The sequence below is a fragment of the Pelobates fuscus genome, chromosome 12 (assembly GCF_036172605.1).
Source record: "Pelobates fuscus isolate aPelFus1 chromosome 12, aPelFus1.pri, whole genome shotgun sequence".
NCBI classification, from domain to species: Eukaryota; Metazoa; Chordata; class Amphibia; order Anura; family Pelobatidae; genus Pelobates; species Pelobates fuscus.
The window spans coordinates 135,838,211-135,960,106 of record NC_086328.1 but is presented as its reverse complement, the minus strand read 5'-3'; the positions used below and the strand labels follow the sequence as shown (position 1 = coordinate 135,960,106).

At 42.3% G+C, this 121,896-nt stretch overlaps 1 protein-coding gene across 1 annotated transcript; it reads right to left on the bottom strand.

Moving 5' to 3' along the window:
- Positions 1-905: 905 nt before the first annotated feature.
- SYT12 (synaptotagmin 12) lies at positions 906-78,727 on the bottom strand. The gene is made up of 8 exons (XM_063437390.1): positions 78,496-78,727; positions 46,233-46,286; positions 30,211-30,404; positions 25,297-25,662; positions 12,792-13,007; positions 10,172-10,292; positions 5,234-5,367; positions 906-1,450 (listed from the first exon to the last, which is right to left on the bottom strand). The coding sequence occupies exons 2-8, from the start codon at positions 46,264-46,266 to the stop codon at positions 1,277-1,279; spliced, it is 1,239 nt and encodes a 412-aa protein (XP_063293460.1). The 5' UTR covers positions 46,267-46,286; positions 78,496-78,727; the 3' UTR covers positions 906-1,276.
- Positions 78,728-121,896: the final 43,169 nt, after the last annotated feature.

Genomic DNA, 121,896 nt, shown 5'->3' with positions numbered 1-121,896 from the left:
TTGGAGCTAGAAAAAGCTTACAGGAGTGTGCAGTGCTAACTGTTAACAGAAATCATGTCTGCATAGATCTTGGTACATATATGAAGCATTACCTACAGTCTATCCAAAATTGTGATCAATCTTGAGTCGATTCCCTCCAAGGTGAAATAAGGTTTAAAGGAGTAATCTAAGCACCATAACCACTACAGCTGGTGGTGCCCTATCGCCGCTACCATCTCCAGAGAGCAAACAGTTCCTAAGCAGAGATCAGCTGACGCTCTCAGCCAATGAGCTAAGACTTGCGTTGTATGAGTTAGCTCAGGTGAGCGAACGGAAGTTTCTGCTTAGGAACATCCGACTCTCCGGTGGAAATGGAGGCTGGAAACTGCACTATCCAAGCATTCAAAATCTTTTTGGCTGCTTACAATAGATGGGGTGCATGGGTACGATGTGTTACCTTAACCACTATAGTGCGTTGGAGAGGTTGTTTTTTTTTTTTGTCCGTATATCTTGCTCTTACATGTAGCATTTTCTGCTTTTCCTTGTATTAAATTAAGCTTTAAAAATGCCATGCTTTTAAAATGTGTGGTTTCCAAACAGTGTTGCTGCTACAAATACATTTATCTCGGTTAGTATATGACTTTATTTGTATGAATATTATACCTATAAGTGTTTTTATTCAAGAAATATAGAAATTTACAAACATTGTTCTCACTAAAATAGCTTCCATTGTATTGTCAACTGGCATTCAAAATAGCGAGCAGAAAATAGCAAGCTGCCATTCTGTATATATTTATATATTAGGGTATCTTGTTTTTCTATTACCATTATTTTTATCATTTTATTTTATAGAGCAAGAATATTATTTTTAAAAATAAAATCATTACCATACAGTATTTATCCTTCTCAAAGTGTTAGCGTTTTTAAAGGAATGTTTAAGCTCCATGCAAAATATATATATTTATAAATGTACATATGCATACACAAAATAGTGCATGATCCTTATCAATACCTGCTAAGACAGGAGTCTCAATCCTCACTCCATTTCTCCAAGGTCATAACTACTCAAGGCTCTCCGTGTGATATATTGTATAACGCAAGGCTCAGTGATTCTCAGTGGGAATTGTTTGTAATAATACATAAAATTGATATAAATCATACACCTCCAGGAGGAGTACTGCTCTTCAAGACTGAGTTGTGGCCCATGCGCTAAGCATTAATAGGGTGTGTTAATACTCAATCTTCTTTTCCTTTCCTGTTAATGGCATTTTGGAAAAACAAACTCCACACAGGTGCTCTAATTCTTTCTGACTTGGTGCCACATGGACACCGGCTTCCTCAGAGTCGCAAGCATTTGGTTCCAGTGAGTCATGCCCATTCCAGTTGCAGCCGGACCAATAATAACGTGTCCAATGTTCTCCGTCCTACCATCATCACAGCATTCTGCTACTGTAACCCTCAAAGATAACTCCTACAAAACAATTGGATAGAAATGGTTAATAAACACATATATGAAACATTCTTGCTCAGTAATCATGACTTACAATTACAGGACAACCGTTTGAAGCCAGTTCCAATCTTGGATTTAGTAATTGCCTTGTTTTCTGGAACCCAAACTCCAAATAGAATCTCGGCTATTTCTCCCAAGTTGTCTAGAGAGTTTTATCTTGGAATTCTATGAAGACTCATTTGATCCTGAGAGGTTACCATGAAGTTTTACCATTAAATTCACATGATTCCAAAGTTGTAATCACCTTGATGAGTCTCTAGGTTGAGCTACCCTGTTTCACATTTATTCTGAATGCAGTGGTTCTTAACCCTCGCTCCAGACCCCAAATTTAGTCCCATGCTATTTTAGTAAGTCCTGTCTGATTCGAACAGGTGCTTACATTTCATCAAGTCCATATATAAATCCTCACAGTATGTTGGTTATTGTAACATCTCTGACTTCCGCTTTGCAATACGTAATAGCAGAATGAATATATTTTCATAATTCTAATTTTTGCTCTAGTGTAAAGGAAATTTGTGGCTGTTTACATCTTTGTAATTTTTTAATAATCACTTATTAATACCCAAAGTACTTAACGGTTTAACGTAACTTCATTATGACAAGGTGAGACCACTTAGAAACAAATTGGGTTCTTGCATCCTTCTACCTATATAGTGACTTGATTATTCTGAGACCTGTGCGGATTATAAGCATTGCTTCTGTAAATATAGTAGTCATTTCAAGGTTGGAGTCTAGTGCAGTCATGTCATTGGCCTTTGGACACCTGCATGAACTGACAGCAATGAAAAGTATTTTGTAGCGGGTACTAAACAGACAATTTACATTTTTTACACCTTCTCTACAGATGGTGCTACATCTACTTTGCTGTAGGTTCTAGATTGGTATAAGGAAATGTTTTCTCCCATGGACTACTCTAATCCTTGTTTAGGTGGACTTTGTATTTGCTGAAGAACCACCAACTTCTGTCTATTTTACAGTCATACAGTATGAAACACACTATATACAAATGTGTCAATAAATTATTTATACTTGTCATACAACACATCGGTGGAGAATTAGGTTACATCCATAAAACATGAATTGTGTACTATAGAAAATATTTTTACAAACTGATTTTAATTTAGGAAATTCAAATAAATCAGGCAATTGTCTTGCCAGCTTCATTTTGTTCATTTGGACACGTCATTTTGAATAATTATGTTGACTAGGGCATTAGTTCCTAGATCATCGTTGATGCCCAAGCAGATAAAACCGTCTCTAAATGAGTAATCTTCATTTTTTACTTTGCTTAGATTGTGTTTATTTGAGTTAATTGGTTTTTAAATGTATGTACATATTGGAATTGGCTTGCTAACACATTCTCTAAACAAATGTATGAAAACTAAACAAAACTTCGACAGAATAACTTTACCTAGCGTCTGCGTCAGAGAGTCACACTAAACCGGTTACCTAGAGATCGATGAACATGAACAGAGACCTCTCAAATACTACTTTTTATTTTATTTTATTTTATTTAAATGTGATTAATAGTTTGTCTTCTCTCTACCTATTATGCCCTCGATTTCATATTTTAAGCTTTTCAAATAACCTAATATTTTTTGATAAACTTTTAAAATGATTAATTCAAAATATTTAAAAAATATATCATATATTTAAAAATATATTCGTACATCAAAAACTATTAAAATATTTTTTAAACCATAAAATAATTTCAAAAGCGTATTTAAAAGTACGAAATTATTTGAAAACGTATCCAGAAATATTAAATTGAGGCCAATATCTTGGTGATGATAGAACCGTCCTAATTTCCTCTCGATAAGGAAACTAGTACTGCGTATTGTACTGCACCTGTTCCTGCAAGCTTTGCAACAAGCCCTGCTCCTATTACTCTGTATTAAGACATATTTGTTATAAAAAAAAAAAAATAAGATCATATTTAGATCGTTAACAGGAAATTACAGACTACAAAGCATAAAATGTGTCAATTAGGAATGCAGGCAAATTACGTAATAGAACTACCTGTAACACAATTATATTTCAAGGGAATTGTTCGTACGTGGGAGAATCTATTAAATAAATGATGTGCTTTCTCTAATTAAAAACAAAAAGATTAAAATTATTCAGTTTACCATGATTCTTCAAAATTAAATTTCACAAAACACACAATCTATTAGAGGGTTATTCATTATAACACAAATTGTTGTGATTGACCAGGGAATTTCATGCTAAGTAAAACTATCCGAGTTGAAAATAACAGCTGGTTTGGAGAATTATTGCAATTATTGGTGAATTTCTGGCAATTCCAGATTTAGTTAATGTCCCCACAAGTCCGTTTCCCTATCGGTTTGCTAGATTGATTTGTGTAATATATAAAAATATGCATAGGTTTATTCAAAATGGGAATTGAAAATAACATTGCAAGTTTTATTTTTGCAGTTTGGCCTCTTTGAGTTGCCCTGTACCCAAATTACTGTACCAGTAAGCACTGATGTACATTAATGTTCTCCCAGACCCCGGCACATAGATTTGAAATCTAAACAATTCTCCGTAGAGATGGTTGTAGTGTGTTAAGCTTGCAAGAAGAGCACAGTTTTGGTAAAATGTGAATGTTTATAACAAATCAATTCAATGCAGTATGGCAAAGGCAACACATTTTGTCTGTTCATCCCCACTCAATTTTCTGCTCAATTTTCCCCCCCTTACTGTATTGAATGGAATAGAAATAAAGCATTATTCTGTTATGGATCCTATCCATTTGTTTGTGCTCTTCCTTCCATCATTAATCCAGTGAGGAAACAAATCTGGATCCCCCCAAAAAGTGAAATTGATATAAATGACAGAAAAAGAACTGAGCTAATGTATGAGCATGTCAATGGAATATACGCAGAAGGCGGTCTACAATGACAACATACCAGGGGACAATACAAATTTCATTGTAGTGGGTTAACAATAGTGCACAGAGAGTACTATGATTAAGTGCCACGTGTCTGCTTCAGCTTGTCTCCTTTGTCATTCTTCTTACATACATAGTTACAAGACACAAAAAAATATCTGGTTGAGATCAGCTCAAGTATTCTACACCCTTTCTTGTTATCGGAGTTTTACCAGCGCAACAAAATATATTGACTTCTAAAACAAGCGGTAATTGTCTCTGCTTTTCTGTTTAGCCATTTGTGCATCCACAGCCTGAATATAAAATTACTGAAAGCCATGACATGCAGCAATATAGCACGTAGTAACTGCTACAAAGGCTGCATCACACTCCCTTACTAATAGCTACATTTAGCCCTTTAGAATAGGGACAGGTAAGTGCGTCACAATACGCACACAACCTGTTTGTACACTCAAACATCGCTTTCATGTACCATGCACAGATAGAACAAATAATCTATCCTCAAAAATGTTACTCCTCTCACTCTGCCACGGAGTCGCATTCTCAGGATAGAACCGTTTGCCACTGTGATAATCATCGAACCACCTGCAGTGGTGAGATTAATAGAAAAGAAACTTAAAACGATGGCTCAGTACAATGGCGTATTTCTGAGTCTCTTAGCAGAGTTACAATTTGCTGCGTTGAAAGGGTTAACAGCAGAAAAAAAATATTTTAAACTTGTGTGCAGATAAATTTTTAATCAAATGATTCATTCACATCAATGTGATGAAAACGTGCTTGTATTCCCTAACTTCTGCCACAAATCCGTGGAGAGATGAGGTTCGGAAACGAGATCGGAATTGATGACTCACCTGCAGTACAATAGCCGGAACCGAGAATATCATGGCTTCATTAAAAACAGGGTTCCTGTCATCGCGCTTCACGGCTGTCTTTTTTTTACTGATCTTTCTCCCATCTTGGAGCAGATAAACCTTTACAAACGGATCTGTGAATATAATAAGGATTTTTATCTCCCGGATAGAATGGTCTCAGTTTATTCACGCTTGCTGTCGTTTCTGGATTAGTCTTTAAGGGAGTATTAATTAAAGGGAAAACTATAAACTGCAGTTTCAAATAGAGAACGGATTCTCTCGTCTATGAGAAAAGGAAAAATACAAGAAATAACCATCTTCTTTCTCTAAACACACACACACACAGATATGCCACATGTGTTTAATATCGAGGTCTGTGTATTCTTAAAAAGGAACTACTGACTCGCTGGATTTTAATATTCTCTATATTTCACAAATATGTGTTTTTTGAGGTATAAGGAATATAAATGTTTCTGGAACCGGTGGCTCCATCTATCTCGCTGCTAATCATCGTTCTAAATTTTGTATTTTCTGACAATGGCCATAATGGAATAATTTTTCTGTTCTCCCCCTTTGCATTGTGTGTCCTGGCTGTGCCCGCACCTAACTGAATTGTGACGTCACTTGCGAAATCTTTAATAAATATTTTAAATGAAAACTGAGCATCACATGATGGTTAACATGGCTTATAGCTGATTGTCAATATTTAATTCAATGTTGCAACTCTCAGAGCAGTGACATATCTGGTATCACCCTTTTACCAGCATAGGTAGTGAATCAGAAACAGGTGCACCCCTCTCTCTGTCAGTTCACTCATAAAATCGGTACATTATACTCTTGTGGCCTTTATTCTTTCAATTAAAAGGGGCAGTTGCCTGATCCAATCACAATGCTTCCCCATAAGATTGGCTGAGACTAACAAAGAGGCAGATCAGGGGCAGAGCCAGCACAATTCAAACACAGCCCTGGCCAATCAGCATCTCCTCATAGAGACGAATTGAATCAATGAATCTCTATGAGGAAAGTTCAGTGTCTGTATGCAGAGGGAGGAGATACTGAATGTTTGGATGCATTTTAGGCAGCCATGACCCAGGAAGGATCTCTAACAGCCATCTGAGGAGTTATCACTAGGCTGTAATGTAAACACTGCATTTTCTCTAAGAAGACAGTGTTTACAGCAAAACGCCTGAAGGGAATGATTCTACTCACCAGAACAAATTCAATAAGCTGTAGTTGTTCTGGTGACTAAAGTGACCCTTTAACTCTTGGAGGTAAAATATGCTGTGTAAGTAGTTATCACTGTTAATCACTGAGGCTGTTATGTGAACATATATTCTACATAAAATGTAATAGAATAGCAAGTCAAGACTGAATAACCTTTGGGGTACTTGTCCGGTATTCCCACGTTCTAACAGTACACGACAATAAATCCAGATTGATCCACAAAAATAACAGAACCCCCCCAGTGACTCGATCGCAGACTTCTTATAATTTAATGTGCTTTGCTGGTGGCTGATATAGACAAAATGTAATCACTAGCGAAACACTAGACATGTGCAATTCGTTCCGGTCCTGAGCAGCGGGTGGGGGCCCTAAATCCTAAAAAGGGGGGGGACCTAAGGTCCTCCCCCCTGACCTCCACCCCTGAGCGGCGGGTGGGAGCCCTAAATACTAATAAAGGGGGGGGGCCTAATGTCCTCCCCCCTGGCCCTCCCCCCTGAGCGGTGGGTGGGGGCCCTAGTAAATACCAATAAGGGGTGGACCTATTGTCCTCCCCCCGGCCCCCACCCCTAAACGGCGGGTGGGGGCCCTAAAAAAAATCCCCCCAAACCATTAGTCACCCCCTCCTCCCCCCCCCCCCAAAAAATGATCGCCCTACCTACCCCCCTCACCCTAAAAATAATGAGGGGGGGACCTTTAACTAAGAACCTGTAAAAAAAAAAAAAAAAAAAAACTTACCATTCGATGCTTTCTTTCTTCTAAAATCTTATTTTTTCAGCCCCAAAAAAGGCCAAATAAAAAAACATAATAACCGACGCAATTAAAAAAAAAAAAGGAGCGCAAAAAAAAAAAATTCTTCTTCACCCATGGAGGGCTCTGCCCAGACTGAGCTCTGCAGGGCGGGCGAAGGCTTATAAAGCCTTGTCCCGCCCTGCAATTAGGCTCAGAGCACTCTGATTGGTGGGTTTAAGCCATCCAATCAGAGTGATCTGACAGGTAAATGAAGAGACTGACAGGTAAGTCTCTACATTTACCTGTCACAGCACTCTGATTGGTTGGTTTGAAATCCACCAATCAGAGTGCTCTGTGTCATTTTACACAGCGTGGGAAAGTTCTTTGGAATTTTCCCACGCTGTGTAATTTGACTCATAACTCTCTGATTGGTTACTTAATCCACCAATCAGAGAGTTATGAGTCAAATTACACAGCGTGGGAAAATTCCAAAGAACTTTCCCACACTGTGTAAAATGACACAGAGCACTCTGATTGGTGGATTTCAAACCAACCAATCAGAGTGCTATGACAGGTAAATGTAGAGACTTACCTGTCAGGTTCTTATTTAAATGTCCCCCCCCTCATTATTTTTAGGGTGAGGGGGGTAGGTAGGGGGATAATTTTTTGGGGGGGGAGGGGGGGACTAGGGGTTTGGGGACCCCTAGTCACCTGGGGGGGCATTTTTTTAGGGCCCCCACCCGCTTCTCAGGGGTGGGGACCGGGGGGGAGGACAATAGGTCCCCCCCCTCTGTTGGTATTTAGGGCCCCTACCCGTCGCTCAGGGGTGGGGGCCAGGGGGGAGGACATTAGGTCCCCCCCTTTATTAGTATTTAGGGCCCCCACCCACCGCTCAGGGGTGGGGGCCAGGGGGGACATTAGGTCCCCCCCTTTATTAGTATTTAGGGCCCCCACCCGCCGCTCAGGGGTGGGGGCCAGGGGGGAGGACCTTGGGTCCCCCCCTTTTTAGGATTTAGGGCCCCCACCCGCTGCTCAGGGGTGGGGGCCAGGGGGGAGGACATTAGGTCCCCCCCTTATTTTAATGTAGGGCCCCCACCCACTGCTCAGGGGTGGGGGCCAGGGGGGAGGACATTAGGTCCCCCCATTACTATTTAGGGCCCCCACCCACCGCTCAGGGGTGGGGGCCAGGGGGGAGGACATTAGGTCACCCCCTTATTAGTATTTAGTGCCCCCACCCGCCGCTCAGGGGTGGGGGCCAGGGGGGAGGACATTAGGTGTCCCCCCTTATACCAATTTAGGGCCCCCACCCGCCGCTTAGGGGTGGGGGCCAGGGGGGAGGACATTAGGTCCCCCCTTATTAGTATTTAGGGCCCCCACCCACCGCTCAGGGGTGGGGGCCGGGTTGGAGGACAATAGAAAATTAGGGAATTAGGGAGTTATCTACTAAGCGGCTGCAATAGAGGTGCCGAAGTCCCGAAGTTCCGAAGTGTCGAAGTGCCAAAGTTCCGAAGTGCCAAAGTTCCGAAGTTCCGAAGTGCTGAAGTGCCGAGGTTCTGAAGATGCCTAATTTCCGAAGTGTCGAACTGCCGAAGTTGCCAAAGTTCCGAAGTGTTTAAGTGCCGAATTGCCGAAGTCCCGAATTGCGAAAATTCAGAATTTCGGAATGCCGAACCGAACCGAAAATTTTCCCCATGCACATGCCTACGAAACACATTAGTCTGTCAGATTGTGCACATTTTCCACTGATTTTTTTAATTTAATGTGTTCAATCAAAATAGAATTATACTTTCCATTTCTTGGATATATTATTTTTCTTTTTAACTATATTGTTATATTTTCGATATGTCTTACTATATTAAATCATCGCTTTTCAAGAATTCTCCTGTAACAATATTTCTAATAAACAAAGAATTAGACGGTGGGGACACTACAAACAATCCTGTGCAGCAATGTTTTGTTATAAAGCAAGCATTTTCCCAGAGTGATGAAATATTCATTTTGATGTAACGGCAATTTTTACAGTCTACTTTCTTCTGCATGTATCGAGGGATCTTCCTAAGCACGACATGCACTCACTGATATCCGTGAAGAAAACACAGCTAACCGAGGTGTTACAATGCTAAACAAACTGTACCTGAAATTATTCAATCATTTGAAAACTTATTTTACTATTGTAGACAGTAACTCCTGCATGTGGGAAATTCAAATCGAGCTTTGTTTGTTTATTAATAAATGTGCATCTTGTAAGGGCCAGTATTGATATCATTTGATGTCCACAACAATGAGTTTGCTAAACTAGTGCTAACCTTTTAGTAACGCTAATTCATTTCGTTGTTTGCAAAGGTGAACGTCTTTTTAGAAGGATCAGGGGGTGGTGCAAAAATGAAAGACTTGATCCTATTATAAGACGTGATCCTAAACTGTGAAGCCAAGTCACTTTTTAGTAGCCAGTAGAGCTCGCTACAGTGGTTATGTGCATACAGTTTTCCTTTAAATGTAACCTTTGGAATTGATTATTTTAGTATAATAAGCTAAATTCTGGATAAATACCCTAATAGAGCACCCTACATACACTCACAGCGAGCTCAGGGAAGTTGAGGTTGGATTTATTATTAATATTGGCATTTATATAGCTTTACAGTTATGGAGTTGAAGAAGGTCTTGCCTAAAGGAGCTTACAATCTACAAGGATTTGAGTTAGGCAGAAATATATTGTTAGGTGTCTTGCCCAGGGAAACGTATTGGTAAGGTGGTCTGACAAGGATTCGAACCTGGGTTTCACCCTTAGTTCACCCTAGAGCAAGGGTAAGGCAACCTTTGGGTCTCTAGATGTTGTGAACTACATTTCCCATAATTGCTTTCACAGCCATGATACTGGCAAAGCACCTGGTAAGACTTAATCCACAATATCTGGAGTGCCGAAGGTTGCCTCTCCGTGTCAAACTCAGGATTGTAGGTGACAATTGTTCAGCAATGAAATATTACCTGCTGTGACCTTTCCTTCTGTCCATATCAAGTTTTTTCCTTTAACCACCACGACAGTAAGGCGTTCAGCGGTCGGAAGGTAACTAAGAGATAATAGAATTTCCCCTACTGAGTCCGCAGCCTGAAAGGTAACAACAACATTCAAATAATGACATACAGCATGTTTACAGCAATGTTTAATTACAAGCACGTTATTATGTCCGAGCAAAAGGAACTGCCAGGTACGACTCATCCACAACCAGGCTTGCTTAACCACTTAATGCCGTTAGTGCATTCTATGCCGTCCTACACAAAGTGGGCTTAACCCCTTAAGGACCAAACTTCTGGAATAAAATGGAATCATGACGTGTCAGACATGTCATGTGTCCTTAAGGGGTTAAAGGGACACTATAGTCACCAAAACAACTTTAGCTTAATTAAGCACTTTTGGTGTATAGACCATGCCCATGCAGTCTCACTGATCAATTCTCTGCCATTTAGGAGTTAAATCACTTTTGTTTCTGCTTATGCAGCCCTAGTCACACATCCCCTAACTGTAACTCACAAAGTCTACATGAAAAAAAAAATGGTTTCATTTTAGTCAGATGTTAACTTACTTACAGTAAACTCCTGCAGAGTTTTGCCAGAGCAGGAGATACAACATTCTAAATTAAGTGTAAACATTAGATGCCTCTTAACAGAAAGTGTTTTGGTAGGCTGGGCAAGTCACATGCAGTCTGGGCAAGTCAGGGAGGTGTACCTGGGGCTGAATAACCAAAGTGATTTAACTCCTAAATAGCAGAGAATTGAGCAGTGAGACAACCTGCAACCACTTGTTCTCTTTTATGCTACACCACATAGCTGCTGAGCAGGGGTCGTCAACCTTCAGCACTCCCGATGTGGTGGACAAGATCTTCCCTGGTGCTTTGCCAGTATTATGGCTGTAAGAGCATTATGGATGGTGTAGTCCACAAAATCGGAAGTGCTGCATGCTGCCTACATCCAGGCTAGAGTTTTCAGTTTTACCTCTGTCCCCTATTTAACCCTTTATGCACCAAAGTATTACATTTCATTTCCCTTTTCTATGTAAACAATAAAACAGTTGGAAGAGTGTAATAGAGTTTTGATAGTTTAACAAATCATTAAAGAATGTTAGACTAGACCAGGGGTAATTAACCTTCGGCACTCCAGGCGTTGTGGAATACATCTCCGAGCATCAGAAGAGATATAGTCTGCAATACCTGGCGTGCCGGAGGTTACATACATTTGGAGTAGGCTTCATGTTTCACACATTTACATCGCCCCCTTTCAATGCCCAGAATTGTTTATAAAATATAGTTGCCCAAAGATACTAAAAGTAACAACATATCTGTCAACTAGTAAATCCTCTACAATCACTAGCAAAAACATAAATACTTTAAATTATTTTGAAAATTTTACATGTTGTACACATTTATGATACCTTTCTAAGGAACGATCTTGGGGTTTACATTTGACAGCATAAATGCGCTATCCTAATCGCTAACTTTAACCCCTTAAGGACCAGACTTCTGGAATAAAAGGGAATCATGATATGTCACACATGTCATGTGTCCTTAAGAGGTTAAAGGACCACTATAGTGCCAGGAAAACATACTCAGAGTCCCCCTCCTGCCGGGCTCTGGAGAGAGGAAGGGGTTAAAATCTTACCTTTCTCCAGCGCCGGGCGGGGAGCTTTCCTCCTCCTCCATAGCGATGTCATCGGCTGAATGTGCATGCGCGGCAGGAGCCGCGCGCGCATTCAGCCAGTCTCATAGGAAAGCATTTACAATGTTTTCCTATGGACGCTGGTGTCTTCTCACTGTGATTTTCACAGTGAGAAGCACGCAAGCGCCTCTAGCGGCTGTCAATGAGACAGCCACTAGAGGCTCTGGAGGCTGGATTAACCCTCAGTATAAACATAGCAGTTTCTCTGAAACTGCTATGTTTATAAAAAAAAAAGGGTTAACCCTAGCTGGACCTTGCACCCAGACCACTTCATTAAGCTGAAGTGGTCTGGGTGCCTATAGTGGTCCTTTAATGATGGGGTTATAGTAATAAAATGGTAAAAGGATTAAAGCTTTAATAATGTTAAACAGAAGATTTTAGCTTTAAATGAAATGTTAAGTTTAAGGTACAGAAAGGGCTTGTGGAAAGGAGTGATTAGGGTTTGTGTGAGGAACTTAAAATGAAGAGTTTAGTCTTCAGGTAAGGTCAGATTTAGGATATTAAAGATGCCATAGGAAGGCACATTTTAGTGGCGAGGATAAGGGCTAGGTTTTGTGCAAGAATGACTTAGGGTTTGGGTCACAATATAAATTCAAGAATTTAGGATATGGTACCAAAATCCACAAACAGCTGGGAAGAGTTAAATAGACTATAGATGGCATTATGCTCTGCTATTTAAGTTTTTTTTTTTAATTGGTGAAAAATCTGCTTTATGATCTAAATTGCAACTTTCTTCTCTTGTTCTCCACTCCGCTGTCCTCTGTGAGTGATAATCCTGCTTTAAAGCAAAGGGAGTAACGAGAACGCTCTCATGTATCACATATAATCTACAAACAGCAGTAGCATTGCTCCATAATAATGCTGATAACTGAGCTATTGCAGCTCGTTCATTAACCTTGTTGACATCCTGTAGATATATCCATGTATTAAATGGACGCAGAGTCAAATCCAAGTCAGATAACTTCAGTTCCGCTACTCCAGTGCTGACGTTTCTCTCATCTCCATCAATTGCAAAAATAGAGAACCTCAGGCTGTTTTCTTCCAGAGCCAGTGGGTCGAGAGGAATGGAAAACGTCTCGTCAAATAAAACCGAATATGCATTTCTCTGTATCTGTCAAAACAATAAAATAATGCAAAAGTTAAGAAAGGATCGTTATAGCAAACCGTGCAGCAGGGTGAAAAAATACATTTTTACAATTAAAACATTATTACTTCCAATTTTCTTTTGGAAAGGATGTAATACAGAGAAAGGTCCCAATGCCTTCGGTACTCCAGTCCAGACGTTATGGACAACATCTACCCCGATGCCTTGCCAGCATGACGGTTGTGAGAGCATTATGGGAAATGTGGTCCACAACATCTGGAGTGCCGAAAGTTGCCTACCCCTGCCATATTACCTTATGAAGTTAAACCATTTTCGAATGGCTTCACTTCTTAGTTGTCCCCCTGGTGCCGTCTGTTCTGCCCCTTTGTCAACTTCTCCCGCCCTGGTACTAGTAAGGAAAATATTGTCTTGGGTACCATTGATAGGCTGAGATCGCCAGCCGAGGTGTTTAGCTTGTTACTGGCCACCCCTAGCTAGGAATGCTTAATAACCACATATACAGATACTTTCAAAACAGGGTGCACCATCCCAGAAAGCTGCTACGTTGCTTCATTACCCGCACATCGGTGTGTGAATAGAGTGACATCCATCACTCCACTCCTAGAATCCTTCTGCATAGTACAAGGCTCAATCATGCCTGGGATTATCATAGCAACTACAATGCATTGCTGGGCATGTGCTGTAGTTGCTGTGAAAGAAAAGAGGAAGATTGCTTGACAATTGGTGAATTGTTTGACAGCTTTAGAATGTACTTTATCATGTTATTTTTTGAATCTATACATTGACGAGCAATTCAGCTAACAAAATATATACAATACATAAATATTCTGCTCTTTAACATAAATGTTGTATTTAATGGGAATTTTAATGGGAATCTACAAGATACTTAGAATCGAGGTTCCTGGCATCACAGCTTTATATCCTAACCTCTGAATGTAAATTATAACAGTTCATTATTCCTTGGTAACGAGACATATCTGCTTGTGATACAGATGTTTCCAAACACTAAATCTATTATGGATCCTGAATCTGTTCTAAATCTGCTGAAGTGGGAATATTGCGAAAAAGCAAGGAAAGGGGAGTCAGTTGCTAAGCCTTGTACACATGAGAGCGTGGGTCAGGACTTTTTTGTGAAGCATATCATGCACGTATACATTTTCTGAACAAGTGGTGAGTGGAGTAAAAGGGGAATATGCTGCTGTAATATGACATTTGAGTTTCAAGAGATAGAAAGCAGATGGTTTATTTTTATATTTCCAGTAATCCATTATTCCTGTTCCCAAATGGCTCTGTGTTGCATTGATGGGAGCATTTCTTTTTGTTTTGTGTGTCGGTTTTCCTTGAATATCCAGCACCGAGCAGAGCTGTGTTTACCAATGCCATCATTCAGCCATCCTTGAATCAATGGAACGCTTGACAGTAACAGCGGGATTCCTCTCTGAACTACACGCAGTGCAAGCAAATCAACCCGCAGTGTTGTGCCTTGCATTGGGACTCAGGTAATGAGCCCAGGTTACAATAATGATTTCTGTGCTCAGGCCTAGAGCTCCTTTGAAACGTAAAGCATTCCATCATGGAAACAGTTAAAAAAAATACTTTGTGCAGAAAATGAATTGTCTCAGGATTGCGGCAATTGGGATTTTCTGTAACAAGACTCTTAATGACCGTGTCAGAGCTGACTGTTCACCCCAGAGGGAAAACATATTTCATGAGGGAGAGTGACATTAAACAATGCAATTGCAAAGGATTTGTGACCCAAAGGTGGACGGCATACCTCCCAACTGTCCAGGGCCTTGCATGACAGTCCTTATTTTGAGACATTTATTTGCTCTCATTTCTGGAGGCCGCAGAGAAAAAGTTTTAAAAAATTCTCAAAAAGCTTTTTCAGCATCATTTAAGGTGCATGAATTCCATGAGGCCCACGAAGGGCAATTGTGCCAGTTCCAGCTCCCATCAGCAGCACGCCGGCCAGGCTTAGTTGAGGAAGCATTAGAGCTGTGCCTCCACCCTGCTCCGTAAATCAAGTAAATCCTAGAGGGGGCCCTGCCTGGGTTTCCATTGAACAGACATAAGATGGATACAGCGAAGCAGCCATTAAATGGTAAATCCCTTAGAGCAGAGGCGTACATAGCGCGGTCGCAGGGGTTTCTCCAGCTGTTGCATTCACTAACTCCTGTCATGCCCAGTTTGCTATTCCACATATGTACTTTCTAAGATGATCCTTCTGTTTTTCCATTACATTAACAATTTTCTTGATCTTCTACACCTGTAACATTCAGACGCTACGTGACTTTGACCAATGTTGGCACTCAGTCGAGCGGTCCAGCAATGAAACTGTTAAACATGTGTTATACAAACCACTCTCTGGGCACAGATACCAGCATTACACCTTATCAGTGCCAGCGCAGTATGCCGTCGATTTCAAACACAGAATGAGAGAAAGTCTATCAATAAATATTTTAGATTATCGGTGCCTGATTACAGATGGTTGTGTAACGGTACCAAAGTGAGATTAATTCACCGTTTAAATGTTCATTTTGACCGTCTTATTGCATTTTGTTCCTCAGATTTGGGTGTTGCTATTTGTATTAATTCTATGGCTCCACACTCCATCCATCCATTTCACTCGTCTAATTTTTGCCCATATTCAGAGAATGAGGTGTTTGTGGCTGATAATGTTGCTACTAACATTAGTTGTATTGTACGAAATAATCTTCTATCTGATTCAGGATTTGGATTCTAAGATGAATATTACATTATCCCCAGTGGTGTATCTTGGTTTTGTGCTGCCCTAGGCAGGACAAAACTCAGACACCCCCCCGCGCGCGCCACCCCCACCCAACCCTTCCCCCCTGCCCAGCCTTCTAAATACACACACATTCACTGACAGATACGCATACACTAGCTAACAGACACACACAGTCAGACACACACAGTCGGACACACACACACAGTCGGACACACACACACTAACAGACACACACAGTGAGACACACACACTAACAAACACACACAGTCGGACACACACACACTAACAAACACACAAAGTCGGACATACACACACTAACAAACACACACAGTCGGACACACACACTAACAAACACACACAGTCGGACACACACACACTAACAAACACACACAGTCGGACACACACACACTAACAGACACACACAGTGAGACACACACACACTAACAGACACACACAGTCGGACACACACACTAACAAACACACACAGTCGGGGACACACACACTAACAGACACACACAGTGAGACACACACACTAACAAACACACACACACTAACAGACACACAGTCGGACACACACACACTAACAAACACACACAGTCGGACACACAAACTAACAAACACACACACAGTCGGACACACACACACTAACAGACACACACAGTGAGACACACACACTAACAAACACACACAGTGAGACACACACAGTCAGACACACACACACTAACAAACACACACAGTCGGACACACAAACTAACAAACACACACACAGTCGGACACACACACACTAACAGACACACACAGTCGGACACACACACTAACAAACACACACAGTCGGACACACACACACTAACAGACACACACAGTGAGACACACACACACTAACAGACACACACAGTGAGACACACACACTAACAAACACACACAGTGAGACACACACACACTAACAGACACACACAGTCGGACACACACACTAACAAACACACACAGTCGGACACACACACACTAACAGACACACACAGTGAGACACACACACTAACAAACACACACACACTAACAGACACACAGTCGGACACACACACACTAACAAACACACACAGTCGGACACACAAACTAACAAACACACACACAGTCGGACACACACACACTAACAGACACACACAGTGAGACACACACACTAACAAACACACACAGTGAGACACACACAGTCAGACACACACACACTAACAAACACACACAGTCGGACACACAAACTAACAAACACACACACAGTCGGACACACACACACTAACAGACACACACAGTCGGACACACACACTAACAAACACACACAGTCAGACACACACACACTAACAGACACACACAGTGAGACACACACACACTAACAGACACACACAGTGAGACACACACACTAACAAACACACACAGTGAGACACACACAGTCAGACACACACACACTAACAAACACACACAGTCGGACACACAAACTAACAAACACACACACAGTCGGACACACACACACTAACAAACACACACAGTCGGACATACACACACTAACAAACACACACAGTCGGACACACACACTAACAAACACACACAGTCGGACACACACACACTAACAGACACACACAGTGAGACACACACACACTAACAGACACACACAGTCGGACACACACACTAACAAACACACACAGTCGGGGACACACACACTAACAGACACACACAGTGAGACACACACACTAACAAACACACACACACTAACAGACACACAGTCGGACACACACACACTAACAAACACACACAGTCGGACACACAAACTAACAAACACACACACAGTCAGACACACACACACTAACAGACACACACAGTGAGACACACACACTAACAAACACACACAGTGAGACACACACAGTCAGACACACACACTAACAGACACACACACTAACAGACACACACACTGGCAGGCCGGGCGGCCGGCGAGGGAGCTCTTCCCCTGAGCTCTCTGCTCAGCTCACTCGCGTGCCGCCCGCAGAGTGAGACTGGGAGGCGGAGCCGGAATATGACGTCATATTCCGGCTCCCAGTCTCACTCTGCGGGCGGCGCGCGAGGGAGCTGAGCAGAGAGCTCAGGGGAAGAGCTCCCTCGCCGGCCGCCCGGCAACCAGCAACCAGCCCAGCATGTCTGTTAGCCGCAAGGCTAACAAGACATTTGCCTTGGGCATTTGGGGGCGGCGTTTTTTGCCGCCCCCTGGAAAATGCCGCCCAAGGCAAATGCCTTGTTTGCCTCGCGGCTAATACGCCCCTGGTTATCCCTTTCATCGTCACCATCTGGGGTGTTTGTATAGTTTGCTAAGATCCTCAATGGTGATTGCTCTGTTTGTAGTGCTTTTGCCCAAGGGGTGTAGGTAAGGGTGCATTATACTTTGGTCCAAAAATAGGGACTGTCCCTCCTAAATAGGGACACTTTGGAGGTGTGGGTGTGACACAGAACGATATCAGTTTTACAGGTAATTAAGAAAACATAAATGTCTGCTCACATCGGATCACTTGTGCAAAACAGAAATATACAAAGTTCTCAAAATGCTGTTGTTCAGCCAACATATAATTGGTGCTATGCTGAATTATAGAGAATTTCTACTTTTACAAAGTGTGAGTTGTCATGGGATGTTATTCATTCCTCTGTCTGTTTTATCGGTTTCATGTGAACGTCATAATACAAAAGGAAACAGTCACTCTGCTTAGAGCAGAGGGGATATGTCAGCCAATAGGAAGCAGAGACAATAAAGAATTAGATAATAAAATGGATTTCAGAAGATAATAAGATGTCACCCAGAGCTATAAATCAATTGTGAGCAGAATCACTGAAATTGAAGAAAAGTGCAAAAGGATCAGTATTAAAACAGCTGTAATTTGCACAGGGCGCAGGGGTTCACGACAGCAGACGTCAAGATAATATCCAATTTTCCTTTAAGTGTGTGACAAATATTAGATTTACTGAATAACTTTGCAGGACGTGGGGGCTTGTCCTCAATTCATTTAAAAATAAATTTTCGACACCTCTTTAATTACTTCCCCCCAATTTTCCATAATATGCTGTTTGTGTTACACGTTACAGGGCTAACACTTAGAGAACAGATATATGGCGCTGTCTGGGATAATTCCTCTCTTAACCCTATTAATCAAAGACAGAAGTTCCAGCATGTAGTGATGGTAATGCAATTTATATCAATACAATACAACCAGCATCCTGATCCGCAAACTGCGCCAGATGGAAGATGCATTCTACATTAGCTACAGTACCAGGGCATGTCTGCATCTATAGGTCTCAATCTTAGCATAAAATATTAATATTTCCTGACAGCTCCCCGCCACAATATATTTCAAATCAGCTATTTATATTATATTACTCAAGAACTTTGCAAATGACGAACACTACACTCTGACAAAAAAAAAAAACTGTCCTGGAAAAAACGGCATAGACCTGGCATTTTATGTTAATTCATGCAATGTTCCACCTATTTTCTAGTATAGTGATAAGGCTTCAGTATGTTATCAATGTTGTCAAATTGTGAAAATAAACAGATATTTTATATTAACACGATTTAATTCCACCACTGAACGTTAGTTGCTATGTAGAGACCTGCTTTACTCTTTCACAATTTCTTTATGCTATCAGAGTGTTTCTTCTTTATTGACATATATAAAATCTGTACTATGTATCAAAAGGATAACGCAAGCAAGAGTTGCCTTTATCGGTTTTAGAATATCTCTCATTAATAATATGACTGTTTCTGTTTAAAGGGAAAAAAAGTGATCCATTCACGGAGGACGCAGGAGAATGCATCGTCAGTGATACTTTTAACAAGATCAATACGGAATCTGATTAATGGGGAACTGTATTGCAAACAGTTAATCCTTTCTGTTTGCAATTATCTTTATGCGTTAACCTCTTCTTGACCAAAAACCTGCTCGTTTTTTCTTACACCGAAGGAATTCAGATAACGTAGAAACCTCTGCTGAGAGATTAATTCATTAAACTGTAGACTGTGATGGTCTGATGACACGATTATCAAACTATAGATAAACCACGTGATCAGGTTGGGAATATAGCTGAGCAGAAGGATCGTTCCAACTCACATATTTTGGGTTCAGTTTAGAAAATTCAGCTTTTAAATCACATCAATTCACTGTTTAGCAAATAAACCCCAGGGTGTCTGAAGTCTTTGGTGCAAGCCAACCTTCCTGTGATGATGCACGAGCTGTAATTAAAGTGTGTTCTGTTGCACAGGGAGAGAGCTGGACAGGAATGTCTACTGTCATTTTTTAATGAGTAGCTACAATATTAAACTTGTAGCATATCCGCCCACGCAGCTCACTGGGATGGTGGAATCCTGGCTTATTAAACCCCCCTGGGACAGTCTGTCTGAATCTCCTCTAAGATTCAGTAGCTTTTACCCTGGAATTCTTCCTTCTGTGCTGCAGTGTCTGCTAACCTTAAAGAAAGCGTTGAGTATTTGTATTTTATAATCGAAAAATGTGTTACGTGTGTGTGAGTGTGTGTGTATATATATCATTATTATTTATAAAGCACCAACAAATTATATAGCGCTGTACAATGGGTATATAACATAATGTACAAAATTATTAAAATAATAATATACATTTTAACCAGGAGGTGTATATTAAGGTGAGAGAGAGAGAGAGAGAGAGAGAGAGAGAGAGAGAGAGAGAGAGAGAGAGAGAGAGAGAGAGAGAGAGAGAGAGAGAGAGATTGGTTTATTTTTATCTAGTAGGGAGAGGGTTTGAAGAGAAATGGAAGTTGAGAACAATGATTAGCTCCAATTGTCCATGGCTAATCTAATGTTCCGAATTTCAGTGTGGCTGGTGATATATGCACTGACCTTATCATTCCATTAACATGGATTTCTAAAATATGTAACAAATCTCTGGGATTTGTTCAACCCTTTGGCATTTTGCAACCTCAAAATGATTTAACTTTAAGATACAGAGGCCCTTGATTAACATTTAATAAACATATTTCAGTTAAAACTTAATTAGACACTCAAAGCAACATTATCACCCCAGCTCAGTGCAGTGGTTATGTTTTCAAAAATTTCTGGGCACCATTCCTCAGTTCTTTATCAAACAGTTTTGGAGGTTATAGGCACTCAGCCTACTAATGTCATGAAGCTGACATTGATAGTGCAGCTTAAGTGCTAATTACACATCATCAAAACGGCTGAGTAGGGGCCGGGGGCAGCCTCCAGGTGGCCGTATATGGTCTGACATAAAAGCAGGGGACAGAGCCAGATGCCAGATTACAGTTACCTTGGCCTCTCAGCAGGGTGCCAGATTGGGCCCCTCCTAGAGCCCTGTGATCTCTTTCTGTGTGTCTTGACTAGGTGTTGTGTGTGTGAGAATGTGTGTAGTGGCTGAGTATTGTGTGTGAAAGATGCTGAGAGCAGTATGGGGGAGGGCTGAATGTGTCTGCGTGTGCTGGTTGAGTGTTGTGTGCCTTGTGGCAGAATTTTGTGTATGTGTGTGTGTGTGAGAAGGGGAGTCTGAGTGTGCCTGAGCATTGTGTTTATGTTTTAACCACCTCCCCTCCCTGGTGGCCCAGTGGAGACTGAGCTTGATCCTTGGTATTCTGTAGGGATGTGCAAAGGCCAAAATTTTTGTTCGTTGAGGAAATTCGGGTAAGTAAAAAATGTGTCTGCTTCGGAAATTCGGACCAATGGCATTAGGTTCGGTTCGGCACTTCCGAACTACCGAACTTCAGAACTTTGGAAGCATCCGAATGTCCGAATTGCAGGAAACTAATTGCACATGTCTAGTAAGTGGTTGTGGTGGTAATCCTGGCACTGGGAGCCTTACAGATGTGTAAGTAGTTGTGGTGGCAGTCCTGGCACTGGAAGCCCTATAGATGTGTAAGTGGTTGTGGTGGCAGGGGGCTCCCAGTGCCAGTATTGCGACCACAACCACTTACACATCTATAGGGTTCCCAGTGCCAGGACTGCCACCACAACTACTTACACATCTATAGGGCTCCCAGTGCCAGCAATTAGCTTATTGGTCAAGATTCCTGTCATCGACCCCTAAAGCACAGAATCAGTTGCTAAAGCCATGGGGAAAAAACCCAAGAAGCATCGAGCGGACCCGGGCTCGGGCACCCGCGATATCGGTGATTTCCTCCGCACAACTCCTAAGGCTGACACAGCCAAGATGGCGCCGGCTGAGGCCTATACGCCAACGTCGTCGGACGATGACAGCGCTGCTGCCGACTTTCTACCTCCATCCCGACCACGGTCAGGACCACGAACAGCCACCGAGCTAGCAGAGTCTGCCCCCTCGACCAAAGCAGACATCAGGGCACTAATGGCAGAGATCAAAACAATGTTTAATGCTGATATGGCCCCGATCAGAGAAGCGGTCACAAAACTGACTGACAAGGTACAAGCGCTGGAGGAGGGAATGGAGGGCACTAAACTGGCTCAATCAGCCACTGATGCAGCGATAGCCGCGCTCCAGAAACAATGCGCAGACCAACAAGCGCAAATAGCCACCATGGAGGACAGAGCCAGAGCCCGCAACATAAGAATCCGGGGAGCTCCAGAGTCGATTGCAGGGGCAGAACTCCCCCACTATTGTCGGAGACTGTTCGCCTCACTACTCATGCCCAAACAGGCGAAACAGGTGGTGGTGGACTCTTGCTTCCGCCTCAATAAGGCTTCCAGCGCCGCTCCAGAAGCGCCCAGAGACATCCTGCTGAAGCTGACCCGAGACTCCGACCGTGGAGCGATCATGGGGGCAGTAAGAGGGGGCAGGAAGAGTGCCCCTTCAGTATCGTTTGAAGGGGCACAACTGATTTTCTTCCGAGACTTTTCAAGGCACACACTTACCTGGAGGAGGTCCCTCAAACAGGTCACCCAGGCACTACAGGAACACTCCATCCCCTACAGATGGGGCCCACGCCGAATTATGGCGGATAAAGCCGGCAAGATACACGCAATGTCTTGCCTTTCAGAAGCACCCACTTTCCTCCAACGCCTAGGCATCCCAGCGGAGAAAGCACCACAAGCAGAGCGACCATCATGGGCAGTAGCTGGAATCACTCCCTTTGTTCCTGGAAAGGGGAGACATGGGATGGATACCTCCCCCACCTGAGTGCGGGACTTTAAGACACCCATATTTGACTGTTCACACTGTTGGTGGACCGTAAGACTGCCTACGGCCTATAATGCAGATATGTTTTTTTTATTGTTTGGTGTTTTTTTCTAATTTTTTCCTCTTTTCCCTATCCCCCCCCCCCCCCCCCAAAGATCTAAACTGGCTCCGTAAGCTGACGGACTAGCCCTACAACACGACACACTCCCCCCCTCCACAATGAGCAAAGGCCCGTTGTCCCTAACGCCTTCACTAAGCACACCAGGCTTGCACGGGCCACACCTCAGGCCTTCCACTCTAGCAAATGTACGCCAAGCGCAAAGCCATTGCAAATGAAGGCTAGCAGGCTAAATGTTTACCTCCCTGAAGGCCTCAGTAAAGCTGATTTCTCACAACCATACCATGACCAGATATAAGAGGCATTACAAGACCGAAGGCCTGACCCCTCTATAACCATAAATTGCCATAACGCATCCTATCCATGATAGAGAAACCTAGTTATTAAAACCTAAAAATGAGTGGACCACAGTAATGAGACCTGTTAACTCTCAATTGTACTATGTTTGATTGTAATTTTCTTTTTTCTTGACGTGTTTCATGTGCCATGTTACCACTACGTGAACACTCGCATAAAATAAAGAATTAAAAAAAAAAAAAAAAAGATTCCTGTCATCATTCATGTAATGTTCCCTCCCTCTCTCTTGTTTTGACACTTTTCAGAAATCCAAAGCACCGGAACTTCAGTAATTCAGACCAATGTCATTCGGTTCGGCACTTTCGAACTACCAAACTTAGGCACTTCGGAACATCACCACTTCAGACATTCATAAACATCCGAATGTTCGAATTTCACGAAATTCGTCCGAAAGTACATTCGGAACGAAACGAATTGCACATGTCTAGTATTCCGTTGGCAGAGCTCCACCATCTCTGCCAATATCTGGTTCAGACCACGTTCAGAGTGCCCTCGTTGTTCTAGTAGTCAGTCAATGACTCAGCATTGGATCTGAATTGCCGAAGGGACTGGGAAGGGAAATTGGTCTGTACCTGATATTGTTACAGGCCAATACGCTCCCTCAACCAATTGAATCCAGGCTCGCCTGTTGGGTAATCCAGCTCTAATTTAGAAAGGTAGGCACACTAATTGAATAACATAAAAATATCTCAACAAAAAGCAAATTCTTAGATAGGGTGCTCACTCAAGGTTCCTATATCCCAATGGACCAAACAATATGTATTTTCTCTTGGTTTGTTTATTCAGCTAAATGGGATTCGGAATTTATATACTCTATATATGTATGTATGGGATTGATGTATTTAGACTTCCTGTTTATTGATATCCTTGATGACCATAGCTATTTGATCATGGTTGGGTGGATTCCAATCAATGTGGGTGGCCACCCATTTCACACAGCTGCTTTGATTGACATTTTGTTTTCAGGGTATTTAAAGGAGTTTTGTATACTTTTCATAACATGCTCCCTTGATAAAGGCTATTTTGCCAAAACGTTGGGAGCAATTCTGATCATCTCCCTCTTCTCACTATTTCTGTTGTCGTTTTTTATGGTATGTATTTTCGAGTAGGTAGGTTTCCTTTAATGTATCATTGTGGACTCTATACCATGAATAGCATTGCTGTAATTGTGATTCTATGTGCATGAATATATGTGAGTTGTGTATACTATGTTTTGTTGCATGGATTGTTACATTGTTATTATTGTCAATGCTTCTAATACCATTTTGGGATACCTGGCATATTGGACCTAATTAATAAAGTGTTTTTTTCCTTTTACCGGATGTGCTCCTCATTTGGTATTACGGGTAATCCAGCTCTGCAAGGGGACTGCGTCTAAAGACAAAGGTAACATCACCACTGCACTACACAATAACTTCAATTATAGAAATTACATTTTATTCAACCATCAGCAAGGTGGATCTGTTAACTTTTCAACCAGTTAAGGTCTCCGCAAAGCATTTAAAGATTCTTCTTTTTGGAGATTTGACATCCTGGTTTCCCCTCAACCATATCAGATTCAGGGGTCACCACCTTATCATTATTTCTTTAATAAATGTACATTGTTATGTAATGTGAAATGACCGTTTTCATATTTGGCTTGACGTTGGCTTTGACGTCCATTTAAGTCCCTAAATTGAGAACATGCTGCGTGAATATTAAGGTGGGTTTAATATAACGATTTCACATGACTTTTGGATCCTTGCTCTTATTTATTATGTAATACGATCATTATGCACCTGGAAATATGACAATTTAAGAAAATATACTCATCAAAATGATACCAATCCTCAGATAGTTTGTTTAAAACGTGTTAAAGTACCACATTCAACTTACTGGATGTAAAATTAAGAAACGTGAAGAAGGACTTACCCTTGAAATCCCAACAATTTGTTCATCTGGGAGCAGACTGATATGCACGAAGCAAGATTCGTAGTTACCCTCTTCTCTTTTGTCCAGGAGATCTTTCCCTTGTAATAAAGAAACGTGCAGGATGTTGGAACTGATGTCATATTCCATAGTCACTTCAATCTGTCCTACTGTGAAATCTTGGCCAAAATTATTGCCAATCGATGAGATAGAACTGAGAGAATCGGTAGAGACAGATTTCCTTAACATTCCATAGGGAGTCATTTCCAGATCTCTGTTAATCAATTCAATGGGTCCAAATTCACTGATACTCTCATAATTGTCATTGAGGTTTGTCATGCTATTTCTAGAACTGACGACTGTGGTTTTCTGTAAGGAGAAGGAAATGAGCAACAATTTAAATCTGCCCAACAACATTGTATATATGTCTAATTCGTCCTTTCCAATTAACATTGTACCGATGTTGTCAACTGTATTTACTATTGAAGTGTATTCTCAGTTTTGAATCTGTTAAAGGCTCAGTCCAATCATCATGGCCACGTCTTCTTCTAGAAGTGATCATGGCGGTAGGAGTCTGGATGTGCAGTGTTTTAGCTTGAAACACTACATACCCAGGGTTATTTGCAGTTTCCCCCCGGGACATGACTTTAGCAGCTGGGAACTCTGTTCTGGACTGCCTAAGGTGAAGTTTGTGTCTGCCCACCTGCCCCCCCTCCCTCCTTCATTGCTCCCATCCACTAAATTTCCGCTCACCTCCTTACTCCTTTCCCCCTCCCCCATAGCTTCATCAGATCAGAGCTCACACGTGCTCAGTTAAATAGTCCAATGAAAGGCTTCTCTATGAGTAACCTTTGATTGGACCTCCATGGGGCTCCTGTGATTTCCCAAGGGGGTGTACTGAGCAGTTCCAGGAGCTTCTCCCCACGCTGGATTAACGTAAGTAAGTCTTATTTTTAAGAAAAATTGCAGTGATTGTTAGGATGGGGGACCCTAGGAATAATGCCCAGTGGGACATTGTTCGGACAACAACAAAAAAGTGTTAGAGCAATTCATTAGAGTCATTCATTAGAATTCACATAAAACTGCAACCACTAATACTAAGTGCTAAATCTAAGCACTCCATTAAAGATGGCATTCTAATGAACGGAGCCGTAATGCCTGTGTTCTAATAAATGCTACATTGACAATCCATTTGCACTGTAATGACACACAGCATTTCAAAGCTCAACATTTCTGCAGGTAATCAATCTAATTAGTTGGATACAAAATACAGGCATACCTTACTGGCAATCCGTTTAATCCGATATAATTAGTGATGTCCCGAACGGTTCGCTGGCGAATAGTTCCTGGCGAACATCGCATGTTCGCGTTCGCCATGGATGGCGAACATATGCGATGTTCGGTCCGCCCCCTATTCGTCATCATTGAGTAAACTTTGACCCTGTACCTCACAGTCAGCAGACAGATTCCAGCCAATCAGCAGCAGACCCTCCCTCCCAGACCCTCCCACCTCCTAGACAGCATACAATTTAGATTAATTCTGAAGCTGCATTCTTTTTTTTTTTTTATTCTTTTTTTTTTGTGTGTTTATTATACATTATCCTCCATAGCCAGTAACCTGTGTTTATTATACATTATCCTCCCATAGCCAGTAACCTGTGATTATTATACATTATCCCCCATAGCCAGTAATCTGTGTTTATTATACATTATCCTCCCATAGCCAGTAACCTGTGTTTATTATACATTATCCTCCCCATAGCCAGTAACCTGTGTTTATTATACATTATCCCTCCCATAGCCAGTAACCTGTATTTATTATACATTATCCCTCCCATAGCCAGTAACCTGTGTTTATTATACATTATCCCCCCACAACCAGTAACCTGTGTTTATTATACATTATCCCCCCCCACAACCAGTAACCTGTGTTTATTATACATTATCCCTCCCATAGCCAGTAACCTGTGTTTATTATATATTATCCCCCCATAGCCAGTAACCTGTGTTTATTATACATTATCCCCCCATAGCCAGTAACCTGTGTTTATTATACATTATCCTCCCCATAGCCAGTAACCTGTGTTCATTATACATTATCCTCCCATAGCCAGTAACCTGTGTTTATTATACATTATCCTCCCATATCCAGTAACCTGTATTTATTATACATTATCCCTCCCATAGCCAGTAACCTGTGTTTATTATACATTATCCTCCATAGCCAGTAACCTGTGTTTATTATACATTATCCCCGCATAGCCAGTAACCTGTGTTTATTATACATTATCCTCCATAGCCAGTAACCTGTGTTTATTATACATTATCCCCCCCCCATATCCAGTAACCTGTGTTTATTATACATTATCCTCCCATAGCCAGTAACCTGTGTTTATTATACATTATCCTCCCATAGCCAGTAACCTGTGTTTATTATACATTATCCCTCCCATAGCCAGTAACCTGTGTTTATTATACATTATCCCCCCATAGCCAGTAATCTGTGTTTATTATACATTATCCTCCCATAGCCAGTAACCTGTGTTTATTATACATTATCCTCCCCATAGCCAGTAACCTGTGTTTATTATACATTATCCCCCATAGCCAGTAACCTGTGTTTATTATACATTATCCTCCCATAGCCAGTAACCTGTGTTTATTATACATTATCCTCCCCATAGCCAGTAATCTGTGTTTATTATACATTATCCTCCCATAGCCAGTAACCTGTGTTTATTATGCATTATCCCCCCATAGCCAGTAACCTGTGTTTATTATGCATTATCCCCCCATAGCCAGTAACCTGTGCTTATTAGACATTATCCTCCCATAGCCAGTAACCTGTGTTTATTAAACATTATCCCCCATAGCCAGTAACCTGTGTTTATTATACATTATCCCCCCATAGCCAGTAACCTGTGTTTATTATACATTATCCCCCATAGTCATTTATCGTTGGACCTAGGCAGCATGATGTCTTAGGCCGGCCCAGAGAGTGAGTGAATGAGTGAGTGAATAATATAATATATATGTTCAGAAACATATTAGTAATATATGTAAATCGGGTTCATGCAAAGAGGGTGAAAATGTATTAAAGAAAAATACACTTATTGCATCAAATTTACAAAGCCAAACTTTTAAAAGCTTTCCTCATTTCTTTCTCGGGATGAGGAATATATCGGTTGTAGACTGAGGATTTCCATCTGCCCAATCTTTTAATAATATGCACTGGAGTGTCAGTGTTGAAGGAGACCGAAGCTGCCCCTATTCTAAATGAAAGACCCGAGACATGGATACAACCCAATCTTAGGAGTAGTGTTCTGATGTAGAAGATGAATTTAGCGTAGTTAGAGGGATTCAGTGAGAGTAGTGGTGAAATGTGTGTGGCATGACTGAGTGTGGGTAAGAGTCAAGTATTTTAACTGGGCACTAGTTCTAGGTGGGATAAAGTGGTATAGTGGATGGATGAGTAGTTTGGTTCGTTTTAGAGGTTTGTAGAGAAAGTATATAGTGATTATGATTTTTAGCGATATCCAATATTTTTAAGGTGGTCTCAAACAAACATAAAATGCTATATAAAATTTGTGGGAATATCGAATAGTCGTGTACAGTAAACCCGAGAGGGCTCAGAATATCGAACCATCGATCGGTATCCAACCTTGTGCAAATAGGGAGTTTGCGGTTGTGCAAATGGACTGTTAGCGGTTGTTTGCGGTGCGTTAAACGGGGAGTTTGGTCTGTCACTGTGAAGTGGGTGTAACCCTTACACTACCTGATCGATACAACATCATACCTGATGTTTTAAAGCACGTTATTCCAAACAATTTAGGAATGTTAGGTGATTTATGCCCTTTATGGATTAAAGCCAGACTCTGCATCAACTATGTAATTTTCCATGGGAGTTTTGCGATGGATCCCCCTCCGGCATGCCACAGTCCAGGTGTTAGTCCCCTTGAAACAACTTTTCCATCACTATTGTGGCCAGAAAGAGTCCCTGTGGGTTTTAAAATTCGCCTGGCTATTGAAGTCTATGGCAGTTCGCCCGGTTCACCCATTCGCGAACATTTGCGGAAGTTCGCGTTTGCTGTTTGCGAACGTAAAATTATATGTTCGCGACATCACTAGATATAATATATCTATGTATGGTAGGACTTGCCGTTGCTATATAGTGCACTTTCACGTAATGCCTTAGTAAATGCATCCACATATTTTTTTTACATTTTCTTTCGATCATGATCTATGCGATGCTTCGTATGGCTTCTCACAAAGCTGGGGAAACGTTCTCATTGATTAACATTCCTATTGACAACCAGTAAAGCCATCACTCTAATGAACCACTGAACCATATATAAAGCTCTCTTTGCACAAAATATGTGCTTAGCTTTTTAGTTAGCGTAAGATATAGCAATGCTAGATTTTATGTGCAGGTGGGTATTTAACATTATTTTCGAGATAACCAGATTGAAAATAAACTATATTGAAAATAATACAATTGAGTAATAACATATGTGCATATGAAGGTGACACAATTCCCTTATGATAAGGTGTCTTAAAAAAAAACAAAAACCACTGTACAGTTTAACATTCATTTCAATGCAGCGTTGTAATACACATGGCGGTATTTAGCAGTGTCTTCTGTTCTAAAAAGTGATGGTATAATTTAAAAAGGGGGTCACTAATGTGGAATGTGCCTTTTGCTTCCACCAGTTTCTCTAGTGACTGCTCCCTGTTTAGTACTTTAGACCACATTTTAGAACAGAACACTTTGACAAATCTCCCCCATTGTCATGACGTCCAAACGTCTTCTCATCCACATGAATAGGACAACTGATCAGCCTAGTAAATAGATGTAGATTAATGATAATTGGATATCTAAATCCTGACTTTTAGACTAGTTCGTCAACCATATCTTACCTTTTTGTTAACGTTGGGGTGAGATGTTCCATATTTGCGCTTGAGATATCGATAGTCGTAGTTAGGAAAAGGAGAAGGTGATGGGTAAGTTCCTGATTTATAGAGTTTCCATAGGTATAGCCCAGCTACTCCAAGTAGTGTTAATGCACCAGCAATATAGATTCCAATTTCCCATTCTGGAGGACTTTTAATGACTGTAATAAAATGGACATGCAACTATTAAGGACCACATTGGGCATAAATTGGGAAATAGACATGGTAAGGATGTGTATAAAACAAGCCAAGGTCAGAAAACAGTAAATCCAATACACAGTATAAACACACTCTTGGGTAACAATAACCACGACAGGGCAAAGAAACAAGGACAGCCAAGAAATATATATACCCTGTGCTGGGTTGTGATTGGTTAAAGAGGGCTGGGATGTCACAAGTGTTTACACGCCATTAAAAAGTGCCACAAAGACTGACAATATAGAAGGAGATGAATGGAAGGATTCCATGATATAACCAATGTCAGAATGAGACACCAGGAAGCTAGAGAGTAGTGGGGAACGTCTTGTGTGCATCGGAACACAGAAAGGTTCCATGACAGAATGGCGCAGTGAAGGACAGTTATTGTAACAGCATGTTTCCCACTTTATGTTCCTGAACTCCCAAATGTTCCCCACCCTTTTCCTTGCCACTCACTAGAATCCTTCCGAGCCTCTTCCCCTCTTTTGTTTTAATCTTGCCATTTCTCTGTTTTGTTTGTATGCCCATCTCTCCGAGTTTTGTATATGATTATCCATTTCCTTCTATTTTATTTGTTAATCTCTCCCACATTGTCTCCCTATCCTTGTGATTCCCTTCCTACTACCTGCAGCTATTTCTATAGCGTGGCCCAGCTCTCTGTACTGTAGCCTGTGTGTTCTTGCCTGAGCCTCATCAGTGCAATTCTATGTGGGATATACAGGCAGTGGTGGATCAGCCGCATCAGCTGCACCCGGGCCCACTGGCATGGACTTAGGGTCATCCAATGGCAGGGACCCGCTCGGGCACCATGGCCCTTTAAGAGCGTGACCGGGCACTTGTGATATTGGCCAGCTGGAGAAAGTAACACCCAAACCCTTCCTCAGAGCTTAGATAGAGAGCTCCAAGCAGGAGGGAGAGATGGAGGATGCGACGGTACCACAGGCAGCAGTGGGGGGAGGAGCAACCAGAGAGCTGCTCCATATCTTACACTCCCAGCAGCCCCAGCCAACAGCAGGGCCCCAAGCAAGCCACCCTCCTGAACAATATAGGTATTGTAACGGATCCCCTATACTCCAACTGAGTATATCCGTTAGTAATCTCCCGAATCCCAAGTGCTGCAGGGATTACAGCTCTCCTGTTTCCAGCAGAGTAGTGATTAGAGCTATTTAATTACCCAAACATGAGCCTAGACTTCATGAAGGGATAAAAAGAATGTGTTTAATGGGAGCCACACACATCCTTTTATGTAACTCCCCATGCAAGGGGTTTCCTTAAACATATTCCAGGGCATTCCCTTCTGGACCTGAGAGGGAACTAGTTACAAGCAAACATTCCACACACTCCATCCCCTGTGCCTGAGAGATAATTACCTGAGCACACAAACATATAATTAAATTATCTCTTGGGTACAATATAACAAAACCCCCAAAAGACATGAAAAACCCACAAAAGTTTCCTGATAGCCCTGATCTGGGTGACCAACATATCCAAAAATCACCCAGATCGGTTCAGGGGTTCGGGATTTTAATGGAAGTCAATTATTTGAACAACCATGCACACGGACCTCTGCCCAAAACAGTTCCAGGAAATCAGGAATAACGGTCGGTCTCTTTCGGGAGCACAAAAGTACATAAAACACTGAACTGAATCCTTAAGTTACTTGTGTAGCCTGTTCCCCTTGTTCGTGGGAACGCTTCCACCGAACAGTGCCTTTCTAAGTGGGGTAGAACCGAACGCAGGAGTTGATGGAAGTCCAGCGGAGTTTGGGAGTTTCTGTGTCTGATTTTAGTTCCATGAGATTTATGCCTAAACATCGCTGCCTGCATTCATGGGAACAAGATGGCCACCACCTTGTGGTCGTTCATACGAAGTGCAGCCACCCAGAAGAATATTTGGAACACTGCGGTGGAAATTGCTACAAGGTATCAATTGGGCTTAACAAGCACCCGGTGGTCTCTGGTTCTTGCAGCTGTTCGGTTCCTGAACTATATAAGCCAAATTGCACAAACCAACCTATTTTCAGTGTATTTTGCATGGCCCATAATCTTGGGGCAGGAGGCTGGCTAGCGGGCTAGCAGGCTCCTCCAGGAGCCTGTGACGAGGTTCAGTTCATCACATTTATGTTAACAGGAGGGTGGCTGCAAATATTAAACCTGTGTATGTGTTTATGTGTTTGTCAAGGTGTGTGTATCTATGTGTCAGTGTGTGCATCTGTGTATATGTGTGTGCATCTGTGTCTGTGTATATGTGTGTGTCACAGTATGTGTATCTGTGTGTCAGGGAGTGTATATGTGTGTCAGGGTGTGCATCTGTGTGTCAGGGTGTGCATCTGTGTGTATGTCTGTCAGTTTGTGTACCTGTGTGTCAGGATGTTTGCACGTGTCAGTGTGTGCATGTGTTGGTGAGTTTCTATGTGTGTGTATGTGTCAGTGTGTAGATGAATTTGCGTGTATGTGTCAGTGTGTTTATATGGGTGTATCTGTGTGTTAATGTGTATATATTTCTGTGTAAGTATGTATGTATGTGGCAGTGTATGTGTGTATATGCATACATCCAAGCAATCAAACATCAACACACCATGCAAACACACTTCTGCAATCGAACACAAATATTACATCCAAACACACCCCTGCATTCAAACTCCAAAATTATATACACACACTCAAACACCAGCATTACAAGCAAATGTACATTCGCATTTAAAAGTCAAAGTTACATCTAAACAGACCTCTGCAATCAAGCACAAACATTACTTACAAACACCCCTCTGTATTAAAACACTAAAACTATATGCAATTACCCCTGCAATCAAACACCAACACTGCACACAAAAGCACACCTGCATTTAAAAGCCAACACTACATTCAAACACACCCCTGCGTTCAAAAGCAAACACTACACACAAATACACCACTGCATTCTAATGGCAATAGTACATACAGATACATACCTACATGCGCACCTATACTCTACACAAAAACATGCTTACATTCAAACGCACAAACACTGCTCACAAATACAACCCTGCAAGGATGGGCAAATGGTAGATCCCCAGCTGGCATAGCATCATTGGAATTTTACGACAGATGGAGTTCTACCTTTTGGTGACTTTTGCACTAGAGGGGGGCCCAGAAAACTTTCTTGCACTAGGACCCTATCTACATTACTTCCACCACTGGCTAGTCTGCGGCTATGCCCCACTCACACCCCTAAAATTAAAGTGTCCTTTTCCGTCCATATGAAATGTTGGTAAGTATGTTGAGTAGGAGGGTGCGGGATGTAGGGGGAACAGGAAGATGCTTGTTACATTTGGGTGTAATACCATAAGCAACAAACTGCTGACACCTTTCTATCGTGGCCAGCATTAACCTTTTCAGCAATTTGAGCTACAGTAGCTCTTCTGTATGATCAGACCAGACAGGCTAGTCTTCACTTCCCACATACATCAATGAGACTTGGGCACCCTTGACCCTAAAACCGGCTAGTCTTCACTTCCCACATACATCAATGAGACTTGGGCGCCCTTGACCCTAAAACCGGCTAGTCTTCACTTCCCACATACATCAATGAGACTTGGGCGCCCATGACCCTAAAACCGGCTAGTCTTCACTGCCCACATACATCAATGAGACTTGGGTGCCCATGACCCTTGGGTTCACCAGTTGTCCTTTCTTGCACCATTTTTGGTAGGTATTACCTACTGAATACCAGGATTAGCCCACAAGATATGCTGTTTTGGAGATGATCTGACCCAGTGGTCTAGCCATCACAATAATGAACATAGAGCAGAAGGAAACATAGGCTCCATATCTAAAGCTTGGCCATTTTATATAAAAACGTGTAGCTAATGACAAGACTGCACACCCATCTCTCATGGGACTTTGTGGTCAGCACCACAGATAGAAGTAAATGATAACGGATCAGTTAAGGAGATCCTTGATTTTTCCAACTGGACCTTGACCCATGATCATCATGGCCCACCACCATTTGTTGGAACAGTCTTGGATTCCTGTGTAAGGAAAAATGAATCACTAAGGCCTCTCCCAACATATATATGTTATATAATATAATCCCAACATACAGCCATGGAAGTATTAAAAAATAAAACAAAATGTTTGTTTTATTCTACCATTTTAAAGCAAGGGTTTGGCAAATTCCATGTATCATTCCTGTCAAGTCATCAGTCGTGAAGCAGTTAATAAAGTCGTAGAATGGATAGAAAATATAGTAAAATAACTTTATTCTGGCATCCAAAATCTAAAACATATTTTCATAACAGAAATCGAGATGTTGCGATGAATTGCAGTTTCTATGATAACCAGACAGATTCTCACCATCTAGATGCTATCTAATCTATTTCTAGCATTGGATCAAGGTCTGTCAATATTAATGATTAAAGGGAATTCGATTTACAGAGCATAACAATAATGAGCTATATAATTTATGAGCAACACGACAAGCAAATGTCTCGCTCAAGTAAAAAAAAAACAACACAAAACATATCTGAGCGCTATATACCAAGCTGTGAATTCTTCACATCTGTTAAAATGAGGAGGTTCACACCTAGTGTCCTTGGACTGGGAACACATAATGAAATAGTGAAGAATCTGGCGGTAAGAAATGTATATTTCAAAGAAAACCACTGAAGTGTACAATTACAAGTATCAGTGTGATTGTACAGTAAACACTGATTAACCATAACATTTAAACCACCTGCCTAATATTGTGTAGGTCCCCCTCCTGCTGCTAAAACAGTTCTTGTGCATCGAGGCATTGACTCCACAAGACCTCTGAACGTGTCCTGTGGTATCTGGCACCAAGACATTAGCAGCAGTTTTGCCAGTTGCAAAGTGGAATCTCCATGGATTGGATTTGTTGTTCCAGGACGTTCTACAGATGGTTAATCCGATTACGATCTTAGGAATTTGGAAGCCAAAGCAAAGCCTTGGACTCTTTTTCATGTTCCTCAAACCGTCCCTGAACATTTTTTGCAGTGTGGCAGAGTGCCTTATCCTTCTGAAAGAGGCGTCTGCTATCTGGGAACACCATTGCCATGCAATAATCTTTAGGGAGGTGGTATGTGTCAAAGTTACTTCCATATAAATGCCAGGACCCAAGATTTTCCAGCACAACATTGCCCAGAGCAAAACACTGCCTCCACCAGCCGACATCTTCCTATAGTGCATCCTGCTGCCATCTCTTTCCCTAGTGAACAATATACACGCACCCAGCCATACACCTGATCTAAAAGAAAACATGATTCATCAGACCAAGCAACCTTCTTCCATTGCTTCATGGTTTAATTCTGATGCTCACATCCCTATTCAAGGCTGTTTTAGCAGTGTTTTAGCAGTGGACCCATACGCTGTAAGCTGCAATGTATTGTGTGTTCTGACACCTTTCTATCATGGCCAGAATTCCATTTTCCCACAATTTGAGCTGCAGTAGTTCTTCTGTGTCATCTGACCAGATGGGCTAGTCTTTGCTTGCCAAGCACATCAAGGAACCTTGGACATCCATAACCCTGATGCAAGTTCACCAGTTGTCATTCCTTGCACCACCTTTGGTAGGTACTAACCACTGCATACAGGGAGCAACCCATAAGAATTACTGTTTTGGAGATGCTCTGACCCAGTCATATAATCATCACTATTTGGCCCTTGTCAGAGTCACTCAGATCTTTTTGCTTGTCCATTTTTCCACGCTTCCAACTTGCTGCCTTATATAGCCCACCCCTTTGACAGGTGTCATTGTAACAATATAATCAATGTGATTTACTTCACCTGTCAGTGGTTTTAGTGTTGTGGTGGATCAGTGTATATACACTTGCACTATGATAAAATGCTTAGGTGATTTTACAAGTCATTTCATACTTACACCAATAAGTCCCTTTAAAGTACAGTTTTGAAACACAAAAATAAACCAAAATAATGTTTGCATCTTTTTCAAGCAACTTGGCTCATATATTTAAACATTATGCAAAATGAATCAGTCTAAATACTTAATTGTTTCATGTCTCCCATATTGCTAAACAGATTGCTAACCATATTGTTATTGGATGACTCCTTTCCTGTCTAATAACATCTTGTTACTCCAGTCTTTACAATGTCTTGTACATTTTATTAAACTCTCCTCCTGCCTCCATTATCAGAGTTTCTTTTATCTTTACTCCAACACACAGTCTTCCTGACTTGCTCTAAGATTTCTTCCTATGTATATTCCATTCAACAGTCAAGGTTCTCTCCAACATTTTTATTTTATTATTATCATTATTGCCATTTATATAGCACCAACAGATTCCAAAGCGCTTTACAGTATTATGAGAGGGGGGATTTAGCAATAAATAGGCCAATTACAAGAAAACTTACAGGGTTGAAGAGGACCCTGCTCAAATGATAGGAGATTGGGTATAGAACACATTAGGACAGGAAATGGCAATCAAATAAGGTGGGAGTGAAGCAGAGCTGGAGGAGAGAGTAGAGTGCTGCCCTTTAGGAGAGAGCAAGAGACAGGTATGTAAGGTAGAGGTTAGTCTGGAGGCCATAAGCTTTCCTAAAGAGATGGGTTTTAAGGCACTTCCTAAACAATTGAAGACTAGGGAAGAGTCGTGAGTTGGCCGTACAGGTGCGAGCAGCGGACAGGAGTAAGTCACGGGCAGAGTGGAGAGACCGAGAATGGGCATACCTATGGATCTGTGAAGAGATATGAGGGGCTAGAATTGTTCAATGCTTTATAGGTATGGGTTAGCACTTTGAATTGACTCCTATAGGATACAGGGAGCCAATGTAAGGACTGACAGAGGGGTGAGGTGTGAGAGGACTGACTAGGGAGTAAAATCAGTCTGGAGGCAGCATTCATTACAGACTGTAGCAGGGTAATATGACTTTTGGGAAGACCAATCAGGAGAGGGTTACAATAATCCATGTGGGACATTACTAACTAGAGCATGGACAAGCTCCTTGGTAGCATCTTGCGTAAGAAAGGGGCGGATGCGGGCTATGTTTTTAAGATGGAATCTACAGAATTTGGCAACAGACTGGATGTGAGGCTCAAAGGTGAGACCAGAATCAAATATAACGCCAAGACAGCACACTTGCTGAACTTATGTGGATACCACTAATTTGAAGGGAGAGCGAAAGAGGAGGGTCAGTATTAGGAGGAAAGACAAGGAGCTTGGTTTTAGAGAGATTGAGATTCAGAAAGCGGAAGGACATCCAGTCAGAGATGGAAGAAAGGCAAGCAGTGACACGTTGCAGGACGGCAGGACGGCAGGAGAGAGGTCCGGGGAGGAGATATATATATATCTGGGTGTCATCAGTGTACAGGTGGTAGTGGAATCCAAAAGAGGTAATCAGTTTGCCAAGAGAGGCAGTATAAAGAGAAAATAGAAGGGGGCCAAGGACAGAGCCTTGGGGGACTCCAACCGAGACAGGACGAGGGGAGGAGGTTTCATTAGAAAAGGAGACGCTGAATGAGCGTTGGAAGAGATAAGAGGAAAACATGAGAGGACAGAGTCACAGAGACTGTGATTGAAGAGTTTGAAGAAGGAGAGCATGATCAGCGGTGTCAAAGGCAGCAGAGAGGTCAAGAAGAATTAGTATGGAGTAATGACCTTTGGATTTAACTGCGTTTAGGTTGTTAGTAACTTTGATAAGAGCAGTCTCAGTAGAGTCGAGAGGGCGGAAGCCAGATTGAAGAGGGTCAAGGAGAGAGTTGGAATTGAGGAAGTGAGACATACGGGTAATGACAAGTCTTTCCAGAAGCTTTGAGGAGAAAGGGAGCAGGGATATGGGATAGAGGGGGAGGATGGATCAAGATAAGTACTACAGTGGCATGTTTCAGGTCAGCAGGGACAATGCCAGAAGAGAGAGAGCAGTTGAAGATGTGTATTAAGACAAGAGGAGAGAGATCTGATAAGGTGAGATGAGGTGAGACATCCCCCCAACATTTCCTAGTCTCACTCAACTGACGCTATTCCAGTCTATATCTTATAGATTGTCTTCCAGACTCACTCCATACTTTCCCTTGTCACTGTGAAAAATCTCATGCACTTTTGTCTTCAAGATGGCTTTCATGCTGGTCTTTTGGTGAAATTAAATGCTGTGATCTGATAAAGATCATGAATGAAGTGTCTGATCTCTGCTCCATTTATGATCCATCATATCCATCATAAATTCTAGCTCAGACAGAATCTTTAACACCCTGACTTCATCAGGTCCCTGTCCAGTGTTGTTTTTTAGATCTTGTTCCATCAATCTGTTCCCCATTCTCCATCTACCACATTCCATTAGTGTTTCAAGCAGACTGACTCCAAAGTCATATTCAGAATTACAATTTTCATTTTTTGATGCACGCACTTATATATACACTCTGATACATGCACGCACATACAAACATAAACACTCTGATGCACAGACACACAAAATGACACGCAGGCACACACACACACATTGACAGATACAGACACAATCACAATATTGTTACCTGTGTGTGCATGTCTGGCGTTATGTATGTGTATCTGAGACATATCTGTCTATCTCTCTGAGTTTGTGTATCTCTGTTGTTGGGAGCGTAAGTGTGTGTTTGAGCTGCTTGCAATGTGTTATGTGTATGGGGGTGCTGCTTGTGTTTTATGATGTGTGTGCTGTCTTTATGGCTATATTGACTATGTGTGTATGAGGGTTACTATCTGTGTTGGGTGCCTATGTCTGAGGGTGACTGTGACAGAGTAACTACAGCTTTGTGACTGTGACAGTGTAAATATGACAGGGTAACTGTGTGCAGGGTGAGTGTGACAGAGTAACTACAGCTTTGTGACTGTGACAGTGTAAGTATGACAGGGTTAACTGTGTGCAGGGTGAGTGTGACAGGGTGACTATGGCATTGTGACTGTGACAGTTTGAGTATGACAGGGTAACTGTGCACAGGGTGAGTGTGACAGAGTGACTATGGCATTGTGACTGTGACAGTGTGAGTATGACAGGGTAACTTTGTACAGGGTGAGTGTGACAGAGTGACTATGGCATTGTGACTGTGACAGTGTGAGTATGACAGGATGACTGTGTGTGGGGGTGAATATGGCAGGGCGACTGTGTGTGTTGGTAACAATGATTGGAAGGGTGAATTGGGGGATAGATTGTGTGTGAGGAGGCTGTATTTTCTGTCCAGTGTTCCCACACTTCATGCTCTTGGTGGCTCTACAAGCTCTCTCATAGAAAGCTATGAAAGCGTTGCACATGCCACTCATCATTCAAAGTCTCAATGATAAGTGAGCAGCTGGGAGTGTCTGAGTGATAGATATCTTCTAAAACATAACTCATAACCTTGTGTCCTGAGCACAGTGAGCATCTGCAAAGGATAAACATCTGTACTTTGTTCAGCACAGTTTTTTTTTTTGTAGGAAATCATGATGTAAAAACTTAAATTCCCACCATCTGACCCATGGTCCTTCCTGTTATTAAAACTGATGAAGAGATTTTCTTCTGCTGAGTTGAAACTATGTAATAAAGTCACTTTCACTGCTACAAAACACTGGTGCAATGATGGTTATAAGATTCTGTCCCAACGCTAGACGTAGTCTTCACCAAGCTAAAGAATAATCATCTAATGGATCATTTAATGGTTTTAATGAGCTACACAATACTATGTCTTCTTTCTATAAGGTCTGGCAACCAGGGCCAACCCGTCCATAGACCACTGTGGAGCCACGGGTCGAGGTGGCACTCTGACCGGGGCAGCATTTTGCTGCCTCTCTCATCATCTAACACAGGAGTTCCCAACCCGAGGCGGCAATGCAGCTGCACCGCACGTGTTGGGAACCTGTGTGAGGGTTCGTCAGGAGGCCCATGCTCTTAGGGCCACTCGATGGACATGCAATGAGGGGCCCAGTCCGCGCTGCAGCGCTTTAACAGCAGGACCGGGCACCTTCCATCCGCAGGGAGAGCTGGGAGGAAGTGACAGCCTCTCACTTCCTCCCAGCTCACTGACACAGCTGCGCGGTCACAGCCAGCAGAATGTAGGAAACCGAAGTGTGGCTTAATTTGTGTATCTGTGTGTGTTTATCAGTGTGTGTGTAGTTTGTATCTCTGTGTGTAGTGTGTATCTCTGTGTGTACTGTGTGTGTATCTGTGTAGTGTCTGTACCTGTGTGTGTAGTGTCTGTGTATCTGTGTGTGTGTATCTATGTGTGTTTTGTGTGTGTGTGGTGTCTATGAGTGCATTTGTGTAGTGTCTGTGGTAGTGTGTGTATCTGTGTAGTGTCTATGCATCTATGTGTGTGTATCTGTGTGTGAGTATCTGTGTGTGTAGTGTGTATCTCTGTGTGTAGTGAGTGTGTGTGTGTGTGTGTGTAGTGTCTGTGGTAGTGTGGGTATCTGTGTAGTGTCTGTGTATCTCCATGTGTGTATAGTGTGTAGTGTGTATTTGTATTTGTGTGTGTGTATGTTTATCTACGTGTGTATCTCTATGTGTAGTGTGTGTATCTCTGTGTATTCTGGATCTCTGTGTGTAGTGTGTGTGTGTGTATCTGTATCTGTGTAGTGTGTATCTGTGTGCGTGTGTGTGTAGTGAGTATCTGTGTGTGTGTGTGTGTCTGTATGTCTGTCTGTATCTGCATGCATATCAGAGTGTCTGTACATCTGTGTGTGTCTGTATGTGTCAGTATTTGATACACATACTGACACACATACAGCTGCACAGACACACTGATACACATACTGACTTGCATGCATCTGCACAGACACACTGATGCACATGTAGATATACAGATACAGACACTGACGCATACAGATGTAGAGATACACAGATACAAACATTGCCACACATTCAGATACAGACACACAGATACAAACACATGCAGATACAGACACACTGATACACGTACTGACACACATGCAAGTACACAGACACAGTGTATAGGCAAGTGTATTCACTGCAGTGCACAGACACACACTACATTCCCAGCGTACACACACACACACACACTTCATCCCCAGCACACAGACACATTTCATCCCCAGCACACAGACACATACACACTTCAACCCCAGCACACACACAGACACACATTTCATCCTCAGCACACACACAGACACACATTTCATCCTCAGCACACACACACACACACACACACACACACGTATACACAGTACCATTGCAGACACATATACGGGGGGCAGCATTTCATCGTTGAACCCAGGCAGCACAATGTCTTGGGCCACCCCTGCTGGCAACCCTACGAGGAATACACAATCTGATATTGTCTTTGCTCCTGATATAAACATTTGATCTCCCAAACCCGCGGAGGATATCCCTTCTCAATGCTTCTCCTTTCCCCCTCCCCCCCCCTCTCTTTATTCCTTTACTCTTCTTTCTTGTTGCTTAGCTTTTCTCTTCTTCTGTCTCTTCTTATCGGGTCGTATAACCCATTGGTTCTATTTTTAAATTCTGAAATTCTGCTTGTTTGTCCTGTAGACGGGTCAATGTTTGTACATTCCCGTGTATTATATACTACTTTCTACCTCCCTGTGTATTATATACTACTTTCTACCTTCCGTGTATTATATACTACTTTCTATCTCCTTGTGTATTATGTACTACTTTCTACCTCCATGTGTATTATATACTACTTTCTACCTCCCTATGTATTATATACTACTTTCTACCTTCCGTGTATTATATACTACTTTCTACCTCCCCATGTATTATATACTACTTTCTACCTTCCTGTGTATTATATACTACTTTCTACCTTCCGTGTATTATATACTACTTTCTACCTCCCTGTGTATTATATACTACTTTCTACCTTCCTGTGTATTATATACTACTTTCTACCTCCCTATGTATTATATACTACTTTCTACCTCCCTGTGTATTATATACTACTTTCTACCTCCCTATGTATTATATACTACTTTCTACCTCCCCGTGTATTATATACTACTTTCTACCTCCCCGTGTATTATATACTACTTTCTACCTCCCCATGTATTATATACTACTTTCTACCTCCCCGTGTATTATATACTGCTTTCTACCTCCCTATGTATTATATACTACTTTCTACCTCCCCGTGTATTATATACTGCTTTCTACCTCCCCGTGTATTATATACTGCTTTCTACCTCCCTATGTATTATATACTACTTTCTACTTCCTCGTGTATTATATACTACTTTCTACCTCCCTGTGTATTATATACTACTTTCTACCTCCCTGTGTATTATATACTACTTTCTATCTCCCTATGTATTATATACTACTTTCTACCTCCCTGTGAATTATATGCTACTTTCTACCTCCCTGTGTATTATATACTACTTTCTACCTCCCTATGTATTATATACTACTTTCTACCTCCCTGTGTATTATATACTACTTTCTACCTCCCTATGTATTATATGCTACTTTCTACCTCCCTGTGTATTATATACTACTTTCTACCTTCCTGTGTATTATATACTACTTTCTACCTCCCCGTGTATTATATACTGCTTTCTACCTCCCTATATATTATATACTACTTTCTACCTCCCCGTGTATTATATACTGCTTTCTACCTCCCTATGTATTATATACTACTTTCTACTTCCTTGTGTATTATATACTACTTTCTACCTCCCTGTGTATTATATACTACTTTCTATCTCCCTATGTATTATATACTACTTTCTATCTCCCTGTGTATTATATGCTACTTTCTATCTCCCTGTGTATTATATGCTACTTTCTACCTCCCTATGTATTATATACTACTTTCTACCTCCCTGTGTATTATACTACTTTCTACCTCCCTATGTATTATATACTACTTTCTACCTCCCTGTGTATTATATACTACTTTCTACCTCCCTGTGTATTATATACTACTTTCTACCTCCCTGTGTATTATATACTACTTTCTACCTCCATGTGTATTATATACTACTTTCTACCTCCCTGTGTATTATATACTACTTTCTACCTCCCCGTGTATTATATACTACTTTCTACCTCCCTGTGTATCATATACTACTTTCTACCTCCATGTGTATTATATACTACTTTCTATCTCCATGTGTATTATATACTACTTTCTACCTCCCTGTGTATTATATACTACTTTCTACCTCCCTGTGTATTATATACTACTTTCTACCTCCCTATGTATTATATACTACTTTCTACCTCCCTGTGTATCATATACTACTTTCTACCTCCATGTGTATTATATACTACTTTCTACCTCCATGTGTATTATATACTACTTTCTACCTCCCTGTGTATTATATACTACTTTCTACCTCCATGTGTATTATATACTACTTTCTACCTCCCCGTGTATTATATACTACTTTCTACCTCCATGTGTATTATATACTACTTTCTACCTCCCTGTGTATTATATACTACTTTCTACCTCCCTATGTATTATATACTACTTTCTACCTCCCTGTGTATCATATACTACTTTCTACCTCCCTGTGTATTATATGCTACTTTCTACCTCCATGTGTATTATATACTACTTTCTACCTCCCTGTGTATTATATACTACTTTCTACCTCCATGTGTATTATATACTACTTTCTACCTCCATGTGTATTATATACTACTTTCTACCTCCCTGTGTATTATATACTACTTTCTACCTCCCTGTGTATTATATACTACTTTCTACCTCCCTATGTATTATATACTACTTTCTACCTCCCTGTGTATTATATACTACTTTCTACCTCCCCGTGTATTATATACTACTTTCTACCTCCCTGTGTATCATATACTACTTTCTACCTCCCTGTGTATTATATACTACTTTCTATCTCCCTGTGTATTATATACTACTTTCTACCTCCCTGTGTATTATATACTACTTTCTATCTCCCTATATATTATATACTACTTTCTACCTCCATGTGTATTATATACTACTTTCTACCTCCCTGTGTATTATATACTACTTTCTACCTCCCCGTGTATTATATACTACTTTCTACCTCCCTGTGTATTATATACTACTTTCTACCTCCCTATGTATTATATACTACTTTCTACCTCCATGTGTATTATATACTACTTTCTACCTCCCTGTGTATTATGTACTACTTTCTACCTCCCCGTGTATTATATACTACTTTCTACCTCCCTGTGTATTATATACTACTTTCTACCTCCCTATGTATTATATACTACTTTCTACCTCCCTGTGTATTATATACTACTTTCTACCTCCCTGTGTATTATATACTACTTTCTACCTCCCTGTGTATTATATACTACTTTCTACCTCCATGTGTATTATATACTACTTTCTACCTCCCCGTGTATTATATACTACTTTCTACCTCCCCGTGTATTATATACTACTTTCTACCTCCCCGTGTATTATATACTACTTTCTACCTCCCTGTGTATTATATACTACTTTCTACCTCCCCGTGTATTATATACTACTTTCTACCTCCCTGTGTATTATATACTACTTTCTACCTCCCTGTGTATTATATACTACTTTCTACCTCCATGTGTATTATATACTACTTTCTACCTCCCCGTGTATTATATACTACTTTCTACCTCCCCGTGTATTATATACTACTTTCTACCTCCTTGTGTATTATATACTACTTTCTACCTCCATGTGTATTATATACTACTTTCTACCTCCCCGTGTATTATATACTACTTTCTACCTCCATGTGTATTATATACTACTTTCTACCTCCCAGTGTATTATATACTACTTTCTACCTCCCCGTGTATTATATACTACTTTCTACCTCCATGTGTATTATATACTACTTTCTACCTCCATGTGTATTATATACTACTTTCTACCTCCCCGTGTATTATATACTACTTTCTACCTCCATGTGTATTATATACTACTTTCTACCTCCATGTGTATTATATACTACTTTCTACCTCCATGTGTATTATATACTACTTTCTATACTTAAATAAAGAATGTAAAAAACTACCCGGCCATTAAAGCAACACTGGGCACTATAACAAATTCAGTACAATTAATTTATATTTGTCCGCATTAATATTTAATACATTATTACATTCCTGAATCCTGACCTATAAACTCAGTTCATTGCTGTACACAGTGGGAGTCCAACGTAATTGTGCCCAATTAAACCAAGCTTCCTATATCTCATACCATTTCTTTTACTTTTCACAATAATTCTATTTCTAATCAGCTAATATAGATCTTTCTACCCTGATTCCTGTATTGATTATGTCAAATTTAACTTAGCTGTGTGAGATGCTATGGACCAGCACACACCATGAATATGTTAAACAGATCTTATGTTATATAATAATACACATTACATAGCCCTCTACAGCGGGTGATAATAAGGTTTAATTTTAAAGAAGGTCTTTTGTTCTGAAAGCATTTATTGATTAGACAGTTGTTTGTTTAAAAATAAAGTGTTTATAATTTGCATTTTATTTTTTATTTTTAAAAATCGGGGGACTGCTAGCCTTGACAAAGTGGTTATTTAACTATAAATATATATTTTTTGAAATGTTTAACGATATTTCCATTTCACAAGTTTGTTTAGTCAAGTCTAGTACCATCACGTTAACACATTGAGAAACCCAGCAAGCAGTTGGAACTGCAGTTTGGGGGTATGATACAGTGTAACAATCTAGTTACTATGTAAGCTATATCCTATAATGCTTAGATGCCCTAATGAAAAGACAATATTGGAAAGCAATTATATATTTAAAGTAATATAGAATTACAATGCTGGGAGCTATTTCCTTATTTTCTGTATTTATCTTTAAATGTATACTTACCACTGATACGATAGTCTATCACTTCGCTCTCCATGGCATTTACTCAATTACCACCTAAAAGAAAATATGAGACATTTTAAAAGGTTTTATTTTTAATTGATAGACATTTTCTAGCTGAGATCTGCTATGGTAAATGTATGGTTTCATGTTCTATCACAATGAGTTCACCATGAAAGTGGCACACTACAACAAGTTCAGACTATCCAGCTACATGCAGGAATTACGAGGTCTGTATGGAACGTATCCAACCATGTAATACGAAAAATAGAGACATTTATTGAAGTAGAGACAAGAAACATTGTACATGGGACAATGGCACATCATTCCCCTTCAAAGTGGGCGCCTCACACAGTTCCCCCCGTGTCTCTTCAACTGTTCAAACTCTGCAAAATCCTTGTTGGAATCGCCATCAGCTGCCTTGTCGTATTTAACAATCTCATCAACGGTCTGAAATCTCTTCCCTTTCCCATTTTTTGGGGGGGAAACTCAGAATGTGTAGGGCACCAAATACTGTAACAGATTCTCGACCAAGTTTGAAGAGTTTGTGCCACACTTATATGTGCTGCACTCATTGCATCGTCCCCAAAAGCCTTCTGAATCATCCGAATAGTTTCTGCTGAAGAATGCTCAACCTTAAAGTAAAACTATAGTCACCTAAATTACTTTAGCTAAATAAAGCAGTTTTAGTGTATAGATCATTCCCCTGCAATTTCACTGCTCAATTCACTGTCATTTAGGAGTTAAATCACTTTGTTTCTGTTTATGCAGCCCTAGCCACACCTCCCCTGGCTATGATTGACAGAGCCTGCATGAAAAAAAAAACTGGTTTCACTTTCAAACAGATGTAATTTACTTTAAATAATTGTATCTCAATCTCTAAATTGAACTTTAATCACATACAGGAGGCTCTTGCAGGGTCTAGGAAGCTATTAACATAGCAGGGTATAAGACAATCTTAATTAAACAGAACTTGCAATAAAGAAAGCCTAGATAGGGCTCTCTTTACAGGAAGTGTTTATGGAAGGCTGTGCAAGTCACATGCAGGGAGGTGTGACTAGGGTTCATAAACAAAGGGATTTAACTCTTAAATGGCAGAGGATTGAGCAGTGAGGCTGCAGGAGCATGTTCTATACACCAAAACTGCTTCATTAAGCTAAAGTTGTTCAGGTGACTATAGTGTCCCTTTAACGCAAAATGTTATGAAGATTTTTTGCTCTACTCGCTCAGTCAATTTGAATGCGACGGCCCACAGTGCACATGCTGACTCACTGGTGTCTAATGCCCCCACTGACGAGTACAATAAAGTTTTCATTGTTCACGCATGCGCAGTCAGTCCACTCTCCTTACATCAATGTCTCGCAAACCGTTCTCATTATATTAACAATGGCTGGACTTTTTCCGCACAGACTTTGTATGTTACACATTGTGGTGGCAGTTTGGCACTTTGCGTACCCAAATCTGGAAGCAATGCCACCTCAGGGACTCTTTCCGATATAAAGAAGTAGAATAGGACCTGCCAGAAATGGGTTAAATTGGCTTCGTGGCAGGCCTATGCAATATATGATCATATCCTGTAACTAAACCCCTATTATTTTTGCATGGGTGATCTTGTATGATATAAATCTCTCTTTTTTAATGCTTCTTGTGGACATTAGTTTAGCTGTGATGCAGCTGCCCTGATGCAAGTGAGATTTTATCTGCACCAATTAATAACATCAGAACAATACTTGACAAATACTGCAAAGGGGGTGACCCCTCTCTGCAGTCTTGTGATTTGTAAACTGTATTCAAGTAATTAGAATACGTGGGAGGTGGGTGACATGATGCTAGATAGACACTATATCTAGCATTCTATATATTCATTATTCTACAGCAGGAAGCAATAAAGATAGCATTTCAAAAAAATCATCTGTTACTAAAAATTAAAATGTATTACAATTATAACTGAATCAGTACACATTTAGATAATCTAATTAATAATTTAATAAGATAATTAAAATACAATATCCATCTAAAGGGAAAAGTGACATGAGTGCATTTAAAGTTGGCAGATTTTGGTCTATTGTATTAGCACCCACACTAAAACCTACCAGCCAATGGAGGTTTAGTCTCAGATACCTACGGAGTAAAAAATCTGTTGTTTTTTGTGGGGCTAACCATATATAATATATAAGTAAATGTATACAGAGGTTTTTTTAACTGCTCCTACTTTTCACTAGTGATATCAATAAAATCATCTCTTTCAGCAGAATTCTGAAATACGAATCAAAAAGGACAATTTCGTCCATTGCGCATTTTATTTGGTTCGAGATTGAGCTACAGAGTTTGGGAATTCGGACAATCACCTCATTGGCCCAAATTTGGGCGAATTGCAGTTTGGAATGAAACGAATTTCCAAATGTAGTATTTTCCTGTCTATTGTCTTCCTAAATTCCATTCTAAATGGCTATAAACCTTTACCTGTAATTAAACACACAGAGCATGTTCCACCTGTCTAACACCCTACAATCTCAGAGCTTTATATGGGGATTTATTTTTTAATAATGCCTCTGAAAAAATTCTAAGAATGCAATACGAAACATGTTAGGCGAGGAAAGTGGACTACTGTGCTTAACAATTAATACCGGTATATATATATATAATTTTTTTTTAAACATATCATCACATGAAAAAGGTTAACACTAGTTAAAGATGATTCTTTTTATGTTTTATTCAATCAGGTAATTCCCAGATAAGTGACCGGTCCCCTTCCGGTAGCTACTTTACTTAAAGATAATATTTAATACTAATTGCTATTAAAGGAGCCACAGGTAGGGTGTAATACACATACAATAATTCAGCAGTAATTTAAGCAGCTCCTTCATACATAGCATATAATATAGATTAGTCTTTTTTTCAAATTATGACTGTAACAAATGCCTGGTTTATAAACGTTTTTTTTTTTTAGAATCGCTAGAATTATTTCAGAGGAATTACTCGATAAACTTAATTTCAGAACATGCCTTAGCTGTATATTTTCATGTTCCATAAATAAATAAATAAAAATAAAGCATATAAGTGTACTTTTAACCTTTTTTCCCTCGGTTCCATTAATAATAAACATTTATTGCTTGCAAGTAAAAATGTCAATTCCTGCTCAGAACTGCAGAATAAAATCGTATTATCAGGCAGCTGAAACAGCAAAACTGTGAAAATCCAAACAATCTCCTAAGAAATATATGTGCGGCTTAATTTCTGATTCACGCTACAGATTTATGCAAACTTAAGCAGACCCTTTGAGACCCAGTTCACAGGTCGAACACATTCATCTTGAGTTCCCAGAACAGAGTGCTTATTACATAAACTGCATATTATATCAAGGCTTGACAAATTTCCCTTAGATATCTAGAAGCCGTGGGGAAAAAAAACATTAGTCAATGTGATGGGCGCACCTCTTGTTTTCAAAAGGTTAATAAGTGATACATTAATCCACAAACAGCTAACTAGGCAACACACCATAAGCTACTATCTTTCACACACACCCAATTAACTACACACACTTACAAAAAAACAAAAACACACACAAGCGCATGCACAGCACACAACAGTCCTGGAGCTTGTGGGATTGTCCCAATTTTAGGCTCCTGTCCTGATATAGACAGGAGAAAATGCACATACAATCTTGGAATTGGGTAGAACCCCACAAAAGGTAATAGCAAAGTAAATGAAAGGGTCAGAGTCAAAAAGGGTGCCGTGCAAGTGAACCTGTGGAGGAGAGCTAAAAGGACTTCCAGTAAGTTGAAGGGACATAGAAAAATGAGGAGAGGTACTTAAAGGAGAAAAAACAAGAAGATGCTTGATCAAGGAAAGGCAGCTAGTTACATGATCCAGAAGAAAATAAAGTGAGGTCAGGTCAAGAGAGGTAGATCTTAGAGGTAGGGTGAGAGGAAGAGAGGTAGATCTTAGAGTTAGTGTTAGAGGAAGAGAGGTAGATCTTAGAGCTAGTGTTAGAGGAAGAGATGTAGATATTAGAGTTAGTGTTAGAGGAAGAGAGGTAGATCTTAGAGCTAGTGTTAGAGGAAGAGAGGTAGATCTTCGAGTTAGTGTTAGAGGAAGAGAGGTAGATCTTAGAGTTAGTGTTAGAGGAAGAGAGGTAGATCTTAGAGTTAGTGTTAGAGGAAGAGAGGTAGATCTTAGAGTTAGTGTTAGAGGAAGAGAGGTAGATCTTAGAGCTAGTGTTAGAGGAAGAGATGTAGATATTAGAGTTAGTGTTAGAGGAAGAGAGGTAGATCTTAGAGTTAGTGTTAGAGGAAGAGAGGTAGATCTTAGAGCTAGTGTTAGAGGAAGAGAGGTATATATTAGAGTTAGTGTTAGAGGAAGAGAGGTAGATCTTAGAGTTAGTGTTAGAGGAAGAGAGGTAGATCTTAGAGTTAGTGTTAGAGGAAGAGAGGTAGATCTTAGAGCTAGTGTTAGAGGAAGAGAGGTATATATTAGAGTTAGTGTTAGAGGAAGAGAGGTAGATCTTAGAGTTAGTGTTAGAGGAAGAGAGGTAGATCTTAGACAGGGCCGGCCTTAGGGGTGTGCGAGCTGTGCGGCCGCACAGGGCGCCATGGAGCAGGGGGCGCCGTGCGGCCGCACAGCCGATTTAAAAAAAAAAAAAAAAAAAAAAAAAAAATTTTTTTTTTTTTTTTACATTTGCAGCGGGGGCGGAGCTTACCGTGCGGCGGGGGCGGAGCTAAAAGCGCCGGAAAACTGCTGCAGGGGAAGCAGGAAGGAGTCCCTGCTTCCCCAACCAAACAGTCACCAGGAGCTGCACTGCCTCCACAATTAACTCCACAGGTAACTGTGTGATTGTCAGGTGAGTGTGACTCTCTGCCTATGTGTATGACTGTCTGCCTCTGTGTGTGTGTGTGTTACTGTCTGTGTGTGTGTGTGTATGACTGTCTGCCTCTGTGTGTATGACTATCTGCCTGTGTGTGTCTGTGTGTGTGTGTGTGTGTGTGTATGACTGTCTGTGTGTGTGTGTGTGTGTGTGTGTGTGTGTGTATGACTGTCTGCGTGTGTGTGTGTATATGACTGTCTGCCACTGTGTGTGTGTGTGTATATGACTGTCTGCCACTGTGTGTCTGTGTGTATTACTGTCTGCCACTGTGTGTCTGTGTGTATTACTGTCTGCCTCTGTGTGTTTGTCTGTGTGTATTACTGTCTGCCTCTGTGTGTGTGACTGTGTATGACTGCCTCTGTGTGTATGACTGTCTGCCTCTGTGTGTATGACTGTCTGCCTCTGTGTGTATGACTGTCTGCCTGTGTGTGTCTGTGTGTATGACTGTCTGCGTGTGTGTGTGTGTGTATGACTGTCTGCCTCTGTGTGTATGACTGTGTGTGTGTCTGTGTGTGTATTACTGTCTGCCTCTGTGTGTGTCTGTGTGTATTACTGTCTGTGTGTGTCTGTGTGTATGACTGACTGTCTGCCTGTGTGTGTCTGTGTGTGTCTGTGTATGACTGTCTGCCTTTGTGTGTCTGTGTGTGTATGACTGTCTGCCTGTGTGTGTGTGTATGACTGTCTGCTTGTGTGTGTGTGGATGTCTTCCTGTGTGTGTATGGCCGCCTGACTCTGTGTGTGTGTGTGTCACATACAACCAATACACGCATATCACACACTGTTAATATACCCATTACAAATATCACACATAGCATACATATCACACACAGTCATCACACGTACTATTACATACACAGACAACACAAACATAACAGCATACATGGATGATGGGGGGGGGGGGCGCTGTGAAGATTTTTCGCACAGGGCGTCTAAATGCCTAAGGCCGGCCCTGATCTTAGAGTTAGTGTTAGAGGAACAGAGGTAGATCTTAGAGCTAGTGTTAGAGGAAGAGAGGTAGATCTGGGTGTAACGGAGCTCCGTGTACCCCGACCGAGTACCCTCCGTTGATGGATGCTCCTAGCGCTCTCAGAGGACTCCAAGCACTGCAGACGACACCACAACCACCGCAGACTCCACAACCGCCGTAGCTTAACTGGAGCCGCGCCGTCTTCCTTCCACCCTGGATCGGCTTCTGTCCTCCAGGACCGTGTGGGGAAGACCTCTCCTCCAGGAGAGCGTATCTGGAACAAGCTCTTAAAAGAGCTAAGTGATTAAGAGCTCAGGGGAATATGCATCGCATAGCAATCCCCAGTGTGATATAGCAGTTCCCTCCAATAACGAGACACGGCTACGTATTGAGGGTCAGAAGAGGTCTCAGGACTGGAACACCCAGCCTGCTTTTTATTAGGATCAGGTACATACAGGACACTCCCAGGGGGAGGATGAAATTGACCAATCACATGCATGGTAACACCCCCACGTCTCCTCCCCTCAGATAAACACATAACCCAATTAAAACATACATTATTTTACCCAAGTTCTGGATGTACCCCAAAAACAGGGGGTACAGCTTTAAATCTGGTATCCCCAAATAGCCCTTGTTCAGGGGAACAGTCTGTTCAAAAATCAGCCCATTCGGATGGATGGTTCGGGAGATACAGGGCTCCAAAGTTTTGACCGACCGCACAGACCAACTAGCCGAAAATAGTTCCATGAGTTTTGGCCTTGCGGTCGGTCTCCGTTCGCACGGTAAAATAGACGAAATTCTTGCCATCCATTCGCATCTTTGTGGTCGCTAGAATCCCCATACTAAGTTAAGTATAACTACCGAACGGCCGGTCGTTCGGTAGTTTCCGTGCGTAATTCTGGATGTCTGGAGGTCTTAGCGGTATTCGCCTGTTTGTGCTTCCGTTTTCAGTTCCATGCGTTCACAGGCAAACACCGCTGTTCGCACGCAAGATGGCCGCGAACACGTGGAAAAGTCCCGAAATGGCGGCCACCTATTCAGAGCACAGAGAATTCGCATGAAATCATACGAACGGCTGTATTCTCCAGTAATGGCATTCTCATGTAATATATTCGCCTAAATCCCCTGGCTGTTAGGTTATATTAGCAGTCCAAACCTACAGCATAGATAAAGGGACAAAGACAGTCTAATACAAGTCCATATGCCTGAATACAGGGTTTGCAGTGCAATATAGTCCAGGACCATAGTCGCAGGGGAGGAGGCGGGCAAGCAGGCCTCTCCAGGACAAAGTGGCGAAGGGCACCTCGTCACACATCTCCCCTTTGGGGGGAAGACTAACCAGGCACCTGACCTTCTGTCGGTCAGTGCCTCCGTTAGTCGATCCACCAACCCACAATAAACAGATGTCCGAGTGGCCCCCCCACAACATCAAAGTACAGGAACAGCCTACCCACAACACATAGTTACTGCACCTGGGTATTTGGCTGTGGTAATGAGGCCACATGCCGAGGGTACTTGAAGGGCAGAGGCCAACTGCACTCTGCCCAGATGCCAGCTCTTCTGCTGGGGTAGCCTGCAGGACATCAGGCTCTGGACCAGGGACAAAGGTAGGGCAGAGGCCGACTGCACTCTGCCCAGCTGCCAGCTCTTCTGCTGGGGTAGCCTGCAAGACATCAGGCTCTGGACCAGGGAAAAAGGTAGGGCAGAGGCCGACTGTACTCTGCCCAGATGCCAGCTCTTCCACTGGGGTAGCCTGCAGGACATCAGGCTCTGGATCAGGGACAAAGGTAGGGCAGAGGCCGACTGCGCTCTGTCCAGCTGCCAGCTCTTCCGCTGGGGTAGCCTGCAGGACATCAGGCTCTGGACCAGGGACAAGGGTAGGGCAGAGGCCGACTGCGCTCTGTCCAGCTGCCAGCTCTTCCGCTGGGGTACTGAGACCATAGTCCGGCTCAGTAGTCAAGGGAACATGGACGTCAGGAGGGGTTAGCATCGCCTCCGTTAACCCTGGTGCCACGCTAGGGGTTAGCTGGGGAGGGGAATTTGTACTTACCCCCTCCTCTGGGTGTCCCGGTGAGGGTAGTCGGGGATCTGGAAGGGCTGTCCAGCATCCCTGTAGGTCAGGCACAGAGACCACGGTCCCATCTGCGCCGTCTGGAGGATTGGTGTCTCCCCTTGTTGGGGGAAGCTGCCGCTGGGGAGAGGGGGTGCTGTGCTCCTCTCCTGGAAACACAGGCTGCCGCTGGAGAGGGAGACCGCCTGTCTCCACTCCCTTACCATGGTCCTGTTGCTGTAGAGAGGGACCAACTGTCTCTGCTCTCTGTAGGACACACTGCTGCTGGGGGGGAAGAACGGCACCTTCGGCCCCCTGGGGTACACACTGCCGCTGGAGAGGGAGACCGCCTGTCTCCGCTCCCTTACCATGGTCCTGTTGCTGTAGAGAGGGACCAACTGTCTCTGCTCTCTGTAGGACATACTGCTGCTGGGGGGGAAGGACGGCACCTTCGGCCCCCTGGGGTACACACTGCCGCTGGAGAGGGAGACCGCCTGTCTCCACTCCCTTACCATTGTCCTGTTGCTGTAGAGAGGGACCAACTGTCTCTGCTCTCTGTAGGACACACTGCTGCTGGGGGGGAAGGACGGCACCTTCGGCCCCCTGGGGTACACACTGCCGCTGGAGAGGGAGACTGCCTGTCTCCACTCCCTTACCATGGTCCTGTTGCTGTAGAGAGGGACCAACTGTCTCTGCTCTCTGTAGGACACACGGCTGCTGGGGGGAAAGGACGGCCCCTTCGGCCCCCTGTAACTCACGCTGTTGTTGGGGCGCAGGGACGGAATACTTTGCCCTCACTGCCCGATATTCGGCTTCCATCTGCAGATACTCCGCCAGTTCTCTCCTTATTCTTGGTACCATTTCCTCGGTTAGAAGGGACCCGTAGATATCCAACCGCCGCTTCAGCATAGCGTCAAACTGTACGTGACTATACCAATAGTCCAGTTTGGCTGGGTGTTCCCAGGATGCTGTTCCTCGCCCTAGGGAAGCCATCCTGTTGTAGCCAGGGGCGCTGCCCAATGGCTAGCGTTGCCCTCAATTGTAACTCCAAACGTTACCCGTGTCTCTGAGCTGCTTCTCCTCGCACTAGGATGCCATCCCACCGCTGCCACCACTGTAACGGAGCTCCGTGTACCCCGACCGAGTACCCTCCGTTGATGGATGCTCCTAGCGCTCTCAGAGGACTCCAAGCACTGCAGACGACACCACAACCACCGCAGACTCCACAACCGCCGTAGCTTAACTGGAGCCGCGCCGTCTTCCTTCCACCCTGGATCGGCTTCTGTCCTCCAGGACCGTGTGGGGAAGACCTCTCCTCCAGGAGAGCGTATCTGGAACAAGCTCTTAAAAGAGCTAAGTGATTAAGAGCTCAGGGGAATATGCATCGCATAGCAATCCCCAGTGTGATATAGCAGTTCCCTCCAATAACGAGACACGGCTACGTATTGAGGGTCAGAAGAGGTCTCAGGACTGGAACACCCAGCCTGCTTTTTATTAGGATCAGGTACATACAGGACACTCCCAGGGGGAGGATGAAATTGACCAATCACATGCATGGTAACACCCCCACGTCTCCTCCCCTCAGATAAACACATAACCCAATTAAAACATACATTATTTTACCCAAGTTCTGGATGTACCCCAAAAACAGGGGGTACAGCTTTAAATCTGGTATCCCCAAATAGCCCTTGTTCAGGGGAACAGTCTGTTCAAAAATCAGCCCATTCGGATGGATGGTTCGGGAGATACAGGGCTCCAAAGTTTTGACCGACCGCACAGACCAACTAGCCGAAAATAGTTCCATGAGTTTTGGCCTTGCGGTCGGTCTCCGTTCGCACGGTAAAATAGACGAAATTCTTGCCATCCATTCACATCTTTGTGGTCGCTAGAATCCCCATACTAAGTTAAGTATAACTACCGAACGGCCGGTCGTTCGGTAGTTTCCGTGCGTAATTCTGGATGTCTGGAGGTCTTAGCGGTATTCGCCTGTTTGTGCTTCCGTTTTCAGTTCCATGCGTTCACAGGCAAACACCGCTGTTCGCACGCAAGATGGCCGCGAACACGTGGAAAAGTCCCGAAATGGCGGCCACCTATTCAGAGCACAAAGAATTCGCATGAAATCATACGAACGGCTGTATTCTCCAGTAATGGCATTCTCATGTAATATATTCGCCTAAATCCCCTGGCTGTTAGGTTATATTAGCAGTCCAAACCTACAGCATAGATAAAGGGACAAAGACAGTCTAATACAAGTCCATATGCCTGAATACAGGGTTTGCAGTGCAATATAGTCCAGGACCATAGTCGCAGGGGAGGAGGCGGGCAAGCAGGCCTCTCCAGGACAAAGTGGCGAAGGGCACCTCGTCACACTGGGTGTTAGAGGAAGAGAGGTAGATATTAGTGTTAGTGGAAGAGAGGTAGATATTAGAGTTAGTGTTAGAGGAAGAGAGGTAGATATTAGAGTTAGTGTTAGAGGAAGAGAGGTAAATATTAGAGTTAGTGTTAGAGGAAGAGAGGTAGATCTTCGAGTTAGTGTTAGAGGAAGAGAGGTAGATCTTAGAGCTAGTGTTAGAGGAAGAGAGGTAGATCTTAGAGCTAGTGTTAGAGGAAGAGAGGTAGATATTAGAGTTAGTGTTAGAGGAAGAGAGGTAGATATTAGAGTTAGTGTAAGAGGAAGAGAGGTAGATATTAGAGTTAGTGTTAACAGAAGAGAGGTGGATCTGGACATTATATGAAGAGTGGTAGACGTGGACATCAGAAAGAAGAGAGGTAGATCTTAGAGCTAGTGTTAGAGGAAGAGATGTAGATATTAGAGTTAGTGTTAGAGGAAGAGAGGTAGATATTAGAGTTAGTGTTAGAGGAAGAGATGTAGATATTAGAGTTAGTGTTAGAGGAAGAGAGGTAGATATTAGAGTTAGTGTTAGAGGAAGAGAGCACTCTTCTACCCATGTTTATTTTGGATCAGTCTGCCAGGGGTTGGGTGACAAGAGGATAGTATTTAATCAGTTTAATTTGCTTAAAGTGTTGACGGTGCTTTTTTCTATTGATCTCTTGCTGTCACTAGACAACAAACAGACTCAGCAGAGCTAAGAATATTACAGACAGCGAGTGAATATGGAGATTTAATGAGAAGAATACATACGTCTTTGATGACACTATTTGGGTCCATACAGAGCCTCCCCTAGGGCGTGAGAGATGTAGATATTAGAGTTAGTGTTAGAGGAAGAGAGGTAGATATTAGAGTTGGTGTTAGAGGAAGAGAGGTAGATATTAGAGTTAGTGTTAGAGGAAGAGAGGTAAATATTAGAGTTAGTGTTAGAGGAAGAGAGGTAAATATTAGAGTTAGTGTTAGAGGAAGAGAGGTAGATCTTAGAGTTAGTGTTAGAGGAAGAGAGGTAGATATTAGTGTTAGTGTTAGAGGAAGAGAGGTAGATATTAGAGTTAGTGTTAGAGGAAGAGAGGTAGATCTTCGAGTTAGTGTTAGAGGAAGAGAGGTAGATCTTCGAGTTAGTGTTAGAGGAAGAGAGGTAAATATTAGAGTTAGTGTTAGAGGAAGAGAGGTAGATCTTCGAGTTAGTGTTAGAGGAAGAGAGGTAGATATTAGAGTTAGTGTTAGAGGAAGAGAGGTAGATCTTCGAGTTAGTGTTAGAGGAAGATAGGTAGATCTTCGAGTTAGTGTTAGAGGAAGAGAGGTAGATATTAGAGTTAGTGTTAACAGAAGAGAGGTGGATCTGGACATTATATGAAGAGTGGTAGACGTGGACATCAGAAAGAAGAGAGGTAGATCTGAATGTCTGAGGAGGAGAGGTAGAACTCAACATCAGTGGAAAATAAGTACATCTAACCATCAGAAAGAAGAGACTTCGATCTGGTGTTAGAGGGAGAGAGGTATATCATGAGCAATATTAACAGTTTTAAAATGATATGCAAGGAAGAATGCATTGAACTTAAAGGGACTCTCTCAGAATCATAACAAGTACATCACACTATAGTGGTTATGGTGCTTACAGTGTCCCTGTAATGGAATGGTTCCCTTACTGCTGCATTGTGATTGGCTGGTTGTACAGCTCTGCGAGATAGCCCCACACATTTTATACATTGACAACCTTCTTGCAAGATGTAAGTCTAAATAGTTGGGTGAAAAAAATATTTTAAAAAACTGCCCGACGTCTGTTTTGTAAATTAACCCCACGAGTTCTAAGTTATTCAAATGGTTTCAGAGACTTCACCCAGTCACCTGACCCATCTGTTAATTCACGCCACTGAATACTTGTTTGTATAATATCTATTTATTTTATCAGTCAGTGACCTTAATGGATCTGCCGATACTGGCACTCGTGATAATAATGCCTCTATTATAACAGCAGCAGATTTATGAGTTTCAATCACAACATGCACAGCCGAAAATAAATCAGAACTACACTGTCACCGCGCTGACATGGAACCTGAACTTGCAAGTTACTGATTTCTACAACAACCAGGAACATTGTATTTTGGACAAAAACCTAAGTGGCCTCAGTTTTCTTAATGTGGACACTCTCTCTTTTCTCCACCGGAGATTATTCAAGGAATTTAATGAATTCTGAAAGACTAAATTATATACTCTGTATCAGACCGGAAGACATGGAGATGGTATTACGCTGCATCCTACACAATGTTACATCCCGGCAGACTTTCTCAATTCCCATGAGCCTCCCGAATGTACCCAGACGGCCTCCTGCCCTGTTCATAAGAAGGAGACTAAGCCGAGTTAGATTGACAGTTAACATGCAGTAAAATCATCAATAAATATAATATACTTAGTGTGGGGATTGCAAGTCAAGTTATTGATTACTCGTGATTTAATCTCATTCAATAATGATCCCAAAATGTAAACTTATCCTTAATGTAAATATAATTCAAACCCTGAATGTAACCCTAAGTTTTATAAAGTGTGCTCTATCAATCCCCAACCCGATTGTTTGCCACCTTCCCTAAACCTTACAGTCAATCTAACTCGGTTTCTTTTTGTCCAGATATTGCATTGTCATTAAAGTGAAGGAATGTGAGACGTATGATGGAACATTAGACACATGCATTCCTAGCACCCTGAAATGTAGGACACCCGTCATTTCCCATCATGCTTCAATGCCAGTCCTGGCCATGTGGTCCACAACAGAATACTGAGTGCCTGCTTCATGGATGGTTTGGATTATGGCAAGGAATTGAAATACATATTATTTTCTATTGCATCATTGTTTATTTCTAATATATGTATTTTAATTTTTAATTACAGTTCAAGACAATGTTGAGTTTAAAGTATTGGTTTGCATGATTTCAAATTAATTAGCTGATTTAAAAAAAAATTAAGTTCAATTAGTCCAAATGGTTAATTGTACGTAGCGGATTTCTCCCCAGCACTCTTCTACCCATGTTTATTTTGGATCAGTCTACCAGGGGTTGGGTGACAAGCGGATAGTATTTAATCAGTTTAATTTGCTTAAAGTGTTGACGGTGCTTTTTTCTATTGATCTCTTGCTGTCACTAGACAACAAACAGACTCAGCAGAGCTAAGAATATTACAGACAGCGAGTGAATATGGAGATTTAATGAGAAGAATACATACGTCTTTGCTACTACTATTTGGGTCCATACAGAGCCTCCCCTAGGGGCGTGCGATCTGTGTGATTGACCAAATACACCTGATAGTTTCCAGAGCACATTCAAAAATATGAAAAAAGGGGGCGGGGCCGGACCGCCGAGCTGGATGGTCGCAAGTCTGTGTAGCTCCTGCAACCAACTTAAATATTCTCTCCAAAAACCATGTTTTTCCACCCGAAAATTGACCGACACTGCAGACACCCAGAGCTGAGAGACTGAGGGACCCGGGGAGAGGCTGGCTCATCGAGCTTCAGTCCCCTGGGGGAGAAAAACACGCTGACCTAAATGGGGCCTTCTCCTGCGGTGAGTGGGGCAAACGGCCGCTGCCCCACTATCCTGCACCACGGAACCCAGCTGAGGGTGCAGACCGGCGCAAACCCGGCCCCGTTCCCCCCCCTTTGGACCAGTGGGGGTGATCCCGGTCCTCACCCTGTGGCCCTAAACAAGCAATCGAGGCCAGAGAGCCCAACCGCCGCACCTAAAATGGCGGGCGCCATGTGCGCATCCGGCGAAGGGAAGACCTGCTTACAGCTCGCACTCACAACCACTAAGGCGGCTTATGCCTCCCACTCAAACCGCACGGAGAGTCGGCGACACCAGCACGGCTCAGGTGCACGGGAGACAACAGCTACACTGAGCATACGACACACAAAGAAGCGAAAATACTTGCCTGAAGAGACCGCGCAAACCAACACCTCTGCTGGGAGACCGATCCGGCAATCACCCACAATCCAGCCTGCACCAAGACAGACAAGTGAGCAGCAGCACCCCGCAGAACACACCCAGCTCCCGATCAGGGCAGACACCAGCCACAGATGACCAAGAGAGGCAAGCCCACAAAAATACAGTGACAAAACTGGGGAACCAAACGAAATCTACAGAATAAACCACGGACAAACCTAGCTTTGAAGCATGCTTGGAAGGACTCTTGCCCCCTGCAAAGAAGACACAGCAGAGCAGGCACCGGATCACAATCAGGACTGCCCCTAGCTGAAAAGCCTTGAGCCCGCCAGGATACCAACGCCTTCCCACTGAGGCGGCTTGGGAAACTCTGATCAACCAGGGTGACAACCTCGTTAGAATCTTTAGCTTGTATAAGATGTTCTTACCAGCTTAACTTGCAGTTACTTACTTTTAATCTGTTGACTAGACAGCTAATCCACTAATATTTTACAACCGTGATACGCCAGAATAACCTGTAACTAGGGAGATTGTGAATGAGAAGTATTGATGTATGCAGAAGCTCTGTTTTGTCAGCAAATCTCTCCGGACATTGTAACAATTGCTCCATTCCTCAAAATGTAATTTTGAAATACCCTGAGAGATTGAGACAAAAACCTAGGAAAGTCCTTTTCCCCCCCACAATGTGCATTGTAAAGCATTACAGTTTACTTATTGCTAATATGTGCCTAGCTTGTTGCCTATAACCTAGGGTAGGAATGTGCAGAACCAGTATGAATGCCACATAGAGTGATTTTCCATAATGCATACCGTACTAAGCAAAGCGCCCTACTAGACTCAGGAGACCAGTAATGCTTCATGGAATGTCTTAGCAAACCTGTTTACCTTAATTATAAAAAGTGATGTAATCCTGACATTTTATGCTCTAGCTTCAACCTAATATTAGTGTCAAGTATACTCTCATGGAATGTCTTTAACAACTGCTTGCTCTATACGTGTCACTATAGTCTCCTTTACTAAGCATTCATGAGGGAAAAATCAGTGACATACAAACACAGTTCTCATATGGATCTGTACCTATAGAAAATGGGCAGCGTACTCTGCTAACCTAATCACATACACAATTAAGCCTGTTAGCTGATTTGTTGATTTCTATATGTAGTGAATATGCTTCAGTAATCTTTCTTTAAAAATGTGCAAGACCAATCCTGTACCTCTATGTTTCAATGTTTCATGATGCGCTGGAGGACTGCCTTTGGGGTACCTCCCAAGCGACTGTATAAAGCCTCTGCACTACAAAAATAAAGAATTAAAAAAAAAAAAAAAAGAAATATGAAAAAAAAATATACTGAAAATATAAGACACAAATGATCTATTTGACTGTTAATGTGTTATATATCTCAAAGGGAAGGACCAACAGTGTGTCTTGGATGTTGTGCCTTGGGTGTCTGTGGCCTACATGATATGATCCTGAGATCCCAACACGATTCATTCATGCCTGCTGTATCACTTTAAATCCCGGACCGATTCCTTTTTCTTCTTTTTGCTGTCTGTTAATGGGATGGAGCATCCTAGCACCCTTATTGGCATTTGGTACTAGACTAGATTTTATCAGTATTTTTTTTATTTTTCTTTATTCTTTATTTTTGTAGTGCAGATAAGAACATACAGCTTGTCATGCCCCGATAGCAATTGACATGAGAGTTAGGATACATAGCTTACATGCAATAAGGCAGTGAGTTTAACATGCACCATTTTTTTTAGGAATGTATAATAACAGGATTATAAACATGCTTATGGGATCTATCCAGAACGAGATTATATCATCAACAGTCAAGGTGTGGAAGGCCTTCTAGATATTGGGTGAAGCATTAGAATACAAGAGATTATCTCCAATCTATATCTGCTTCATCTTGGAGCTGCAAACCAAGATATATCAAGCTTAGCTAACCTGCCTGTGTGTAGGGAATAGGTTTTCAGACACAAAAAGGTGAGACAAGTCTAAGCATATTTCCTCCACCCACCCTGGACCCAAGACAGGGATCCATCTTCCAGTGGGTGCAGCAAGATAGCTCTTATAAGAGCTAGTTATTATAATCCAAGGGGGTATAGTGATAGCAATCCCCAGAGTGAATGTAGCTGTTCCCTCCAAGTATGACACGAGGCTCTATGTTGAGGGTGAAAAGGAACTATTTAATGGCAGCCACAACTTTCCTTATTAGCAAGTCCCCATGCAAGGGGTTTCCATAACATATTCCCGGGGTATTCCCCACTGGACCTGAGTACACACTGTAATTACATTGGCTTTCAGGTCCAGGACACTCCCACACAAAACAGGATAATCCCTCCCCTGTGTCTGGGAGATAATGGAGTCAGGAACTGTACTAAACTCAATTATCTCCAGGCACAGAAAACATACATTTTAACAACACCCCGAAAGTACCCCCAAAACCACAGAATCATCATAGCCCTTAAAGCCCCGATCTGGGGGACCAACATATCCAAAAATCACCCAGATCGGTTCAGGGTTTCCATGGAGGTCATAGTTTTGACCGACCGTGCACATGGTCCTATGCCCAAAACAGTTCCAGGGAATTAGGGCTAACTGTCGGTCTCTCTTTCTAGAGTACAAAAGTACATAAATCACATACATTTTTAAAGGCCCATAGTCTTTTAGCAGGAGGCTGGCAAGCAGGCCCCTCCAAGAACACATGGCAGAGGCATTTCAGCCACACATCCTGTCAGGGCTCTGCGAGATATAGGACCAAGCATGCTCCAGCATAAACTCCTGTACTGCTGAGTGGTAAGGGCAGGATGGGGGTCGATTCTGCGCTTCTCGCCGGCATGGTGTCAGAGCCGTTTCCTCTGTCAGGCGCACAAGCGGTGAGCATGTTGAGGGTTCCTACTCCCTCCACGTCAGCTACTCAAGGTCACAGAAGGGCTCCCTCGCTGCCCAGAGCGGTCCGACTTCTTATGCCCCCTCCGTATCTCCAGTGGGGGATGAGTAAGTGTGTGGGTGCTCTTCGTGGCGAGATCAGCCTGTGAGCCTGTGGTCAAATGCTGCCAAGAAGCTTAGAGTAGGCCTTCTGGAGCCGTAGTGAGGCCCGTGAATTTGACGGGGTGCACGTGTTTCAGTCCCAGAGGCTACTAGGCTGCAAAACTGCCACTGAGGGTCGTCCAGTGGTTTAAGCAATGTCGGCTATCAAATGTGTTAGCGTGAGAGTCCTGGGTGAGCTGTGATTCAGCAGAGGTGTTTAAGTCCAAGTTTGAGGCATTAGAGCCGTCAAAAGGGTGAATAACAACAGGATTACTCCAAGAGCTCATGCGATGTGCAATCATTCGCCATGCTGGGCAAGATCACCCCCTGATTTTATTAGTATTTTACAATCATTTGTTGTCTCTTACAAATCCCATTTGGATTGTCTGAAAAAAAGTCTCTCTTTGGTTTAGGCGTTTGACGTTCTATAATAGGTCAGATGCTACTTTTTGCTCACCATATCCGCCAACGTTTACACACTCTAGCAACTGCCGTGACGCCCACATGTGCTGGGTTGACATACACCTTTTACGGTCACTAGTGTCACCAATGATGCCAATGACTTGTCATGGTGCCCAGCCCAATGGCAGCCTCACTCATGATGTACTAAATTACATATTTTAGTAGGGCATTCTTGGATTGTATTAGAAATGTTAACCCTGGAGATTTAAACTTGTGGTTTGGTGTTAAGAATGTGAAGGAGCATGCTGTGCTAATGGAAGGCTGATCTCTAAGGACTCGGCATAGGGAACCACTGGCAGGTGAAATGTGTGGAATAATGGGACTGAGCATTCACAACATTTATGTCAAATTCTGATTGGATTTAGGTATCCATCCACATACATCTAATTAGTTAAAAGTACACATTTATGCACATGCTCAGATGTAGAAAATATTCTCACACATACAGATACCTTATTAGCCACAGTTTCAAACCCTCTATTAAAACTGCTCCAGTCCTCTCTCCCTGCTCACTACTACAATGTCAATTCTGTCCATACTGGATAGTGTAAAAGAGTAAATGATCAATTCAACTGAGGATGAGGCAGAGTCTTGGCGCCCTGTTTGACAGAGAGAGACTCAAGCTAATATAACGACTATGCTGAACTGCAGTGGTTATGGTGCTTAGAGTGTCTCTGTAAATTATAATCCTTCCGGTTATACTCACATTTCACAAGCCCATTCTATGTATAATAAAGCAAAAAGTGCTGTTATTACTGACTTTATGACTATGTTAATTGCCAGCTTAGTTAATTTGGCAGGTATGGGTTAAAATAATGGATTTGTTAAAGCATTTAAACCAGCTGATAAAGTGATGTAATTAACCCATCATTTCAGCCACTTCAGAACTGTACTACTGTGCTGTACATCATTACCAAATATCCTGATTGGAAGCGAAGTCCCATCTTGCCACTGCAGATGTTTGGGGACTACATATCCCATAATGCATATGCTGTCACAAAAACTGCACTGCCAAAGGTAAGTAGCTGTCTGCTCTATCTGAGACTTTAGGAAAAAAAGATATCTTTATGTCTGTCTGTCCGTCCGTCCACCTACCTACCAAAACCTATTCATCAATACTATTGTATCAGATATAAATGAAATCATGTACTACCGTAATGTTAACATGTAACTCGCATTGTTTTAGAGAACACAATATAGTCTATGCTTTACAATGCACATTGTGGGGGGGGAAAGGACTTTCCTAGGTTCTTGTCTCAATCTCCCAGGGTATTTCAAAATGACATTTTGAGGAATGGAGCAATTGTTACAATGTCCGGAGAGATTTGCTGACAAAACAGAGCTTCTGGATACATCAATACTTCTCATTCAGAATCTCCCTATTCTACTGTGGGCTAGTATAAGATGACATTATCTCTCGGTAGCTATTGAACCAAAGTATCATGTATTTTATTGACACTACACAATAACATCACTGCACGAGACAGGACTAGCTTAAAGAAATAGTTTAAACAACCTAAATACTACAGTTCACTGTAATAGGTATGTTGTCCAAAGTCCCTGGCACGGTGTACAGCTCTAACATCAAACCATTTAAGAATGGTCTGAAATAAACTGGGTCTTTTTATGGTGCCAAAGGACTGCTCTCAGAACTCGTAGCCTAGCAATGACATCCACGTTAGATAAAAGTGTCACCGATAATATGAAAGTGTTAATTCAGTACTATTAATGCAGCCGAGATGGGGGTAGGGGAAGACCCTCAATTTATATCAAACTGTTCAGTGAGCTGTAGTGGTTATGTTACAAAGAACATCCTTTATAAAAAAAAATAAAGACAATACACTGATCAGCCACAACATTAAAACCACCTGCATAATATCACGTAGTTCTGCCAAATCAACACTGATGCATCAAAGTATGGACTCTACAAGACCTCTAAATGTGCCCTGTGGTATCTTGCACCAAGACATTAGCAGCAGACCCTAGTTGCGAGGTGGAGCTTCCATGGATCTGATTTCTTGTTACAGCACATACCACAGATGCTTAATCAGATTGAGATCTGGGGGATTTGGAAGCCAAGGCAACACCTTGAACGCTTTGTCATGTTCTTCAAACCAATTCTGAACAGTTTTCCCAGTACATTATCTTAATGACAGAGGTCACTGCTATCAGTAAACACTATTGCAGTGAACAGGGATATTTGGTATACAAGACTCTCTAGGTAGGTGATATGTCTCAAAGTAACATCAACACAAATGCCAGGACTCAAGGTTTCCCAGCAGAACATTGCCCAGAGGATAACACTGCCTCCGTTGGCCTGCCTCCTTCCCATCTCGCTACCATCTCTTCCCCAAGTAAACCTCAAACACGCACCTGGCCATCCACCTGATCTAAAAGACAACATGATTCATCAGACAATGCAACCTTCTTCCATTGTTCCATGGTCCAGTTTTGACCTTCACAAGCTCATTAAAGGTGCTTTTGGAGGTGAACAAGGGTCATCATGGTCACTCTGACTGATGTGCGGCTATGCAGCCCATATGCAGCAAACTGCAATATACTGTGTGTTCGGACACATTTCAATCGTGGCCAGCATTACGTTTGCTGTCATTTGAGGTACTTCTTCTGTGTAATCAGAACAGACGGGCTAGCCTACACTCCCCATGTGCAATCAGTATTGAAAAAGCTGTGGAGATACAGTGAAATGCATCTCGGGAGGAAGACTTGTTGTCTGCATTATATATATATATATTTTTTAGAACGTTTTTATTTTGCATGCTAAGTATTTTATTTGTTCACAAAATTACATTTTATACAAGAACCCAAGTTGACCATCTTCCATCTTGCTGTTAAAAGAAGGGTAGCTGCCCCCTTAAAGGCACATGTACCTATTGTCAGGATCGGGACAGGGATCCAACACGCAGAGTACAAACAGTAGCCAGATACGTATACCGGACCTTAGAATGGCCGGACTAACGTAAGTAGTACAGTATAGAATGGTCAAAGACAAGCCGAGGTCGAGGGTAACAGAAGACAGGTAAGCGAGAGACAAGCCGAATCAAGGGTAACAGAGATAAGCAGAGTAAGGTAAACAAGCCGGGTCAAAACCAAAAGGGATAATAGAATACACAAGCACTGAGTGACTAGAACAAGCTAGAACCACGACAGGGCAATGAGCTAATGAAAGAAGCTCTGTTAAATACCCTGTTCAGAGCAGTAACCACGCCTCCAAGGCGTCCTGATTGGTCCTGCAGCCATTGACTGACAGGTTGTTCCGGGGGAGTGTCCTGATGACTACTTCCTGCCTAGATGCTGTAAAAGGCAGTCACTCCCTCGCGGCCGGCCTAGCATGACCGGATAGACCGCGGGGAAGGGAGCCATCAGACCGTCTGGATGGAGGAACAGCTAAGTCTCTACCTCTTTCGGAGGTAGAGACCACAGGTACCCTGACAGTACCCCCCCTCTCAGATACGCCCACCGGGCGGAATGAACCGGGACGAGATGGGAAGCGAGAGTGATACGCCCTGCGGAGACGGGGAGCATGAACATCCTCCTGAGGTACCCAACTCCTCTCCTCAGGACCATATCCCTTCCAATCAACCAGATATTGTACTCTCCCCCGGGAGATTCGAGAATCAATAATAGAGTTAACCTCATACTCCTCCTGACCCTCCACCTGAACGGGGCGAGGAGGGGCTATTGTGGAGGAAAATCTGTTACATATGAGTGGTTTCAGCAATGAAACGTGAAACGAGTTCGGGATGCGTAAGGTATTAGGAAGAGCTAAACGATACGCAACTGGATTGATACGGGTCAGCACCCTGTAGGGTCCAATATAACGAGGAGCGAACTTCATGGAGGGCACTTTTAAACGGATGTTCCTCGTGCTCAGCCATACCCTATCACCTGGAACAAAGACCGGAGCCGCCCTTCTACGTTTATCAGCGTGTTTCTTGACCAACATAGAGTTGTGCACAAGGATTTGTCGAGTTTGATCCCACAACTTCCTCAAATTGGCAACATGAACATCAACCGACGGCACCCCCTGGGAAGGGGAATCCGAAGGAAGAATAGACGGATGAAAACCATAATTCATGAAGAAGGGGCTTGAATGAGTAGAATCGCAAACGAGATTGTTGTGTGCAAACTCCGCCCAAGGAATCAAACCGACCCAATCATCCTGGTGTTCAGAAACAAAGCATCGTAAATATTGTTCAATTTTCTGGTTGGTACGTTCAGCAGCTCCGTTAGACTGAGGATGATAGGCAGAAGAAAAGTTTAATTTAATACCAAGTTGAGAGCAGAAGGACCTCCAAAAGCGGGAAACAAATTGGGAGCCTCTGTCCGATACAATTTGAGTGGGTATCCCATGTAGGCGAAAAATCTCCTTAGCGAATATCTCTGCCAATTCGGGAGAAGACGGGAGTTTAGGCAGGGGAATGAAGTGTGCCATCTTAGTAAACCTGTCAACCACGGTGAGGATAACAGTCTGTCTTTTAGAGATGGGTAGATCGACAATAAAGTCCATGGCCAAACAGGACCATGGTTTTTCTGGAACCTCCAAGGGTTGCAGGAATCCACATGGAAGCGTATGGGGTTGTTTGGTTTTAGTACAAACTTCACATGCAGCGATGAACTCCTCAATATCCCTCCGTAAAGCAGGCCACCAGAAGTCCTTAGAGATCAACGCGTAAGTTTTGCGAATACCAGGATGTCCCGCCATCTTGCTATTATGTAAACACTGTAAAAGTTCCAGTTGAAGAGCAGGAGGAACGAAATGACGGCCCGCAGGAGTCTGTTTAGGTGCTAGATGTTGCAACTTAATGATCTCGGCCAGTAATGGAGAATGAATCCTGAGATTCGTATTAGCAATGATATTGCATTTCGGAACTATAGAAGAAAGAACTGGTTCAGGTACAGTAGAAGGTTCATATTGGCGAGATAATGCATCGGCTTTAGAGTTTTTAGAACCAGGTCTGTAAGTCAGTACATAATTGAAGTGAGTCAGGAATAAGGACCAACGAGCTTGTCTAGAGGATAAGCGCTTAGCCTCCCCAATATAGGACAAGTTTTTGTGGTCCGTCAAAATCGTAATAGGGTGTAGGGTCCCCTCCAACAAATGTCTCCACTCCTTTAAGGCTTTAATGACTGCTAACAGTTCCCTTTCCCCGATGTCATATCTGCTCTCAGGCCCAGAAAATTTCTTAGAGAAGAAACCACAAGGGTGTAACGGTTTATCCACCCCTAACCTTTGAGACAGAACAGCCCCAACTGCTGTCTCAGAGGCATCGACCTCGAGCAAGAAAGGCAGAGTCGTATCAGGATGGACTAGAATGGGAGCCGAGGCAAAAAGTTCCTTGAGAGTCTTGAAAGCACCCAGAGCTTGCTTAGACCAGAACTTAGTATCAGCCCCTTGTTTGGTCATATTGGTAATAGGCGCAATGATAGAGGAGTATCCTTTAATGAAGCGCCTATAGTAGTTGGAAAAACCAATAAACCTTTGGATAGCCTTGAGTCCTTTGGGCAAGGGCCAGTCTAAAATAGATTGAAGTTTTACAGGATCCATTTTAAAACCCTCCCCAGAAATCACGTATCCAAGAAAGTCTACCTGAGACTGATCAAAACTGCACTTCTCCAATTTGCAATATAGACCATGTTGCAGCAGCTTGTGTAATACCTTTCTGACCTGTCTATGGTGAGTCTCAATCTCCTTAGAGTGTATTAGTATGTCGTCCAGGTAAACAATAACACAATCATGCTGAAACTCCCTAAGTACCTCATTAATCAAATCTTGAAATACTGCAGGAGCATTGCATAGTCCAAATGGCATAACAGTGTATTCGTAATGGCCATACCGGGTATTGAATGCCGTCATCCACTCGTGACCTTGCTGGATTCTCACCAAATTGTAAGCCCCTCTGAGATCTAACTTGGTGAAGATTTTGGAGCCCTTAAGACGATCAAATAACTCGGTAATCAGTGGGATAGGATAGGCATTTCTGACAGTTATTTTATTCAAGCCTCGGTAATCGATACAAGGTCTCAGCGTGCCATCCTTCTTCTTAATGAAAAAGAACCCAGCCCCGGCCGGAGAAGAAGACCTCCTGATGAATCCCTTTTCTAAATTCTCCCGAATATACTCCTCTAGAACCGAGTTTTCCTGAACAGACAAAGGATATACATGGCCCCTTGGAGGCATAGTGCCGGGTAGAAGCTTAATCTTACAGTCAAATGACCTGTGTGGAGGCAAAGAATCGGCATTCTTCTTGTCAAACACTGCCCTTAAGTCTAGGTAAAGGTCTGGTATTTGTCTTTCTGTGGACTGAGTAGGATTCTCCGGTATGTTAATATTAGCTAATGGAGAAACCTTGCACAAACACCGATCCTGGCAGCCCTGGCCCCACGAGAGTATCTCTCCTAACTCCCAATCGATAATAGGGTTATGTTTTTTCAACCATGGGTACCCCAGAACTATGGGAACGGAAGGAGACGAAATGAGCAGAAGAGATAAATTCTCCACGTGTAGGATACCCACATTTAAATTAATGGGTATGGTCTCACGAAAGATAACAGGGTCTAGTAGTGGTCTACCATCTATGGCCTCAACGGCCAAAGGTGTCTCCCTTAGCTGGGATGGGAAATTGTTCTTACTAGCAAAGGCTTGGTCGATAAAATTCTCAGCAGCACCGGAATCTATCAATGCCATAGCCCTTACTACTTCCTTCCCCCAAGTTAAGGAAACTGGTAGCAGAAGCCTGTGATCTTTATAATCAGGAGTAGAGGACAAAATAGAAACACCCAAGGCCTGTCCTCTAGAGAGACTTAGGTGCGAGCGTTTCCCGGGCGGTTAGAACAGTTCGAGAGTAAATGAGCCATGGCTCCACAATACATACACAAACCCTCTCTTCTCCTGTGCCGTCTTTCCTCCTCAGAGAGGCGGGTATACCCTATCTGCATAGGTTCAGTAAGCAAAGATATCGTGGAGTCAGGACTTGGAACAGCGGGAGCTAACCTAAAAGAAGGTCTCTGGTTCCTCTCTCGAGTGTTCTGTCTCTCTCTTAGACGTTCATCTATACGAGAGATGAACGAAATTAAATCCTCTAAATTCTCAGGGAGTTCTCTGGTAGCAACCTCATCAAGGATTACATCAGATAGGCCATTCAAAAATACATCCATATACGCCTGCTCATTCCACTTGATTTCTGCCGCCAGAGACCTGAACTCTAGTGCATAATCCACCAGTGTTTGGTTCTCCTGTCTCAGGCGCAACAGTAATCTGGCTGCATTAACCTTTCTACCTGGAGGGTCAAATGTTCTTCTAAAAGCAGCTACAAAGGCGTCATAGTTATAAACTAATGGATTATCGTTCTCCCATAGTGGGTTGGCCCATCTCAGAGCTTTCTCAATGAGTAGGGTGATAATAAATCCTACTTTTGCCCTATCTGTAGGATAAGAGCGAGGTTGCAATTCAAAGTGGATACTAATTTGGTTTAAAAAACCACGACACTTCTCAGGAGCCCCACCATAGCGTACTGGGGGGGTAATGTGAGAAGAAGCACCCACTGTGGCTACCTCTAGACCTGAACCGACAGGAGAAACAGGGGTATTACGTATCTCCTCTGGTGGGTTATTGGCACAAGCTAATAGAGCCTGTAGCGCAAGCGCCATCTGATCCATTCTGTGATCCATGGCTTCAAACCTAGGATCAGGAGCAGCCAGCTGACTGTTTGTACTTGCAGGATCCATTGGCCCTGTCGTAATGTCAGGATCGGGACAGGGATCCAACACGCAGAGTACAAACAGTAGCCAGATACGTATACCGGACCTTAGAATGGCCGGACTAACGTAAGTAGTACAGTATAGAATGGTCAAAGACAAGCCGAGGTCGAGGGTAACAGAAGACAGGTAAGCGAGAGACAAGCCGAATCAAGGGTAACAGAGATAAGCAGAGTAAGGTAAACAAGCCGGGTCAAAACCAAAAGGGATAATAGAATACACAAGCACTGAGTGACTAGAACAAGCTAGAACCACGACAGGGCAATGAGCTAATGAAAGAAGCTCTGTTAAATACCCTGTTCAGAGCAGTAACCACGCCTCCAAGGCGTCCTGATTGGTCCTGCAGCCATTGACTGACAGGTTGTTCCGGGGGAGTGTCCTGATGACTACTTCCTGCCTAGATGCTGTAAAAGGCAGTCACTCCCTCGCGGCCGGCCTAGCATGACCGGATAGACCGCGGGGAAGGGAGCCATCAGACCGTCTGGATGGAGGAACAGCTAAGTCTCTACCTCTTTCGGAGGTAGAGACCACAGGTACCCTGACACCTATATACCAGGAGCCAGGTCCAGGCTCCTGAAAAGGTGAGAAGCCATCTTTCCTAAGTGTACTTTTTATTGTCTGTGGGATTAATTACACTAGAAGCCGTTTTGCTTACCCTGTTCCCCTGCCCTCTTCTCTCCCTGACCTATGAGGTACTTGTGAAGAAAAAAAGGAAGAAACCAGGGATTTGGTGTCACCATAGTACACATATGTCTAAGTGACTTGAGCCCATCCAAAGAGGCTCTGTCCCATGTGAGTGAGATCACTGTGACTCTATACCACTATAATCTCTTTAAAATTATGTGTCACTACTAAATTGCTCGATGTTAGCTTTATTGTTACAGATTATATATTGAAATACATTTGCTAAAAACTGAGAATTGTGTTAACCCATAGGGGTAAGTCCAAAATCTAAAGCGCTCCATTAACACATTAGTGGTGGGATCTATAATATATACTATTCACTTCTGTGTACATCTCTTTTATGTGGTTTAAACTGGGTGTATCATTGGAGACCATGGCACCAGAAGATGGTGGGTTCCATAAACCTTCTTCGCTGGAGGTCTAGTAAGGGTTTGAGATCCTTTCCGAGTGCACCCTCACAGCATAGTCCTCTCTCCTCTGTACAAAAGAGAGCACCGAGAGATACTGTTATATTCCTGCAGTTGTTATTCCTCCCCCAATACCATCACTGAATGTAGTGGTAGTGGTCGTGAAAGTCGTGAAAGTGCATATACTTCCATATGTGAGAAGTGGTTATTCAATCTAATGTCTTGTCATTCTATATCCTTGATGCCCAACTCCAATCATGGGCTGAACTATAGCCTTGTTTTAGCAAAACAAACTCCACAATTGCGCCCATCCTTTGTGTCTGGAATGCTACCAGTTTCCGCTTTCTGGTAGAGAGGTGATCAAATGTACGGATGTGAAAATCTTCATGTCACGTGGCAGATTTTAATTTAATGCCTCCTGCACAACAATTCTGTAAGGCTGATTTTACAAAGCTCCCAGAATGCCACACATCACTATGCTAATATAAAAAGCATTGACACACTTTAGCTCTTTTCCATTGTGGCTAAATGGTGTGAAATTAACTCTTTGGAAGCCTTTATAATACATGGTTGTACAGCTTGGCATTGGCCAGATTAAAGTCTATTTTCTCTGGGAAGTCATGCCTTGCAGTATAAGTGTTGCAGACATATTATTATATCGGACACATTCTATATAACAGATTGTCAGAGTAGAGAATCCACGCTATATTGGAATGTTGCGTTAATGGGATTCCATAGCTAATGTTAGCTAAGCTTCATAAAAGCAGAATTGCTTCGGAGATCCTAGTTAGGCAGCATACTATTGATTTTTGGCAATTATAAATATTGCGCAGCTAAGGAAATTGCTGTGTAGGCACTCTTCTGGGATTTACTGCTTTATTTTTAGAATATATAAAATTATATATTATATTATTCGTTATATTTTGAATCAGAAACCCCCCAGATATTACTGCACACATTTGTACATCGCATATCGTCATTTAAAGAAGCACTCTAAGCATCACAACCCTTACAGGTAGGTCATTGTAGTGGTAAGTTGTTTCTTCCCAGCACCAAAACTTGACCCCTCTGCAACTTCCCAGATTTTGTAGAAATCACACGTCTGCATTATCAAATGTGAATCCATCCAGGGTAATTGTAGGCTTTAGGAGCTACAGTGGTTATGGTGTTAGAATGTTCTTTAAATGTCTTTACCTGGAATAGTGCTACACTTATGCTCCACAGTCTCTAAAATGGGCAGTGGACTGAGAACAGCAACTGTCAACAATAGGACTTTCTCCTCTCTCATTAGGTTTACATACTTTCTCCTTTGGGATAGAGGGGTAATATCAACATAACTCTCGGCTATGAGATACTTTGCTCCCTCCCAGTATTGCAGGGCCAAGGGATGCCCGTCTACTATGGTCTTACCTCAATAGATAGACGCATTTCCAATACCCTGACGCCACAAACATTAAAAAAGGGGATAAAGCTTTGCCACCTTGCCTTAATTTCTAAGTAGCATTAGGAAGGGGGTAATTAATTCAAACCCTTTATATAAAATAAATAAAAATAAAAACACTATAAAATAAAATAATTTGATATAATTATTATCGTACCCCGTCAAACAACACCCTGTACATCTTCAAACACAGACAGACTCAAAATTAGAAAAAAAAAGAAATGAACTTAGAGCAGAGATTCAATTAGAGACTATACAAAGATACTCCATGCTTCCGAGCTGACGTCTGGACGCGGTATAGAGAGATTTTGGATGTCTCTGTCTTAGCCCTCCCACGCACTGTGATTGGCTGGTTTAGGTTCCAATGAACAAACAATGGACAGTATCATAATTAGCGCTCTAGGGAATATTTCAGACAATCTATCCTTGGCCAGGTAAGTTATAAATGACATATTCCAAACATGGCAAGTAATCACAGTCATCACTTTTCTCTGGAGTCACACGAAGTAGGAGTCTATTTTGTATTTTTATTTTTCTTCTTAGGGTGTTTATCAGCATAGAAAGGCTCTCAGAAACCGTATAAGTTATAGCAAGATTTTGGCTCATTATGGCCTCTGTTTGTTAATTTTGGATAAGCTTTTAAGCAATTTATTATTTTGAAAACGATTTTGATATTTTTTTTATATATTCATACATGTTTTCATATTTTGAAAAGGTTATCCAAAAATATTAAATCAATGCCTACATTAGCCACAGGTTAAAGGGGAGTCATCAGTTATCAGGCCCTACCTGGTTAATAGGGGGTCCTAATGTTCCATGTCCAGCACATAGTCTTTGGACTAAACAGCAGCTTAACTCACTCGTGTTTAATAATTGGTCTATGGGATAAATATATTCCACCTATCCTAAAACGCCCATCGACGTTTGGATCTGTGAAGAACACATTGGGGGTGATTTATCAAAGTGTCATTCATCGTTACGTGTAATTTTCAATAAACTTTTACTAAAATCTCTCATTCTTTTTAGTCCTTTGCTTCTTTTTGCACCTTAACCATAGTTATTGAATATTTTTGCCATTTTTCTACCAACAAAATGGATTTACCAATCTTTTTGATATGTTTTCTAACAGAAAAATGTTCTGTTTTAATTCTCTTTTTTTCTACCACTCTAAGTTTGCGGGTCTTCTAAAAGTTGAAATTTGTACGAAAATTGGAAGAATTTATAACAAAGATAACTTTCACTGTTTTGATCAATTTTAGAACACTTTAATATACGTGATAAAGATAACGTCAGAATTAAACCGTCATATCTCACAACACTTTGATAAATATCCGCCATTGTCTTTTGATAAGATTTTGTCAACGTGACGTCTTTTTACAGTTAATTTGCCCGGCAAACTTTTATGCGGCTCTCAGCAAGTGAATGGACGAATTGCATGCGTCATAGCTCGTTCGTGTGTGAACATTTATGAAAACCGCCATTTGGAAGTTTTCGTGCTGCTTACAAATTCAAGCTGAAAGCGATTAAAGCAAACGATCTCACTCGAGTCTGCCATCGATGGCTCCGTAGAGCCATTGTATAGATCCCGTATTAATTAACTAAAACTCCTGCTGTGTTAATGGAGAATTTGTTTCTGAATGGCTAGGATGTACACACTATGCTCTGCCTTCAATTAATACTGCATTAGAATGTGTACTTGTCATTGCTAATGGTTTACCACACTTTACTTGTAATTCTTTAGCCGAATTCACTATCAGTCTTGTTATGCAGTTATATGAGAAGCGTGACCTAGATTCTAGCTGGCTGTGTAACAGACAAGTGCTAGATGTTGCCTGGGATTTGCTTCAGAAAGCGAGCTGCATTTTCAGATTGCAATAGTCCTGCTTTACCATATTACACTGATGTCTTTTGAACAAAGCAAAAGGGAGCACTTGCTCTACACGGGGAACAAACTCTGGAATCTTGTAAGAATATATTAAAGTATTTTCATATCAGAGAATTCTATTATAAGCACGTTAGTGCTTACCTTTAGCTGCTGTTGTCTGGATCTTTTTTGTTTCCTCAAATACATTTTCCTTTTTAGCGTACAATTGTACAGCGTTGCGGAATATGTTGGCGCTTTATAAATGGCAGTAATAAATAAATAAATACAACACTGTAGGATTTCTTAGGGCATCAGAAATGTTTACTACACTCTAATTATGGACTTCATAAATTTATATCTTGAATATATCTTGGGAATTCAGGGAAAAAATGATGTTTATACGGTTTATTTTATTTTGTTCTGTTTTTGTAGCTTTGATGCCTGTGTTTAATGAGATGTAGTGAATTAAGGATTGGGATTGTACCAAGCCAAATCTGCATTCTGTAATTGTAACAGTGCACAATGTATGCGGTTATGTAACAGAGCAGACTCACTATTTGATTGTATTTGTGGAAGCCTTTATAGGTTTGCAATAAAACCCAGGTAAATGAGAATAACTGCGCTACAGGTCAACAAGCTAAATTCTTCTTGTTTGTGGATAACATATTATTTACTAATAATTATTGGGGATTTTATGAAGAACTACACAATTGGATTTCTCTAGTTCTGGGGAACATAATTTAATTCCAGTCTCCATGATGCTGAGCTTGTGACCCTGAGACTTTACAAGGGACTACTACAGCTACCACAGTTGGCACACTTACCAACTGACCTATCGAACCGCTTAATATCAATAAATTCGTAAAATGAATATGTTTGTAAATTGCAAACAACTCAGCTAGATTGTCATAAAGTGTCTGCAAACAATTGCATTGCAGTTTGTTTTAATCCTCTCCTTTACCAGCAGTTAAGTACAGCGTAAGCTGAATAAGACCGGTTTTTGGTATCCTTAAATATTTTCTCTCTTTTTTTGCATTTTGTTGTTAAGTATTTGGCTTGGTTTATATTGCCTGCGTTAGCGCTGGCAGGTGAAAGGTTAAATGCATAGTCCAAGACCTTATAAAGACTGAGACAGTGCCATAATGAATCCATTCCCGGCAATGCAAAGCTTTGCAGTTCACATTAACCCTTTAGGTTCCAGAGGAGTGACTGATAAAATGTGGTGCGTTGGAAGTGTTTGTGCAAGTGGGCAACATGACGCTTAACCTTTTGAGCGCCACAGGATTTCCCATTGCAATCAAACAGTTTCCAGTACATGCAGGGTTAACGTGATATTCTATGGTAAAATACACTGAGAGTCTTACCCTCGCCAGCTCTGTTTTAGTATGTCCGATCCCCTGTCGCTGCATCTTTGCTGGGACAGTATATTCAGAGCCAAAAGTGGGGATACCAGGCAGGAGGGTTAGTGTTAAATTAGATCCATGTATTCATATGAATAACTCAATAATAGTTTAATCATATAAATTAAATAAATACACACAATGTTTTGCCAGATCGTATTATGAAACCAATTGTAATGTATGTGTGTATGTATGTTTTGTTGTGTGTGTTATATTGAGTCTGTGTATATAATATACACACACGCATACTATACATACATTAACATGGGTTTATAATATTATCTGGCATTATAGCGAGTGTGTATTTATCTAATTTGTATTATAAAAACTATTATTAGACATACTGTATATATGACAATATGATGCAATAATATATGTATTATGATACTATGTAACAATGCCTTTATTAAAAGAAATATAATAAGATAAATATATATTAGCTTTAAAGAAAAACAACAACACACACTCACACTCTTACACAATCACACACACACTCACACTCTCACACAATCACACACACACACACACACACACACACACACTCTCACACTCACACTCTCACACACACACACACACACACACACACATTCACACACACACACACACACACACACACACACACACACACACACACACACACACACACACACACTCACACTCTCACACAATCACACACACACACACACACACACTCACACACACACACACACACACACTCACACTCTCACACAATCACACACACACACACACACACACACTCACACTCTCACACAATCACACACACACACACACACATTCACACACACACACACACACACACACACACACTCACACTCTCACACAATCACACACACACACACACACACACACACACACACACACACACACACACACTGCTAAACATAGAAAGTGCCTGATTAAAGAGAAGTTTGGAAACATTGTATCATCCCTTACAGGATAGAAGGATGGGGGTAACATATCTGTAAATCTTACCTTGCCCACAGTTGGCAGCTGTGATAGTATTTGCAAAGTAAAGCTCAGTTTTAGCCTCTTACATGCAATATCCCATTACAAGGCAAACTGCATTCCTGTAAACATCCATCCCTGGGCAGGCAGGGGATACTACCAATCTTTAGCACTTCCAAGGGCTCTGCTCTGATGGATTTTCCTGTTAAATAATTCAACACATGCACAGATATGCTTGATATTTTGGGATTGGGAGTTTGATGCGTTACACTGCATTCATTCAAGCCCTCCTACTGACTGCAGAAGCCCCACCTCTGATATGACTGTTAGGGGAAAGCACTGAATAATGCCGGATCCTCAGCTGAACACACTGTATCATCACTAGCTGGGTACCACTCTCTACTGCAATGGATCTCAGAGGATCTGCTGCTCTGAGCAGTGACAGGGCTGAGTTGAGGGTTAATAACCACAACTGCCCCTGAATGGAATACAAAGTATATATATTGCTATATGTATCCATCATGGTAAAATATTTTATATTATTTTATCTTGGTATCAGCATTTCTCACTATTAATGTCCCTGTCTGAGATCTTGGAGATTATTGATAAAGGTGGTGTATAAGCCATGCATGTTTAGAAGGATGGGGTCCTTAGAGTGGTATTCTTCGGAGAGAAATGTCCAATAGAGCAATTAGAAATACCCCCTAATACCCCTGGCTAGGGTTGTGGTCAGTCCATGGTGAAGGTTATATATCTCTATTTAAATGCTGTGTAATGTAATTCCCATTATTCTTGCATCTCCCAAGCGTCCCGTATCTGGCAGGAATGTTACTCTTTCCTACACACGTCCAACTGTCTCCAGTACCTCTAGTCCTGATCTTGGGGAAACCATAAAACCCCAGTAGCAAACAGAATATGCATGATATGTGTCGCTCTGGCAGATACCACCAGTTCCCGCACTATGCTTTCTAATCACTCTGACTTCATGTCTGACATTGAACATTGCTCCACAAAGTCTATTTACTTATCAGCCACTTATTAAGCGTCATTACATGGGGGCGCTTCCAACGAGTCATTCGTGTAACACCACCACTGCGAAGTCCACCAATGTGCTTTTACACATGTCTATTGAAGTCAAATACTCTCACCTTTCTGTGCTCTCTCATGGTCTGTGCGTCTGGGCAAGCATGATTTTGTTTTAGTCATTCTTTGGTTATTGGCTTGGCTCTTATCACAGTTATAGCAATTTCTGGTAACCTTGACCATGACTTGGTCTTCCATTTCATTGATATTCCATGACTCTAGATATTAGACCATTCCTGATTATTCTTTGCCTGTTCTTAGGTATGTTTTGCCTCTCTATAAATGCTGCATTAAAGGGACACTATAGTCACCAAAACAACTTTAGCTTAATGAAGCAGTTTTAGTGTATAGATCCTGCCTCTGAAGTTTCACTGCTCAAGTATCTGCCATTTAGGAATCAAATCACTTTTGTTTCTGTTTCTGCAGGCCTAGCCGCACCTCCCCTGGCTGTGACTGACACAGCCTGCATGGAAACAAAATTGTTTCATTTTAAAATAGATGCAACTTACTTTAAAAAATGTTATGTCCTACTCTGTAAATTGAACTTTAATTATGTACAGGAGGCTCCTGCAAGGTCTAGCAAGCTATTAACAGGGCAGGAGATAAGAAATTCTAAATTAAACAGAATTTGTAATAAAGGAAGTATAAACATTAGTTGACTATTTAGAGGAAGTGTTTAGGAAGGCTGTGTAAGTCACATGTAGGGAGGTCTGATTAGAGCTGTATAAACAAAGTGATTTAACTCCTTAATAACAGAGCATTGAGCAGTGAGACTGCAGGGGCATGATACAAAACTGCTTCATTAAGTTAAAGTTATTTTGGTGACTATAGTGTCCCTCTGAGCTTGCCCTCTGTAAGGTCCTGTACATTTTTTTTTTTACTTCTGTCCTGTTAGATAGGATTGATAAACCTGGTGGGTTTTGGACAGCAAAGTTGACACTGAGTATGGTTGCAGACACTTTGAATAACCTCAGCTTGAACAAGCATTTACGTAACGTGTGTATCCTCTCACATTCATGCTTGCCAAATAATACAGCCTATATTCCAGTAATGACCCAACATGTCACTGACAAAGCCCTGAAACCTCACCACCTCTCTCTTGGTTGTTAATATATTTGAACCCAAACGATACAACCTATTTATGGAAAAGAAAGCTCACTATACAGTAAAGCAAGTTTATACATTACTACACATTAAAGGGTTGGAATCAGTAAATGAGCTAAAGACAAAGTTGGATAACTAAATATAAATAGCTTTGTAACTTTTTTTTGTAAGTCAAACATAATTGAATGACCCAATGGGTGTGCAATATTTCTAAGATCCCAGTAGTAATAATTACACCTTAGCGAGATAACAAGACAATCAATTGAGTCAGATATTTAATACAGTCAGGGCCGGACATACCTGTGCAATGTGAAACTACACTTCAAAGAATTTGATTTTGTGTCCTCTTGAACCAGGACTTTGCAAATAAAAATGCTGCCTATTCTGCCTTGTAATAAACTGTGTCTCCGAAAGGCTATTGTCACAAACTGTGTCCCCCAAAAGACTGCATTTATCCCTGTTCCTCTCGGTGTTCCAGCCAGGGGTCCTATCTGGGACCAGGATGCATTATTGTATTGTGGGTATTTTGTTTTTTTTTGTGTGTGTCAGCTACCTGTGTCTGGGAGATACCATTATCACTTTTATCAACCATTTTATCTTAAAAAAATAATTATTGAATGCAAAACTGTGGTTTTAATAGTGGAGCGGTAAAATATCAAACCCAGGTAGGTTGTCAGGACATGCCAGTCACTGTTTATTGTATAAACCCCCAATCTGTGTTCCCAGGATTAGCGCACCTCACTCTAACTTGATTTTATTGCAAAATCCCCTCAGTCTTTGTTTGCCTCTCTCTACAATAACACAGATGATGGGTTATTTTTATGCCAAGAGAAAATGTCATCTATACGCCCACTCTCTTATATTCATTCACATATACAATTCCCATCTATATTTCAAGCATGCATACCTTAACCCTTTTTACCATGCAGCTGATACAACGGACTTCAAAGCGAATTTCAAATCGGAGGCCAGACCAGCCAAACAAAGAACATAAGTGATTAAGTGTGATTATTTTGACCTGAAATTTGAAATGTATTTGAAATTCAGTTTGAATTCTCACTTTAGGGATGAACCCTGATACCACCTTTCCCCGAAAATAAGCCCTAGTCGCTAGTTCACTAATCTATGTCTGGGGAAGTTTCTCCGAACATAGATTTGCGGGATTCCATGCTCTTGTGTATTCTTCGTCTCCATGTGACAAAAACTGAGATAATTACCTTCTGAAGATCGAGGGGAGTGCCGCTCGGCGGTCTTCTGCCATGAAGCAAGGCTTGTGTGGCATGTTGGTGCATGCCGGTCGCTGTGGACCCACGCAATTATATAGTCCCACGTCCGTCCACGGTAAAGACGACGTTGACGTGCGTGTGACATCACGCAAAAGATGCACACGCACATTTTGGGGTCGAGGGCTAGGGACAGCCAATCGTATCTGCAAGAGGGTTATTTAAACTCACTTATTCCTTAGCTCATTGCCCTGTCGTGGTTTCCCTTAGATGGCTATCCGAGAGTGTGTTCTTGATAGTGTTTTTCTGGTTTTTGACTTTGGTTTTTGTTTTGACTTCCCTGATTTCTGGTACCCTTGACTTTTGGCTTTTCCTTATCGCTGTGTCTCGTTCTGTGTCCTTGACCTTGGCTAGTTTTCTGACTATTCTCGGGTGAGTTAAGTCCGGCCATTCTAAGGCTCGGAAAGATGTTACCCCTAGTTCAATAGTGTGATACTATTCTGCATGCTGGATCAATATAATCCTGACACTATGAACATAGATTTGCAGAATTCCGTGCTCTTGTGAACTGGTGTATGTTTGGGGGAAGTTTCTATGAACATAGATTTGCGGTATTCCATGCTCTTGTGAACTGGTCTATGTTCGGGGAATTCCCACAAACTTAGACCTGGTTACATGCACATGCTTGCTACTGTTTTTCGCCGAAATAAGACATCCCCTGAAAATTAGCCCTGGTGCATTTTTCGGGGGGAAAAGGCACGCCTCATGTTCAGTCTATCACCAAATCCTGCTGCTTCCATCTCAAAAACATCCACGCACATCCGACCCTACTTAACACCAGATGCAACTACGGCGCTGGTCCATTCCACTGTCCTTTCTCGCCTTGACTACTGTAATCCGCTTCTCAGTGGTCTTACGTGCTCCCAACTTGCGCCGTTACAATCCATAATGAATGCGGCAGAGAGGCTCATCTTCCTGTCCGCCTGCACTTCCCGCGCGTCACCCTTTTGTCAGTCCCTACATTGGTAAGATATAGGGCTCAATTTAAAATTCTGGTTCTTGCTTTTTAAATCTCTACATAATGCTCCAACCTATCTCTCCTCCCTAATACACAAGTGTGTCCAGTCTAGGCTCTTACGCTCTGCTGAAGACTTACGTCTATCTTCTGTCCGTACTCCCACCTCTGATGCTCGCCTTCAATATTTCTCGAGGGCTGCACCGTTCCTGTGGAACTCGCTTCCCTCCTCCGTTAGATGCTCACCCAGTCTCCACTCCTTCAAAAAATCGTTAAACACCCACTTCTTCATAAAAGCGTATCAATTAAACTGTTAATAGCTCCTGACTGATTCCTCTTCTGCAACTGTCATTAGTCTAATACTATCCTTACCTTTTGTGTCATTTTACCCCACTCCCTCTAGCATGTAAGCTCATTGAGCAGGGCCTCAATCCCTCTGTTACTGTGTCACTATACCCCCTATACCCCCACTCCCTCTAGCATGTAAGCTCATTGAGCGGGGCCCTCAACCCCTCTGTTCCTGTGCCTCAAACTTGTCTGGTTACAACTACATGTTTGTTTGTCCACCCACTGTAAAGCGCTGTGGAATTTGTTGGCGCTATATAAATAATAACATAATAACATAAGACCTGGTCTTATTTTCGGGGAAAGACAGTAGTTTCTTAGGAACACGCACTCACAGTTTCAGCAGAAGTTTTCTTAGTAAGATAAGTACGATAAGAGTAATTTGAAGGTTAGGATTAGGGAGTGAGCTACAGCATTGGTAGTTATGAAATTTTTAGAAAGATAAGAGGGAAAATACACTATTTGTTGGCATATGTTACAAATCCCCAAACATTAAAGGGTTACTCCAAACAAAAAACAGTGTTTTTATAAAACACTGGTTTTAGTTAGAGTAACCCTTGTTGTGGTAGTACCCTCATATGAAAAAAAAAAAAGAATATAGATAAACCTTACCAGTGTTCTAATGCCAAGGCCAAGTTCTTCCTGCAGCACGCTCATCCACGTCAAACATCCCAGGACCTGGGCAGCATGGAGAGTGGGCTGTGTCGCCATTGCCTGTCTGATGTCAGCATGATCTGCATACTGGCATCAGACATCAAATTCGCATGTTATTCATATTAACCACCCAGAACTCTTGTTTAGGGCTGGCTAGGGACACCCCAATGATGAAGCTGGAGGTGGTGTTTTACCTCCAGCTGTCCATGGGTTAAACTCTTTGTGTCCAGCATTTCATAGCCAAATGTTGCACATACAGTCTCCAGGCACCATGACCAGTTCAAATCCCCGAAGTGTTCATATGATTCTTGGAGTAACCCTTTAATAATGATGCAGAAAAGGCTTTAATCATAAGAAATTTTAATTATCCAGACATGAATTGGGACAGAGGTATTAGTAGTTCCCTCTGTCCCTCTGACTTGTAGGGGGAACATGTTTTTGATCCATTTTAATTATGCGTTCAAGTCTCAAGCCAACGAGAATGGATGTTTGTCTGAATCTGGTAATAACAAATCATGTCGGTCTTTTGTCAAAGGTAACACTTGAACAACACATGTGAACACAAAATGATCTGAGATCAATTTAAAAAATCATATGGGGTTTGACAAAACATAATTGGAAAAAGCGTAATTTCAATAGGACAAGGATAGCTTTACAACCCATGGGAAAAACGCTAAATATTAATAGCATATCATTTAACAAATACTTCACAGTACACTTATCATAATATATCATTGCAAAATAATTACAAAAGAAACAAATTAATAAAACATTTTGCTAATGGGAAGTTAATAGGAAAGGGGCATTTGAAATATTTAAAGCGGCACTGTCAACTCCCCCCACCCCTCCACCCTCCAAAAAGAGTATTTCATAAACTGACTGTGTTGCTGAAAATCCAACCCAAACAAACAACTTTCAGAGACAGAGTAGGGATTACTTTGTCTCAGCATTGCTCCTATGCCTGACACTGCTGGACACTGGGTGGAGCTACCGCCATCAAACCGAGACATTTGCCCAGCCGTCACCAGTTCTATTTATGGAGGATCCCACGGTATCATAGGGTCCTCCAAAGTTTTTACTGCTGTACTCTTACGCCACAATATTTATTTATTTATTACTGGTTTTAATAAAGCGCCAACAGATTCCGCAGCGCTGTACAATTAGTGGAGGACGTACAATATACACAGACAAATACAAGAGGTAGAGAGGGCCCTGCCGTAAGCGGATATCTAGCCATTGGAGCTCTTTTACAGCAGTGACGTCGGCTCCTGGCAGCTGAAGCCCTAAGAGCAGAAGAGGACCAGCAGGAAGATAATGGCGATGCCCGCGAGCGACAGGTTCAAGTAAGTAAAACTCACTTTTGCCTGTACCCCTGACCAACGAACCCTTGGGGGTCTTTGCAAATTATGCAAAGTCCTCTGACAGTGACAGATCTGCTTAAAGTCAGATGGGTTAGAAGCTATAAACTATATATATATATATACACATACTATAAATATGGCAGTGATGCATATCAAAACAGGGCTGTCTTTAATTGTGATTGGACCCTGGGCAAGCATTTGATTGGGCCCCCTGGATCCTGACCCCCCCCCCCACCTCACTCCCTGACAGAGGCGGCTCTCTAATTAGGCGGTTTAGGCGGCCGCCTAAGGCCTCGCGCTGGCTGGGGCCTCGCGGCCGCCTAAACCGCCTGTGGGCAGAGTGTGTCAGGTCCTCGGTCAGTGACCGAGGACCTGACACCAGGAGGGGGCCCGGCGGCTTGCCCGGTATGCCGCCGGGTGCGAGGCCCCTCCTGGCTGCCCGGCCACCATCGCAGACACTGGTCTGCAGCTCCGCAGTGTGCAGAGCTGCAGACCATGTGACTCGCGAGAATTGGCCAATCAGAGCGTTGCCGCGGGTTACCACGGCAACGCTCTGAAGTCTCGCGAGATTACACGGTCTGCAGCTCTGAGGAGCTGCAGACCGTGAGCAGTGGCCACCGGACCACCAGGGAAAGGTAGGCTCTCCCTCCCCATCACCCCCCACCACCTTCAGGCTCACCCCCCACCACCATCACCCTCACCCCCAGCTTCACCACCCTCAGCCTCACCCCCCACCACCAACACCCCCCACCACCCTCAGGCTCACCCCCAGCTTCACCACCCACCACCCTCAGCCTCACCCCCCACCACCATCACCCCCACCACCCTCACCACCACCATCACCCCCACCATCCTCAGCCTCAGCCTCACCCCCACTACCACCATCACCCCCACCACCATCACCCCCACCACCCTCAGCCTCACCACCACCACCCACACCACCCTCAGCCTCACCCCCCACCACCACCATCACCCCCCACCACCCTCAGCTTCACCCCCCTCAGCCTCACCCCCCACCACCCTCAGCATCACCACCCTCAGCATCACCCCTCAGCATCGCCCCTCATCACCCTCAGCATTACCCCCCACCACCCTCAGCATCACCACCCTCAGCATAACCCTCCGTCACGACCCTCAGCCTCTCCCACTCACCATCACCCCCTCCTTCTCACATCACCCCCCTCTCACTCTCACATTACCCCCCCACTCTCACATTACCCCCCCACTCTCACATTAGCCCCCCACTCTCACATTAGCCCCCCACTCTCACATTAGCCCCCCACTCTAACATTAGCCCCCCACTCTCACATTAGCCCCCCACTCTCACATTAGCCCCCCAGTCTCACATTACCCTCTCTCACTCTCACATTACCCCCTCTCACTCTCACATTACCCCCTCTCACTCTCACATTACCCCCTCTCACTCTCACATTACCCCCTCTCACATTACCCCCTTTCACTCTCACATTACCCCCTCTCACATTACCCCCTCTCACTCTCACATTACCATCACCCCCCGCTCCCTCTCACATTACCATCACCCCCCGCTCCCTCTCACATTACCATCACCCCCCGCTCCCTCTCACATTACCATCACCCCCCGCTCCCTCTCACATTACCATCACCCCCCGCTCCCTCTCACATTACCATCACCCCCCGCTCCCTCTCACATTACCATCACCCCCCGCTCCCTCTCACATTACCATTAACCCCCCGCTCCCTTTCACCATCACCCCCCGCTCCCTCTCACCATCACACCCCCCGCTCCCTCTCACCATCACACATCCCGCTCCCTCTCACCATCACGCACCCCGCTCCCTCTCACCATCACACACCCCGCTCCTTCTCACCATCACACTCCCCGCTCCCTCTCACCATCACACCCCCCGCTCCCTCTCACCATCAGCTACCCCATACACATAGGGTCTCAGACAAAAACGCAAACATGCTCACAGAGACATACATTCGCACACACAAGGATACTCTCTGTCAGACACACTCTCAGGCACATACACAGGTAGACAGTGCATCAATGTGTATATGTGACACTTTTTTGTTAGTGGGGCCTCATGTTTGCGTTTCGCCTAAGGCCTCATAAAGTCTAGAGCCGCCTCTGCTCCCTGACATGCAATCAGGCCCCCAACGCAGTGGCGGGATTCAAGTAGACAAGGCCCTAGTGCAAAAGTGGCCAGATCCCCATCTATCGTGCAACTGCAACAATGCTTTGAATTGACAGCCTGGGCTCTATCATTTTCCCCATGTTTGCAGGATTGTATTTACCACTGAGCAGTGTTTGTGTGCACGGCCGTCTTTAAAGCGGGGCAAACGGGGCAGCTGCCCCGGGCCCACTCACTCCTGGGGGGCCCAAAGCAGCTACCCGTGGGCCCCGCTGTCCGCCCAAATTTTTTTTATTTTCCCCCTGGGCCCACCGGTGCTGCGGCTGCACCGGGAGCCCACACACTGAGAGGGCCCGGTCGTGCGCTGTAGCCCTTTAACAGCGCGACCGGGCCCCCTTGTTTTACCGCAGCAGGCTGGGAGCAAGTGACTGCCGTGAGTCACTTCCTCCCAGATAGAATGAAGCTGTGCGGGATGGAGGAGGAGGAGGCCGTCAGGAGGGAGCTGGAGTGCAGGAGCCTCACACTCCCAACGACCTCAGCCTGTCACTGGACCCCAGAGAACCCATAAGGAGGCTGGCTTTATAAATGTAAACTTTGTATGTGTGTCTTACTATGTGTGTATGTGTGTGAGTATGTCTGTCAGGGTGTCTGTGTGTGTGTGTCACCATTTCTGTGTGTGTGTGTGTGTGTCTTAGTATGTCTATCTGTGTGTGTCTTAGTATGTGTGTAAGTATGTCTTTCAGGGTGTGTGTGTGTGTCAGTATGTGTGTCTTAGTATGTCTGTGTGTGCGCCAGTATGTCTGTCAGGGTATCTGTGTGTGTGTCACTATGTCTGTGTGTCAGTATGTCTGTGTGTGTGTCAGTATGTGTCTGTCAGGGTGTCAGTATGTCTGTGCGTTTGTCAGTATGTCTGTGCGTGTGTCAGTATGGCTGTCAGGACCTTTGTGTGTGTCAGTATGTCTGTCTGTGTCAGTATGTCTGTCTGTGTGTCAGTATGTCTGTCTGTGCGTGTCAGTATGTCTGTCTGTGTGTGTCAGTTTGTCCGTCAGTGTGCATGTCAGTTTGTCTGTCAGTATGTCAGTGTGTCAGTATGTCTGTCAGTGTGTAAAAATGTAAACTGTACATGTGTGTCAGTATGTCTGTGTATGTATGTCTGTCAGGGTGTCTGTGTGTGTATCAGTATGTCTGTCAGTGTGTATCTCTGTTGTCAGTATGTATATCGGTGTATCTGTATTTAGTATATCTATGTGGTCTGTATCTGCATGTGTGTCAGGTTGTCTATCTGCCTGTCTGTATGTGTGTCAGTGTGTGTATCTGTATGTTATCATTGTATGTATTTGTATGTTGTCAGTGTGTGTACCTGCGTGTGTATATCTGTGTGTGCATCTGTATATAGTCAGTGTTTTTATCTGTGTATGCATGTGTGTCAGTATATGCATCAGTGGGTCTGAGTATCCATATGTGTCAGTGTTTGTATATATGTCTATGTATGTGTGTCAGGTTTTGTGTCTGTGTGTCTGTATGTGTTAGTGTGTGTATCTGTGTCAGTGTGTATCTGCATGTGTGTTAGTGTGGGTGTCAGTGTTTATGTCTGTGTATCTGCTTGTGTTTCAGTGTGTGTGTGTGTGGCAATCTATGTGTACATGTGCATACATCTCATCATTCAAATCACCAACACTACACACAAGTGCACCCCTGCATTCAACCTTCAACACTACATACAAACACAGTCCTGCATTGAAACATCAACAATACGTAAACACCAAAAATATATATAAACACACCCCAGCATTTAAAAAAACAAGCAAACAAAAAATACACATAGATGCATGCTTGCATTCAAACACCAACACCACATACTAACACACATGCTTCCATTCAAACACACAAACACAACTCAGTGCTAAATACGACTCTGTAAGCATGGGAAAATGGTTCCGCTACTGCGTTGGGAAGTGGAGAGCGTGATTGCATGTCAGGGAGTGGGGGTCAGGGGGCCCCATTAAATTCTTGCCCAGGGCCAAAACAATTTTAAAGACGGCCCTGTTTGTGTGTTTGAATGTAAGCATGTTTTTGTATGTATTTTTGTGTGAATGTGTTTGTATGTGGTGTTGGCGTTTGAATGCAAGCATGCATTTATGTGTAGTGTTGTTTTTTAATGCGGGGGGGGGGGGTGTTTATACATACTTTTGGTGTTTAACACAGAGGTGTGTTTGTATGTAGTGTTGAAGTGTGAATGCAGGGGTGTACCTGTGTGTAGTGTTGGCATTTTGAATTTTGAGATGTATGCACACACACACTGTGATACATATACACACAGAGAAAACACACTGACCCATATACACACACTGACACATACAGACACACAGATACAAACACTGACACACGTGCAGATACACAGATACATACAATGATAATATATAGATACACTCACTGACACACAGACATGCAGATACACAACCTGGCACACATTCATATACACATACACACAGATACATACATTGACACACACGCAGATACAGATACACACAGGAACATACACACAATGGCACACATGTAGATACATAGACATTCACACAGACATACATACACACACAGACATATAGACACACTGACACACACACTGACAGACATACTGACACACACAGACACACTAACAGACATACTGACATACACAGACACACTGTCACACACACACTGCCAGATATACTGACCCACATACACACAGACATACAGACACACTGACAGACATACTGACACACACACACACACAGACAAATACTAACACACTTAAAAAAACTTTTCACTTTAAAGCCACCATCCAGTTTCCTATCTTTCCAGTGGTGCAGTGGCATGCTGAGGTAGTTGGGAGTGAGAGCTCTGGCACTTGAGCCCCCTCCTGATGGCCTCCGCCAACCTGCCATACGGCTTCACTCTCTCTGGCAGGAAGTAACTCAGAGCTGTCATTTCCTCCCAGCCGACTGTTGTAAAGCAAGGGGCCCAGTCACGCTGGTAAAGGGCCACGACACCCAACCAGGTCCCTGCTGAGAAATGCCCACCAGGTGGCCCTAAATGCATGGGCCACCCGATGGGCCCCCTTAGAGTGTGGGTCCCCGGTGCAGCCGCAGCACCGGCGGGCCCATGGAGCAGATACATTATTCTTTTTTCTGAGCCAAATGGCAAATGATTTAGGTAAACTAGAAAAATGGTCAGATCTGTGGCAACTGACATTTAATGTGGATAAGTGCAAGATAATGCATCTTGGGCGTAAAAACCCAAGGGCAGAGTACAGAATATTTGATAGAGTCCTACCCTCAACATCTGAGGAAATGGATTTAGGGGTGATTATTTCTGATTAATAAAGGTAGGCAGACAATGTAATAGAGCAGCAGGAAATGCTAGCAGAATGCTTGGTTGTATAGGGAGAGGTATTAGCAGTAGAAAGAGGGACGTGCTCATGCCATTGTACAGAACACTGGTGAGACCTCACTTGGAGTATTGTACGCAGTACTGGAGACCGTATCTTCAGAAGGATATTGATACGTTAGAGAGAGTTCAAAGAAGGGCTACTAAACTGGTTCATGGATTGCAGGATAAAACTTACCAGGAAAGGTATAAGGATCTTAACATGTATAGCTTGGAGGAAAGACGAGACTGGGGGGTATGATAGAAACATTTAAATAAATAAAGGGAATCAACACAGTAAAGGAGGAGACCATATTTAAAAGAAGAAAAACTACCACAACAAGAGGACATAGTCTTAAATTAGAGGGGCAAAGGTTTAAAAATAATATCAGGAAGTATTACTTTACTGAGAGGGTGGTGGATGCATGGCGTAGCCTTCCAGCTGAAGTGGTAGAGGTTAACACAGTGAAGGAGTTTAAGCATGCATTGGATAGGCTATCCTAGATATAAGATAAGGCCAGAGACTAATGAAAGTATTTAGAAAACTGGGCAGACTAGATGGGCCAAATGGTTCTTATCTGCCGTCACATTCTATGTTTCTAAGCAGGGCCCACGGGGGAGCTGCTTTGGGCCCCATAGGAGTAAATGGGCCCAGGGCAGCTGCCCTGTTTTCCCCGCGGTAAAGACGGCCATGTATAAAAGCCTGGCAGCCGACCGAGTCAGCCGCACGGTGCTGGAGCTCCTCAGGGAAAACCTTTTCTTGAGCCAATAATTTGACTTTCTTGCACTCATTTTGGCTACAATCCTTTTCTCAACCCTGGGGACTGCTCTAATTCATTATTGGCACTCTCTTGCCCACACCAAGGGGACACAGCCCGAGCCAGACTTACCTAAGGCTAGCAGTTTCATGGTGGGTTGGGGATGCGGCCGATCCTGGACCTTTAACTTGGACCTGCATGCTCTATGCCCTGTTCTCCCCCTTCTGCCCCCCGCCAGACCGGCAGGGGATATCCCAGTCCTCACTGGAAACCCTGGTAAAAACACATACCCAGAAGGTACGACTTACTGGCAAGCTGGAGTATCAAGGCCTGGAAGTCACTTTGGCAGCCCCAGCACGGCATGCAGACCATGGCACCTCCGATAAGTCACCTATACTTGTAATACCGCTCATCGAGGTGTTTGATCGCGTCTGTGACCAGTTTGGGGCAAATCTATCTGCAAGGGGGTTTACCGCTACGCCCGAAGTAACCCCAGATAACCATCCTGGGGAGACAACTCAGATTCACTGTGGGCATGGACATGGGAGCTGTGTGTCGACCAGCCAACCTTCAGGGGAATGGTTGAGAGGGACAATGGGGGCATCCTCCCTGATAACAGCACTCTACTCTAACTCTTCTTTTTCTTTTCTATCACTATTTTACCTGTCTACTCCCTCTGTTCATGCACTTCCATATCCTTACATGAAATCCAGTTGATCCAGATCACAACCTAGGTCACGGTGACAGACTCAAGCACAACACTGATAAATCACTGCTATAGCTACCTTAAGCTGCCGGTGAAACAGACACATAATGCAAATTCAGGATTTGTTTTGGTTCAGAAGTCGGACAATTGCCTCTTTCCTTAAGGGGTTAACAAATCACAACAGCAAAATAATATTTCTATATCAATAGATATATTGTATCCGCAATATTCTATCCCAGAAGCCCCCCTAACCACCATCATCCATTTTCTCCAGGATAAATCTATACAGAAATCTGAAAAATTAATATGATTTCTAAAACTAAGTAGATCAAATGCTTATCTGGATTCTAATAGATCAATACGTTAGCAAACAGTCCAAGCAGCGAATCTGTCTACCCTAGCTGCACAGACACAGTAAAACACAGAGAAAGGAAGTTCAAAGATAATGGAGAGACATTGAGGTGGCAGTTTTGCTTCTAATTCAATATGAAATACAAACTTTATTGTAGTATTACAAACTATGAATTAAAACACAACTATAATCAGGTGCACACTATCATTTAAAAGAACTGCACCACCTTATATTGATGGATCGGGCAATACGATCCCTGTCTGGGGATTTTAGCAGTATCTCGGGTTGGCATTTTTCATATATATATATATATGTATAAAAAAAACTAAAGAGAAAAAATATATTAATAGTATACAGTATAGACTATACACAGCATAAAATAATAGATTGACTACTTACTACTTACAAAGTATGGAGCATAAAAATGCAAATGGGGTATCATCACCCCAGGGAAGGTAAGGGTCATGGGAAGACCATTTTGTAAAAAAATATTTTTATAATTATGTTTGTAAGGGAAGTTTATAGCCAATCCTAGTAAAATATACAGGTACATGGACATTAAACAGTTTAAAGGGACACTATAGTCAACTTGAACAACTTTAGCTTAATGAAGCAGTTTTGGTGTATAGAACATGCCCCAGCAGCCTCACTGCTCAATCCTCTGCCATTTAGGAGTTAAATCCCTTTGTTTATGAACCCTAGTCACACCTCCCTGCATGTGACTTGCACAGCCTTCCATAAACACTTCCTGTAAAGAGAGCCCTATTTAGGCTTTCTTTATTGCAAGTTCTGTTTAATTAAGATTTTCTTATCCCCTGCTATGTTAATAGCTTGCTAGACCTTGCAAGAGACTCCTGTATGTGATTAAAGTTCAATTTGCAGATTGAGATACAATTATTTAAGGTAAATTACATCTGTTTGAAAGTGAAACCAGTTGTTTTTTTTTCATGCAGGCTCTGTCAATCATAGCCAGGGGAGGTGTGGCTAGGGCTGCATAAACAGAAACAAAGTGATTTAACTCCTAAATGACAGTGAATTGAGCAGTGAAATTGCAGGGGAATGATCTATGCACTAAAACTGCTTTATTTAACTAAAGTAATTTAGGTGACTATAGTGTTCCTTTAATTACATTGGAAGCTCACAGCACAACCATGAATCAATGGCTTGGCTTGATAAAGACCAACTTTAGCCGAAATGTTCCTTGTGTACATTAGAGACAGTATTAAAAAGCTCACTAAAGGACGTGAACTGGACTATGTAATCAGGGATAGACTTAACGAATGACGTGAAACCGTCCTCTGAGAAATAGCATTTCATGTACTGGTACAATAATTTCTATTTTTGAACATATTTGCGTAATCTTGGAGGAGCACGAACTAACCAGCTGGAATGAGACATATTTGTAAAAATTATCAGTGTAATGATTTTGGTTCTGTCTAATTTAATACAGAAATTTTACGGTGATACTGTGATTCATAAAGAAGAAAAATGAGTCGGAAAATATCACTTCCAAAAAAAGAAAAGCCAGTTGCTTCAAAAAGTTCTATAAATAAATGTACGGTTCCAAAAATGACTACTGGTGTTAGAAGAAAGTAATAATTATTTGTTAACATCTCGTTACCTCCAAACAAGTCTTGTTCTAATCTGGTCCTGAATAACCTATTGTCCCTGTTAATATTTTGTATGGCAGTTACTTAATGTCAGATATCCTCATTCTATAATTGTAAAGTGTTGCTGAATATGTTGGCGCTATATAAATGTTACTATTACTACGAATGATAATAATCTCGTGTCATATCGTAGGACTCACCTGCCTTGTAAAAGCTTACTGATTCATTCATAGACTACTACTTGAGATAAATGAATAAAAAATGATTTTTGTCATTACATTAATACATTTTCCCCTAAAGACCTATTTTGGGGTCATGATTTCTTGATAGAACATATGTCCAATTACAGGAATGTCCAAAAGGTAGACCCCCCCCCCCCCACTGTTGTTGTAGAACTACAACTAATAAGGTGCTTTGCTAGCACTTTCATGGCACAATTTATTATCTGAAATTAATCTGGTTTTCAATAACTAGTCCATATTGAAACCACGTCAATAATGTATTTACGAAGATACAAACCTCACATTCATCTATAATATCATCAGAGAGAAAAAAAAGAAAACGAGATTATGGTAAAACTATATTTTCCTTAAGCTACATGTTTTGTATAAAATAAATTAGCAATACAAATTAATGTAAATCAAGGCTTTCTTACATAAATCAGTTATGATCCTCATATTTGCATTTGCTCCTACTTGCTTTGGACAACCAGATGAAAGCAAGACACTCTGACTTGTTATATTTCAGACATGTGCAATTCGTTTCGGTCCGAATTTAAATTCGGCCAAATTCCAGCAATTTGGATGAATTTCGGAAGTGTCGTACCGAACCAAATTGCCAAAGTCCCGAAATGCAGAAGTGCCGAATTTCGGAATTGCCGAAGTGCTTCGGATTTCTGAACAGTGGCAAAACAGGAGAGGGAGGGAAAATTAAGGGAATGGTTACAGGAATCTAACCCTACCCCTAACCCTTACCCCAACCTTCCTCTAACCCTAAACCTAGTAGGGGTTGGGTTAGGGTTAGGGTCAGGTTAGGAGTAGAGGTAGGGTAAGGAGTAGGGGTAGGGTTGGGGGTAGGGTTAGAGTAAGGATTAGAGGTAGGGTTAGGGAATTGCCAAAGTCCCGAATTTCAGAAGTGCCAAACCGAAGTGCCGAATTTCGGAAGTGCGAATCAAATGTTTTGCCCATGCACATCCCTATTATATTTAAATGCAGTTTACTGGAAGTTGTATTTCTTTAGCCATTTTTTTTTAGCAGCAGAGGGATCAATGTCACTCTTTTTGTATCTCGAAGTTAATTTGCAAATAAGAAAAATAATTATAAATGATGACTAATCAAAACTAACAGAGTTATCCACTAAACCCCAGATTTGCGCAATGTAAATTTGAAAGGAAAATCAGAGACGCAAATAGCCAGCTGTGCCTATAGTTGAGTTGAAGAATATTTTCTGGTCAGCTATTCATCCTCAGCTTTTTTATTCTACACAGGAGGCCTCAGACTGGTAACCGGCTAGAGCAGGGATGGGCAACCTTCAACTTTCCAGATACTGTGGACTACATCTCAACTGATGCTTTGACACAAGAGGCAGAGCATCTCCCCTCTAGCTGGGACAAAAAAGAAATTGTGATGCAGATTGTCATGCTGAGATATCCGCCTGGCCAATCTAGATAGCCCCTTGATGTCAGGGTGGACATGCACTATGGGGGAGGGGAACTGTAACAAATAATTTAGTTGTATATTGTGTGCCGAGTGTCTAAAAACCCTTGTACCTGTATTATAAAGTCGGCTGCTCCTGCTTGCAGCTGGAAGAAGCTTGTTTGTCTCTTTCTTGAAGTAACAATTCCTGCAGTCATCTATCTCCCACTATAGATTACTACTAAGTGATCCTTGGCGGTAGAATAGTATCTGGAATCAACTCTGCAGTATATCCTGCATTGCCAGTGGATTGCCAGTGGATACGCTATCATAGCGGAGTCCGGCATTTAGTGGAACAGTTAGTGGTGCAGGTTATGTAAAAGAAACCCACGGAATTTTAGGTGACTTACTAATAACAAATGATGCAACTCAATGTAATTTGGAAAGAGAACAATGTATCTTATTTACACAGACTGATTTCTAAACACATATATTGTATTTTTAGGACACATTACTGGGAGTGTTATTACTGTAGAACTTTGTTATACACTCAGATAGATCAATAATATGGAGATCCTAGAAAAGGGACATAAGTATAGAGAAAAAATGCAGAGCTACCTGCGCCCTAAATAGGGACATTTGGTTATTATGGTATCCTGGTTGACCAGGCTGCCAGGTAACACAGATCAGCCACAACATTAAAACCACCTACCTAATATCATGAAGGTCACCACCGTGCTGTCAAAACAGTTCTGATTCATCGAGACATGGACTCTACAAGACTTCTGAACGTGTCATATGGGATCTACAGAACCAAGACTAAGTTCTGCAAGTTGTAAGGTGAGGCTCCCATAGATCAGATTTGTTGTCCCAGCACATCACACAGATGCTCAATTGGATTGAGATCAGGTTAATTTGGAGCCTGGACCCACAGCACACCAATGTATGCCAAAGACAAAGATCTTTATTGAATACATGCAATATGTTAAACAATCAATAAACAGTACAAAGTGCATAGACATAAAGTGTTTCCCTTCCCTTTTTCCTTCCGTATCCTTCTCCCTTTTTATGAAAACTCAATAAAATTCAATTAAGAAAAAAAAAAGAAAAAAAAAACACTTGATGTGTTTGTGACCAAACAAAGCATCACAGAAACACTCGGAGCAGAGAATATGGCTTAAACTTGTGGACATTCTAATTTGGAGCATTCATAGTCTGAGCAGTCTTGCTCCCGGTGTGTGAGCTTACCGGATATTTGGGGATGTACTCTACGTGTTTCTCTCTTTGTTCTCCGTTTATGATGGTGAAAGCCATATCTAGTGCTGAGGGTTCCCATGTTTGGTGTGGTCACAAACACATTGCACCTTATGTGTATATTTTATATTATTACGTGTTTGAGCGAATGCACTAAATTGCTGCTATTTTAATATTGATATTGTTAAATGTGTCTAGCACCACCTATTCACTAAGTAACCTCACAAACTGAAAAAAGGATATACTGCCATCTAGTGGGACATAGACTGTAACACATACATATAGTTATCTCCATAAATACATGAGCAAGACCATAGTATATATTATTATTATTTTATTATTTATATAGCGCCAGCAAGTTCCGCAGCGCTGTACAATGGGTGGACTAACAGACACATATATGTGTATAAATGCACCAACATAGAAACTATAGATAGAGAGAGAGAGATTTTTTATTTATTTTTTCTTATTTTGGGGGGTAATCTAAACGTGAAATTATTAAGGTGAACATTTAATTGGACAGAGACTAGAGAGTTAATGAGCTAAAAATGCAATACAGTTATAAGGTCCTGTCAGTGTAAATGCTTAAGAGTAAATGTAGTGAAATCGTCACAAATATATACAACAAGAAGCTACTTAATGAACCATCGGCAATTATGTGGATAATTGACAAAAGAATGGTACAGCAAATTGTAGGACAAAATAAAACTGGAAGAAAACTCTAATTCTGTTATTTTGGTAGAAACTTTGGAATTAACTTGCCAGTTTTTACACATTTTACATGTTCTTGAATAAACCCCTAAAAGTGTCAAAATATAAATTAAAACCATGTATTGTAACAGTAACATTATTATAATTAATAACATTATTATAACATTAAACCATATCATAACATTAAAAGTATAGTAAAACGCTAAATCTTTTTTCCCTGCCCCTGAGGAGCTCACAAGATCGAAAGGAAATCAAAAGGGGGAAATTCTACTAAAAAATATAAAGCTTTATAGACTGAACTGTTCTAAAAGGTAAAAAAACATGATATTAGTAAATAAGTATAAAAGGAAAGTCCTACGTCCATCACTGCATTGTATGGAACATTTGACTACTAGTGGCCTAGATCGGAGTATATCGTCTCTGTAGAACTACACACAATACAGGGAAGACTGCCACGTCCTACTTGGAATATTTCTTTGCTTTCCTCTGGTGTTGGCACCATGGCGGCAATGTTTGCCAGGGGAGGATGGGTGTGTGCTAGGTCCATGTCAGATGTCCATGTCATGGTATGATGGGGTATGGAAGTAACTAACGAATTCTTATAACCAAAAGGCATGGAGGTGTGACTTGAAGTTGCAATTCCAAGCCTTCCAAATTTTGAAATAAAACATTGGGGGGGAGGACTGAAGGCACTATAAACACTTTAATAAGATGAAGATGTTATTGTGCCTATAGTTTTCCTTTAACATTAATGCATTTTCTCAATAAAATAGGTAAAGGTCAGGTGTATCTGTCAGATTGCATTATGAACACCTGCCCTCTCCTAACTGGGGCTAGTGAATTTAGTGATAGGGAAAGTATTTGAAGTTAGGGGTAGTATTCAGGGTTAGTATTTTGGGCTCTGGTTCGATTACGATCAGGCTAAATATTTAGGGTATGGGATAGTGTTAATGGTGAAAGCAGTTTGTTGGTTAACAATAATATTTATATTTGAGTGATACATGTTATCTGGTGACAGTTGAAGATCGGGAAGGCTATTGTTTCAAGTAACTGCAAAAAGCAACATCTGCGGATCTGTTTCTCTGCTGTTACAGCGCAATTGTGAAGGTCTTTGAAATCACAGAAACTAAATGGCTCCAGAAGGCGATACTCTTACTGTATGGATATTTGCCAGCCATTGGTTTACATTATTTTGCTGTGTGTAAAAGATTAATCCAGTTCTATTAAACTAGAACAGAGTTCTAGTACTAGAGACTGTCAGAGTCCTGCAATGGAATTGTTGCAGTTTCTCGAAAACAACAATGGTTTCCATTGCAGGTCTAAGGGGACAGGAGCACTGCACCCAAACCACTTTAATGAGATGACGTGGTCTGGGTGCATATAGTGTTCCTTTTGAGTGTAGTATTTAAAGTTAACTTTAAGGATGGAATGCAGACCTATGATTCTATAAACGACGTTAGGGGTAATATTTAGAATTTGGGATATTACATTCACTTCCATGCATATTTATACAGTGATTGTACCTATACTATAATGTATGAGCCTATCATCTAAATTGTTAAAAGGACACTCCAATGATAAAGTTTATATATATCAGTTACCTATTTATCCCCCAGAGAGCCGACGTCACTTCTGCAGCCACCGGCGCCATCTTGGGAACCGTCATCTTACCGCCCAGGCTCAACCAGGCCACCTCGACTTACGCAGCACCTGCTGCCATTCCTCTGCCTCACGCTGCCTGCATCCTGCTGCCTGGAGCCAGCCTCACTCGGCCCCGGACCCTCTGGCGATACACTGACCCTGGACCTCCACAGCGAACTAGGGGACAGTCTGGAAGGTGGTCTGGAACAGCGGGCCCGATGTCCACTCCTGGTCTGCACGTCCTGCACCGGCCCTTCCTGAGCAGCCTACTCGCCCTGGACACTGTGGAGCAGCGAGTTGAAGGATTCAGCCCCATGGGTCCTCTGAAAGGCGTGCAATAGGGTAAGCTTGGCCTTCCTAGACACAGCAGCAGGGGTGTGGGCCATCCTGTACTCTCAGTAGAAGGTAAAAGTAATTTCTGTCCTTTTTTTTTTTTTAGGAGAAACAGCACTGCCAGGTTTCCTCAGGGAGGGAAACTCAATTTAATAAAGTCATTTTTACAGAGACTGCCAGAGGAAAGACACTGCCAGGCTCCTTCTGCGTTGTTCACCAGTAGTCTGGTAATTTTTCCCAGAATTCCATGCTTTCACCTATATAACAGACTGTATCCTTTTGTTTGCTATGCCAGCCCCTCAGCGCAGCAGTCATGGCCCCCCCCCCCCCTCCCTATTCGCTCCTTGGGGTTTGCCTTTACTTTTGCTTGAACAATCGTTACAGTGGAGTAAAGCAGGGAGCTGTGGAGACTGGTTTGTGGGGACAGGTGGGGCAGCCACCATTAATTTTTGTTTAAAAATAAAAACTATTGTTATTGTAAGGGCTGAGGATAAGTGTGTTAAAAAACATGGAAACCCCAGTCATGGATTTTTCATTATTTCAATAACTATATTTTTATATATTCTGTGTATATTTATTTTCAGATACAGGCTTGGGTTTATCCAAGTCATAGCTTAGCAAATATTTTACACCAGCAAAAAGGGTCCATCATTGCAATTCAGATTTATTACAATATAAACCATTTTGAAAATGACTTCATATTTTTTTTTAATCAAATATCCTAATTTGATCAAATATCCTAATATTCTAATTTTAATCTACCTCATGCTCAAAAATGTTCAAAAATTTACCAATTCAGAGGAAGAGAACCCACAAAATTTCAAACATATCTCTTAAAACCCATTGCACAGCGCTATGGAATCTGATGGCGCTATATAAATAATAAAATAAAATAAAATTATAATAAAACAAACTGAAATGGAATGTCTAGAATCCTGTATTTTCTGTCATATTCTGGTAAAATAAATATTAGTTTAAAACATCAAGACAATATAAGATAAACGAAGACATCGTAAGAAGAAATCATAAATATTTATCCTCTCTATAAAATTCTTTTTTTCCCTGTTCATTCGGTGCTATGCATTTTCAATTCTATTCCTACCTCTTTTTTTCTAAAGCTTTGGAGATTTTACCTTGAAAAACCTTGTCAGATGCAATAAGTGGCCTTCTGCTGACTAACTCCCACGCATCGTGCAGTCTGCATATCTTTATTCTAGAACATAAAATCATCCCTGAATTATTCAATCACATTAAAATCTCTCTAAATGAAAAAGACGCTTTCTGCATCTGTTTTAAGCAATCCTAATAAAGTGATTTACATTCAATAGCTTGTAATAATATTTTGTCTTATCATTAAATGTAATGTATTTACAATATTGGCAGGATGCTTTCAATGTTTCATTTCTATCTATTACCCAACATTAAGATTCTGTCTCTGGAAGATTTATATTATTGTGCTTTCTAAGGTTACCTGAAATAAATCAGCCTCTGAAAATTTCTATAATTATATTTACATAAAACAGAGTTATTGTTTTTACTTATTTTTTTATATATTTTTTTATAAATACCAAATTTGTATAAATCTGCCGGATTCTTTCTTTGTTAGTGACGGAAAATGTGTCTGAGTTTGTAATTCTAATCTCAGTATTCCACAAAGTAACTGTGATCAGTGTTACCTTGTATTGCCTTATATTAAAACCCCTTTCCTCTCTGTAAAAACTGACGTTATTGGAATGATAACATTCTCCCTAGTTCTCCTGAAATTACACCACAGAATGAAACATTGAAATCACCTAGAACGCGGGTCAACCTTTTTTCATGTGATTCTCTGATGGACTCCAGCTGGTAAACAATGAAGTTGATTAGTGGTCTGAGGTCCCTGGACACCATCTAACCAGGAGACTCACAGCTTCCACCTCCGTATCTCACACAAGCTACGGCTGTCAAAGTGGCAATGCTTTGCTACTACACCAATACTACTCAGATGGAAGAGCCTGCACCCGACCGAGGTGGCAGCTGGAGCCTCTAAAGTACTTCTACACACACACACACACACACACACACACTGCGTCCTCTATACACACACACTGTATCCACTATCTCCACACACACACTGCGTCCTCTATACACACACACTGTATCCACTATCTCCACACACACACTGCGTCCTCTATACACACACACTGTATCCACTATCTCCACACACACACTGCGTCCTCTATACACACACATACACACACGCTGCATCCACTATACGCACACTGCATCCACTATACGCACACACACACACACTGCATCCACTATACACACACACACACACACTGCATCCACTATACGCACACTGCATCCACTATACGCACACTGCATCCACTATCCATACACACACACACAGACACACTGCATCCACTATACGCACACACACTGCATCCACTATACGCACACTGCATCCACTATACGCACACTGCATCCACTATACGCACACTGCATCCACTATACGCACACTGCATCCACTATACGCACACTGCATCCACTATCTCCACACACACACTGCATCCACTATCCATACACACACACACAGACACACTGCATCCACTATACGCACACACACTGCATCCACTATACGCACACTGCATCCACTATACACACACTGCATCCACTATACGCACACTGCATCCACTATCCATACACACACACAATGCAGCTTGGTGGATGAACTCAGAGCCTGACTAAGGGTCCCGATGGGGCCAAGATGGCAGCCCTGTCCCTGGGGGACCCATCTACACTGATTTCTCCTTTCTCTGGAGAAAGACGCAAAAGACGTAAGATCAGTCTCTTTCATTGATACATCCATCCAGATACGCCACTTACACTATAGGATACTATCAGTGGGGATGGTGGAGAACCATCTAGGCCACCACTGTGAAATCACCATTCACCCAGGGATTCCATATACTACGATACACCTCAAGATTACCAAGGTTAGTATATACCGCTTTTTCCACCAGGCTTTGATAATCTCAGTCCAACAGGGGATTATAGTTGTATTCCAGCGTCTAGCGGTATATATCTTTACTGCCATTAGAATTTGTATAGCCAGCGTGTGAAAAATAATTATTACTGTTAGGTAGACCTAGATTTTAGATACTTTTGCAGGAACCATATATCATCGGTGTAGAATCAATGTTATTTTCATGGATGATAGTGTTATGAATAGTTTTTTTGGTTAGCTTGAATGCTTTTGCCCAATCTTCAGCTGAAAATTCTATTTAAATTTCCTCTTCCCATTTCATGATACTGTTTATTTTCCTTTTAGGTTTATGTTCATAGAGTACTTTGTTTATTTTTGAGATTAAGTTGTTGTTCCCCTCTATCGAGACTATTTTATTTAAAAGGTCTAGAGCTATTGTTTTGTTTCTCAGGATTTTTTATTTTGAGGTAGATTAGGAACTCAGTTTTTTAAGGTGTAATCCTTTTCTGTATTTCTACAGAATTATTATTTTAGATTATTATCCAAATAAGGATCTCCCAAAAGTTTAAATCCTGCCTCTTACCATTTGCGTAGGTTTAGATCTAAAAGATGCCCCTTCAGTCCGTCTATAGGTGCCGAGACTGAAATATTATTTTAGATTTTATACCTTGTTTTTAGATAGTTCATAGACCTTAACAGGTCTATGAGAATTTTATTTTGGACATTCACCTTTTTAAAGGCTGGAGTATCTAGACAGATTATCCAGGAAGGCTCTAAATGTTCCGAAGCCAGATTTTCAATTTCTATCCATGCCATTTGATCTGAATTTTTAAAATTTGAAGCTAGAAGATGCATGATCATAATTGCATCATGTTTCATAAATACATCTGGAAATGAAACTACACCTTCATTTTGCTTACAACAAAGAATTTTATAAGAAGTTCTTGGGTTTTTTTTACCCCTTTTTTTGACCCCCTCGCTCAGGATCTTTTTGGGTATCCTCAGTGGAATAGAGCGCTTTACATATTCAAGTTTACGTATAATATAATCTTTTATTACACTAATTGACCCAACCATGACATGTATAATGGTGTCACGACTACTATAAGATCAAACACGCAAAACTATGTAACATCTACATAGAACAGAAAAAGAGACAGAACGTAAACCGGTCCTTAGAATGGCCGGGTTAATAAGTTGAAAGAGAAAATAGTCAAGGGAAAGCCGAGGTCAAGGGAGCCAGAAATACACCAGGTCGATTAGAAAGCCAAGCCAGGGAAACCAGAAATTAGAATAGTCAGGAATAGCCGAAGTCAAATACCAGGATTATCAAATACAAGAACAGGAAAACTCACTCTCAGGTACCAGGAACAGAAACCACGACAGGGCAATGAACTAAAGTATTCTGGGGTTTTAATACCCCTCCTTGTGCTGTGATTGGTCAAAGCTTGGCCTCTGACCCCAGAATGTGCATGTGCGTCAACTACGTCACACAGAAGTTCGCTTGTTTTTTGGAGGCGGGGCTGCAAATTGCTGCCACCTCGCTGTCGGCGCCATCTTGGATGGCGTGTGTGGAGGGGACGGATGCAACTGTCAAATAATAATAAAAACAATTTTAGATCCAGATTAGAATGACATTTTTACTAATGAGAGACTTTCCTCACTATATATATATATATATATATATATATTAGATTGATAATTAACATAATAATTTTTATAAATAATCAACCTTTTAATTTGGAAGATGTTTGTTTTGTTTGTGCTTTAATTAGATGTGGATATCAGTTCCCCTTTATCAATTGTTTATGCATTATCAATTGTTTATGCATTATAAGACTGGTGTATTTATACACAATTATAATATATGCTCTTTAATTTGTTTGTGATACACTTTCATGAAATTGATACACTATAAATTATAGAAATTGCACTATTATGTGTGATAATCTATTGTTTTAAAAGGTTCTTTCGAATTCTACACCCTTTTCCAAATTATTATGCAAATTCTATTTAAGTGTCACAAAGATTAAATATTTTGTTTTTCAGTTTAACTCATGGATGGCATTGTGTCTCATGGTTCTTTTGATCACTGAAAATCTCGGACACTTGTGATAATTAGATTGCCAGGTGAGCCCAATTTAAGGAAAACTACTAAGGGAGGGTGTTCCACATTATTAAACAGAGCGCCATTTTCATGCAATATGGGGAAGAAAAAGGATCTCTCTGCTGCCGAAAAGAGTGAAATGGACGAGGTATGAAAACATGAGATATTTCACGAAAACTTTGTGGCTGATTCAGAGCATAGACGGGTTTGTGCAGATAAAGGCACATTGAGGAAGATTTCTGCCAGATCCATGCATCGGATCAAGAGAGCAGCTGCTAGAATACCATTACATAGCAACAAACAGATATTTGAAGCTGCTGGTGCCTCTGGAGTCCCACGGACATCAAGGTGTAGAGTCCTCCAGAGTCTTGCAACTGTGCATAAACCTTCTATTCGGCCACCACTAACCAATGCTCACAAGCAGAAACGGCTGCATTGGGCAGAAAAATACATGAAGACTAATTTTCAAACAGACCTGTTCACTGATGAGTGCCGTGCAACCCTGGATGGTCCAGATGGATGAAGTAGTGGATGGTTGGTTGACGGCCACCCTGTTCCAACAAGGCTGCGGCTTCAGCAAGGTGGCGGTGGAGTCATGTTTTGGTCCGGAATAATGGGAAGAGAGCTGGTCGGCTCCTTTAGGGTCCTCAAAGGTATAAAGATGACCTCTGCAAAGTATGTGGAGTTTCTGACTGACCACTTTCTTCCCTGGTACAAAAGGAAGAACTATGCTTTCCGTAATAAAATCATCTTCATGCATGACAGTGCACCATCTCATGCTGCAAAGAATACCTCTGCATCAATGGCTTCTTTAGGGATAAAAGGAGATAAAGTCATGGTGTGGCCTCCATCCTCCCCTGACCTCAATCATATTGAGAACCTTTGGAGTATCCTGAAGCAAAAGATCTATGAGGGTGGGAGGCAGTTTACATCCAAACAGCAGCTCTGGGAGGCTATTCTGACATCTTGCAAACAAATTCAAGCAGAAACTGTCCAAAAACTCACAAGTTCAATGGATGCAAGGCTTGTGAAGCTGCTATCAAAAAAGGGGTCCTATGTTAAAATGTAATGTGACCTGTTAAAATGTTTAAAATGTTGTTATGAGTTTGATTGAAATAGCTTTTGATTTCAGTAAATATGCTGCAAACACAACAAATGACAATTTTCAGTTCTTTACAACCTATAAAGTGTTTTGAAACTTACTGTGCGTAATAATTTGGAACAGTGCATTGTACGTTTTTTATGTTTAAAAAAAAAAAACCTACTGTTATCTTTAGGAGGTTTGTTCAATAAAATTTGAATTGTACCCTTAATAGTTGATAACATGAGAATTATGCTGACTGTTATTTACATCAATTATTAAGGTAAATGAGAAAAATATAATTTGCATAATAATTTGGAACAGTGTGTATGTATAGTATACTATATTCTTCAACATGTTTTATTTTTAATATAATAGGATGTTGGTCCAGAAGAGACATAGATATATAGAGTTTCTTTCTTTAAAGACCTTTTATGTTTTATTGACAAATACAGTTGACAAAGATTCTCAGTTAATGAAAGCTATAACTTTATATATATATATATATATAAAAACTAATACAATCTGTCAACATTGAAGTTGCTGTTTAGTAGACAGGTGAGTGCGCTGGATCTTGTGTATTGTTTATTATATATATATATATATATATATATATATATATATATATTCTTATTTAAGATTTTTTTTTCCAACTACTTCTAGTTGTTAGTTACATAGTTACATAGTTACATAGTTACATAGTTACATAGTTACATAGCTGAAAAGAGACTTGCGTCCATCAAGTTCAGCCTTCCTCACATATGTTTTTTGCTGTTGATCCAAAAGAAGGCAAAAAAAAAATAAAAAAACCCAGTTTGAAGCACTTCCAATTTTGCAACAAGCTAGGAAAAAAATTCCTTCTTGACCCCAGAATGGCAGTCAGATTTATCCTTGGATCAAGCAGTTATTACCCTACATTGAAAGATTATATCCTTGAATATTCTGTTTTTGCAAGTATGCATCTAGTAGCTGTTTGAACATCTGTATGGACTCTGATAAAACCACTTCTTCAGGCAGAGAATTCCACATCCTGATTGTTCTTACAGTAAAAAAACCTTTCCTTTGCCTTAGACGAAATCTTCTTTCTTCTAGTCTAAACGCATGACCTCGTGTCCTATGTAAAGTCCGGTTTGTGAATAGATTTCCACACAATGGTTTGTATTGGCCCCGAATAAATTTGTATAATGTTATCATATCCCCTCTCAGGCGACGTTTTTCTAAACTAAATAGGTTTAAATTTGTTAACCTTTCTTCATAGCTGATATGTTCCATTCCTTTTATTAATTTTGTAGCCCGCCTCTGCACTTTTTCTAGTGCCATAATATCCTTCTTTAGAACAGGTGCCCAAAATTGCACAGCATATTCAATGTGTGGTCTTACCAGTGATTTATGAAGAGGCAAAATGATATTCTCGTCCCGAGAATGAATGCCCTTTTTCATGCATGACAATACCCTACTGGCCTTGGCCACTGCTGATTGACATTGCACATTGTTGCATAGTTTGTTGTCTATAACAATTCCCAAGTCCTTTTCGTGTGTTGTTATCCCTAATTCGCTTCCATTAAGGGTATACGTTGCTTGTGTATTCTTTACGCCGAAGTGCATAACTTTGCATTTTTCAACATTAAATTTCATCTGCCATTTGAGTGCCCAGTCCTCCAGTCTGTCTAAATCCCTCTGCAGCAAAGTAATATCTTGCTCACATTGTATTATTTTACAAAGTTTTGTGTCATCTGCAAACACTGAAACATGACTTTCAATGCTGTCTTCAAGATCATTTATAAACATGTTAAATAGAAGGGGTCCCAGAACAGACCCCTGAGGGACACCACTTGCCACCTCTGTCCAGCTTGAAAATTTACCATTAACGACAACTCTTTGTACTCTGTTTTTAAGCCAATGTTCTACCCAAGAACAAGCATTTTCATCTAGACCGATTTCCTTGAGTTTGAACACTAATCTTCTGTGTGGAACTGTATCAAATGCCTTGGCAAAGTCCAAATAGATCACATCCACTGCAACACCCTGATCTATACTTCTACTTACTTCTTCGTAGAATGCAATCAAGTTAGTTTGACATGACCTGTGCTTCATAAAACTGTGCTGATTTTTGCTGATAACCATGTTCTTCTCAAGGAATTCTTGAATATAATCCCTTAATAACCTTTCAAATATTTTACCAGCCACAGAAGTTAAGCTCACAGGTCTATAATTTCCAGGCAATCCTCCAATCCTCCGGAACACTTCCTGAAAGAAAAGAATCTTGAAAGATTAAAAACAGAGGTTCACTTCTTTCTACACTTAGTTCCTTAAGTACACGTGGATGGATACCGTCAGGCCCTGGAGCTTTGTTTATATTAACTTTCTTTAGTTGCTGCAGCACCTTGTCTTGAGTTAACCAATTACAATTATTCTGCAAGTTTTTAGTAGCAATCATTTGCACATCTATTGCCATGGGTTCTTCCTTAATATATACAGAGGAGAAATAGTTATTTAAAATTCCTGCCTGTAACGGACCGTTTCAGCATATGAGGGGTTAAATGCGCTTAGGCGATAATCCCCTTTTCCATAGACAGGCACAGCTACTGCAGAACATCAGAACTCACGAGCTGGATACGAAATAACACTCCGAACTGGAACAGCTGAACAAGAAAAGCATACAATCGGCTTACACTCTTGGCAGTCAGCTTACAATCCAATCCCCCCCAAGAACGAGACGACACTTCATTTTGAGGGTTAAGCAGGAACTCAAGACTGGGACACCCAGTCTGGCTTTTATTACCAACAAGTACATACAGGACACTCCCAGGGGGAGGATGAAATTAACCAATCACATGGATGTACCTCCCACACATTTCCTCCCCTTAGATTAACACTTAACACAATTATACTGTACACCTTTTTCCCCAATTCCTGGATGTACCCCAAATACATACGCTACACCTCCAAAACAGGTATCCCCTGATAGCCCTTATTCAGGGGGACAACATATGCAAGAATCAGCCCATTCGGATAAATGGTTCAGGAGTTATGGAACTTTAAAGTATTGACCGACCGCATGGGTAAAGTATCCGAAATCAGTTCCATGCATTTTGGCCCTGCGGTCGGTCACAAACAAGGGAATGAAAACAGACGAATTGCCTGTGTTATAGAGCCTGGAGAGGGTTTGAATGAATTCCCTTGTTTGTGGGGTTCTTTCTACCGAACGGGGGGTCATTCGGTAGTTTCCATACGAATTTCTGGAAGTATGGAGGTCTCAGCGGTTTTTGCCTAGTCAAGTGTCCGATTTCAGTTCCAGACACTCGACGGCAAAACACCGCTGTTCGGTAGTTAAAGATGGCCGCCGCCACGTGTTGGTTTCCTGAATGGCGGCCACCCAGAGGACAAAGACCACACTGCACTGATTGCCAATTACCCGTTTGCAACATTGTTGCAAACGGTAATTGGAGGCACACTTAGTCCTGGGTGGTCTGGTTGTTCGGTAGTTTCCTCAATACAAGGAATGGAGGGATTCTACCGAACAATCAGATGAAGGCTGCATATATATATAACCCAGGTTAACTGCATACATAAATACATACATGACATTAAAGTATTAAAGGCAGGATTACTGTAATACGCTCCACAGTCTTAAAGGTACAGTATCCCAAAAGTCACCATAGATCCACGGATGGCCCTTAAAGGCCCAGTAGCAGTAATATACATTATTACCTGCCCAAATATAGTTTTTCCAGTACAATATGTTGAGGGGCCATAGTCGCAGGGCAGGAGGCTAGCAACCAGGCTTCTCCAGTTCACAGTGGCGAAGTTGGTTTCGCCACACTGCCTTTTCCTGGTCTTCATTGACTAACACCCCCGTTTCAGTTTTTAGTGTAGCTACACTTTCATTTTTGGGTTTTTTAGAATTTATGTACTTAAAAAATGCTTTGGGGTTGGTTTTGCTCTCTTTAGCTATCATTTTTTCATTTTGAAGTTTAGCAAGTCTAATTGCCTTTTTGCACGCATTATTTGCTTCCTTATATCTTTTATAAGATGCATCTGATTTGTCCGATTTAAATGCTTTAAATGCTTTAAATGCCCTTTTCTTATTTTTAATCTCTTGTTTTACTTTTCTAGTAAGCCACATTGGTTTTAATTTGTTTGTTTTATATTTATTTCCCAATGGTACATACTGAGAAATCGTCCATTCTAGTTGGTGCTTGTACTAGTTGTGACATGAAGGTGTCATTTAACAAGTTTAAAAACCTAATTCCCTTTGCTGAGCTACTAGTCCCTCTGTCCCAATTTATGTCCGGGTAATTAAAATCTCCAATAATTAAAGTGTTACCCAGATTTGCAGCTTTCTCAATTTGCTCAAACAGCTGTTGTTCCTCGTCAATATTAACATTAGGTGGTTTATAACATATCCCAACCAATAGTTGGTTTCCCTTATTTTCCCCCAAGCAGATATTTACCCATAAAGCTTCCACATTTTCCTCATCGCATTCCATTTGCTTAAGATTTGGCTTTAAATCATGGTTGACATACAAACATACCCCACCACCCTTCTTGTTTTTCCTATCCTTCCTAAATAACGTGTACCCATTTAAGTTAACTGCCCAGTCATGTGTCTCATCCCACCATGTTTCAGTTATGCCTATTATATCATATTGTTTAGTGTATACTTATATCCTTGTTTATATATTTTTTTTGTGCGAATGTGCAATAATCTTTGAGGATCGGCGAGTGCGCAATACTGATTATTCCTGCTGCGCAAGCTTTTTGATAAGTTGGATCCCGAGTTCCTGCACGCTTGCACGCATTTGTTGTGGCTTTCATTTGCGCATGCGTTAGACAATGTTGTCATACACATGCGGGGACATTCCTAATTTTTCTCTTTGGATACCTAGCATGGTCCACGTTAGTTTAATAACTCGCATGACTAATTATCTATTAATTTTCATTTAATTAATTATCTCTTATTTGAAAATTTAACAATCTTCTGTTGGACTTGAGATTTCTGCTACAGCTGTCACTGCCTTTTTAATTTCACATATGTTTACTTTTGTGTTAAATATTGTTTGATTGAATGAATTGATGTGCCTATAATTTTGCTGTGATATATGTATTTGATAGCTTGACAAAGACCGCAAGGTCGAAACGTTCTGTTATTTTGGGCTTCAATAAAATTGCCATTTCTGGATCTTGGAGTGCCCAAACCAATTTTGTATTTTAATCTGTTGATAAAACCGGCCGATTCCAACTTAAAAACATTGCCCGCATACGTTTGTTTCTTACGCAAGATGCTGCCAAGGAGCTCGTCCATGCTCTAGTAATCTCTTGCATCGATTACTGTAATTCTCTCCTAATTGGTCTCCCCAGAAGCCGTACTGCCCCCCTACAATCTGTGGTTAATGCTGCAGCCAGGCTGATCTTTCTCTCCTGTCGCTCCTCTCCCACCTCACCCCTCTGTCGATCCTTACACTGGCTTCCAGTCCCCTGCAGGTGTCAATTTATAATACTAACCCTTCCCTATAAAGCTCTAACCAATTCAAGCCCCTCTTACATTTCTTCACTGATTCATAGGTGTAGCTGAGCCCTAGCCCTAGCAGGGACTCTTCTCTGCTGGATCCACCAAGTAAACTCAGGAACAAGTAAAACACCAAAGAAATATCCCACCTCCTCCCCAGCAACTGGACGACACACAGTTCTGGGAGTACAACTAAAGTTTATTGTCAAATACACAATTTTTATGCCCAGTCCCATGCAAGGGGTTTTACACACAAATATGCAGGGGTTTCAATCCCAGGATCCTCTGTGCCTAGGAGATAATTGCCTGAGAAAACTCCTCTAATTTAATTATCTCCCAGGTACAGAAAATCCAACAAAATATCCTGTACCCCCAAAATACCAAAAGAACCCCATGAAAAGTACATTCCCTGATAGCCCCGATCTCAGTGTCCAACATATCTAAGAATCCCTCCGATCGGTTCTGCAGAACGGGAATGCCATCGTGGTAAAGTTTTGACCAGCCAGACACGAGGCGCTAGCCCAAAACAGTTCCAGGGAAATAGGTGTGCTGGCCAGTCTCCTGTTCGTGAGGTTTTTGTGCGAACACCATACAAGGGAATCTCTTTATTTTAGGATACGAATGCTCCCCCTGTTCGGTAGTTCATATCTCCTTAACGTCATTCGTGTAGCTGGTTGGGAACTGGAAGGGCAGCGGTCTAAAGTTTACCGTGGTTCGCCTAGCTGAAAGAGTTCCAGGCACTCGACGACCAGGTACCGCTGCCCACATCGGGAGTCAAGATGGCCGCCATTCTCTCTGCCTCGTGTTCGTTTATACGAAACAGCGGTCACCCAGGTGAATTAATTGTTTCCCTTGCGGTTTCGCACTTGAGTGGTTGGTGTCAACGTTCTAATGGGGTACAGGGGTGGTCCTCGTTTGGGAGACTAAGGGATTCTGTTCGTATGAAGTCTCCTGAACGGCTAAAGAGGAACCACATGAAACAACAGGGGGAAAACACACGAAAGGTGCAAGTTCTGCTACAAGGGGTACAGACAGCTGAAAAAGGGGAATAAAAAGTGTCTAGCAAGTGTCCATTCCGCTACAATAGGTATGCCCTTCTCTGTCTCTTCACTCTACTGGTGACCTTCTCCTGTCTGCTGCTCGCACCATTACTGCAAATTCATGCCTGCAAGACTTCTCACGGGCAGCTCTTTTCCTTTGGAACAGCCTGCCTACCCCTGTTAGACTCTCCCCTAGTCTTCAATTCTTTAAGAAGTCCCTCAAAACCTATCTTTTCAGGAATGCTTATGGCCTCCAAGAGTAACTTCTATCTCTCAAACCTTCCTCTCGCTCTCTCCTATAGAGCCACACTCCACTCACCTTCAGTTCTGCTACTTTCCCACCATGTCTATTTGTGGTCTCCCTCAATACCCTTCCTATTGTGTTTTTATACCCCACCTCCACTAGACTGTAAGCTCGTTTGAGCAGGGTCCTCAAAGAACTATTGTTCCTGTTACATTTTGTTATTGTCTCATTTGGTAAATTCCCCTTTTATCATAAAGCGCTGTGGAATAAGCTGGCGATATATAAATACTACTACTACTACTACTAATAATAATAAGTATTTGTGTGTAGTGTTGGCATTTGAATGCAGTTGTATGCACTATTGCTATTGTAAATCAGTGGTGTACTTGTGTTAAGTGTTTGAATGTAGAGTTGGTGTTTGATTGCTGGGATGTATGCACATACATTGTCATGCACATACACATTGAAACACACACAGATACACACTGACACATACGCACACAGGTACGCAATGACTCATACTGTACACACACAGAAGCACACTGACTCATACGCGCCCAGATAAACACACTAACACACACACTAATGCATACACACCCAGATACTTACACACGTACACATAGTGGCACACATAACACGTGTACATAAATGACACATACACAAATAAGACATACACACACATTTTACACATATACATACAGATAACACATGCAAATATACACACACAGGTAACTTGCATACACAGATAAACACACAGATAGCACATACACATACAGGTATTGTCACGTTTTCAGTAATTGATGTGGAACACAACTGCAGATTTCTTAGGACTTTGATCTTTTATTAAGACACTTAGATGGAACTGAGACTTCAGTTCCAGAATTACAGTTACTGTTTCTTTAAATAATAAACGGTTTGTTTCATTTAGCATTGACAAGGTTCAGAATTCATTAGAGTCCGTTATTCTTGTTAACAGTTCAAATTATAAGAGATTATATTCATTGGAATTATCAGTAGCAAGACTGGTGCAGCAGAACTTAAATAGAACTTGTTTTGAGGGATGCTGTAGCAGGCTTGCTGGACAACTTGATAGCAGACTTTAGTATGAAGAAATAAGATTATCTGTAGCAAGACAGGTACAGCTGAACTTGAATAATACTTGAATTGAGGAAAGCTGTAGCAGGCTTGCTGGAGAACTTGATAGCAGACTTTAGTAAGTTGAAATAAAGCTTTAGCATTGTTAGCTCTTAACTCAGAGACTGTAAGTTACTTAACTTCTAGAAGTAGAGGGATTGTGTCCCCAGCTCTCCTCCGAGGCGGTTGCTTCAGTGAATGGTTGCCGAGAGTGCTGGTAGTTGTCTGTGATGAAGAGAGATGTTGGGGACTTGAATATTCCTCCAGTCCGGTCCAGTAGCGAGTGGTCGTCTCAGCGAGGTATGTGAGCCGGTGAGTTTGGCGCGGTACGCGTTTCAATAATCCAGCGTCTATCAGCTGGTGCGGTAGCATTAAATAGCAGACCGCGTCAATGGGGGTGTGGCTAAGCTCCGTCAAACCCGGAAGCATGAGGAGACATCGGGAGGCTTAAGGCCTGACAGGTATTCACATATAACATACACACACAGATCACAATTTACAGCTTTATAGCCACCCTGCTTCCATACCTTTTTGAAGCAGGGGAATGGCTTTCCTAGGTTCCAGTGGCATCTGGCTGGGTCTGATAGGATCTCCCTCCTCTCTGGTCCTTCCCACTCTTTCTCTCCTGTGCAGCTTGTACTCACTTCCTCCCAGGGCTCGAGTCCTGCAGGAACGCGTGGGAACTGCATTCCTGCACTTTTTTTTACAGCGGGAACGCCGTTCCCGTTGCTCCTGCAGGAACTCTCGTGTTCCCCCTGTTATGGGGTCCAGTAGGGCTAAAGCCCGGCGGGCGGCTGTGGTGCCTGATACACGTGGCGAGGGAGCTGCTGGTCTGTCTCCTCTGCTCCCTCGCGCACTGTCTACGGAAGCCGGAATATTACGTCATATTCCGGCTCCCGGCATTAATAGACAGCCCGCGAGGGAGCAGAGGAGACAGACCAGCAATACTTACTTGCAGGATAAACTGCTTCCAGAGACTCCTCACTTTAAGCTTTCCTGTGGTCACCTACAAAGGAGGCACCCATAGTGGATGGGTGGGGTGCTCAGCCAAATAGGAATCAGGTCTGGGTTCCAAATCTAAAATATTGAAAGGAGGAGCACAACCGCAAAAAAATACAAAAAAGCTTAATTATACAAAAACACATAAAACAGGTATCAACAAAGACGTCTAAGAGTGTCAAAATACTCAGACATCTCTGTGAAATAAACAAGCAATATCTATAAGCAAAGAAAAAAATAGAAAAACAGATTATGATCTAAAAGATCCAATTAGAGTGGTATAACCACTTATGCACAAAGAAAAAAAAACAAAACAGTATTATGATACCTGTATATAATAGTGAACAAACAGATACATATTAAAAAACAAGAAGTATGAGAAGAGGGTACAGATGTCAAATAGAAAATAGCCCCCAACGTTTCGGCGTTATCCGCCTTTATCAAGGGGATTCCAAATCTACACAGAAAAATGGGAATTGGGGGCACACCCAGAACATTTGGAGGTGACCACAGAAAGCTTAATATTGCTGATATTGGGGTACTGTGACGTAATTAGTGTAGGACCCACCAATATTGGGGTACTGTGACGTAATTAGTGTAGGACCCACCGATATTGGGGTACTGTGACGTAATTAGTGTAGGACCCATCAATATTGGGGTACTGTGAAGTAGTGGTGGGCTTAACACAATATGGCCATATAGTGGAACTGAATATTTATTTTCTGAGATAGGTGATTTTAAGTAGCCTTGTTAAATGTAAAGTTGTATTTTTGTTTGTGTGTGCGCTGTCATTTTAACTGTATTTTGTGCAGACAGAGCCAGAAACTGGAGTCTTCACGGGTGCAGAATCAGCCCGACCGTAACCAGAAAATAAGCAATAAGTAGTTTGTATCGTTATAGTGCAGAATTAGCCCGACCGTAACCAGCAAATAACCAGTATGTAGTTTGTATCATTAGGGTGCTGGATGTACCCCTTTAAAATCCAATCATCCACTTTTGTATCATCAGAAGAAAGCATTTGTGTTCCCCACACTGTGCAATGACGGCAGCAATGGGAAACAGATTTGTAAGCAAACATATTTTATTTAGTATCACTGGCAACTGGTCGCGGTACCTGTCACTGTAATATGAGAAATCAGACACTAGATGGCACTCTGAGACTATTTGCCATTATTCAGAGTCTACAAATATATATATATATTTTCAATGTAATAAATGTTATTGTTTTATGTCATTTTGCATGGGTACAGAAAAAGAAGTAAGGGGTAAGTAGTGGGGGTAAATGGTAGATTGATAGACAGACATCACAGACATCAATAAATTAGATACAGCAATAGGTCATCATCATCATGGTTACATATCAGTCTAGTAGGTTTGCCAGCGTAGACCTCTCTTAGATGTTACTACATGTCATACAATGAGTTACACAATCAGCACGGAGCTGGGTGCTGAAGGGGGTGGAGGGTTAACTTATGTACAAGTGGCTAAATGGTGTATTGTATGCTGGCTAACGGTAGTAGACAGCATTACGTCCGATCGGAGGTGACGATTTCAGTTTTGGCCTTTCAGCCCTGAAGATGGGTAGAGGGGTGTTAAGTTCCGACATGGAACAGTTTTGAATTGCATATTATTACCTAGGTAGGTTGTTCGGGGTGTGATGTGGTATGCCTTTTGACGCCTTGTTTCCAATTTTCCCTGTTGTTTGGGTTACAGACACCGGATCAGTCATGTGACCTCAAGCCTATTCAGGCTCTTCAGGTCAATGACCCTGGTGGTTACCCAATGTGAGCCAGTATGTTACTCAGATTTGTCCTGCTAACTCTGTCACTCTTCCCTTTGTAATCTGTCGGTTTGCCATAAGCTCATAATCCCAGTTTGTCTGGATTTGTTGCACCAACATGTGTTTTCCATGTGCTGGCAATGATGGTATTAGCGGCTATTAACGTGTGGAACAATAGTCGTGTGTGGACCTTCGATAAATTCTCAGGCTATAAAAACAGGAGTATTAGTTCGGGTGTTAGTGTTAGGGGCATGGGCAGTATGTGGGTGAGAAATTCACCCACCATTGTCCAGTATGGGCGGATGATTTTGCATGTCCACCATATGTGGTACATCAAGCCTATTTCAGTCCTGCATCTCCAACACTTGTTGGATGTGCCAGGGTAAATATGTGCCAGCCTCGTCGGGACCAAGTATCACCTGTATTGTAGTTTCTGTATTTGTTTAAGGTGTGTGATGCATTCCGTGTTTCCTTTGTGTATTGTGAATGTTCGTCTCCACTGACCTGTAGAGAAGGCAGAGCCAAGATTGTCCTGCCATGCTTGCAGGTATCAGTATTTCCCCCCGTCTTGGCGTTTAGATATGCTATCGTTTGTGCCTGTTGTTTCTTTTGTAGCCGAAGTGCTAATAATTTACCCGCCCGGGTTCCCTGGGAATAGTGAGCCGCTTTGTTTCCTCAGATGGGATCCCACTTTGAGAAGCGCGTTTTGGCGTAAAAGGGATATTTGATTTGCGAGTCTTGTTGGCTACAAATATATTGTAGTAAACTTTATGTTTTATATAATGGTATTTGGGTAGGACTGTGTTCATATGGAAAAGTCAAGGCATTCTGTTGCGGGTAGATCTGTATGTATAGATGGATGTGAGACTGAGCACTGAGCACCAAATGTTTCAATAAAACGAAACTGACGTCTGATTTAACCAGATTCCCCTCTGTTTGTTTCGTGCCCAGGTAATTCCAAGCTCGCTTGGCCCCCTCCAGCCCTGCTAAAAGTCAGAAATTCATTCCAGACAGCGGAACAAATCAATATCAGAAGTCTATTTGAGAGACAGTGTAACTGACAGTAATGTAGAAATGTCTTCTTTTGTTTGTATTTTTTGGTCATATTTAAAATGTTGTTTTTTCAGATTCATATTTCTATAGGTTAATGGAATTGAAAAGAACATGATGTCATGGATGGAGTACACATAGGATCACTGGCAGAGTCTAAACGGTCAGGAGCTGGAGTACACATAGTATCACTGGCAGAGTCTAAACGGTCAGGAGCTGGAGTACACATAGTATCACTGGCAGAGTCTAAACGGTCAGGAGCTGGAGTACACATTGATGGGGGGAGGGGGGATTAAAATTGCAATTGTGGGTTTTCCATAAACTGTATTAAAAAAAAACAAAAAAAAAACAGTCACCAATGGGTAAGAAAATATATAAAAAAAGAAAAACTGAATGTTTTTTATTTTAGTTTCAAAAAAGATTTGGTATAAATACCAGAACAAACATCTCTCCGGCAAACTGTTCATTAGCAGGATTGTACAAAGGAGAAAAGCTCATTAAACTTTAGAAGGAAGATATTACCGACAGCAAATACATATGCGGGCAGCATTTACACCACAGAGTAACACATAGAAGATAACCCGTAATTTGTGTTAACTATTTCATGAGATGAAAAAAGAATAAGCCCAAATCCTCTCACATAATTGAGGAGAGGGCTCCCTGGATATATACCAGGATGTGTATCTAAAATAAATTAATGGTGTGATCTCGGTGGTGGAGAAAAATGTAAGAAAAACTTAACTTATAAGCAAAATGGCTATATACATAAATTCCTATATTAGATGAGACAGCTCTACCATGACTGGCTTAATTGTTGGTAAAAAGTAGGTCCAGGGTTGGGAGAGCGTTCCATAGAAATGGTGCAGCCCTAGAGAAGTCTTTAAGGTGAACATTAGAGGTAGGAGTGCGAAATTTCAACCCAGTCAAGGCCCTGGGGAGATAGCGCAGCTAAGCGGACAAGGGCACATGTAGGAGTGTGGGGATAGATGCATGGGATTGGTTGTGAAGAATCTGTGGGTGTGATTATGTTCTGGGTAAGACAGTGTGGGGGAGGTCTCACCTCAGTGCCACTTGGGATTCGGGCCAGCAAACAGCTTCCTGTCCTCCTGCTCCTGTTTGCCTGGGCCTGCAGATTGACACAGCTTGATGGTTGAGGCTTCTAGCTTCCCTCAGGGCTGCTGCAGCGTGGATGGTGGCCGGCACCTGTGGGAACAATTGGCAAGCATTAATGAGGTATGGCTACCGATGTGGGCCCCCCCCGCGGCCTACCTCCCCTTGGAGCACCCCCTGTGGTCTCCCCTGCTGCCTCCCATGCGGTCCCTGCCCCTGGGGGCCGCACCAGCACTGGCAGGCGTTCCCACCCGCCTGCCAGGCTCTCCCCTGATCCCTCTCCTCAGGCCCGGTTGATGAGGTGGAGCCCGGGCCCGAGGCATCGACAGGACCGCATGTCTGGGGGCTCCAGACACGCTGCCTACCAACAGGGGCCTGGATTTGAGGCTTTCTGTGGCCGCGCGCGTGGCACGGCCTTCTGCCACGAGGCCTGCCACTGCCGCGCGGCCTGCAGCCTCCTTTGCCGCCCGGCCTGGCACTCCCAGGCCGGGGATGCGGCCTCCTACCCCCGCGCGGCCTGCTGTGTGCACGGCCGCGCGGGCCCTCACTGCAAGGCCGGGGATGCGGCCTGCTACTGCCGCGCGGCCACCTGGAGGGTCTGCCGCGCGGCACACACTTGGGCCCCCTACCACGCCATCCGCCCCGGCCGCCAGCGCTGGATTGCGGGCCAGGGGCGGTGGGCGGCGGATTCATCTCTCCGGGCGGCGGGCGGCCGCCCGGCACCAGTCCAGGTCCCCCCGCGGCCGGCAGGGGGTTGGGGCGGTGAGTAGGCCCCCGCGGGCCGCGCGGGGTACCTTGGTACCGCCGTATGGGATTGGGGGGGTCTCTTTGCCCGTCAGGAGCCTCCACTGCCGGTGAGGAAGGCTCCCAGGGCTGTCTCCCCCTTTTTTCTTCTGCCAGGGGTCCCAGTTTCCCCCTTTTTGGGCCCCCGAGTCCCCCCTCTTCTCCCCCCTTTTTCTGCCTCCTTCCCCCCTCCTTCTTCTAGTGGGCCTGCCCTCTCCCCTCCTTTTTCCCTCTCCTATGTTTTCTTTTCCCCTCCCCTGGGGCTACATTCCCTTTCTGTCTACACCTCTATGTTCTTTCCCCCCCCCTATCTAGCCTGGTCCCCCCTCTATCTAGCCTGGTCCCCCTCCCCCCCCCCTCTAGCTAGCCTGGTCCCCCTCCCCCCCTCTATCTAGCCTGGGCCCCTCTCCCCACCCTGCAGGTCACTTACCTCGGCCATCTCCTCTGGGGCGTGGGCTCTCCTCTTCTCCACTGCTCTCTCCTCTGGACTCTGCTGCAGTTCGTGGACCGTCCAGCAGGTGGCGCCTGGATCACAGCTGTTGTCTTCTATGGTTGCTGGTGCTGCTGTTTCTTTGCCTTGTCCTTCTGCGTCTGGTGAGTACTTTTTCTCCCTCTTTTGGCGCTTTGCGTGCATGCGTTGTTCCTTCTTTGTTCAGTCTAATCCTCCTAGCACGGTAAATTAAAAAAAAAAAAATTAATACAAATAAATAAATAATAATAATAATAATAATAAAAAAAAAATAATAATTAATAAATAAAAATACAAAAAAAAAAAAAAAAAATCAGAAATAATAAGTAATTTGCAGTACAAAAAATGAATTGTGTCCATTACCGCATGGAATGAGTTAAACGACAGCCATATAACAGAACATACAACCGTGATTTAACTGTCAAGTACACGGTGGTGAATAATCAAGCAAAAAAATAAATAAATAAATAAATACAAAAAAAAAAAAAAAAAAAAAACAGACGACCAAAAAAAAAAAAAAAAAAAAAGACATTAATTGCCAAACAGAAAATATATATATATGAACGGAGAATGTCTGGGTACAAGGACAGCGCTTTCCCCCCTTCGTTTTCAGTATGTCTCATTCGTTTAGGTACACATTCCTGCAGCGTCTGGCGCAGCGGATAGCGCCGGCGGTGCCTCCCAGGTTCGCATGACGCTGGGTGTTGCTGAGCTAATATGGCCCGCTTGGCTTGCGCGCACTACTAGGGAGCATATGGGGGAAGGGGCTTTTTTACGAGTGTGTTCCATCCTGCCACGGGGGTCCCTTGGCTAAGAGGGACATTAGGGGTGTGGTCGGTTACACCCCAGGGTGCATATTCGAATGCACCCTGTGCTCTGGATAGCATGGTCGGGGAAAGGGCTCCCCGAGACTGCGCTGCGTGGTTCTGCGGTCAGGACACTTTCGGGACGCATGTAGTCCCTAGGAGGAGCTGGGTTGGTGGAGGTACATTTTTGCACTTTCGTTGGCGGTGCAACCCTTCTTGGCCTGGGGCCGGGTGGGCTTCGGCCTGTGGTTTTTTCGTCCTCTCTGCAATCTGTCGGGAGGGGGACGTGGGACCCTTAGTCCATGCGAGAGCTCCTTCGGGTGGTGTGGGTCCACTTTACCAAGAACGCTCGACTAGCTTACTTCCCAATAGTTTAAGGTGCCCCTGGAGTCCGCTCTGCGGGTCCCCCCTTTGGGATGTGGGGCCCATGGAGGAGCGGGGTTGATATCCCCTGATTCCTTATTTACTCGATTGTCGTATCCTCCCTGGGGCCTTGCTGCCGAAGGCGGCGGTGGACTCGGTCTTCCGGCTGCTGCCGGTACGCCCGTCGAGTTTGTTTCCGGGCTGTGTTTCTGACGGTCAGGTTAGTTGGCTATATGCCTCCATGTAAGTTGCTCCCGGTGTGGCTTATGTGTGGGGCCGTCAGTGTCGCATGTGCGCACTCTGCTGCTGCAGTGTTTTTCTTGGTATAGTGTTTTGGAGTTCCGTGGGTCGGGGTGTGCTCTTGTCTCCTGGTCAGTGGGATCAATTCCACTACGGGGACGTCGGTCCCCCTGGCTGCGGTTTGGGGCGTCAGGCAGGAGGCGTCGGTGGTTTGGAGGGGCGTTGTGGGTTTCGGCTGCGCTACCCGTGGGCTCTCCTGGGTACGCTGGGCGTTGCCTATTGGGGTTGCCCTTGGGACTGTATGGGGTTCCTGCTGGTCCTCCTTTAACGCTGGCTTGTGCAATCTGGCCCCCTGTGTCCTGTCCGCTGGCTTCCAACTGTTTTGCCGCCGCAGCAGGTTTTTGGGGTTTTGGGCCATCTGGGCTCTCGGTGGTGTGCT

Coding starts and splice junctions, on each gene's coding strand:
- SYT12 (XM_063437390.1), bottom strand. CDS start 46,266: ATGGAGAGCGAAGTGATAGACTATCGTATCAGTG. Junction 25,663..30,210: donor ACCCCAACGTTAACAAAAAG/GTAAGATATGGT, acceptor TTCTCCTTACAG/AAAACCACAGTCGTCAGTTC. Junction 5,368..10,171: donor AGAAGGAAAGGTCACAGCAG/GTAATATTTCAT, acceptor TTATATTCACAG/ATCCGTTTGTAAAGGTTTAT.